At 43.6% G+C, this 126,458-nt stretch overlaps 1 protein-coding gene, 3 long non-coding RNA genes, 1 other non-coding gene and 2 pseudogenes across 18 annotated transcripts; 2 read left to right on the forward strand and 5 right to left on the reverse strand.

The window, feature by feature from the left end:
• Positions 1–4,106: 4,106 nt before the first annotated feature.
• LOC148007891 (uncharacterized) lies at positions 4,107–7,567 on the reverse strand. Of its 2 annotated transcripts, none has more exons than XR_015648151.1 (2): positions 7,466–7,567; positions 4,107–4,512 (listed from the first exon to the last, which is right to left on the reverse strand). It is a non-coding gene; the product is annotated as an uncharacterized LOC148007891 (long non-coding RNA). The 2 variants fall into 2 exon arrangements; XR_015648152.1 differs by lacking the exon at positions 7,466–7,567 and adding an exon at positions 5,629–6,018.
• A 1,959-nt stretch (positions 7,568–9,526) lies between these two features.
• Positions 9,527–14,463, reverse strand: Ciapin1-ps1 (cytokine induced apoptosis inhibitor 1, pseudogene 1; annotated as a pseudogene).
• Positions 14,464–16,478: 2,015 nt separating this feature from the next.
• Positions 16,479–23,141, reverse strand: LOC147997099 (uncharacterized). 2 transcript variants are annotated; one of them, XR_015655444.1, is made up of 3 exons: positions 23,061–23,141; positions 17,351–17,505; positions 16,479–16,607 (listed from the first exon to the last, which is right to left on the reverse strand). It is a non-coding gene; the product is annotated as an uncharacterized LOC147997099 (long non-coding RNA). The 2 variants fall into 2 exon arrangements; XR_015655443.1 differs by having other exon boundaries at positions 23,037–23,135.
• A 28,465-nt stretch (positions 23,142–51,606) lies between these two features.
• Positions 51,607–76,673, forward strand: Minpp1 (multiple inositol-polyphosphate phosphatase 1). 2 transcript variants are annotated; one of them, NM_019263.1, is given in 5 exon segments: positions 51,628–52,246; positions 55,438–55,635; positions 58,474–58,571; positions 62,816–62,949; positions 75,344–76,673. In NM_019263.1, coding segments are annotated over 5 exon segments (1,446 nt in total). In that variant the 3' UTR covers positions 75,741–76,673.
• LOC120100113 (U4 spliceosomal RNA) lies at positions 64,014–64,089 on the reverse strand (annotated as a pseudogene).
• An 18,083-nt stretch (positions 76,674–94,756) lies between the features above and the next one.
• On the reverse strand, positions 94,757–118,378 carry LOC148007892 (uncharacterized). Of its 11 annotated transcripts, none has more exons than XR_015653216.1 (6): positions 114,909–115,071; positions 111,756–111,864; positions 110,697–110,756; positions 102,045–102,400; positions 101,345–101,484; positions 98,601–99,670 (listed from the first exon to the last, which is right to left on the reverse strand). It is a non-coding gene; the product is annotated as an uncharacterized LOC148007892 (long non-coding RNA). The 11 variants fall into 11 exon arrangements; XR_015653217.1 differs by having other exon boundaries at positions 111,756–111,861; positions 114,909–115,045; XR_015653207.1 differs by lacking the exon at positions 114,909–115,071 and adding an exon at positions 118,086–118,279 and having other exon boundaries at positions 99,386–99,670; positions 101,574–102,400; positions 111,756–111,861.
• LOC120100289 (U2 spliceosomal RNA) lies at positions 114,623–114,813 on the forward strand. Its single transcript, XR_015656123.1, has one exon. It is a non-coding gene; the product is annotated as a U2 spliceosomal RNA (small nuclear RNA).
• Positions 118,379–126,458: the final 8,080 nt, after the last annotated feature.

Here is a 126,458-nt window from a genome sequence, read left to right on the forward strand (position 1 = left end):
AAAGGAAGACCAACAACACCAAGGCCAGCTCGTGCTGGTGAGGGTGTGGAGACAAGGGAACACTCCTGCATTGCTGGTGGGAGTGCAAGCTCGCACAGCCACTTGGAAATCGATATGGTGCTCTCTCAGGAAACTGGAAATCAATCTAACTCAAGACCCAGCTATACCACTCCTGGGCATATACCCAAAGGATGCTCCATCCTACCACAAGGACACTTGCTCAACTGTGTTCATAGCAGCTGTATTTGTAATGGCCAGAAACTGGAAACAGCCCAGATGTCCCTCAACAGAAAAAAATGGATAGGAGAATTTGATAAATTTACACATTGGAGTTCTTCTCAGTGGTTAAAAAAAAAAAAATGACATCATGAAATTTTCAGGAAAATGGTGCAGAAAAAAAAAAGAATCCTCCTGAGCAAGGTAACCAAGAGCTAGAAAGAGAAATATTCACTTGCAAGTGAGTGTTAGCTGTTAAGTAAATGAAACCAAGCTACAATCTGAAGACCCGGAGAGGTTAGGTAAAGAGGGAGGGCCAAGGGGGCTGAGCACACACATGGATCTCCCTAGTAAACAGAATAGATTTTAGAGGTGGGCTGGGGGTGGGTGGGGATAGAAGCAGGAAGATCAGGTGCTTCAACATCTATCACTCTGAGAACATTGTCCTGCTGTGAGTTTCTTTGTTAATTACCAAATACTGCAGGAGGCAGCATCTCTGGAGAGGGCTGAGAGAACTCTGCTCTATTGGTGTTTTCTTCTCTCCATCCACAGTAATCTGTAACAGCGTCTCTTCCTTAACATGTAGCTTACTGGTTGACTAGGCTGGCTAGCTGGTAAGTTCTATGGATTCTGTGTCTCTGCCTACCCAGTGCTTTGGTTATAGATAGATACACGCTGCTCTACCCAGCTTTATGTGAATATTAGGGTTATGAACTCATGACAGGCACTTTATATACTGAGTCATCTCTCTAGCCTCTCCCACTCAGTGCCCCACCCCCAACCCCAAGGCTTCTATTGCGTTCTCATGGTTCACTGGAATTTTTCCATGCATTTATAGTTGAGTGATCAACCAAAGGTTGAAACAGGTTCAAGTATTCTAAACCTTCTCACTTGACAGCATCCTGTTGAGAATTATTCTTTTATTTATATAGCCATTCTAGTCACTCCAAGTGCCATCCTCTGATTTTTTTTTCAAGCCACAGACTACATCTTTCTACCTAAATTTTGATGCCTGTATCTCTCCTGCTAGTTAAGGGGATGTTGTCCTCAGGTCATAAGTCACATTAACTCAGATCTTACTTAGTTCCATCCCTCAAATTTGTTGTACAATTACTTCAAAAATGAGAGAACAGGAAAAAGACAGGTGGAATTAAGAGACATTTGAGGGGTTATGTGGAAACCTAGTGCAGCGTAAACTTTCTAAAATATCTGAAGGAGATCCTAATGAGGTCTCCTAATAATGGGGATACTAGGTCTCGACTGGCCATCTCTTGTCACCAAACAAGGCTTCCAGGAGCCAAACCTGGTTGCATTTAATTGAGTTGTTGCCCAAGGGGGGTCTCGTGGAAGTTATAAAAGGACCTAAGATGCTTAGACCAAGAAAGGCTTGTTCTCTTGACAGTAGAGCTCCATTGCCAAGGGCAATGCCCGTGCAACTCACTAAGCATGGGGGAGTTGAGCTGGTGCCCACGTGGAGCCTGCATTCTGCTCTCTTTTGTGCAGGAAGGTACTTTGCAGGCTACCGAAAGAAAAACTTAAAACAGCAACCCAGCCACGAAACCTTTGACCTACAGTCTGTCTTGGTTGCAAACTCTGCTTAGGGAAATGGTAGCACACCATTTACGGAAATAGCCAACTGTGATGGTTTGCATATGCTTGGCCTAGGGAGTGGCACTATTAAAAGGTGCGGCCTTGTTGGAGTAGAAGTGTCACTGTGGGTGTGGGCTTAAACCTTCATCCTCACTAGCAGCCTTCAGGTGAAGGTGTAGAACTCTCAGCTCCTCCTGCACCATGGCTGCCTGTATGCTGCCATGTTCCCGCCTTGATGATAATGGACTGACTCTCTGAACCTGTAAGCCAGCCCCAATTAAATGTTGTCCTTTTAAGAATTGCATTGGTTGGGGTTGGGGATTTAGCTCAGTGGTAGAGCACTTGCCTAGCAAGCGCAAGGCCCTGGGTTCGGTCCTCAGCTCCGGAAAAAAAAAAAAAAGAATTGCATTGGTCATGGTGTCTGTTCAGAGCAGTAAAACCCTAGCTAAGACACCAACTAATACCTGATTTGACTTAAGGCCCACTCTATGAGACAGAACCCATACCAGACATTCCAGGATAATCAAGAACCAGAAACTAAATAGCCTAGAGACTAGGGTAAAACCAAACACTGCTGGTCTAAAAAGGGAAGACGGAAAGTATCAATAAAATGACTTCTGTTGATATATTGGTATACTTATAGATCAGTGCCTTACTCAGTCATCATCAGAGAGGCTTCCTGAAGCAACAGACAGGAGCAGATGCAGAGACCCACAGCCAAACCATACTCAGAGTCTACATGGTATGTCTCCATCAAATCCCTCCCCCATCTCAGAGCTCAGAAAACCTCGTGGAAAAGGAGGCAGGAAGGATATAAGAACCAAAAGGGGATGGAGGGCACCAGGAAATCACGGCCCTCTAAATCAACCAAGCCAAGTCCCATAGGAGCTCACAGAGATTGAGGCAGAAAGCACAGGGCCTACATAGGTCTAGACTAGGTATTATATTATAGCTTTTATTCTATTTTTATATAGAAACAGGAAAGTTTGATACCCATTGTTTACCAAAGATAACAGACACAGATACAACACTACAGCACATGGGGTGGGGTGAGGGAGTCAGAGGGTCACGAGATGGATCACGCCAGCCGGGGGGAGTGACTTCTTTGGTGCCCCTGAGGCCCTTGGACACCTGAGGAAGATCAGAAGATGGCGCTGATTTTTTGGAGACTGGAGCTTACACAGCCTTAGTGTTCAGTGATATCTAGACTCAAAGATGGGGCGGATCAGACGGTAACTTCAGAAGCTCCTTCGGGTACGTTCCCTTCACTTAACACTACCAAGAGGCAGATCCCCTCATACCCTGGTCTTTCACGACAGAGTAGCACATACCCCACCGCTCACAGCAGCTTCGCTCCGCTACTGGCCTCTCCCTGGGAATGTTTTCAGAATGGTTGAATCCAGAGGTGGGAGGAGGCAATGGCAGGAACTGAGGGATAGAAGTTGGGTGGAAGAGGAGGAGGAAGAAGCAGGGGAAGGGGGAAGGGAGGGGGAGGGGAGGAGGAGGAGAAAGAGGAGAAGGCGGGATGGGGGGAGGAAGGGAAGAGGGGGAGGGGAAGGGGAGGAAGGGGGAGGTGAGGAGGAGAAGGTGGGGGGGAGGAAGGGGAGAGGGGGAGGGGAAGGGAGTGAAAAGCTCTCAGGGAGAACTTTCCCTCAGGATGGAGACCCTCCAACTCCAAAGACCAGACCGAGACACCACAGGATGCAATCAGCAAGAGGATTTGGTTTATTGTCGGGATACACAGGCACAGGCACCTACGGGCGCTACAGTCACTCGGGGGACTGGCGCGCCCCACGGAACCAAGGATGGGCTTTTATAGGATTTTGGGGAGCAGAAGCAAGCATACAGAAGCAGATGCATGGTTACAGGGATATAATTGGTGGATTCTAATGTGGCAAGGGTTCAGCCCGGGGGCAAGTTTCCTAGCTACCTTCCTGAAACATAACGGCTGACTCGGCCCCCCAATGGTTCAGCCCGGGGGCAAGTTTCTTAGCTACCTTCTTGGAACATAACGACTGACTCGGCCCCCCACCAGGGTGTGGGACCTCTCCCGGGGCTTTTTTTCATTGTCAGGTGCTCAACCGAAGTCATCCTGTTGCCAGGCCTTCAACCAAACATATCTTGCTTGGCAGCCGCTGTGTACTCAGTGTTCTAACCTTTCCCTGAACCAGTCATCTTAAGTACAGCCTTGCAAAATGGCGTTACTGCTGCTAAGCTGGGGTCTTTCATTCCCCCATTTTTTTGCTAACTTAGAGTGAAATCTTTCACTCGACTTGGTCAAGAAATTTCTGTCTGGTGGGGGCTTATTCCCCCACTGACTCTAGGCCACAAAAGGGCTAGGAGGAGCCACGTAGGAGTTTTAACTTTAAGGGGTTTGGAGTGTGCTGAACTCTCTATGTCTGGGGTGTAGTGTTGTGATTAGTCAATTCCTCAGACCGGACTGTCTTGACGTGTGGTGTGTGGATCTAAGCCGAGACTCCGTCTACCTTTAGGGCGGTCGGGGTAGTCAGGAGGACGGTGTAGGGTCCTTTTCACAGTGGCTCGAGATTCTTGGTCTGGTGTCTGTGCACCCACACAGTGTCTCCAATCTGGAACGGGTGTGGCACCACCGGATGCTCAAGCTTGTCCTGGTAAGCAGTGGCCAAAGGTCTCCAGACGTCTCTCTGCACAATCTGTAGGGCCTGTAAATGGGCCCTCAGAGAAGGGCTGTCAGCAAAATCAGCAATGTTTGAATCAAAGAAATGGACAAATGGGGGTGGTGTTCTATATATTATTTTAAAAGGAGTTAGACCATGGGGGCCCGGGGTATTCCGGGCCCGATATAGAACTAGGGGAAGGAGGGCCACCCAATCCTTTGAGCCAGTTGCAAGCGTAAGTTTGGATAAAGTCTCCTTAATTGTTCTATTTATGTGTTCTACCTGACCTGAACTCTGGGGTCTATAGGCACAATGTAATTTCCAATCAATCCCCAGCAATTTGGCCACCAACTGACTTACTTGGGAGACGAAAGCGGGCCCGTTGTCCGACCCCAACGCTTGAGGCATGTCATACCTGGGAAAGATTTCCTCGAGGAGCTTTTTGGTGACCATTTTTTTAGTCTCGTGCTTTGTGGGGAAGGCTTCGACCCATCTTGAGAAGGTGTCTACAAACACTAGGAGATACTTGTATCCATATATACCTGGTTTAATTTCAGTAAAATCAATTTCCCAATGGATGTCGGGACGGTGTCCCCTAGGATGAACTCCTTGTCCAATCATGGTCCTTCTCGGGTTAACCTGAGCGCACGCTTTGTAACTCTCAGTCACCTTTTGTATCGCTTTGTCCCGATTTAAAAAACACAGATTTATCTCTTCTCGATCTAGTCATCTTTTTAAACCCCAAATGGGTTAATTTATGTAAAAAGGAGATCAATTTAAAAGTCATTTGTAGACCCACTGTTTTAGTTGAGGGTGGTAGATGGCCCCCATTTTTTTAGGAGCTCTATGTCCTCATGGGCGTAAACCCAACTGGTTTGTCCCACTGGTGGGGGCGTGGGTTGGTCTGGGCTATTTAAGGGCAAGATTTATTTGCTCATGGCCGCTTCTCGCGCCGTGGCATCGGCCAGCTGGTTTCTTCGTGCCTCTGGGTTGTGCCCTTTTTGGTGTCCTGGACAATACATAATACTCAGTCTTTTGGGCAAGAATAGGGCTTCTAAGAGGGCCAGAATTTTAGCCATATCTTTATCCTCAGATGTGAGCAGCCCCTACCTCCGGTAGATCTCCCCGTGGATGTGTGTCGTGGCAAAGGCATAACGGCTGTCTGTATATATATTTAGCCTCTTACCTTTTGTCATCTTGAGCGCCTGAGTCAAGGCGATGAGTTCAGCCCGTTGTGCGGAGGTACCAGCAGGCAGGGCTTTCGCCCAAATCACTTTGTCCTCCGTAGTGACCGCAGCTCCAGCCTTTCGCTCTCCCTCTGCCAAGAAGCTGTTGTCATCCGTGTACCATGTGTGGTCAGCATTCTGAAGAGGCTGGTCCGATAGGTCCGGCCTGGTTCCATGTACTTCTGCGAGGATTTGTAGGCAGTCATGCTGTTTTGTCTCCTCTGGTAGAGGAAGCAAGGTGGCAGGATTGAGGGCGACTACGGGTCCAAACTGAACCTGTTCTGCATCCAGTAACAAGGCTTGGTGCGAGAATTAGAGAGCCAGCGGTCTGGGGGCTGCTTTACCAAGGCCTCCACTGCGTGGGGTGCTAGGATGGTGAGTGGCTGTCCCAAAGTCAATTTTCTAGCGTCCTTGATCAGGACAGCAATAGCAGCCACCATCTTTAGGCACGGTGGCCAGCCGGAGGCCACAGGGTCCAATTTCTTAGACAGGTAGGCCACAGGGCGTTTTCAGGGTCCCAACCTTTGTGTTAGGACCCCTTTAGCATATACCCCTGTTTCTCATCGATGAACAGTTACTGAGCAAATTGTAAGGGTTTGGAACAGTCGGATGAATATCTTTTATCCTCTTGTTGACCTTTCTCAAGTCTTGTATTGGCCTATAATCTCCAGTGCCGGGTTTTTTAACAGGCAGAAGAGGCGTATTCTAAGGCGACCGGCAGGGGACTAGGATGCCTTGATCCAGAAGCCTCATAATGTGAGGCCTTATACCTTGATAAGCTTTATGTGACAGGGGGTATTGTTTTATGGAGACTGGAGTTGTAATTAAGGGGGGCTGTTGGAGCGCCAACCCCATCCCACCAGTCTCTGCCCAAGCCAGTGTCCTGTCCCGGTTCATAGGGTTAGAACTTGAAGGGGAGTTCCGTGGGGGCCAGTTATTTGGGCCCCTCCTTCCTCAAAATGAATTTGTGCTTTTAGTTTGGTGAGCAGGTCACGGCCCAGCAGAGGGTACGGGCAGTCCGGAACATGTAAGAAGGAATGGGTCACCTTACCAGTAGCCAGCTGAACCCGGCGGTCCGTAGTCCATCGGTATTGTTTCTCACCAGTAGCTCTTTGTACCCAGGCCGTCCGGTCGCTGAGTTGTCCTGAAGCTTGGGTGAGGACTGAATGCTGGGCTCCTGTGTCTACCAGGAAAGTAACCGGCTGTCCCCCAACTTTAAGCGTTACCCTGGGCTCAGGGGGGGGGCTCCTGGCCCTGACCTCCCTAATCTTTATCTAGAGCCAAGAGGGAGGTTCGTGGTCGAGGCTTTCGGGGTCCGCCAGGCTTCTTGGGGCACTCTCTGGCCCAGTGCCCTTTCTCTTTGTAATAGGCACATTGATCTTTATCCAGCTTTAGCCCCTTTCGAGCTCCCCCCTATCTCCCTTCTTTTTTTGGCCCTGAACTACGGCGGCCAAGATTTGACTCAATTTTCTCTCTTTTTAAAAATCTTTTTAGCTTTTTTAAGTAAATCCTGTAATGTATAGCCCTGCAAATTTTCTAACCTCTGTAACTTAGTCCTGATATCTGGAGCAGCCTGCCAGATGAAGGACATAGAGACACTCGTCATTTGTCCTGGGTCATCTGGGTCATAGGGAGTGTACATACGGTAGGCCTCCTTAAGTCTCTCTAGAAAGGCGGAGGGAGTTTCCCCTGTTTCCTGTAATACCTGTTTTACCTGAGCCAAATTAGTAGGGCGTCGTATAGCCCCTCGGAGACCCGCTAGAAGCAACTGGCGATAAAGGCGTAGGTGTCCCTTACCTTCAGCTGTATTAAAATCCCAGTTTGGTCCTCAGGCAGCTGGGTGGGACGCCCATCATCTCCCAGAACATGCTTTTTGGCCTCTAGGAACACTCTTTGTTTTTTTTTTTTTCTGAGGTTAAGAGGGCCTGTAAGAGCTGTTGGCAGTCATCCCAAGTAGGCTGGTGGGTAAGTAAAACAGATTCTATTAGGTCGGTGAGTGCCACCGGATCTTTGGAGAAAGAAGGGTTGTGTTGTTTCCAATTGTAAATGTCAGCTGCTGAAAACGGCCAGTATTGGGTCTGGCCACCGGTTCCCTGTCTAAGTGGGAAAGCCTGGGAGGTTGTATCTGGCATCACCTCGAGCTTATTGCGCAATCTCCCTGCGACAGGGGAGAAACCCTTATCAGACTGTGGCCTGGCAACTGATCTGGCCGGCGGCTCTGCCTCCTCCGTTTTAGCCGGGCCTGTCAGAGAGAAGATCTATGAGAGGGGAGTTTGGGTCTGCCGGGAGGACAGGTTTCTTAAGACGTGGCCGGCAGACCGGGCGGGGCCGAGGGGACAGGCTGGGGGTTGAGGGGAGGCCAATTCGGGTCCACGAAGGGTTCCGCCCGGGGGGGGGGGGGTTTAAGGCGAGACTCTCTCAAGTGATAATATAAGAAACCTGGTCAGGATGTCCGTGGACGACCCGATCTTTAACCTGTAAAATAATGATCTTATTAAATGTGCCATTCACTGGCCATCCCGCTCCGAAAGTGGGCCACTCGGATGTGCAGAGAGTCTGTCATTTTCTTTTTTTTTAACCTCGACGGACTGGTTGTGTGCCCGGTCGTGGACGTCTTTCCAATGATCAAGAGTGAGACTTAGGGGCATTGTTAGGGACTGTCCCATGTTAGTTCTAAGGAAGATTAGAACACAGAGAAAACAAACAACACCAACAGTCAAACAAACAACAGACAGGCGTGCTGCACGGCTTTGGTACCAAACTGAAAGCAAAAAGTCAGATGGAGGTGGCAAAGGTCCGGGGCCCTCTGAAAGCCAAAAATACAGACAGAGGTGCCGTTAGTCCGGATCTTTCTCCTCCCAGATTGGGCCCCGAAAAGTCGGGCCCCTAACACCCTTGGAACGTCTTCCAGGGCTGCGGGGCGAGAAGTCCGAGCTCGTCAGCTCCTTCTTCGTCCCGCCCAAATTCCAAACAACCTGGCTGAGCGCTCACAGAACAGACCTGGCTGAGCGCTCACAGAACAGACCTGGCTGAGCGCTCACAGAACAGACCTGGCTGAGCGCTCACAGAACCTGGCTGAGCGCTCACAGAACAGACAGAATAAGGCAGAACGAGACAAAATCAGACAGACAGACAGACGCCGGCCGGCTTACCTCCCAGTGGGTGGTCGGTGGTCCCTGGGTGGAGGATCTCCTTTCCCGGCCAACGCACCAAATGAAAAGCTCTCAGGGAGAACTTTCCCTCGGGATGGAGACCCTCCAACTCCAAAGACCAGACCGAGACACCACAGGATGCAATCAGCAAGAGGATTTGGTTTATTGTCGGGATACACAGGCACAGGCACCTGCGGGCGCTACAGTCACTCGGGGGACTGGCGCGCCCCACGGAACCAAGGATGGGCTTTTATAGGATTTTGGGGAGCAGAAGCAAGCATACAGAAGCAGATGCATGGTTACAGGGATATAATTGGTGGATTCTAATGTGGCAAGGGTTCAGCCCGGGGGCAAGTTTCCTAGCTACCTTCCTGAAACATAACGGCTGACTCGGCCCCCCAATGGTTCAGCCCGGGGGCAAGTTTCTTAGCTACCTTCTTGGAACATAACGACTGACTCGGCCCCCCACCAGGGTGTGGGACCTCTCCCGGGGCTTTTTTTCATTGTCAGGTGCTCAACCGAAGTCATCCTGTTGCCAGGCCTTCAACCAAACATATCTTGCTTGGCAGCCGCTGTGTACTCAGTGTTCTAACCTTTCCCTGAACCAGTCATCTTAAGTACAGCCTTGCAAAATGGCGTTACTGCTGCTAAGCTGGGGTCTTTCAGGAGGAAGGGGAGAGGGAGGTACGTATGCTTGAGGTTCCCCCTAGGCATCCTGGAGATTGCTATTACTCAGGAGCACCTGTTCTCCAGGCTTGAAGGCTAGCATCTCAAGGTAGGGGCAGTTGACTGGGTTGAAAGCGCCACCCAAGTAGCAATTTCCACAGACGGTTGCTCTGTGCTTTTGATTCTTTCCAGTTCTTCTGCAAGGCCGCAGATGCCGTTCTCACAAGCTTTCCTCTTTACTCCACTTTCTCCACCTGAAGGAGTCTTCAGGGAGGCCGGATGGGGCTTCTTCAAATCTTCTGGATCTAAGCAGCTCATCTGAGTCAATTGGATCCATGTTGTCATCCTCCACGTCATTGGCTAAGAGGATCCAGAGCTTGGCAGCAGCAGGATCCACCACAGGCTTCGCTACAGTTGTCTCCTGAGGGGCTCTGCAGAGCATGACAAATACAGAGGCGAATGCTAGCAACCAACCATTGAACTGAGAACAGAGTCCCCAATGGAGGAGTTACAGAAAGGATTGAAGGAGCTGAAGGGGTTTGCAACCCCATAAGAATGATACCAACCAACCAGAGCTCCCAGGGACTAAACCACCACCCAAAGAGTACGCATGGACTGACCCATGCATGGCTCCATTTGCATATGTAGCAGAGGATGGCTTTGTTGGGCACCAATGGGAGGAGAAGCCTTTGGTCCTACCAAGGCTCGATGCCCCAGTGTAGGCGAATGTCAGGGAGGTGGGAAGGGGTGGAGGAATGGGTGGGGGAACACCCTCATAGAAGAAGTGGGGGGTGGGATAAGGGAGTTATGGATGGAAAACTGAATGGGAAACTGGGAAAGGGGATAACGTTTGAAATGTAAATTTTAAAAAATCAAAAAAAAAAAAAAAGCCTTTATGTTGATGAAAGGCTTAAGGGGGCTAGAAGAATCCACGTCAAAGTTTGGCTTCTTGCTGGTGACCTGAACTGAGAGCCGGCTGTTATTGTGGTAGACCAGGTATTCCTGCACCCCCTCGGGGATTAAGGACCCCGCTGCAAGCTGCAACTTGTTTACTTCCACAAGGCCAGAAAGAGGGACGGGGGAAGAGCCTAGAGGCTCTCTTTACTTTCTCATTGTTAACTACAGCTCTCTACAGAAGAAAGTATCCTCCTGGCAGAAGGATTCGGGTCATCACAGCCAGAACCTCAGCACTGAGCAGAGACGTGCTCCCTGGAACTACATTGGACGCAAACTACAAAGCCGGAGTCTTCTTGTGTTTTGTTTTGTTTTGTTTTGTTTTGTTTTGTTTTGTTTTGTTTTGTTTTGTTTTGTTTTGTTTTGTTTTGTTTTGTTTCGAGACTGTGTTTCTTTGTGTAGCCCTGGCTGTCCTAGAGCTCACTCTGTAAACCCGGATTACCTGAAACACACAGAGATCCGCCTGCCTCTGTCTCCAAGCTCCGGGTTCAAAGGCATGTGCCACTGCTGCCCAGGCGAACCTGGGTTCTTTATGGGCAGACTGCAGCAGCCGGTTGCTGGTTTCCGTAAGTACTTGGCGCTTGCTGCCCAGATAACCCTTGAAGTCTATCCAGTCTTTTAGGATCTCCTCAGGCGATGACTTGTCCCAGAAAATTGCTACAATCTGGCCAGGGGCTCTGCCATTGCGGCAGTGCTGCAGGATCCAAAGGCTGCCCCTCCTAGCCTAAATACCGGCTCTGCAGACACTGGCTTCTTGTTTCCTCCGCTTAGTATTTTTATGGGATTCGTGAGTGTTTGAACAAGTGGGTCTTCCGATTCTCGTGCCTGCTCTTGGGACTCTTTTCCTCCTGCTGGGTTGCCATGCTCAATTTCAATATGATGGGTTTTGTTTTATCTTATATTTTATTTTGTCACGTTTGGTTGTCGTCTCTTAGAAGTCTTTTCATTTCTTATGAGAGTCAGAAAAGTATTGGGGGAGTGGGGTTGGAAGGAGTAGACAGAAGGACTGGAAACTACAATCAGGATAGAATGTATGAGAAAAGAATCTTTTTTATTTTTATTTTTTTTAGAATCTATTTTCAATAAAAGAAAAAATGGAAAAAAGGATTTAGAGATCAGTCTGAATAGAGGCCAATTTTACATTTTATAGTAATCACTTTCATGAGCATTTTCATATCATCCCTCCCAATTTCTTTACCTTTTAAGTAACTTAATATTGTGTAAATTATTTGGAAACTACAGATGCATTGCAGCTTGGTGACGTTAGAGCGGAGCCAAGCCTTGAAATACAGGTAGAGAAACATGTGTTATGGGACAATACTGCCCCCTACAGGTCATTAGCATGCTTTGGGCAAGACGGGCCCCACCCAACCATCGGACTGTCCTGCAGCTTGAATCAGACCTGTCCTCTGTTTTCAAAAGGGCTGGAAACAGTGACAAGGCATTTGGTCTCTGTCCACAGTCATCATCACTCATGAAGCTGGTGATCTGGAGTTAACTCCTAGAGGATGGAAAGCAGGGTGAACCATCAGAGCCCAGAAAAACCACCCTGGGTAAGACAGAAGCCAAAGGGAGCCCGATTCCAGCATACCTCACCTCTGTGCCTAGAAAAGTGCTTAGAATGGGGTCACCAGGCGGACCACTACGGATGCATTCTTAAGCTGTGCTCCTAGAGGAGATGTGCAAGCTGGATGAAGAGTGGTCTGAGGGAAGGAAGGGCCCAAAGAGAAGCCTCGCTGGACCACGAGAAGAACTAGACACCAGTCCCTACAGTCAAGTTTTTCCCCATCTCATTCCAACTTGACTCATCCCCATCTTCTTAACTTAGGCCTCATTTTTCTTTTCTTATTTCTCTGTCCTATTTCCTATGTCCCATTCTGCAGGAGTAAAGCAAGCAAGGTTCCCAAAGCAAGGCTCCCAAAGGAGTCAGGCTGTTCTATGAATCAGTTTGGCAATTCTGGTAACAAAACCCATGAAGGCCCATAGCATGGTCTCTAGAGGATTGGTAGAGCCTGCTAAGCACCATCTCTGCGGTTGGTGAATGTGGGACTGGGAGAGGTGACATTCATATGGTGACTCTGCCCAACAGTTGCTGATGATGGCAAGGTGAATGGTGGCATGAGTAGATGTCACTTAGATGCTTCCAGACCAAATGGGACTGACCGATCTTATGAGATGATGTTTTGCTGAGAAGGGAAGCGGTGTCTTGCTGGAGGCTGCCTGGTGAAAGGGAATGTGACGTTTCACTGGAGTGGACACTTGGGAGGACATGTGATGTTTGGAAAACATGTAAGGACAACCCAACAATCAGTGAATGGCGGATGCTCTGACACTGCTTAGCCTTGCTTTCTTCTCATCTTTACTTGTGGCAACTTCGTAGAGAAAAGAGGACCAAAGAACTTCTTGCTGGTTGGAGGAGCCTCACAGTTTCTGTGCTGTTACTGCTGATTCGTGTTTGGTGTTTTGCTAGTGGACTGGACCGCAGACAACAGAGATTGGAATCTCCCTAAAGAACTACTTCTAAACAGGTCCACGTCCCCCTTGTCCTCTTAGCCATCTTCCTCCCCTATCTTTGGTCAGTGGGCTATAAGAGAAGTTGAAGCATTTAAGAACCCTTATTAAAGTGGGTTTTGAAAAATATAAGTCCACACCCCCCACTCAGCACGGCCCTTGTCTGGATTCTCACTCCATCTCACAATGTCCAACCTCCCAATCCCTTTATCTGGAGTGACCTTCTGATGCTGTACCTGTCTGGCCTTTTCTGGACCCCTTATTTCTTCTGTACCTCAAGCAAGTTATCAATTGTTTAGTTCATTAATGTCTTATCATAATTGGGATTGCTTTTGTTAATTTGGCTGTTTGCTGTAGGGTCTTAGACTAGGGAGTGAGCATTGTCAAGGCAAGGACTTAGTCTACCTTTTGTGTCACTATCTCCTGCCCTCTGACTAGTATATGCCATACAGAAGAGTCCTTACATTGAACATGGACTGCTAACATATGACCTTTGGTCTACCAAGAACAGGTTCCTATTGCCTGAATGGTTGGTGACCACTTGGTGAATGAATGAATGTTCTGAAATTTGAGTTCCTACCACTAGGAGCAACAGAAAGTTATAGTGATTTGTGTGCTGTTAGAATTTGCCCTTGTTTTTCCCTTGATCTCTTTTTATTCTAAATTGTTCTCAGACAGACCACTGAAATTCTCTAACTACAAATTTTCTTTCATAAAGACATTCTTCTCTATTAAAACAGACAATCCGGGTCAGTTAAATGCAGATTTTTAAAGGCAACATTTCTCCAAGACAATTTAGTAAAACAGTAAAATTTATTTGCTTTGGGTTTCACTGAACCATAATTTAGACACATGAAACATTCCCCACTTTAATGCATAATTTCATGAGATGTGGTGTTTCCATGACAACACAAAGGCCTTTCTTGCTCTTCTGTCATTGGCTCCCTAGAGCCTGCTCTCTCAGGCAGCTACTGACTTCCCAGCTATCACACAGGTTTGTTTCCTCTACAGCTCTCCGTTTCAGCATTCTGCCCGAGATCTTGGGTGTCTCTTTGCTTTCCCTCAGCAGTGTTTCTACAATGGACCCATATTGCCAATTCTCAGATAATTGCTACCCCTTTGTACCCTTAGATGGAAGGGAGCTCAGGCTTTCTCAAGCTCCTCCAAAGACAGGGGTCTTCTTTGGAGGTGAGCGAGAAAGCTTGAAAGCACCAGAAGGTGGTACTGCATCCTGACTGAAGGGCCAGCCTTGTTGGCAGGACCAGTTCATAGCCAGCACTGTATTTGCCCACTAAGCAAGCTTGGGTACCAATTGGCATAACTTGTCCGGCCTTCTCAGTTCAGCTGGGATGAGCAGGCTGCTTGACTTGAAGCTGCCTGAGGGACACATTGGTCAAGAATGTGAAATGTTACTGTCTCCATAGGTGCCAGCAGCACTGGACTTTAGGTACCATGGAGGAACTGCTCCTCCAACGTTCTTCTTTCTTTCCTTCCCACTTCCTCTTCAACCATTTGTTCAACTCAGACTCTCTGTCACCAGATGGTTATGCCTTGGAAAGGAAAAGGAAAAGCTTGGACCATGGAGTCCATTTGTTTCTGAAAATTAATTAACAGTTAATTTATGTATATTGGTTTGGTTTTCACTGGGGAAGGTGCATATGCCCATGTATGGAGGCCAGAGGAAAACCCCAGGGGTCCTTCACTGATAGCTAACACTGAGCTTGTGTTTTTGAGACAGTCTCTCACAAGCATGCGGCTCACCCGATTAGGGTAGCCTGGCTGGCCAGTGAGCCCCAGGGATCTGCCTGTCTCCACTTCCCCAGCCATGGAATTACAAGTCCACATCACCATGTCTGTCTCTCATGAGGTTTGAACAGAGGCCTTCCACTTGCATGGCACACATTTTATTAACCCAGATGACAGAGTTATTTTCTTGACGCTAGGATAAAATATCCTGACAAGATCAACTGTGCTGGCTAGCTTTGTGTCAACTTGACACAAGCTAGGGCCATTTGGGAAGAGTACTCTCATTTGAGAAAATGCCTTCATAAGATATGCCTGTGATCGAGTCTGTAGGGCATTTTCTTGATTAATGGTTGATGTGGGAGGGTCCAGCCCATTGCAGTCAGGGCTGACCTCTGAGCAGGTGGTCCTGGATGGGCATGAGAAAGCAGGCTGAGCAAGCCATGGAGAGCAAGCCAGTAAACACTGTTCCTCTCTGGCCTCTGCATCAGTTCCTGCCTCCAGGTTCCTGCTCTGAATTCCCTCAGTGATGGGGTATAGCCTTCAAGTTGTAAGGGGAAATAACTCTTTCCTCCCCAAGTAGCTTTTAGCCATGGGTTTTACCATAGCAAAGAAACCCTAACTAAGACAAACAATGTAGCAGAAATTTCAGGTATTTTGGCCAACAGTTCCAGAGTGATATGGTCCATCATGGTGAGGAAGACAGGGTAGCAAGCAGAGAAGGCACAGCGGTAGGAGTAGGAAGCCGGTCACAGTATTTGCACATACAGGCTGCAGAACATAAGCAAAAGGTGAGGCTTGGGTATAAAATCTCAAGCCTACCCCTGTTAACCACTTCCTTGAAAGGGGTTTTATCTCACACAGGGTGTGCAGCTCTCCCAAATATCATCTGGGAACCAAATATTCAGACAAGTGACTGTGACATTCAAACCACAGCACTAGCTATCCCCCTACTGAGGAGAGTAATTCAAACTAGGCTTTCCTGCAGGGTCTCTTTTAATGCCTATCTCCTTCTCTGATAAATAGTTCAGAACTTTTTAGCATATTCTTATTGCCCATTTGCATACTGTGCTTAGGGGGAAGTGAAGGCAATGTCTCTTAGCAGTAGACCTTAGCATGGAGCCTATGTCCACTGACGTTTAGCAGCACATTGATCACAGTGTGGATGCAAAACAGTTCTCATGTCCAGTGGAATCAAATTTTATTCTGGAGCCCAACCGCAGTGAGCTCAGCCTGGAAACACCGGTTCTGCCTTCCCCACATACCATGTTCCGGTGCAGAAATGGTTACATGAAATCTATTATAGTAACAGGGCAAGAAAGCTATACTCAAGGCATTCGTTCTTTTATGGCCACAAATATGATAATGTCATTATTGGTCTTTGGAGTAGTAGAAGGTCCAAGTAGGGGTCTAGACTGTCTATTCCAAAAGAATTTGCCTAATAGTTACAAGGATTGGTTTTAGATCAAACACAGAGGTGGACCATGGATGGCTATTTAAAAAGACTAGAGACAAGATTGTTTAGGTCGGGATCTGCAACATTCCAGCTCTCCCCAATCACCAGACATTTGGCTAGTCAGCCTTGTAGGATTTTTAACATTGTAGCACCTCCCCACGCCCCCATCCCAGCCTCCACCCTCAGCCTGCGGGAATTTAGGATCAGGAAGGAATGGACTAGCTCCTCAGAACAGGTTGAGTTCAGAAAGTCAGAGGCTTCCAGGGAGATTTAATTAGCTTAGCACTGGGTGGCTTCTCTTTCTACTTAATTAAAGAGATTAACCTCATTCAATGAAGAAATGGTTTATTTTGGCTCACAGTTCTATTGGCTCAACTTTGAAGAGACGGGTTCCAGTCTCACTGATTCCAGTCTCATTGCAGGCCAGATGACAGGAGTTTGGTCACCTGGTGTCTATCTGCAGGCAAGAAGCAAAGAGAGATAAATGGTGGTGGCCAGGCACTCCTTTTTCCTTTAGGTGTAGATTCCAGCTCATAAAATTGTGTCACCAACGGGCTGGAGAGATGGCTCAGCCATTAAAGGCTAGGCTCACAACCAAAAATATAAAATTGTGTCACCAACATTTCAGGCCGGTTTTTTAAACTCAGCCCAACCCAGAAAGTCCTTCACAGATATGCCCAAAGGCTTATCTGTCAGTTGATTGCAGATTTTATCAGCTAACATCAACAAGTCCATCCCTTGTCAACTTGCCACCCAGAGATACCACTTTTATAGCCACAACCTTCCACCTTTATTTAAATGAGCTCATAACAAAAAAAACGCACTCAACCCAACTTCAACCCATGGTCTTTAACAGTTCCACCGGAGTTCAAAAGTGTAAGTGCAGAGCTCTTCAGAGACTGGGGTAATTAACTGGGAGTCCTGTGGCATCAGGAAGAGAGTTACACCCTTGCAGCCTACAATGGCACAGAGCACACATGCCTATTCCGAAAGGGGGAATGAGGAAATAGCAAGGGAAGATCAGACCGAAGCCAGACTGAAGCCCAGAGGGTAGACACCAAGCTCTGTGTTTGGCATCTGAGGTTTGTGAGGAGTCACCCAGGATCCACACCCATCCATCTCTGCTGCCTGCGGCACATCTAGCCTGTCCCTGGGACTGACTCCACTTAAATCATGCAGCTATCTTGGCAGACATCTTACCGTCCTGGCATCTCCAACATCCTGGGAGCTCCACTCCAACCTTGGCTTTACCTTCCATGAAGTGGAGTGACCTCAGAGCCTCTTTCCAGGAGTCCAACCGTGCCTTAGCCAGCTTCTGGAACTTTGGCGAAAGCTTCGTTCTTGCGTTTTCATGCCTATAAAACCAGAACCACATGGACGATGCTGCCAAGTTCTGCTGCCAGCTTAAGATGTAGCCTTGTCCCCTTTGACCACACTTATATCAGTCCCTGTCTGACTCCCAGGGTGACCTAGGGACATACTTTTGTAGGCAATTGTTAGGCCCTTTCATTTCATGCAGGTTCACAGTTGGAGTGTGCAGGGAACTTCTCCTATTGTCCCAGTGCAGAGCACAAGCTTTCTCTTTAATGGGAGGGGGAGGGGGGCGAATCTCTTTTGAACAATGACAGTCACTTTCCCTGCATCTTCCTTGTCTGATTAACAGGTTAATTTTCTTATTCAGCTAACGAGCACATAGTAACGAAACGCCTTTCATATCTGGATGCTATGAATAGATTCCTTTACCATCTTAAAGAAGCTAAGACAGGTGGTTGCATATGAATGATTAATTTATTCATGTGAAGGGCTCCATAACTAGAAAAGGTTAATTTAAACAAAGCCACATCACAATCATTTTTGTTTATGAACAATTTTTTTTTCTAAGCAACAAAATGACTGCCTACAGAGAACATAACTAAAATAATGGTGAATGTTGATTGAATTGAGCAAAGGAAGCAGCATGCTGGTTTTACAGATGTGACTCTTAGCTGTGTTTAAATGCTCGTAATGAAACCTACAATTGGTGTAATGGTTTCTCTCCTGAGTCGCACAAATGTTTTCCGACCCCTTTGTCTTGAATTTCCTGCCTGGTAATTATCTTCTTGAGAGAAGGGCACAGTAAATAATAAATCTGTACTGAAGAGTTTATTTTAAAAAGTTCACGAGCTATCTATTTTTAGTAAATCTGAAATCTGCAGGAAAATCAGAGGCACTAAACTGATTAAGGAAACTGGGGACAACATATTTAGGGAGCAGAGCCATGCTGGCCTTGAAGACATTAGGCTCCTCTTCAAGCTCTGCTTCCCTGAAGGTAAGCATGATTGGCCCACAATTATGGTGAATCCTGAGTCGGGTAGCCAGGCAGGACAGCCTGGAGCTGTTTCTTTTCATAAAGAACTCAGGCGGCAGGGAGCACAGTAGGAATAGACTCTGAGAATAGACTCCCAGGAGACATCTTCAGTGAGACAGCTGTTTATTGGGGAGGTGGGGGACAAAGACTATTTAATCTTTGGGGAGTGAGTAGGGGCTATCCTGGGATGAGTGCACACCATTGGCTGGGACTAGGGTGCTTGGGATGCCTCATTAGCATAAGGCGGAATTCCAGGTGCTGCTGGACATGATCTTATAAGGGAGAAGAAATTTAACTTGGCTACTGGGCTACTTGACCTCCTCTGGTGGAGCAAAGGTGAGGGCGCAGGTCTACATGTGCCGGGTCATAAAAACCAGGGCAAGGAGAGGAGTAATCCTACTTCTGCCGATCTGAGGATGAAACTTCTGGAGTTTGAACACACTTCAGCCTCACTCTTGCTCTGGGACCTGGTACTCGGGTCCCGTGGCTCCTGTTCCCATGATCTATCTTTCTTTCTTTCTTTCTTTCTTTCTTTCTTTCTTTCTTTCTTTCTTTCTTTCTTTCTTTCTTTCTTTCTTTCTTCTTTCCTTTTTTTGAAATAGGATTCTTTTTATTTGCATTTCAAATGTTATTCCCTTTCCCGGTTTCCCCGGACATAAGCCCCCTATCCCATTCCCCTCCCCTTCTTCTATAAGGGTGCTCTCCTCCCCATCCACCCCCTCCTTCTCACCTCCCCCCTTCCCCGACATTCCCCTGCACTGGGGGTCCAGCCTTGGCAGGACCAAGGGCTTCTCCTTCCATTGGTGCCCAGCAAGGCCATCCTCTGCTACATATGCAGCTGGAGCCATGGGTCTGTCCACGTATAGTCTTTGGGTAGTGGAGCTCTTGTTGGTTGGCATTATTGTTCTTATGGGGTTGCAAGTCCCTTCAGCTCTTTCAATCCTTTCTCTTAATTCTTCCAAAGGGGGTCCCTTTCTCAGTTCAGTGCTTTGCTGCTAGCATTCGCCACTGTATTTGACATGCTTCCTCTGGCTGTGCCTCTCAGGAGACATCTATATCTGGCTCCTGTCAGCATGCACTTCTTAACTTCATCAATCTTATCTAGTTTTGGTGACTGTACATATATGGAATGTATACCTATGTGAGGCAGCCGCTGAATGGCCGTTCCATTCAGACTGAAGAGTCTCCGTTCCAAACTTTGCCTCCATATCCCCTCCTATGAATATTTTTGTTCTCCCTTTTAAGAAGGAGTGAAGCATCCCCACTTTGGTTGTCCTTCTTCTTGAACTTCCTGTGGTCTGTGGATTGTATCTTGGGTAATTTGAGCTTTGGGGCTAATATCCACTTATCAGTGAGTGAATACCATGTGTGTTGTTTTGTGATTGGGTTAGCTCACTCAGGATGGTATTTTCTAGTTCATTCCATTTTCCTATGAATTTCATGAAGTCATTGTTTTTGATAGCTGAGTATTCCACTGTGTAGATGTACCACATTTTCTGTATCCATTCCTCTGTTGAAGGGCATCTGGGTTCTTTCTAGCTTCTGGCTATTATAAATAAGGCTGCTATGAACATAGTAAAGCATGTGTCTTTGTTATATGTTGGAGTATCTTTTGGGTATATGCCCAGGAGAGGTATAGCTGGGTCCTCAGGTAGTGTAATTTCCAATTTTCTGAGGAACCTTCAGACTGATTTCCAGTGTAGTTTCCCATGGTCTTTCTGCCTCTGTCTCCTGAGTGCAGGAGTTACAGATTTGAACTAGCATTCCAGATCCTGATGTTTCTTTCCATAAAGATTTTGTTTTTCATATCAAATTTTTTCTTTGCTCTCCTGCTCTCCCAGCTTGCATTCATCTCTCTCCCATATGCTTCTTTCTTCCTCTATTGTCTTCTTTTACTTACTTGACTCCCTCAAATAATTCCCTGTAAAATTACCTCCTGTCTACATCCTCTTTAGACCATGTACCTCACAAATGCAGGGACAGTTGTACTTTGAGCACTGGCTACCACGTCTTGTGAGACTTAGTTTCCAAGGAGAAAAGGCCGCGTGTGAGTTAAAGAGTCTACCAGTCTGAGGACATGAATAGAGTTATTGTGAACACACATAACAATTACATTAAACCAGTCTGCTTTCATAGTGGAAAGAAAGAAAATTTATATCTCCATGTTTTTAAGATAAAAGAGGAACTCAGTGAAATTCAAGATTTTTTATTTGTTTGTTTGTCATTTTTCTTTGTTTGGGAAACAAGGTCTCACTTTGTGGCCCCAGTTGGGTTCAAACTTGCTACATTGACCAGATTAGTCTTGAATTCACAAAGTTTCGCCTACCTCTATCTCCAAAATGCTGGGTTTAAAAGTTTGTATTAGCATACCTGGCTCTTTTTTTTTTAATAACAAGCATTTATTTTTATTCAATATGTTAAAAGATGGCCTATCAAACACAAAAAATACTAGAATGCATGAGTATTAGAAAATATTAACATTGTTGTACAGCATTTCCTATTTTCTTTTTTATTATTTTCATTTTTCATTTTTTTGACATTTTTCTCTTTTATTGAATTTTTTTAACTTACATTTCAGAGTTATCCCCTTTCCCAGCTTTCCCTCCAGAAACCCACTATCTCCCCCTGCTTCTATGAGGGTGCTCCCTTAACCACCCATTCCCACCTCCCCACCTTGACAGTTTCTTACACTAGGGCATTGAGCCTTGACAAGACTTCAAGGGCTTCTCCTCCCATTGATGCCCTACAAAGCCATCCTCTGCTACATATGAGGCTGGAGTCATAGGTCCATCCCTGTGAACTCTTGGGATGGTGGTTTAGTCCCTGGGAGCTCTGGTTGGTTGATATTATTGTTTTTCTTATGGGGTTGCAAACCCTTTCAGCTCCTTTCCTATTGGAGACCCTGTTCTCAGTTCAATGGTTGGCTTCGAACATCTACCTCTGTTTTTGTCAAGCTCTCACTTTGCCTCTCAGGAGACAGCTATATCAGGCTCCTGTCAGTCAGCACTTCTTGGCATTAGCAATAGTGACTGGGTTTGGTGGCTGTATATGGGATGGATCCCCAGGTGGAGCAGTCTCTGGATGGCCTTTCCTTCAGTCTCTGCTCCACACTTTGTCTCCATATGTCCTCCTGTGAGTATTTTTGTTCCCCCTTCTAAGAAGGACTGAAGCATCCACACTTTGGTCTTCCTTCTTCTTGAGCTTCATATGATCTGTGAATTGGATCTTGGGTATTCTGAGCTTTTTATCAGTAAGTGCATACCATATGTGTTCTTTTGTGATTGGGTTACCTCACTCAGGATATTTTCTAGTTTCATCCCCATTTGCCTATGAATTTCATGAAGTCATTGTTTTTGATAGCTGAGTAGTACTCCACTGCGTAGATGTACCACATTTTCTGTATCCATTCCTCTGTTGAAGGACATCTGGGTTCTTTCCAGTTTCTGGTTATTGCAACTAAGACTGTTATGAACATAGTAGAGCATGTGTCTTTGTTATATGTTAAAGCATCTTTTGGGTATATGCCCAGGAGTGTTATATCTGGGTCCTCAGGTAGTACCATGTCCAATTTTCTGAGGAACCACCAGACTGAGCCATACCCGGCTCCTTAAAACAACTAGATTGTTAGCTGTGCTGTGTCTTTAATGACCCCCAAATCTCTTTGCCTACCTATCCCTGCAAGTGACCCTGAGACCCAAGACATTAAGACCTCCAACACTTCCTTCTCTCTAATCTTTTCTTTTCGATGTTGTTATTGTCATAGACTTAAGGACAGCTCTCTCAGCCTAGACTACACACCAACCCCACAAATAGAGCACCTATAGTAACAAATTTTATTTTTTCATTTTACGTTGGCGAAAAATAGTATATATGTGGCTACAGGTTGAGCATCTCCCATCAAACAAAACAAATATCAGAAAAGCTCCAGAGTACAAAACTTTCTGAACATTGACATGATGCCACAGGCAGAGAATTCTACAACTGACCTTATGTGATGGGCTTAATCATAATGCAAGAAAACTAAAACGCTGTATAAAATCCTATTCAGACTATCTATACAAAGTGTTTAAACACACATGAATTTATTCTTGGCATGAATCCCATCCTCACAATACTCATTCTCTACATGTAAAGACCCCAAGATAAGAAAAAGATCAAAATAGAAAACATTTCTTGTTCAAGCACTCCTGCTAATGGCTCCTCCTGCATGTAACGGTTAGACTCTCACTTGTCTGTCTGACATGAACCTATTTGTACCTGTATTCTGAGTTCTGAGTGGTTTCTTCTAGGTTTCTTTGAATTAAAGCCACTTGGCACAGGACTTCCACTGAGCACAGGCCAAGTGACTCTCTCTTCAGGTGGCTTCTTTACCCTGGACAGAGTACTTTTCATGTTCTGACAGACGTTTTCTGTCTCAGATGCTTGTCATATTGGAGCAAACCATTCCATAAATATCTGTCTTAGGGTTTTACTGCTGTGAACAGGCACCATGACCAAGGAAACTCTTATAAGGACAACATTTAAATGGGGCTGGCTTACAAGTTCAGAGGTTCAGTCCATTACCATCAAGGCGGGAGCATGGCAGCATCCAGGCAGGCATGGCGCAGGAGGTGCTGAGAGTTCTACATCTTCATCTGAAGGCTGCTAGCAGAATACTGGGTTCTAGGCAGCTAGGAGGAGGGTCTTATAGCCCACACCCACAGTGACACACATACTCCAACGAGGCTACACCTCCAAATAGTGCCACTCCCTGGACCAAGTGTATGCAAACCATCACAGTGTCTATCCTTATGTTCTGTTTGACACACCCGCCATAGTGTCGGTCATGATAGTAAAACAATTCATATTCTTTTCTGTTATTGAACTTCCTGCTAAGAGCTGTCTTCTTTAGCCTTGAACCTTCAAACTATCTTTAAATTCCTCTGGGGAATCTTAAACTTCAAGCACACTTCCCTTTTTGTCAATTCTCATTCCCCAAGTTAGGGATACAGAAATCTTTTTACATCATACTTACATTTTTCTTTCAAAAATGAACACTCACAGGTCCCTGGAAGTGCTCACCACGTTACCTGTAAGGTGCACGATAAGATTAAACACCCCATACCTGTGAACTCTTTTAACAAGGACGGTTCAGCTTTAAAACACCTGGTGTTCACAATCCTCACCAAAACTCCACAGCCGTTCTATGTGTGTTTATTGATCATTATTACTTTCTCTTTAAAGAACTATGTATTCATTTCACATGCCCATTGAGTGTGTTGTTTGACTTTGGGGTATTTAATGGGGTTTTGTGCAGTGTTTTATATATTCTAGATATTAACCCCTTTCCTGGCGTGTAGCTGTAAGGACTGTCTCCCATCCTGTAGGCTGTCTGTTCACCCTGCTGATAGTATTCCTTTGTTGTGTAATCTCATCTGTGGGTTCCTGGGACTGCTGCATGTACTTTCAGGATTGTATGCAGGATGTGTTATCTATACCTGTGTCCTGAACTGTTTCCCTATATATCTTCCTTCAGCCATTTCAACGAATCCAGTTATAAGGTCTTTAAACTTTAAGTTAAACATGGTTTTTATGTAGGCTGAGAAGTGTGGACTCAATCTCATTCCCCTGCAGGCAGAAGACAGCCAGTTTTCCCAGCACTCTTTGTTGAGAATGCTGCCCCCCATGTTTTTTGATACTTTTGTCAAAAATTGGGTGTCCATGCTCCCAGTCACGATAACCTCAAAAGATAAAATATGTAGAAAAAAGAACTAAGCAAGGAAGTGAAGGACTTCAACAGTGAAAGCTTTCAGCCCTGAAGAAAGAGATAGAGAAAGATACTAGAAAATTAAAATACATGCTCATGGGTCAGTAGATTTAACATTGTCAAAATGACCATTTTACCAAAAGCTATTTACATATTCAATGCAATCACAGTCAAAATTCTTCAAAGAAACAGGAAAAATTCATATGCAACCACAGAAGACCCCAGATAACCAAAACAATCTCAGATTGTCCAGCAGATCTCAGAATTTGTTTCAGCAGAAAGAACAATGCTAAAAGTATCCCCAGTCCCAGACCTTAAGATATATTACAAAGATATAGTAATAAAAACAGCATGGCATGACACTACAAGAGGACATGTAGACCAAAGGAACAGGTACATGTAACTTCAGCCATTTGATATTTGACAAGAATGCCAAAAACATTAGCTGGAGAAAAGAAAGTATCTTCCACAAATGGTCCTGGAGAGATTAGATGTCCACATGCAGGAATCTATCACACAAAAACTAACTCTAAATCTAATGTGAAATCTGAAATTGCTGGGAGAAAACAAAACAGCACCCTACATGATAAAGGTTTAGGAAAGGACTTTCTGAATAGGCCTCCATTTTCTGAAAGCCAGCAACTCAGAGTTGAAAAAGAAAAAGAAAAAAAAGAAACAAAAAATGACCCCCAAAAATGGGCCTGGGAACTGAACAAAGAGTTCTCAAAAGATGAGAATAATGGTTAAGAAGTAAATGCAAGTCAAAACAACGCTGAGTTTTCATCTGACACCGCTCCACATGGCAAAAGACGACTGACAACAATGGCTAGAGGGAGTGTGGGGGATGGGGACCCTCATTCTCTGTTGGTGGAACTGCACACTGCTGCAGTCACTATGGAGACTGGTGTGGAGAATTCTCTAAAAGCTAAACGTCAGTGTACCACAGGACCCTATACCTTACTGCCCAGATCCTTGTTCAGCCATGGTCACTGCTGCTCCATTCACAATAACTAGGAAATAGGAACGACCGAAGTGGCCTTCGGCTGACCGTTGGATAATGGAAATGCAGTCCACACATGCTCTGGAAACAAAGGAAATTGTGAACTTTGCAGGTAAATGAAACGAGAAACGACCATATTGAGTGAGCTCACCCAGACCCAGGAAGACAAATGTCACATGTTCCCTCTTAACTGAGGCTTCTACCTCAAAATCTTCAGACGTGAGTGCATAGCCTACAGTGACTACACAAACCAGAAGAGCGAAAAAGTGGCCATCGCCAGGGTGGGGGTGGAGGAGCGAGAGAGGGGATTGTAGGATACAATTGATCTGATCAGAGGAAGAGGAAAAAGGAGGACTTTAGTTAGAGAGGAGGAGGGGGATGTATACAAACGTAGAGGGGAGGGCAAAATAATATAAAAGGGACCTGAAAGCATCATAAGGAATCAATTATTTACCTTAAAAATCTATAATACATGCAAGCCTGTGTATAAATATAGTTTAAATGAGCATTTCTCTTCTGGGATGACAATGCCCCCTGTACAACTTGAAGACTACTTAACAACAAAACAAAACAAAACAAAACAAAACAAAACAAAAACCTACCAGGCATGAGAAGCCCCCCTTTTCTGGCTGTTGTTCAGGGTTGTACAAGAGACCCCTGAAACTCTACAGCTTATTTCTATTGCCCTTAGTTGCCCCCGACCCCAAGATAGGAGGTTAGTTCTTATTGTAAATGATGCCATGCACTTTAGACACAAGACTCACTAGTTCTTGAGCTGTAACTGACTGAAAGTCTTCTTCTCCCTGAGGACTAGCTTTCATGGTACAGAAGCAGCCATGCGAGGTTCCAAGCGGGGAAGCAACCAACAGTCCTACCAAGCTATGATGCCTTTGAAGCACAAAGATGGTCGATGCATCATGGCAACCCTAAGCGGGCAGAAGTGCACACATACCTTGGTGGCGACCAACAGCTCTCGAATTGAACTTAGAGCTATATTTAAACTATATTTATACACAGACTTACATGTATTATCGATTCAGCAAGAGGGAAAGCATGCCTGGTACTGGACCTAGCCAACTGCTCAGGGCCAATGAAGTCATGAGAGGAGACTTTACAACTGACCCTTTACTGAACCAGCATGATCCATAGGTACATTCTAAAGATTTTTCCTTATCCCCACAGATGAGTGTGGTCCTGATTCCCATCAAGAAAACGTCTCTTTGTAACAGACAGGGACTATCACAGTAAACCACAACCAATCCAAATGCAGAGTTGTGAAGCCAAGTCCCAAGAAATATGCCTACAAAATAATTCCCATACACACCTAAGGCTCAGGGAACATGGCGGAAAGAGGAAGTAGAAAGATTGTAAGACCTGTAGGATCAGGGAGGTTGCTGTGAGATTGTGTCTTCTAGGAATGTCAGAAGCTGCCCCCTTACTAGCTTGACTTCCTGAGCATAAGCTGAACAAGGACAGCAACAGACATGATAAAGTACACAGGGGAAAGGACAGGGGACTTCAACCCTACGTAAAGAACTATAGGCAACTAAGAAACACTGTGAGTGGGATAAGCATTCTTTAGGGAAGAGCACATCAGTTCATCTTCCAAAATATCAGCTGGTCAGCTTTGAAAACATACACACTTGTTAAACAGACAGAGCAGGCTACATTTATATTTTTCAGAACATGTATGAATATTCATATACAAATATGTACATGTCAATGATTAATGGAAAAGAGGCCATTAATGTAAAAGAGAGAAATGGGGGTATAGAGATTAATATCAGATAGCAAAATAAATAGATTTTAAAAACTAGGTGTCCATAACTGTGTAGGTGTACCTCTGGGTAAGGAGAATGAAGTTATGTCATTTGCTGGTAAATGGAAACAACCAATAATAATCATATCAAGTGAATTAGATCTGTATCGGAAGGACAAATCAAATACATTTTTCCTCATTTTTGGATCTTAAATTTTATAGAGACACATAAGACTATACATGTATACGTGACATGAAAGTGGAAATATGGGAGCATATGGGAGAAAGTACGCACAGGAGAGGGTGAGGCACACTTGCATGGAAATGCCCCTGTGTAACCAGTACCATGTGTAATGGACACGTCAACCAAAAGGGCCGCAGGCGTAACTTATTTGGGAAGGAATCATCAGGACAGTTAAGGTTTCCCGTATTGCCCCGACTCTAGGCTTGGGCTCAAGCTGGAGCATCATTCACCAGAGAAGCGTTTTCCTGCAGCAGGTTATAGTTAACACAGAGACACAACTGAACAATGTCCAGAGAACAAGAGGCTCTGGGACACTCGACCGTAAGTGAGATCTCTTTATCAAACCTGCCTCCTCAAGGCTCAGAGATCCATGTGGAGGAGAAGGCAGGAAGAGTGTGAGAGCCGGAGTGTGGATGGGACCAAGAAAACAGCATCATCCAGACACAGCAGGACAGATGAGCTCACAGACAGACAACGCGCACATCCTGCACAGATTCCAAAACCTCAGCACAGAGAAGCGGAAACGGATACAAAGGGCCACACCAACCAAGAAACTATTTACAGTTGATATCTGCTGGGCTCGGGGAAATCAGTTTATTCAAACGGAGTGTCACTGGGTGTATCAACCATCCTCCAGAGCAGGCCCAGGCCCAAGAGCTCTTGGCCAACACAAAATAAACTCCATTTTTTTCTGTGACTTTCTATTTTCTTTTTCCTTTTTTCTTTCGTCCCTTCCTTTTTCCCTCCCCCCTTCCCTTCCTTCTGTCTCATTGGATTTTTATTTTCTGTTCTGTTTATTTTGTTCTGATGGAAAGAGAGGAAAGGGAGAAAGTGGCATTGTGTGGACAGGGAGGCGGAGAGAATCTGGAAAAATTTGGAGAGGAGAAAAAAATATATTCAAAATAAATTGTGTGAGAAAATACATAAATACATCCCACATTTTGTTTTTTTTTTTTCCTTTTGAAACGCAGTCCAAGAGTTGTGTGAGACTTCTGAGTGCTTGTGAGAGGACTCCGAGAAAACACAACGTGATTCTTGGGACCTCAGTTTCTTCAGAACATGGAAGTGTTCTTAGATTATGTTTTCGTGCTCCTCCCAGGCGTAGCAGATAGGAACGGGTTTACTCTGGTTGTTGTTATTCATGTGCCTCTGTGGCTTGTCCTCGTTACTGTACACTTTACTCAGGTGACTCTTCTCCGCTCTCGGAGTATAAATTGTCTGATGCTCTGAATAAAGCCTGAGACTTTAGTCCGCCTCAGTTTTTAGATCCCGCTCTCCCACTCATGGCACCAACTAGAGCAGTAAACACTTTTCCCCAAGATACTTCCAATATTACTACTCTAGAGGACCGTTTTTGGTTATTTTTAAATTATGTATGTGTGTGTGCCTGCGGGGAGTGGGAACAGGTTGTGCAGGAGTGCAGGTGCCCACTGAGGCAGAGGCATCAGGTCTCCTGGAGCTGGAGTTACGGTGGTTGGGAGCTGTCTGACATAGGCGCTGGGACTCGAATCCAGGTCTTCTGGGAGCAGCAGGTACTCTTAAGCACGGGGCCATCTCTCCAGCCCCCCCCCCGCCCCCCGTTACTATGCTTGCTCTGCAAGGTCCGTCTTCTATAGTCACACAAATCTGTCCTCACCCCGGGAGACAGCTATTCAGACTACACCCCCAACTTCTTCATGCATGCAGATCACGCTGGGGCTTTTCTAAGATTTAACAAATTCAAATTGTAGGATGCTTTCATAACTCCATCATCCGTCCTTCCTAAAGCAAAGGTTTCATCCTTTGAGACGTTTCTCTTCTAGTGCTTTTCCCCAGTGAGCTTGGGCCACTACTCAGTGGTCCTGTATTTGCTTGACACGTGATAAGTCCTGGGCTAATTCCCAGTAATGAGGGAGGACAGAGAGGGAGGATTACCATTTCCTGCCTGGCTTGGAGACTGACCTGCCTGGGGTGACAAAGGAATGAAGGACAGACATTTGTATATAAAGGTTGGGCAGACATATGTATATAAGGGCAGACATATGTATATAAGGGCAGACATATGTATATAAGGGCAGACATATGTATATAAGGGCAGACATATGTATATGAAAGTTGGAATTAGCTCGGCAGGATGCTTTAATAGAAGCATCATCAGCCTAAGAATTCAGTGTGTGTGTGTGTGTGTGTGTGTGTGTGTGTACTGATCCTGCAGGTGGGTTTACAGTACATGGTTGAACAAAGAGGTGGGGTTTTATGTAAGGCTGAAAGGGGAGGATGTGGGCTAGCTTATCTCAGTAGGAGGTTTCTGTGGGGGAGCAGTTTCAGGCTGATGTCATCAGAGGCAGTGGTTGATAGTTTCTGCGTGTGCCAGTTTAGCTAAATGTCAATCCTCCTTAACACCTGTGGACCAGAAGGCCCTGCCATCCCTCAGAAGCCTGCCCCAGGGAAGGCTTTGCCAGTCCCGTGGGTGGGAAGCATTGGGAGTTTGGACGTGGCTGTGCTCATAGCAACAGAACATGCACACTCAGGGGTCATCCCATAAAATGTAGTATTTCCCTTTGTCTTTGTGTTTCACTCGGGTTTTTTGTTGTGGTCGTTGTGGTTGTTTTGAGATAGGGTCTGATATGTAGCTGAGGCTGGCACTGAACTCAGCAAATTCCCTGCCTCTGTCTCTTGAGTACTGAGTTTACAGGCATGAACAAACAGGCCTCCTCACTTGCCTTTATGCTACACACTTTTATTAACATTTCTTTATGGAAGAATTATGAAACCAAGTTGGCAGAAGAAGCCGTTGAGATGTTAGATAATTAGGATAAAGGGTGGAGGTAATTTTAGAGTTCTGGTTTGATGAAACAAACTCACCCCATGTGATAAGACTGGGGATTAAGGTGTTCTGAATCTCTATATATTCAGATTTAATTTTAGAAATTATGATCATGGATTATTCATCAGCCAAATAAAATGATAAATTACCTTCCTCTCCAGTCAACCCTATTACTTCATTTTCCATGGCATGAATTTTAATGTAATTCAGAGCAGCTTTATTCTCAGAGGCATTAACAATCCCTCTTCTTACCAGAGCCAACACCCCCACCAGAATTCTCATCTTTATTATAAACTCCAAACCATCAATAAAAACTAATCAGTAAGGCTGGGTCTGTGTCTCAGAGGCAGAGTACTTGTTTAACACAGAAAAGGCACTGAGCTCAATGCAACCAAAAGAGCAAAACATCAACAAACATTTAGAAGAGGAAAACATGCATGTGGATTTTCAATTAGTCTGTGATCATCAAAAGGAGAAAATAATATCCTGTGCACAGATAAGGCAGGATTGGGTATTTTAAATACGTGACGTTAAAACGGGAAAGATCTTTGCACTTAGAAGGCAAGAAGTCATGTTAACCATTGATGACTTTTTCTTCAAAGAGTTATTTTCTTCTAAGGGAGAAGTGGGCACCTGGACTCAATGAGGGGTGTTGTGAATGCTGGGAAAATTGTGCCAATACGATGCACATCCCTCATGGAAGATTTGAAATCAAAATATGCCGTCCTTCTTATTGGAACTTTAAGTGCATTTCATGCACTAGTCACTGGGAACTATGCAATGCCCGAGGTGGATTCTGTTAGGCACAGCAGACACAGATGTGAGCAGCGCAGAGGAAGCCTCCTTTGTGGCGTTTACAGTCCAAGGGATGAGATACAATAGCGACTCCATACAATGCAAATAGCAACTTGTTCATCCATCTGTTGACAAATACTCATTGAGGTTTTATCACATGTCAGACATTGCTCTAGACATTTTCAATGTAGCGACACCTGAAACTAGTAAGAACTTTTCTCTTCCTTGTATCTACTTGTGACAAGGGCTATGGAGGAAAAATGCAGGTTACCAAGGGAGTTTACACAACACACGCCTTATAGCTAGTCTAAAAACTTCTGAAATACCTTTGAAGTGGGCTGGGAAGCCGACCCTTGTGTAGTTATATGTTTAGTAAAGCCTTCATGTCTGGCTTTGAGTGAAATGTTTCAGCAAAGCCTTTGCTGTGTTTGGATCAATCAGTAGAGGCTGGGAAATTTGTTTTAAGACTGTTTGAACCTTGAAGAAATGTTGCCTCTCTAGAGAGTCTGTGCTTGGTGCTACACCAGAGCTTGCAGCCGCACTAATCTTGGTTCTAAGCTGCTCCTGGCAAACCTGGAGTTCTTACTTTTGATTATGGCTAACCATGGTCAGAAGGGACTGAGATTTGGGTGGGTCGTCTGCTCTCATGACCAGCAAAGGGCAAGGTAGCTTTGGTACCCGGACCCTTTCCCAATTAACCTTGTAGAATGTTTGTATAAAGTGACTGGAATGGGTATCAGTCTTCCCCATGAGACTGTACCCCTCTGCTCCTTCAGAAAAGGACGGCTTAGCATCTTGGTGAGCATCTCTCTTGACTGTGGCACCTATGACCAACATCAATCAATACCCTGTGCTTTCTGAGTGCTTTCTAAGTGCCCTTCAGAGTGTGTTCAGGCTGTGCTCAGTTAGAAAGCCTGAGACTGACGAGAGAGGACTTTACTTTTTGGGTGATGACTCTTAACTTTGCATTTTCCTCTAATGTGTATGTAACCTACCATCAGACAAGGGACACTTGGCCACTTTAAACTGTCTATACTTGAACTGGGCCCCATGAGAAAACACATCAATCCTGTATCTTTTCGGGGATAACTTGGCTTGGAGAGACTTCTAGTACTTTCAGAGCAGTTGACAAGAGCTCACTGCACAGACCTTATCACTGCGAGTGCACATCCGAAGGTCGCATTTTCTTTTTTTTTTTTTTTTTCTTTTTTCTTTTTTTCGGGGCTGGGTACCGAACCCAGGACCTTGCGCTTCCTAGGCAAGCGCTCTACCACTGAGCCAAATCCCCAACCCCTCGAAGGTCGCATTTTCAAGTAGCAACTACACTTCCTGGGATGTCTTCAGAAAGAGTGCCTGTGTATCTTGATTGTTCTGACTTTCTCCTGTGTTTGTCAGATAAGAAAGCGCTTTTATATTTGTGTAAGTGGGATATATGCCTCGTAATTTATACTCTTAAACAAAATTCAGTGTTTGTATAGGTCAAGGTTGTATAACTTTTTGTATTGAACTCATTGACTTTTGCTTGTTAGGCAAGGCTTTACCTCTGAGATATACACTTCTTCTTACCAATTAATAGACTTAACAAATGACATCGTATGGTGTGTACATAATAATTTAAGGTGACAAGCAAAATTTAAATAACTTCACATTTTTCCCCAATGTGGGCCTGTATTCTCTGGCCATATTCTGTTGGGCCTATAGAACAGAGAAAACTCCATCCCCGACTCATCAGAGAGCAGAGATGAGATAGGGAAGAAAGGAGAGGTTAAGGCACAAGAAACAAGGGAAGCCTCTTATCCTAGCGTCTCGTTCATGTTTCCTACTGAACATGGACGGTCAACACAACAGATAAAACCAGGAATGCCTGCGGATGTGATGCTCATTTTCCTGTAGACGTCTCACGCATGGGCATGGACAGTAAAACAAACCATGTGTTTAGAACGAATACCTATGCTGACCTCGAGCCAGTGCGTCTGTGACCTGGACTTTAACTGTATTAGCAGTCCTTTCTGCCCCCAGGTCTAAGCAATTTACCTCATAAAACCACCTTATAAACTCATCATCTCTTAAAGGTAAGTAAACACATTTTTACTTCATTGTTGAACTTTGGATTTTCAACTTTGCTTAATGCTTATACATGTGTCACTTTTTTTCTTCAGCCTCCCATCACTTTTTCCTTGGGAGGCAAATGCCCCTTATTAAATCTGCACCATATACTATTACTTATCTCGACTTCAAAAACCTCCCTAACTTTGCTTTACTGACTCATCTAAATTTCTTCTCTGGGATGCAGTCAGTCATCTGACTTTGTCTGAGTGGAAGTTAGTAAGCGGTAAATCCCTCAGGATGCCTGTGGCAGAACTGGCTTTCTTTCCCCTCCACCACTGACAAGAGCAGGCTCATATGTGCAAGGAACACACAGGAGTCTTTACAGATGATCTGAGGGAAATTGGAAACTAATTATAACCTTACTTGTCTTCTAGTCTATCTAGGACACTGCAATACAAATAACAACCACTAGGTGGCGTACAAACATTAGACAGTTCTCACAGTTCTGAGGGCTGAGAAGTCTAAGATCCAGAAGTGCACAGATTAGGTGATTGGCGCTCTCTCCTTCCTCCTAACAGCTTCTTTCTACTCTAGCTTTACATGGCAGAAGATACATGGTGTCTCCTTTGGGTCTTTTCTATAAGAACACTAACCCCATTTATCCGGGCTCTGTGCCCTGTTCCAATTTCTCAAAGCCATACTTCAATCATCTTGGTTAAGGTTTCAAAGTATGTGCTTAGGAGACAAAACACTCAAAAGCACAGGCCCACGATCAAGTCTTACTCGGGCTGCAAAGTCAATATGTGCTAGATACATTAGTTTGAGTTTGTCTAGAGTGAACATTCAGGAAGGAGTTGTGAACAGAAAATTTATTTTAAGGTAATCCAAAGGAAAAAAAAATCACAGCTGAGAGACTGGAAGGAGGAAATGGGAAAGGGATGTATGGGGGACAGCTGAGCTGGTTGCCATTGTGAGTGACCAGGACTCTCAACAGTGTCTCGTCTCTGTGTGGAACTGGCTGGAACAACCCACGGACAGGAGGCCTGGCATGCTTGCTCAGTGAGTCTATTTCCTTATTGTCTGTCGTTTTCTAAGGTGTCGACACCCACATAACCTAATGCAAACTTCCAGATTTCAGAAAAAGCCTTGAATAGACGAGAGTGACACCAAGGTGTGTGCTTGAAGTTGGACAGTGCCCTGTGCACAGACTTGGCCACCATTGCTGGGGATCGTGTCACAAGGCACGTGCTCGAGGTAGGACAGTGCTGCATGCATGGGCTTGTTCACCACACTGTCATAAAAGCTGACAGCTGTGGATTGTGTCACAACATACCAGAAGAATATGGTGCACTGAGACAGGATCTATGTTTCTCTTTTCCAAGGCATGGAATGCCCTGATTCCTTTTCATGGGACATAGCACACAAATGGGCCATTTTTAAAAGTCCTGTTTAATGGACATTTGAGGATGTGCTACAAATGAAGAGACAGACCAACTTTTTAAACACTAACTTTTTAATATTTTTAAACATTTTGTAAGAATATAAAACACTCTGAGAGGACCAATTTGACTATAATATTCTGATTGTTCTGTGGGTGCTCTCTCCGGCTCTTAGAGGAAGATAACCATTAAGAAAACTAGAATAGTGCATTAAGCTTGACGGTGGTGATGGCTTCACTGACCACTTATGTGCCAGGTACTGTTCTGAACTCCTGACATGTCCTAATGCAGGCATGAGGCGTCGGTTCTGAGAATATCTGAGTCTGAGGGGAGCCTGGAGTGGCATCTAGTGATCGCCCGGAACAGTAGTTGGCTGAGCTGAACGGATCCTGGAGCTTCATGCAGAGAGAATACACATCCTGCTTGCTGCTTGCAGTCTGGGGATGGCAGAGTAACTCACTACTCCTGTCTCACCTGACTGGACTGAGAGAAGAGCCAGAACAGAGCACAGTCTTGGCGTGCCTCACTTGGGAGCTCTCAGTATCCGAAAGGAGAATACCTCAACGTCAATTCTCACGGACAGCCCTAACAAGGAGGGAACTTGTATCCATTTAGAAGGACATAACAACTTCAAACAGAGCTCTCAGATGATGACTCTGGTAGTAAAGGAAAAACGCAGGACACAGAAGAGCACATTAATTGAAAAGTGATGAGAGTGTTCAAGTATATAGAGTTGGAAGCATAAAACAATTCCAGAAACTTAAAACTTGTGGGCTTTTTTAAGGTTCTACATTTAATTACTGGGCAAACCACACCCCCAGTTTAGACATGACCAAGTCTCCAGGTTGACAATGTTGAGCTCCATTGGTAGGACTGACTGATGACCATGATTCATTTAAACCTTGCCTCAGTGTGAACCCTTTCAGACCTAGCTTCTTTCTCCTCCAGTGCCTTTTCTTGGATGTGTTCCTGATTTTATTACCAGTTTTCCTTGGAATCCACTGAGAAATGGGATGATTTTGCCTTTATTTCTTGGTCAGGAATCACTTGATTCTGAAAGTCTTATGAGATGGCATGGCTAGAATCAGGTATAGGGCACAGGATGGCAGGGCAAAGGAGAAGAGGACCAGAATCTTAAAACCTAATTTCAAATTTCAAAACAGAGTAGAAAAGTTGAAGTAAAAACAACAAAGTGGGAAATTAATTATCTAAAAGACCAATGAAGAAAATACCTTAGTACATAGCCATAATAAAAAAAAAACAATGAATGAAAAGTTACCAAACAAGAAGGGTAGATTAGCAGAATTCATGTGCTTGTTTATATACATACAGACATTTAAAATTAGGATCCACATTTGAGAAAACCATGTGATCTTTGTCTGAGACAGAAAAGTCAAAGAATAAAAACATATAGACCCAGTAAACAGAAGCAGGAAGTAGACAGGAGTAGCCATTATTATACTTGACAAAGTAGACTTCAGTAAAATGAAGAAGAGGAAATAAAGAAGGCCAGTACATTTAATAAAGGGAAGAGTTCATCAATAACATATAACAATGAATAAATAGTGATATATAGATAGATAGATAGATAGATAGATAGATAGATAGATAGATAGATAGATAGAATGAATAACAGTGAGTGGCTTACATAACTGATTCCTCAAAAAAAAAAAAAAACAGAAGTCAATTTTCCAGACAAAAATTTAGCAAAAAACTTGCGACTTCAACTGCATGATAAATCAAATGGGTTTAACAGACGTCAACAGAATACTGCACCCAAAGGCTTTAGGACAAATATTCTACTCAGCAGACCACGCAACTATCTCCAGAGGAGACTGCATTCTGGGCCGCAGGGGAAGTCTTTTTTGCTGTTTGGGATAGGATCTCACACACCTCGGCTGGCACTGAACTCCTAATCCTTTTAGTGAGCCTCCTAAGGGCTGAGGTGTGTGCCTCCTTGCCTAGCCAGTTTGGGAGTTTTGAACTAGGCTTTTGACAATTCCCTCATGAGGACCCTTTCTCTTCTTTCAGTCTCTCATCAATGGGCTTCCTTCCCCACCGTATAGCTTAGGGCTACTATAGTAGCACGGAAGGCACTAGAGACAGGAAAAAGATTCCTGCTATATCGAAGAATAGGAAAAGAGTCGTTTGCTCACTGTACTGTAAAAGGCGTCGGGATGGGTACTAACTAGAGTACTGTCTGTGCAAGTCTGAAACCATAAACCGGGATTGAAATAGTTTCCTGTGTACTTACTATCAGAAATGGAAGAAAACTAGAACAGCAAGAGAAGCTCTATGAACACATCAATAGAGAGCAATAGATTCTGAGATGACTGCTGAGCCACTGAGAAAATAATGGGAAATTATAAAGCCTTCTAGAGTGGAATAAAAAGGAAAACAACTTACCACAACTTTGGGGATGAGATCTAACAGGGGAGTGCAGAGGCTTGAGGCCCAACATCAACAGGCATGTCTAACCGACTGGCAAACCTCCTGGTCTTAGCAACACAACAAGAAGTCAAATCCCAAACGACTAAAGAAAGAAACAAACTATGCAAAGACCTTTTTAAAAAGTCAAGGCAGAAATCAATGGCAAGGAAACGGAAAGAACAATACAAAGAAATCAGTCAACGAAGCAATGGCTCTTTGATAAGATAAACGGGATTAACAAATCCAAGACAAACAGAGAGAATCCCAACTAACAAAATTCATGATGAAACGGACAATAAATATTATTGATATGTAGGGGATCATCAAGGAATACTTTGAGAACCATAATCCCATAACTGAGAAAATATAGGTGAAATGGCAACATGTCTGCACCTGTATCACCAACCAATATTAAAGCTTTGGTTAGAAACAACATCAACAGATCTATAATAGGCAACGAGATTGAATCTCCCAAGCAGAAAGTGTCCAGGATGGTATGGAATCACTGCTTTGTTCTACCACAGCTTTAAAGATGAGCTGGCCCCAATGTTCCCCATGTTTCATAGATCAGAGGGCAAGTGACACCACCAACTCACCTGTGACCCCAGTGCAGTAACTCAGATGCTGCTCTGGTTTGCTTTCCTTTGCTGTGATAAAGCACTCATTTCAGCTTACAGATTTAAGTCCATCCCTGGAGGCCAGGGAGGAACTGAAGACAGGAACCAACAGGCAGGAACTGAAGCAGAAGCCACAGAAAAACACTGATTACTGGCTAGCTCTCTTTGGCTTGCTCAGGCAGCTTTCTCGAACCACCCAGGACTGCCTGCCCAGGACTGTGGGGAAAAAAAATCCTAAAATTTATATGGAAGCACACAAGACTCTGAATGGGTATAGTAATCCTAAAAACCAAAAAGCAGTCCTGGAGATACTACAGAATCTGATTTAAACTACAGTAAAGAGCCATACTAACAGAAGGAGCACGGTACGAACCAGACAAATCGCAGTGTGATGTATCTACAGGACCTAGAAATTAGTTCATATAACCAAAGCAACCTAACCTTGGACAAAGAACAAACTATACTGGGAAAATCGGATAGATAGCCACATGTAAAGGAATGAAGCTAGGCCTCTATTTCTCAGTCTGAAAACAAAACAAAATAGGTTAAAGACATAAAGACTTAAAAGTTTAGTTTAGAGGACAACACTTCAAGATACAGGCAATAGCTCAAGAAATAATAGCAGGACTTGACAGATGGTACTGCATGAAATTAACATACCTCTACACAGCAAAGCAAAAAGAAAAAATAATCCAGTCGAAGAGGCAATATATAAACATAGAGAACATCTTTGTCATATGTTGGGAGCGATGCCCTTGAAGCCCTCCATTATTAATGTTATTATTATGATTAGTATTAAGTATGACTGGGTTCATGGAAAATCCCCAGTCAGCTGCAGAAGACTAATACAAATCTGGTGGTCAAGAAAAATAATAATATGATAAAATTCTCCTGCTGACTAATAGATATGACAAACCTGTGACTTTTCTGACATCCTGTCAACATAAGCCGATTCCCTGACCACACAAATATTGTGTCCTTGGCCTGTATAAAGGTTTCACACTTCCCCCTCCCTCTGTTACCCCTGTTATGGTATAAATTCAGCCTTGTGGAAAAATAAAAGTTGTCACCTTGATCAGACTCTTGTCTTGGCGTCCTTCTTCGCGTCCCTTGTCCCCCATTCTCTTCCAGGTAACCCTCAGACACCCTTTGTTTACAGTTATACATTTGACAGGGAATTAAATCTAGAACTTATAAAGGACTCAAAAGATTAGATGGGAAATATCTGGGCTGTAAAAGATGGCTCAGTGGTTGAGCATGGACTCCTCTTCCAGCGCCCTGGGCATGAGCCTCAGATCATACACGATAGCTCAGGACCAGGGTATCCAACGGTTTCTTCTGGCTCTGTGGGCACCAAACATGCAGACAATGCGCGCGCGTGTGTGTGTGTGTGTGTGTGTGTGTGTGTGTGTGTGTGTGTGTGTGTGTGTGTTTGTGTGTGTGTGTGTGTGTATCCAGACAAAGCACCCATATACAAAAACAAGAAATTTTAATTTAAATGTGAAAAAGCAAACCATCTGTTCAGTAGATGGACAAATGAATTGCATAGGCAAAAGAAAAAAAATACAATTAGGTGGCAAACATGAAGAATGTCCAACATCTTTAGCCACCAGAGAAATGCAAGCTTCATCGTCGCTGAGATTCTATCTTACCTTCTGTCACTGTCAAGCAAACAGATGACAGGTAGTGAATGCTGAGCAAAGGTAACAGTTATACACCGAGGGTAGAAATATAAATGGTCCCAGCCACTGCGGAAGTCAGCTGGAGGTTCCTCAAAACTACTAAAACTAGGACTCCCATGGGGTCCGGACTGCCCACTCTTGGGGCCCTGGAGGCAGCAAACATCTGAGATACCTGGGCGTCCATGTTTATTGCAGCGGGTCATGACTGGAATCGGCCTCAGCTGCGTCCCACCAGGTTGCGTAACTTATTATAGGGAACATGGGCCAGGCTTGTGGAAACTCACAAACTAAAGTTGATTCAAGAAGAAAGCAATCCTAACAGACCAGTTTCAAGAATGGAGACTGAATCTCAATCAAAAACTGCCCCACACACATCTACCACAAGGTGACTTCATTGGTGACTTCCATCAATCATTTACAGAAAATCAGCACTTTGCCTCCACAAACACATGCTGCTCACAGCGTTCTCACTTTATGTGGTTTGTTAGCTCATTGTTGAAACCAGCATGACCCCAGGGACAAAGAGGAACAAGTACATTAAAACTATGGACCAACAGCCCTTGGGAATTAAGTGCAAACATTCTCATCAAGAGACTAGGAAGTAAGACTTAGCACCACAGGAAAAAGAGTGTGTACTGTTGTTATTCACTGAACTTTAAGGAAGACTTTTAAGAGCGGTTGATACATTAAAAAATCCTAATACACCACATTGTTGAAAAGGATTTTTTTTAAGTCATAACAAGATGAGCATTCATTTTTGGTTGTTTTGGATCTCACTACTAGCCTTGGTTGGCCTGAAACTCATAATGTAGACAAGGCTGGCCCTTGGGCTCATAGAAATCTTCCTGCCTCTGCTTCCTGAGTATTGGGATTAAAGGCCTTATGTGTTACAAGGCCTGGTGTGACAACTTAATTTGAAGTGAGGAAAAGTGTAAACAGATATTCTCTGAGAATGAGGTGAAAAGATGCTAATCGAAACCCCAAAGAGGCAACACTTTGTTAGGAAGAGAAAAACAGAAGTCACCAGTGCTAATGACACTCAGCCAGCCTGAAGGTTGGTGCGTTACTGTATAAAGCAGCACCTTCAGTGTGAAGTACACTTGGCCATTTCTTAAGAAGTAAAATACAGAATTACCTTATCACCAATAATTCCTTCCATAGGCTACACTTCCAAAGAATTGAAAGCAGTGGCTGGAACAGAGGCTTGTATTCAAATGTCCATAGCCACACTATTCACAGTGTCTGAAAGGAGAAGCATCCAAGTGTATCCATCAACAGAGAAACGAACAGACATATGCAAGGAACACTACTCAGCTATAAAAAGAATGAGGAATGCTGTGGCACACAGATTAACTGCAAACACTGTGCCTGGTGCAGTAGCCCGGGCACAGGAGGATAGGGTACCACAAGGTACCACTTATGCCTACAAGAGGCAACTTGGCAGAGGTAAGATCACATTAGGCCTGGGGCTGGGGAGAGGAGGCTCAGATGAGAGGTGACCAGCATTCTGGAATTAAGGCCTTCCTGACTCTCAATGCTTAGAATATCGGCCACAGTGGAGTTTCTGCCCTTAGACCAAATCCAGGGGATAAAGTATCTGTTCTTGACCTGTGCAGTAACTTGTGTTCTCAGGATTAAACAAAACGTTAGATAAAGCATTGGACAGCTTCATGGCTGTTGCAGATAATGCCGTGGTGCAGACTAGAGGCATCTTGTCAGGAAGACAAGGTGGCAAGCAGGAGATAAATACACGCTCAGGTTAGCTGTTGCCAAGAGCTATAAACAAGATCGTAGTTCCCTATCCTGGGCATGGGAATAACATCTTTACGAAGAAACCAAAGGCTAAACACACGTGTATTAAAACAAACAAACAAAAAAACAAAAATACAAAAAAAAAGTGTATTAAAACAACACCCCTCATTACTTCATTTATTCAAGGTCTTGCTGTGTGGTTACAGGGAGATTCTAAAACTCAAAATAGCTGCGGGCAAAGATGGGAGGGCAGATTTCCAGTCATCCAGTTTCTGCCGGCTCTTTCTGAGAAGCTTCAGCTGCTCCCTTCCTGACTCGGGTTTGGGGATTTAGAAACTAATAACCGAAGCCTTCAGGAAAAGGGCGGCTTCTTTCTGTCCTGTTCAGGGAAGAAAGGGAGAGTGCTGAACAGAGGGCCAGCACCAACGGTTATTGTCCACGACCTGGAACTCGCTGGGATTACAGTGTTCTGGTGCCCTTATCATTTCTTTTATGGAGATCTACTTTACTTCCATAATAAAACATTAGATTATACCTAAGGATAGAAACAATAAAAAGAACGTGTTTCAAAGGGAAATTGCTTTTCTAATTTTTTTCAGTCTGTCAAGCCTGTCTGCTGTTGGGCAGTATTCTTAAACTGTTGTAAAACATTTGCAAGTTGGCTAAAGGTTAATGTCTCCAGTCACTACGGTCTTTGAAAGCTCTCCTGGACATCACGTGTAGTATGAGGCAATGGACGTCTATGGAACATCTGCTTTAAGGCTTGGGTGCTGGGTGTCTGGTCTCTCTGGTTCCTTGCATCATCCTCTTTCCCTTTAACGTCAGCAATGTCTTTCTGAAAATGGTTTCTTCCACTTGGAACAGTGCTCTCCATCTAGCCCTGTGCATTTTCTTGCGAATGTCAGTTTCATTCTTTGTTCTGTTTAATATTTATCAACAGTTTTTGTATCAATTATAACATTCTCTTTTTTTGTTGTACTTGTTTTGTTTTGTTTTTCAGAGAGAGGGTTTCTCTGTGTAGCCCTGGCTGTCCTGTAGACTAGGCTGGCCTTGAACTCAGAGTTCCACCTGCCTCTGCCTCCTGAGTGCTGGGATTAAAGGCAAGGGTCACAGTTACAATGTTCTTATAAAGACATGTAAACCACAAGCAGTTATTAAGGAAACCATCTTGATCAAATATTAAGGAATTTTCCAAATTGGATTTCTACAAGGCTCAAAGGCAGCTCAGCAGTTTAGAGCAGTCGTTGCCCTTGAGGAGGCCTTAGGATTGATTCCCAGCACCCACATGGTTACAACCATCTGCAACTCCAGTTCCAGAGGATTCAACACCCTCTCCTGACCTCAGCAGGCATCAGGCACGCACGTGGTGCACCTACATACGTGCTGGAAAAACATTTATACCCATAAGATAGATAAATCTTTTTATCTATCTTATGGGTATAAATCGAGAGAGAGGGAGAGAAAGAGAGAAAGAGAGAAAGAGAGAAAGAGAGAGAGAGAGAGAGAGAGAGAGAGAGAGAACACGACACTATCAGAGAGTGCTTAGATATTTACAGAAGAAGTGAAATCAGCTTTCTCACCTCAGGCCATCTTGTTATCAAACTGAGGAAAAGAATTGCAGCTAGAATCTTCCACTGTGCCATAACCACTGATCTCTCACTTGAGAGAAGAGCATGGGTATTACTGCAAAGTGCCTTTCGCAATCCTCACGTGAGGCATGGCCCCCAGTCGATTGCTGTCCTAAGGATCTGGGCTGAAAGGGTGCCTTCTGTTTGATTTTCATTTCTATCTCCTGCTTAGCTTTCACGGTTCTCCTTGCCTACAAAGGTGTCCTAACCCAGCTCATCTTCATTAGACGTCTCATTTTATCCACCTGCCTTCTAATCTTCCCTCTACCTCCCACACACAAGAGACCCAAGATTATACACAGCCCGGAGGAAGTAGGGTTAGAATGTAACCATCTGTGATTCCTGTTGCCCTTAATAAATGACTTCAGAAAAATCAAACAACACTTGAGAGGGCATCCAGCAGGAAAGAAGGGAGAAGAGAAATAAGGAAAAGAAACACAGGGATGTTCCAATTCCTCTGATTACATTCTGGAACTGACGTAATGATATTTGTTGGTAAGTTTAGGAGAGGCCTGCGAAGGCTGTTTTTACATTCACAGCATCTTACTAATGTTGTTCTGTAACATCGTGAGACAGGTGAGAATAGAAAATGAGTTAATCAAACTGTATACAAAAATCCCAATGTTTCCATACTTTAGCTTCCCACACTCCTGTATTAGGGTTTCTTTTGCTGTGACAAAACATCATGACCAAAAAGCAAGTCGGGGAGGAAACGGTTTATTCGGCTTACACTTCCAGATCATAGTCCAGGAAATTAGGACAGGAACTCAAGCAGGGATGGAACCTGGTGGCAGGAGCTGACGCAGAGGCCACGCAGGTGTGCTGCTTACTGGCTTGCTTCCCACAGCTTGCTCAGCCTTCTAATAGAACTACCAGCCCAGAGTTGGCCCCACCCACCATGGTCTGGGCCCTCCCCCGTTGATCACTAACTGGAAAAATGCCTTACAGATGGATCTCATGGAGGCATTTCCTCAACTGAGACTCCTTCCTGTGATGACTGTAGCCCAAGTGACAATGACACACAAACCCAGCCAGCACACTGCCCACTTCTCTTTTCATTAATCATTCACACCCTTACCTAACACACAAATAATCCACCCACCCTTTCACCAAAGAATCGCTAAGACGCTACCAAGGCAGAGTGAATGTCTTTTGGGTTTTTTTTGTTTTTTTTGTTTTTCTTTTTTTCGGAGCTGGGGACCGAACCCAGGGCCTTGCACTTGCTAGGCAAGCGCTCTACCGCTGAGCTAAATCCCCAACCACCAGAGTGAATGTCTTTTACCAGCCTCCTGTACCTAGGGAATGAGTGAACTTTTAGCAGCCCTGCCTTAGCTCTTACAGTACAGAACCAGACGAGAGAGTCCGGGAAGACAGAAAAGGTAACGCAGGGGAGCAAAGGATATTGTTTGTGGAGACATTATATTTGCTTTCACAGACAGGGATGTGTCCTGTCCAATAAGGTGGCTGTGACAATGTGTGTCAGTACACAGGGATCTTTATTGCCTTCTGGCTTAGGTACTGTTTAACATTCAATATCTACTAATATACCAAAAACAGAAAACCAACTCGATGTGAGCAGAATTCCTTCCTACTACAGTAAACAATGAAAACAAAGCTAAAGTGACCATGGAGTTTATAGAAACTGACATTCTCAGACGAAGTAAAGAAAAACCTGTCCTCCTGATTGAGAGCTAACAGGATAGAAGAACCACTATCCAAATGACAAGTGGACACCAAGCAACTGTGCTAATGTCCCATGGCTTGAAAGGACTGTGTATCTTGGAAAACTAACCCTTCAGATGGAGGATACTAGTATAATCGTGACTATCTATTTTGTTTTAGGTTTTTCTTTTTATAGCAGGGTTTGGAGGCTCCTTATTTATCTCTGTGATGTGATACCAATTTATTTTAGGTAGAGAAGACTTCGGGAGGAAATTACATTGCCAAGCAGCAATGTTAACATACACAGAACATCAACAGAAAAGGACTGGCAAATGTGTAACAACTGTCTCACCTGCTCAATGGCAAGTAAAAAAATGATATACCAGGGGTTGGGGATTTAGCTCAGTGGTAGAGCGCTTGCCTAGCAAGCACAAGGCCCTGAGTTCGGTCCTCAGCTCTGGAAAAAAAAAAAAAAAAGATTTATGAAATGTTAGTGACTTAAATGTATCAGAATGTTGGTCTGTGTATAATTTAGAACCAAGAAAATTATTAACAACAATATCTTGGGACTAGTCAGGACACCAGGAATACAGCTTTGTCAATGCAAAAGAGAATATAATTAGCATGTCCTCTCCGTGTGTGTACATAGTTTAGGGAAATTCTCTACATCAGCTAAAGCACAGTTCTAACTAATTCAGTGTACCTCTGGGGTACAGGAGAACAAACTGCGGCTAATGTTTTTCAGCAAAGGTATCTTAGGGCTGTAGCACTGGTCACCAGAACAGCCTGTATGGTCAGGGCTGAAGGAAATGCTATCGACACATGGCTCGCTCTAGCTGTGGTACTGTGGTGAATAGTGTGTAGACATTAAATCAAGCGCTGGGAAACGCAGGAAGGGGAGTGATACAACTGGCGGGCAGCAAGATAGCTGAGCAGTGTCTTTTCTGGCAACGGCATAAAGTCGGTTGCTTAATGCAGCTGTGAGATAACAGATAGCTATGAGAAGATGCCCATCTGTTGGTTTCCTTCACCAGGCGAGGAGTAGAAATAAGAAACTTTTACATTCTGCCCAGTAGAAATAACTGATAACAGTGTGGATATAGGACCCCCACACACAACTTTGTTAACTGTCCCACTTAACTCTCTGTCTCATGACATAGGTGCTGTGCCTATGTGTATATATGTGTGTGTATATGTGTGTGTGTGTGTGTGTGTGTGTGTGTGTACGTATGTATGTATGTATGTGTACCACTTTAATAGATAAAAGAGAAAAGAAGAGTTTAACTTACTTAAGATCTCATGGAAAGTAATAAAGTTTGAGTTTGAAATAACCTACCATCAGATACCTATGTATTACAGTCCCTTAATAAGCATAGCACCCAACTTGAGAGCCACCACATGGGAGAGAGCCAACCTCTGACACCATTAAGGATTCTCTATTGTGCTTGCAGACATAAGCCTTCCTTAACTGTCCTCTGAGAAGCTTTCTCCAGTAGCTGATGGAAACAGATATCCACACCCAAGCATTAGGGAGTCTTGTGGAAGAGTTGGGGAAAGGATTGAAGGAGCCAGAGTAGTCAGGGACACCACAAGAAGACCCACAAGCCAACTAGCCTGGGACCATTGGTTAGTTGAACCTCCACAGAGAGTGAACTACCAACCAAAGATCATGAAGTGACTAAACCTAGGCCCTCTACACATTTGCAGCAGATGTGCAGCATGCTCTCCTAACAATTGGAGCTGGGGACAGCCTCTGACTGGAACTCTGTTGCCTGCTTGTGGATCCCTTTCCCTTAGCTGGGCTGCTTTGTCAGGCCTCATCGAGAAAGGATGCCCCTTAGTCCTGATGTGACTTGCCTTGCCAGGGTGGTTGGTTTGGGGCAGGGGAGAGAGCAATAGAGGAAGAGGGTGGGAGGACAGGACTCTGAGGAGAGGAGGGAAGGGGGCTGTGATTGGGATGTAAAGCAAAATTAGTTGACTAATTAACTCATGAAAGAAGAAAGCAAATGGCTATCACTAAGATACAATATGTGGTACTATGTAACGTTCCAATTGCAGCCTACTCCTTGGTATAGTGGGTTGAAAAAGTTCACCTTCAGGACTAATGCACAGCACTAAGTTAAGCTTTCCTCGCACTCTGCATTGTAGCAGCTAGTTTTCACTTATGGCTAACATAATACAATTACTACAAGTCCAAGTCTTCTAGTCTTAGATTCTCAGAGCTGACCAATCAACTTTTGTTTTCCCCCATTTCTTTTAGTTACAAATCCTTTCCCACTCTTTTGTTTCTGTCAATTACACATTCAAGCCAGTCAAGTTCAATGTTCCAGTTACATATTCCAAGCCTCCACTCCCGTCTCTCTCTGTCAGAGAATCTTGCCTCCAATGTTACTGAAGCAACTGGCCACAAGGTGTGGGTCCCTTGAACTCCCTACTCTACAATGCCTACACCTTTGGACACCCACCCATCTCTCCCAGCTTCACCGAGGAGATGAGTTTTCTCCTGGTGCAAGTGGAGGGTTCCATTCCCCTCCATCTCTTCAGGCTTGGCACACTGCTTTCCACTGTCTCTTGTTATGGCCGATTGGTCAGCATACTGCTGTGGCTTCCACAGCCTCCTAGGAAGGGGAATGACTCACTTATGATCTCACAGAGGGCAGCCATGCTTCGTACCAAGTGTACTCTACCTGATTACAGATCAGATGAGGGACAGCCAACTCACACCCTGGTCAGAGGATTATGTCCTGGCCTGACAAAGCTTAGCAGAGTTCCTCATCCTACCAAGTCTCACTGCGCTAAGAACTAACAGCCTACTATATGAGACATGGGTGTGTTTTTATTATTAACAACCATCTCTGTGACCTAGCTTGTGGAAAGGTCATTTAATGTTCAGTGTAAATAAATAAATACATGCTATATAATTGCTGGAAAGCTCAGGGTAGGAATAACAACCTCAAACATTACTACTAATAAAACAAACTTATAGTACCCACTTGCATGGGTTCAAATATCTCTGTCAAAAACCCCACAGTGTAGCTTCTAAGGTTCCCAAGTTTTCAGATAAGGAAGCAAATGCCTAGAGAGTTCAGATAACTTATCAATGTCCTGTGTCAGTGAGTCACAGAGTTTGGACTCTGCATCTGAACTTGTGGATTCTGTGTCCTCTTTAGAAGTTATCTAGCCTTTCCCTTCTCAAAAAGGCCATGGCTCACTTTAACCCTTGTCAGATTAACAAAACATCAAAAGGATGGGGATTGGCTTCCCCTAAGTATATGAATAGAGTAAACAGAGTAAATGTAACAGGTATCCAGGAGGAAAATAATATTCAGTTAGGAACAACTTTAGTGTACATTTGTGCATATCGTAGGTTTTATATGTAGTCATAGCTGGGTCACTAAAGATTGCTTAATTAGGAAAGTTGAATGGTGGCTTTGGAAGACTTGGTGGCTACTGAGGATGCAAAAGTTGAGCATGCAGAGTAAGTGAGCATTTCTTTCCAAGGTGATCACTGTTGAACAGATGTGTTAGACAAACCTGTTTTCCCTGGTACAAACACCTGATGGGTGGGCATCAAGCAACACCTGGCAGAGGATTAATATCCTGAATATCCAAAGAACTCAAAAAACTAAACAAGAAAACAACTGAATCCAAAAAATGGCTAGGATACTCTATGGCTCTTGTGAGGAGCATGATCAGCCCAAGTAGCATAACTTCATGTAAGATATTTACATGTATATACACGTGTATTATATATAAATTGCATATAATTTTAGGTAGATGGGAAATAATATGACTCCTGGAGATTTATGAAACATCCTTAATTGTATTTGTTCTTTCTTCACCCCCTCCTCTTGACTTCTCTCCCCCTCCCCTATAGAAGCCCCATTTTCAGATTTTTGTTTCCCATTTCCTGTTTCTGTTTCAATTTCCTGTATCCTGCTACCTCTGACACCTAGAAACAGGCATGGGAAATCTCCATTTGAGTTGTTGGTCAGTGTAGTCCAAGTGACCTCCAAAATAATATAGGCTATTGCTGTTACCCTTGGTTGGTTCTCAGAGTTGAAGACACTACACACTTTGAATACAAGACTCAGAAGACTTCTTCTGTCTAGCTTCCACAGTCCAGTAAGTACTATTTAAGACGCCAATAGAAGGATGCAATAAATGATTCTATCCAGCTGTGATGCCTATGAAACAACACTTACCCGGCTTGGCAAGCTATCCTTATAGGTGCAGTAGTGGAACTAATATCTTGGTGATAGCCCTAGCTATCTAACTGGGCTTAAGACACACTCAACAAGGAGAGAAACATGCCTGGTAATAGAAACCTAGCCAAGAACTCTACTTGGGGCTAGCAAAGAGGTCATGGAACTTAGAGGGAAACCCACTACCATTACTTCACTAGACCTAGCTAATTCCTAATAATTCCCAACTGCACTCTAAAACTTACACCCATAGATAAAGTGTAGCTTTCACCCCTACATAAAAGAAGCTCCGCTTTGCAGCAAAGAGAGACCATTACAGAAAACTACAACTGGTCGTAGTTCCGAGATCAACTGATCAAGGGGAGTCCCAAAGGATCAATCTCTGTACCTAAAGCTCGGAGAGTGTTGCAGAAGAGGTGAACAGAAAGACTGTTAGGAGACAGATGACCAGGAAGACTGCAGTGAGGCTCTGTATCCCAGAAATAGCAGAAGGCTACACCTATGATACTCGACAATATGGCTGCCTGAACAGTGACAACACCGATAAGCATGCGAACACAGAAGGAGATCTCCTAGAGTCTCATCCCTAGACAAAGCAACCAATGACTGCTGAGTCAGTCTCCTTGCGTTGAGCCCTGTCCCACCCCAATTGTTTATTAATACAAAAAATTGTCTGCCTGAAATCATATATACACAAGCAACACTAAGTGGACTCAACAGGTTGTGTTTATATATTTATGCACATATATGTGTGTATATATGCTAATATATATATTTTTTCAAAGAAAAAGAGGCCATACATTTTATAGGGTCTTATAGAAGAATTGGGAGGAGTTGGAGGAGGAAAGGGGGAAGTGATATAATTATATTCTAATTAAAAATGGGGGTGGGAAGGCCAAGCAAGGGTCCTCAAAAGAAATAAAAATGGCCAATGAATATTTCCAAAAGTCTTCAACATCCTTGGTGACCAGAGAATGCAAATGAAAACTACTTTGAGATTCCATGCAAGTATGACTATCAAGGAAATAAATGACAAGAAATGCTAGCCAGAGTGAAGGAAAAAAAAAAGGGGATCCCTGTTAGGATTGGCTGGAATGTAAACTGGTGTAGCCGTTATACGAGTCAGCATTTCTCAAAAAGCTGCAGAACAGAACCACTGTATATCGCAGCTATGCCACTCAGGTATACACCCAGAGGGGTCTCCATCCTACCACAGAGACACTTCCTCAGCCATTCTTATTGCAGCTCTAGTCACAACCACAAGGACATGAAATCACCCTAGATGTCCATCAACCGATGAATAGCAACAGTACATATACACTGTGGGATTTTACTCACCCATGTAGAAAACTGCAATTTTCAGAAAAACTGCTACAACTGGAAAACATTTAGGTAACCCAGGCTTTAAAAAAAAAGCAAACACCCCACATTCTCTCTCATGCTTGGATTTTAGTTTCTGAATTTTAGTGTGTGTGTGTGTGTGTGTGTGTGTGTGTGTGTGTGTGTGTGTGACACTAGGAAACTAAAAGGGGGCCCAGGAGGAACAAAGGACACTTTATAAGGGTGAGGAGTAGGTAAGGTTCTAGAACAAGTTGAATATGGATTGAGGGACGCTGGAAAAGGGTGTAAGTGGGGTATCCAAGCTGGGAGATGAAGAAAGGACAGGGCGAGAGGAGGTACAGACAAAACTAAGTATGTAGGAAAATGCCACAAGGAAGCCTACTGCTTTGTAAAAACTATCAAATTACAACAATTGGAAAAAAATGTATCATTGAAAAAAAAATAACTTAACAAGCACTTTAGCCTATAAAGTGTAAGGCTTAAAATTCAATAACTACTAATTTAAGTAGCCTTCTATGAAAAGTAAGGCTGACTGTGAATTTTTAGTCATTTAAGATTACAAAATGACATAACAAAAAATTAAAAAACACTTGTCTTAGAATCCCCTTACCCTTGTGCCTTAAAATTTCAGCATTCAAGTTGGAATCTACTCTTGATTTTATAACATTTTCTTCTTGGTCAGTACTTAACAGTATAATTTTCTGACCTAGAGAGATGCTTAAATAAAAGGTTAAAAGATGGTAACAGTGGTTTTATGGGAAAGATCCACTGGCAAAATGTGGTCCAAATCCCCTTGGGTTTGGGTCTTATGATTTAAGACTTCTTTGTTCAATTGGCATATAGACTGGGGTTTTGGTAGAAAAAAAACAAACAAACAAGGTATTTAGATTCTTATTTTGGAGTCCAAGATTCCGAGCTATGTGTCCTGACAGACACTCAACTGTTGGGGCTGGAGAACTGGCTCAATGGCTGTTTAATGGTTTTGAGAAGGACCCCAGTTAAGTTCACAGTACCCACATGACAGCTCATAACAGCCTATACCTCCAGTTCTAGGGACTCCCAACGCTTTATTCTAGCCTTCATGGGCTTCTGCTCCCAAATGTTGTACATATAGTCATGCTAGTTCATACATACGAATTTTAGAAATCTTAAAATCTCAACTGATTTGCACATCTAACTACACAGGAGAATATGGGTGTTTCCTCCATACAGTGATGAGCTCATACTTAATAATGGAGTGCATCTTTTAGGCCATGATTCAGTGTCCCCAAATTATAAGGACGGCTGTTTCTACTCTCTAAGTGGCCTTAGGCATAAACAAGCATACGATTTTGAGGTGTTGTGTCAGCTCTAGTCTACATTAAAATCATACTAAAGCTCAGTATTTAAATTTCTGAAGAAGCCCTTTTCCAAATTCATGCTCTAAGGTGTCCTGTTTATTTTTAAACTCTAACAAGGAGGGGGCGGCGGAAGTGCTTCCGGAGGTATCTTGTAAACAAAAGCCATAGATGTCTTTTCTGGAGTGGTCTCGCAACTGATCGTTCTGGGCTCACATTTTGAAAACACCCAGTCAAGGACAAGACAAAAGCCATCTCCTAAAGGTTCTCTTTTGGTAGAACCCGGACTACCTATTTAAAAAAAAAAAAAATTGGTGTTGTCTCCTTTACTACACCATAAAACAGCTCAGGAATCTTTGACGTCGGATCCTGAGGCGCCAAGCTGCCCGACAGTCGCCCACACGCCGGGGTCAGCTGACGCCGGCTCCACCTGTGCCCGGTGTCGCACGCTCCTCGGACTTCTCCGCCTCTTCACCGGCCCACATCGAGGTTTCGAGACCGTCGGCCACACTCGCTCGGAGACCACGCTCGCATTCAGAGGTCCCCATCCGGAAGCGCGTTCTGCTCCCGCCCCCGCCGGCGGATCCGGAAGTGGGGGTCGGCAGCGGTGCACCGCCCTCCGCGGGCCCCTGGACACGATGCTTCGCGGCGCGCGCAGCCACCTCTCGGCCTCGGTAGCCCTCGCCGCGGTCCTGGCTGCGGCGCTGCTCTCGTCGTTCGCGCGCTGCTCTCTCCCGGGGCGCGGCGACCCGGTGGCTTCGGTGCTTAGCCCCTACTTCGGCACGAAGACACGCTACGAAGATGTCAACCCCTGGCTGCTGGGCGACCCGGTGGCGCCGCGACGGGACCCGGAGCTGCTGGCGGGGACTTGCACCCCGGTGCAGCTGGTCGCCCTCATCCGTCACGGCACCCGCTACCCTACGACCAAGCAGATCCGCAAGCTGAGGCAGCTGCAGGGGCTGCTGCAGACCCGCGAGTCCGTGGATGGCGGGAGCCGAGTGGCCGCCGCTCTGGACCAATGGCCGCTGTGGTACGATGACTGGATGGACGGGCAGCTGGTGGAAAAGGGGCGGCAGGACATGCGACAGCTGGCCCTGCGTCTGGCCGCCCTCTTCCCTGACCTCTTCTGCCGGGAGAACTACGGCCGCCTGCGGCTGATCACCAGCTCCAAGCACCGCTGTGTGGACAGCAGCGCCGCCTTCCTCCAAGGGTTGTGGCAACATTACCACCCAGGATTGCCACCTCCCGACGTCTCAGGTGACAGCGCGCCCCGCCTTCCTCAGACTTCGGACCCCCAACCCAGCCTCTGCTTGGGTCCCTTTTTTTCACCCCCCTTTCTGACTTGCGTTCTCGGGGCACAGGATGTGGACTTGCCTGTCTCTGTTTTATGAATGAGTTCATTCACTCATCAGATGCGAATTCCTGGCATTTTCTGCGTGAGGGCGCAGTAGGGGACGCTGGCGGTCCAGCTGGAAGGAGGGGAGGAAAAGTATCGCTCCCAGTTTTACATTACCCATTCTCAAATCGCGCTATCCCTCTGAGTGCCAACTTCGCTTCTTTTCCTTTCTTGCCTAGTAGTTTAACAACTGGGCACACTCTTTCAAATTATATAGAACTTTCTTCCTCCTCAACTACTTATGAGAATTGGTTGTTTTGTTTTGTTTTGTTTTGTTTTTCGAGACAGCATTTTTCAGCCCTGGTTGGTTGTCCTGGACTTGCTTTGTAGACTAGGCTGGCTTCAAACTCACAGAGATCCACCACCTTTCTCTGCCTGGGAAAATGCTGTGATCAAAGGCGGTGTCACCAAGCCCAGTTTGACTTTTTTTTTTTTTTTCTTAACCCCATCGTCTTTTCCTGAGTTTCGACATTTACAAGGTGTTTTAGGAAGCTGCTCCTCAAAGCCTCTTTATGCCTTACTTAGGGTTAGGGTACCCCGTTTCATTCTTGTGTTTACTGTAGCTGTGGTCCGTGGTCACAAGCATCACCTACCAACTTATTTCGTCATTATTATACTGCTTCGGGATTTGGGGGCACACGTAGTGGAATCCTCATTTCATAGGTGAAGAAGCCAAAAGTGCTACCCCTTCACCACCCTTACATAGTTGTGAACTAGTCAGGTCCAGTGTCCAGGTTTGTGGCTTTTGTAGAGTGCTGAGTTTTCCTTCCGAAAATGTTTTTAGCTCTTACAGCAAGTGTTAATACTTTTTGTATGCCGAGCATACTTCACATTGAACCCATACCACTGCTTTATGAAGTCGATAATTGTGTCCCCTGCCAGCCTCGTGGATGAAGCAATGAAACAAAAAGTACCAAATAATTGGTAGATTTTCATACAGCTAGACATGGATCTAAGAAATCGGATGTAGAGCTTGCTCTCAACCGCTGCACATAGGTGTGCCCTGTACTTAACCCTGCAGCATAACCTGATGAAAATGGCATGTAACGTTTCCAAATGTTTCTATGCCAAGGGGTGGATAAGTGTTAGCAACTGCTTATCAGTATGAACCTCAGAGAACTGAAGCGAGGAACATTAGCCGTCAAAGACTCAAACACCTGAGAAAAACTCAGTTTCCCCTTTCTTCCCTAATACTTAAACACCTCTAGAGAGTTCCCCATTGTTGTGTGCCTTGTCACTACTTGGAATAACTCAGCTAGTTGATGCTCGAATGCTTATTTGTTGAGTGTGCTTTTTAATTATGGCTACATTTCTTTCATTAGATTGAGTGAACATCTTCCTAAATCCATTCAAATTAACCCGACTGTCAAAAGTAGAACATTTAAAATAGCACAGCAGGCTGATGAGATGGCTCAGCAGGTCCTAACCTGCTTGCAGCCAAGCCTCACATGCTGAGTTGGATCCTAGGTTACGTTGTGAAAGGGAGAACTGAGTCCTGCTAGTTGCACACTAGATGAATACCAGTGATTTTTTTTTTTAAAGCACAGTGTGTGCCAGGTAAATATATATTGGACTTTCTTAGCTAAATGAATTTCCGTCCTCAGATTGTATTGTGAAGATTGGCTTTGCCCCAAGAGTCAAAGCCAGTGATCAGAGCAGCTCAAGGTAAAGGTATCCGTCATTGTTTCAGTCACAGAGTAAACTCACTCTCTTGTCATCTGAGATGGTTGGTTTGCCCATTGTGTACATCTGGGCTTTTGAGAAAGACCATAGAACCAGATTTTAGGTTTTCATAGACACAGAACAGTGGGATTTGATAATGGCAGGTTCTTTGGGGCCATAGAAGAAGATGACAGAATTCTCTAATTCGGGATGTTTCTGTAGGAACTATAATCCAGTTGTCAATTAGTGTAGACAGAAGTACCATTCAGGAGATTATATTTACATATATATTTATAGTTTTGCACATTATCGAACATGATGTATGTCATCTAACTTGTTTTCCGTGTTCGGACACAGAAACAATAGTGTACTTTTCCTCCGGGGAGAATGATGATGGTGATGTTTTGAGTATAATAGGGAAAAGGCCCCAACAGTTGAAGCATGATAATGAATGCTTTTCCAGTAAATATTTGTTGCCAACTTGTGGAAATAATGTAGCAGTGAATGCTAACCGGGAAGGCATCTGAGCGCTTCAGTCTCTCAGATGGTGAGCCTACCAGAGGCAGGCTTCTGAAAGGAAACAGCAGACCTGAAACATTAATGTTGCTTTGCTCTGTTTTGTAGATTATGTCAAAACAGAATATTTTGTAAAGTAAGGCAGGTTGGAAAAGTTAACCGAGAAAATGAAAGCTCCACTTGGAGTTTTACTCAGCAGGGGGAATCAGAGCTGTGAATTCTCCACCTGAAATCCCGAAAGGCGCCTGGCTGGAGGGAAACAATACTTAGTAACAGTTTTGCATTGTCATGCGTCCCTAGTTACTCTTGTTTTAGGAAAATATTTACTGTTGTGTATATTATTTCCTTGTATAGCATTGCTTTAAGTCTTTTATTTCCAGTCTACTTTTCAAAAGCCTTTTCTAGGATATCTGCTCGTGCATTAAAATTGTTATAAATGAAGAGGCTGTGCTGGGGACATAGCTTAGTGGCTAGAGTTGGCCTCGCGTACAAAGGTCCTGAGTTTGATTCCCAAATCAAATGAATAAATGAATGAATGAATGAGTGAATGAATGAAAAAAAGCAAGACATCATTCTCTTTGGGGAGAGGACTGTGCGATTAGAGAGACTACTGCTCTTGCATGGGACTCAAGTTCCATTCCCAGTACCCCTATCAGGCGCTCACACCGTCTACCTCCAGCTCCCCAGACTCTGACCTCCTCTTCTGGCCTCCACTCTGTACCCCCCGCTCTTGGTCAGTGCTTTTCTTTTTGTTGTCCTCTCAGACACAGCTTAGTCCTTTGTTAAGTGTCGCCTTTCCACACTTTACACTTTGAGTAATTTGAAATTGTTACTCGTGCCGGTGATTTACATGTGTGTACTCTTTTCTCTTCAGACATGGAGTGTGACCCTCCGAGAGTTAATGATAAGCTAATGAGGTTCTTCGATCACTGTGAGAAGTTTTTAACCGAAGTCGAAAGAAACGCCACGGCTCTTTATCATGTGGAAGCCTTCAAAACCGGGCCAGAAATGCAGACAGTTTTAAAGAAAGTTGCAGCCACTTTGCAAGTGCCAGTGAACAATTTAAATGCAGGTAATATATATGTTGTATTTCATTTAAATTCTGGTTAAATGTAAAACAAGCAAACAAAAATGAAGTTACTCTTCTTAAAGGTCCATACTTAAGTTTATGTTAACTAAATATTATGTCTTGGGTCAGGAAAATATACCAGGCACTTAATTTTATTTTCATTTCTCTAAATCTTTTATAAATTATTTTGGAAGGTTCTTTTTTTAAAAAATATCAAATTTGTTTATTTCAAGTTTGGCAAGATGGAAGAAATATGATAGAGAAACTCATTGATATCAGAACTCCTCAACCATTGATTAAAATAAGTTAGATTGTTTCAACGTGCCATGCATTTTCATAATAAAATGTTTTTTAAAATAACTAGAAGAGATAATGTCGAATATTCTCCATAGAAAGCAATGATACATGTTTGAAGTGTTGAATATACTAATCACCTGGTTTAATTATCACATATTATAGTCAAGTTTTTTCTCCACTTTAAATTTTTTCCCTTTTTTTTTTTATTGGATATTTTATGCAAGGTTCTTAAATGTGGAGTTTTTTCTTTTTCCTGAGAGCATCATTTCTAAGGATTACTTATAATTTAAAAGTTTGCTTTTCTGAATTATCTCTTAGTAAAATAACTCAAGTTAAAAATCGTATAAATCCTTTAGTTTTGAGAAACTTTAGGACTGCATGTAGTGTGGGAGGATGGTAGGTTTTAGTAAACTAAAAAAAAGTCAACTGGGGTTTGCAGCCTTAATTGTAGAGATCCCAAGGACATGGGTATTCTGTCTCTTGAACGGCTGTAGTGGAGTGCTTGCCTGGGTTTGTCGTTGATAGGAGACACTTTGGAGAGTGGAAGCAAATGACTGCAAGAGGAAGCAGGGCACATCTCACCTAGCAGTAGAAAATTAAGAAAATGGAGTTTTTTTCTTATTTTCTAGAACTTTATAGCTTATTATGGATGTTGGTGCATACTAATAGGTAGAGAAGTGATAATATGTCTCACACTGTGGATTAGTTTCCAGAAGACTAGAAGGTCATATTGGTGAGAGGGAAAGGTTAAACTCTCCCATGCCTGGCTTGGTGACATGTCTTGTTTGTCTGTCATAAGTTTCTGGTTATAGGATATACCAGCTCCTAGTCTGAGCTTGACCTGAGACTCCAGAAGAGCCTTGTCATGTCAGCAGACATGTACAGTAACAGTATCAACAAGCCACGCTGACTTATTAGGCATTGGGAAATGTTTCCAATTGCTTTTTTTTTTTTTTTTTTGGTTCTTTTTTTTTCGGAGCTGGGGACCGAACCCAGGGCCTTGCGCTTCCTAGGCAAGCGCTCTACCACTGAGCTAAATCCCCAACCCCTCCAATTGCTTTTATGTCTATTCCTAGTGAAATACATCTTTTAAAAAAGATTTATTTATTTAATGTATGAGTACACTGTCGCTGTCTTCATGCACACCAGAAGAGGGCATCAGATCCCATTACAGATGGTTGTGAGCCACCATGTGGTTACTGGGATTTGAACTCAAGACCTCTGGAAGAGCAGTCGGTGCTCTTAACTGCTGAGCCATCTCTCCAGCCCCTTTTAAAAGATGTGTGTGTGTGTGTGTGTGTGTGTGTGTGCGTGCGCGCGTGTGTGCGCGTTTGCGCTTGCTTGCTTGCTTGCTCATGTGGTACTTGGTGTCCGTGGAGACCAGAGGAGGAGGTTAGTTCTCCTGGAACTGGTTATGGAGATTGTGAGCTGCTATGAGAGTGATGGGAATAGAACTCGGGTCCTCATAAGAGCAGCCAGGGTTTTTAATTGCTGTTCAATCTTTCTAACCCCAAAGTGTATTATTTTGGTTTTGTAGTTGTTATTGTTAAATATATTACCTCAGAAATCTTTAAACTGAACTGATATGGAATGCATGTAATATCAATTAATTAACGTTGGTCCCATTTTCCTTTGGGAAAGAAAAAAAGAAAACAGTAAAATGGGCTAGAAATCAGAGTAATGGGAACAGCGCCTACCGTTTGTACCTCATCTCATCTCTTCTCTCTGTGTATCAGTGAACACAGTGCTTGGCTTGTGTTGACCAAGGTTTCCTTTTGAAACCCAAAGCACTCACTCACCTGTCCCTACTTTAGCACCCATTTGTGTCTAAAGTACAGCAGTTAGCAGACTAACAACCCCTGGTTCTTCACCTGACCTCTGCTGAGGTTTCTTGGTCAGCTAAGTTTGAAAAGCCGATGTCACTGCCAAGCCACCCATCCGGCCCCCTTGCTGGTTTGGGGTTGTCCTTTCCTGTGCTCGGCTTGGAGTCGGCGTCTTCCTCCTGCCCTCCATTCTGTTCTTCCTGCTCAGTCCTCCATGGTCCTCTCGCACAGTGTTTTTGTGTCTCTGGTTATGTACTTAATAGTTATAAGATGAACTACTGTGTAGTTTTAAAAACAGATAGTAAATATACTTTGTCGTTATTAATGTTCAAGTCAAGGACTCAACAAGACCCTAGTGCTCCTTTTCCATCCCTCTGAAGTTATAGATATCAAGTCCTGTTTAATAAGTCATCAGGCTGACCTTTGTAGGGTTTGCTAGGCAGCACGCACTTAGCAACCAACTAGTTCAGAACTGAAACAGTGAGCATTCGCAGAGCGCTCCACAGTCTCCTTGGACTGAATGGTCCGCTGCACGATGCCCTCTAGTGGTGCAGCGTCCGTTGGCGACGTACAGGCTCTCATCCTCCAGAGTCTCTTCTCCAACAACTCAGGTTTTTCTCAGCTGTGTGTGTAACTGTGCTTGTAGCATTCTATGGGTATATAGACTTCAAAAACCCAAGGAAACTAAAACCCCACAAATCTTACCTATTTTCTTCCCCAGACTTAATTCAGGTAGCCTTTTTCACCTGTTCGTTTGACCTGGCAATTCAAGGTGTCCATTCTCCCTGGTGCGATGTGTTTGACGTAGATGATGCGAAGGTGAGTATTTTGTTTGTATCGTCTCCTCGTGGCTTTTGGTCGTTATTTGAATTTTTTCTTGTTATTTCTTAAAGCAGCTTTCTAGAACATCAGTAGAATTAGGGGATATTAACTGCCCGGGACTAACCCCTAATCTGCTAAGTAAGGAGAGACAAATGCTTACTTGGGTTCATAGAACTCAGAAAAATGGTAATTTTATTTCTAAGTGGTGCCCCCTTCATCCCAATTAAAACCCGACTATGGGGAGAGGTGGTGGGCTAATATAAAACTGAGTGAGCTGAGGGAGAACCGTTTTCCACAGACCTGATTGGTCCCTAATTACTTTTCATGAGAAACCCAAGTTCTGATATTTTACTAAGGTGCGCCTGCTCCCCCTGCTGGTGGCCATGGTTCATTTCAGTTCCCTTGTTTTCCCCTGATGTGTAGACTTTTAAGGAGTATAGAAAGACCTCTGATGATCTTAAGGGACTACATTTTGCCTGATTCATGAGTGCTGGGATCTGGAAAGGGTGGAGTAGGAAAGTGTTTTGCGTTGTCCAGGGTTATAAACTTGTGGACCTTAGCTACCCTTACACACATGTGAAATGTCAGTGTTTCACATGAGAATCAAGAATTGCTTCCAGATTGACTTAAATTTTAAAGAAATACATTCCCTGCCAAATAGAGTGAATTTCAAGCTTTGTTTTGAGGAGACTTAGATGACCAGCAGCATGTCAAAAGTAATGCCATGGTTCTTGTAGCAGTGAGGAGGGTCTCACGGCAGAGTTGAGAGGAGTGAAGGATGCTCAGTGTACGGCTGCTGAAGGATGCTGAGAGCCAGGGTACACAGGTGCTGTTTCTTCCCCTCTGTGCTGAGTCAGTGCTGGGTGACTACTTCTCACCCCCAGTAACCTCTTGCGTTGGGCTCCAGACTTATTACTTAGATTAGAAACTTCTCAGCCTTCCTCCCTTTAGTATGCCCTATTTTGGATAGACACAGGATTTGTCTTTAGAACCTTTTACTCCATTTGCAGGAGGTGTTTTTGTGGAGATAGAACCCAGTGCCATGATCTCCAGATGCTTTCCCTTCATCCCAATTAAAAAGCTGCTGCTGGGAGGATTGTTGAGGCCATTATAAAGCCGGTTACCTCAGACCTGAGTCTGCACCACCTTCCCGGTGCCGTTTCATGTTCTAGTCTTTTAGTTATACAAAAGAACAGGTTTGGTTATGACATCTACATAGAAGTCATTACTTACCTTGCTTCCCCCCTTCCTTCTGCCCTCTTCTGTTCCTCCTCCCCACTTCTCTTTGCCCACCTCAGCCAATTTTCTGGTTTCTATATCTGAAAGCATGAGATATTTGTCTTCTCCCTGTTTCCCACTTTCATTTCCCACCCTCTGCTCCCTTTAGACTTCTTTCCTCTCCCTCGTTCCACCTTTGGCGGGGCACGTTCAAAATGAAAAGAGCACCATTAATAATTTTACCATAAGTACAAAGAAATCTCTGGTCACTGTTCATGTATGTGAAAATATCTCCTCTCCTCGCTCCTCAAGCTGCATGGGTCCAGGGGACGGTCAGGAGGAGATGATGATAAATTTTGACAAAAGAAAATTGTCATTTTACTTGTTTGCCCAGGTTGCCATAATCGTTGAAATGTTTAGGATGTGATTCAGTTGGCTGCCTGCCGGCTGCCTCCTTCCTGTTCTGAGTGGCTTTGTCCATGAGATCCCGGTAACGACTGACCACACTCACTTCCACTTGAAGTGGTCATAACCTGCCTCTGTGGTCACCCATGTGTGCATCCCTCGACCACCCTTGTGCACTTCTTGTCTTCTTAATCTGTACATCTTTTCCCTTCTAGCAGGTGACTTGATGTACAGCAAAACCTGACACCACATCTGAAACACCTCAGGGTGCCCCTGGAACTTCTGATGTTAAAGAAGTCTTTTTCTTTTTAGAATTACTTATCTCTTTATTGCTATGAGTCCTCCCTCTTTTTTGTTCCAGAGAGTTTCAAACTGATAGAAGTGTTAAGCACTTGTGCATCTAAACACGATCATTCTCCTCCATGACCGTAGATAGATGGCCCTTTATATCACGTTTTCAGATATATATATCAGTATATATCACAACTACACCATACAACGAACGGCCCAACACACAGTTTTTACAGGCATCTTACTACAGCCCTCTATAGCTGCTGTCCTTAAGTTCAGGGTCTCTTTGTGGATCTCTGATCCATTTGGTGGTGTGTCCAGACTCCTTCCGTCTAGACAGGCACTCCAGTTTTCTTTCATCTGCCGTGCACGGCAGCCGCAGGGATCTAGGCTTTTTTTTTCTTCTGCAGAATTTTTACTAAACATAAATTCAGATTAAACATTTTTGATAAGATACTACCTGAAATCCTTCTAAATGTATCCCATCACAAAGAATTATGTCACTTTGTCACATCCTTGATAAGTTTGATCAGTTGATGAGAATGTCACCTGCCAGGTTTCTGTATTGTGAGTTTTACCTTTTACTCTGTGTAATCAAAGAACTCATATTAGCAACCATGAGTTAACGAGCACTCACAGTGCTTGCAGAGCACTGAGACTCACCCACACGGACTCGTAGCCTTCTTTAATTGTAGGGACCTGGTGCTCTATCCAGTCTCCAAAGACTCCTGCCTGAATGTGGTGCACACCCACACAAACATTCAAGCACACGCACGTGCACATGCTTTTATTAATTTAAAAAAATATATAGTGTCTTTTAAAGTTTTTCAGTGATTTGCTTAAAAATAATTTTACCTGTTACCACTTAGAACTTACACTATGCCCTAATTTACATAATGAAGAATTTGCAGATGAAATATGATGTGTCAGGGATTTACTTGAGAACAATCCATTGTTAACTAAAGCACAGTTGAAACACAGTTGATTAAATGATTGTTGTTGAAGTTGGGTGATGGGTACACATGATGTTATTATACTGCCGTAGCATATTTTTTTTACCTTTGAAAATTAACACTGTTGGGTTGGTGAGATGGCTCAGCTAGGAAAGGTGCTTGGCACCCAACCCGATAACCTGAGCTGGATCAAGTTGTCCTCTACCCTCTGCCCTCTGCTCTTGACATGCACCTGCCCATACGAAGACGTGCTTCTGTGTGTGTTGCACACACACACACTAAATGTATCATACAGTTTAAATGAAGAGACACTCACACAGTTGTAAGCACTGGGGGCGGTTTCGGTTATCCTAGAACCTGTGGACCACTTGTGATGTTATTTAGCAGACAGTTGTTTTAGTGGATGTTTTATGACGCACATTTGCTTAGAACTAAACGTACTGATACAAGATAAGCACAAGGAACAAAGATGCTAACATCTTCCAAGATAGAAGCCACTGGAAGGCCGTTCGTTGGCAGGCAGGCAGGTCTCTATGGAGACGGTGCAGAGCCAGCTGCTCTCCGGCTCATTGCCTGTTTTACAGCTCTGCACCATCGTTTGCTGTACGTGTTCCTGAGGACCTATTCTGTGGTCAACATTTGTCTTTAAGATTTTCACATAAAAGTCTCCATTATTCAGATCTGCCATCTGGTAAACCTGTCCTCGGCACTTAAAACCTCAACCTCTCTCTACATCTTTGACTCTGGTTATTTGTTTTCTCGAACTCCCCAAGTCAGTTAGGTAACTTACACTCGGCTGTAAAACTCTGTTGGACCTGCACCTTCAAGCATTTTACACGACATGAGTGTGCACGAGGAGATTTGTAATGGTCATTTGCCACTGTTTTTATCCCTCATGCTATTGTTTTATTTCTCAGTAGATTAATATATTTTTACCCAGTTCCTTTTATGTTGAAATCTGTGCATTATGTTTTTTTTTTACCCTTTTGCTGACTTGGAGGTGTTTTGTTTGAGGTCCAGCACACTGCTAACTCTGTTCCTAAACTTTGAGTAGCACCAAGATTCTCTAGGAGCTCTTGTCTTAAAGTTCTTAAAAATTCACATAAACTGTGAATATAAATCAGAGAAATGGGACAGTAGTTGTTTCCTATTAGCCCTGACCCAGATGTTGGTGCCACCATTGTTGCTGAGTGAGGGGTGGTGGGGGCCAGTCCTTAGATGCCTGGGGCAGCAGTCGTAGGCAGTGAATGCTGAGTTTGTACTGCTTGCCCTCTAGTGGGGTTAGTGTAACTTTCCTGAGAATTGCTATTAATCAGGAACCTACTCCATTTCTGGAACTGGAATAGTAATTACTTCTGAAATGTCTCTGTTTAGGTTCTGGAATACTTAAATGATCTGAAACAGTACTGGAAACGAAGTTATGGCTATGCCATTAACAGCCGGTCCAGCTGCAACCTGTTTCAGGACATTTTTCTACACCTGGACAAAGCAGTTGAGCAGAAGCAAAGGTAAACACATCTTTAAAACGTGGAAATATGTGTGGAGCTTGCTGTTTGTAAGCTTATGGAAAAAACCATACAATGTATAATTTTTAAAAAATATATTTTTATAAAACCTTAATATGGTAATTGATATTTCCAGTCAGTATGTTAGTTTCGTTGTAATCATACTGTGTGTTGTCCTGACGCCGGTCTTTTCCCCTGGACATTCCGTTTGTAATAGTCGCCCTGCAGCTGCGTGTGCACTGCAGTGCAGGGGTCCTTGCTGTGGGCATGCGCTGGGCTTTTTCCACTTCACTTCTCAGTGGCCCGAGACTTCTTTCTAATTTCTGTTGTAAAATGGCTTCTGCTATAAATATGCAAAATGTTTTTATTTTAAGAGGGAATCTCTCATTTAAAGAAAAAGAAGAAGCTTTTGCTAACATTCCTACTTTTAAAGTAAGGGTGTGAGGGTGCAGTCAGTGGTACAATGTGTACCAGGTATGAGGTCTCCGGCACCAAAACCAAGCAAACGGAAATAAAAGCTTCAGGAGAGAAATGTGATGGAACCGTAACCCTGTTCATTGGACAGATTTACAGATGTTGACCGAAGTGGGGCAGCAGAACCTGGGAATGAGCTGCTTCACTGTAGTTAACTCCTGAGTTTGTTCAGACAGCACTCATTTGTAAAATGCTCTTAGGTTTAACAGGAGATAGGGGAGTAGAAAAACTAATAAAACAAAATCCCCAATTAGATTAATTTGGTTTCTGCTACCAAAAACATCTTTTAAAATCATCTATGTTTACTTATTGTATGGATGCCAAGGGACAGTGTGCAGGACTTGGTTCTCTCCTCTACCACATGGGTTCCAGCTATGATCTTGAGGCTTGTAGCAAGTCCTGTCATCAGCTGAGCCATCTCCTGGTCCAGCTGGAAGCTTCTGGGGGTGGGCTGTGGTTTCAAATAAAGAAACTTAGGGGAGGAGTTAACCTTTTCCTGTTTGATTTTCTGAGTTACTTCCAGCTCCTACATTTTATGAGAGAGCAGACCTTTCCCGTTTGATCATTGTTCATTTGCTCAGTGTTGAGTCTAAGGGATGATAAGTTTATTAGCAATAATCGCGCCTCGGATAAACCTCATTGGCTACGATACTGCCACTGCGCAAAGCTGGATGATAAGTTTATAATTGTGTCAGGAGGCTCTAAAATAACTTTGTAAGGCTCCTATTATAATTTAGTTCTACTTTGAAGCTTAAGTAATAAAAATTTATCAGTAATGTTTTAAAATAAATGAGAATTTCTGTATACTGAAAAATCAGGATAGTATGAGGAAATTCCAAATAACTCCAGCCCCAGAATTAAATTTCAAATAACTCCAGACCCAGCTATTGGTTGAGTAGAAATTTTTTTTTTTTTTTTTTGGTTCTTTTTTTCGGAGCTGGGGACCGAACCCAGGGCCTTGCGCTTCCTAGGTAAGCGCTCTACCACTGAGCTAAATCCCCAACCCCAAGGTCTCTTTATTATGTAGCTTTGGCTGCACTGGGACTATGTAGAGCAGGCTGGCCTTGACCTCACAGTTCCCGCCTCCAAAGGGCTGGAATGAAAGCATACACCATCACACTTGGCTATGGTTAAGTGGAAGTCTTATCAAAATCTCACAAGTTTCCTTGTAGGAATTGAGAAGTTAGTTCTAAACTCACACAGGAATATAAAGAATCTATAGAAATGAAAGTAATTTTGAAAAAGAACAAAAGGATTTGTCATACTTCTGTGAAAACTTACAGGAAGCTTGGAGTAACGGTGTGCACCAGGAATCCTAGCACTTAGGAGGCTAGAACAGAATTATGAGTTTGAGGGACATCCTGGGTTATATAATAAAACTCTGCCTCACAAACAGGCAGATAGCCTCAGATGTAATATAGTCAGACAGGGACACAGTAACATCGTAATATAGTCCTAGTCAGATAGACAAAGGGACACAGTAACATCATATTGTAGTCCTAGTCAGATAGACAGAGGGACACAGTAACATCGTAATGTAGTCCTAGTCAGATAGACAGAGGGACACAGTAACATCATATTGTAGTCCTAGTCAGATAGACAGAGGGACACAGTAACATCGTAATGTAGTCCTAGTCAGATAGACAGAGGGACACAGTAACATCACGAAATAGACCCATATATAGTAGTCTGTCCATATCCCTGTGGTTCCCTCCTTGGTTTTTATTTAACTACAAATCTAAATTCACATGGGTCCTGGATATATGGACTCTTCACCTGTCAATATTCTCTGACTACTGCTGAGTATTAACCTTTCTGTAGCTATAATAATAATCTGGGGATCGTGGTCAGTGCATGGCAGGATCAGTGTAAGTCATGTGTAAATAGCACATCAGTGTGGATGTGAGTGTCCGTGGGGAGTCGCAGAGCCACTTCCCCACGAATGCTGAAGAACACACACTGTGCATGTTACATTGGTTTTCAACCAAACGTCAGGACAGTGTGATAGGAAGGGTAACACTTGGTCACATCTGATGCCGGGACACTTGGACATCCGTGCTCAAAATGAGATACTCAGACCTCCATACTACAAATAAGAAGGAATTACAGATTTTATTAAACAATCTAAAACCATAAATCTCTGAAAGAGAAAATAATAGCCATGACCTAATTATAAGAGATTAAACTCATTCATAATCTTGGATTGAGTGAGGTTTTCTTAAATGTAATACCTAAAACATGATTCATCAATAGAAATTCATTAAATATTCTTATCACATTTTAAACTGTCCTTCTCAAGGGTACTATTTGGGAAATATAAAATATTTGCAAAACTTATATACGTTAGTAATTTGAATCCAAAATATTCAGAGAACTACATCTTACTTAATAAGAAACTGGCCCCCCTTTAAGGTAGAAAAGAGGGGCTATAGCTGTAGTGGTAGGATATGTACTTAAAAAGTGTGAGTCCATTGATGAATACCTGTGTCCTCCCCTCCCCTCAAAAAGAGAAGAACAGAAGATTTACACGGATTTCATTAAAGAAGATCCATGGATGGCACGTGTAAAATGGTCAGCATAGTTTTTACTATCCGTCATCAAGGATACCGGTGTCTTAGTGAAATACCACTTTATTTCCCCATAAGCCGGGGAAAATGAAGGACCAGCCTCATTCATAGCTGGCAGAAGTATAAAATTGTGTGGCCTCTTTGGAGAACATTGGCATTACTGACATTAAACATCTGCGTGTCTAAGCAAACCCATCCAGTGTATCTACCCGGTAGTGATGTATCTTTTGATGATTTCTTATGCCTTGGGTAGTTCAGATTTTTTAAGTAATGGATTTTTTTTTTGTAGGTTGTGTAATTCTTCCTTTTAAACATTAGATGGCAGCATTGAAACCATTGTGCCGCGACCCCCTTGTACAGTGCTGCGTTGTCAGCTCCCTCATTAAAACAGGACAGCTTGGTCTCTTAAAGTTCTGAGGAATTTATTCAGATTTTAGGTTGTTTTTTTAAAGTCAGGGCTGTGAGGTGTAACTCAGGGGCCGAGATATTTTTAGTGCTGTATATTGAAAGACGATGGGCTGAATCTTGGAAGAGTTAAACAAAATGGCTGTTCCCCTAAGTTAAGATTCATATGTCTAACTGCTTTTTGGATAGACACGTCTTCATTGTTATCCTGTGAGGGTTTAAGACATTTTCAGTATACTGCTCTGTCTTCAGTCACTAACTCAATGTCTAGATATCGTTGGTGCTGTATGTGTGTATGATGTATGTGTGTATGATGTAGTATGTGGTATGGATATGGGGTATCTTCAGTGCTGCTTTTTCTCCTGTACTGTTTACTTTAGTGCCTCCCAGACAGCTAAGCCGCAAGACCACTGTTGTTCTAGACTCCAGCCTCCTCACTTTCTCTATCTAGTCATTGCCTTGTGGGTTTTTTAAATTACACTTAGCAATTCATTCACTCGTGTGTGTGTGTGTGTGTGTGTGTGTGTGTGTGTGTGTGTGTGTGTGTGCGCGCGCGCGCGCACGTGTGCATGTACATGCATATGTCTCACAGCATGTGTGGGGAAGTCAGAGGATAACTTGAGGGAGACAGTTCTCTCCTACCCAGAGGTCCTGAGTTCAATTCCCACCAACCACATGGTGGCTCACAGCCATCTGTAAGATGATCTGATGCTCTCTTCTGGCACATGCGTGTACATGCAGATAGAGCACTCATACATGAAATACATAAACCTAAAAAAGCTAGCTGAAGAAAGGTTTGCTTGTCCACATGCTAGTAAAGACAATGCTTAAAGTGACTGAGACAGAAGTCTGGATAATTAGAATAATGTGAATAATTACAAGATCAGGGTAACTAGAAAAGGATAACTGGCCATCAGTAAAGCGAATGTAGTGTGGTAGGATCTCTCTTGATTTTAGAGCCATATTTAGTGTTTCTCAACTAAGTTAAAACATAGGGGATACTTGTCTTAGATGTGGTGGAAATTGTGTACCATAAGACATTGCGGGCAGGTGTCCTGGAGTTTGTACACACTTGCTTATTACCGTTGTCTCACAAGTACATACCCTATCAGTTACTTATTAGTTTGAAGGATAATATGGAGAATAAATCATACTAGGTCGTGAACACCTTTCCTAGGCCAGGGAAAAACAAGTGCACTTAACATGTGTTCTAGATGTTAATTTAACATGCTCACTATTTATTATTATTATTATTTATTATTATTATTATTATTATTTGTGTTGATGTATATAATAATGTGTAGCAGTTTTCCCCTAATTAATTGATTTGATAATAAAGACAACAAAAAGCCAATCGATGAGTAAGGAGGAGGAGGAGGCGGGCCTTTCAGGTCCAAGAGGAGAAAAGGGAAGGTAGGAGGCAGGAACAGCCTTTTTGGCCGGTGAGGCAGGCAACGTGTAGACCGGGGACTGTTAGGTCTGGTGGTGGAATCAAATCCACCATGGAAACTTCTAACATAGAATAGTTGATGAATTTAGGACGATAGAGTCCGTGCCCAGTGGTTACGTTATCTGTTGATTCTAGTCTAAGATTCTCTGGAGTTTTACATTCAAGGCGATTCGGGTGGGCTCCAGGGATAGAGGCAGTCTTGGCAGACTGGCTGCGGCAGAGGGCAGATGACTGGAAATTGTGAGTGGTTAGGTGACAAGTGAACTGAGGGAAACTGGGTGGACAGCTGCTTAGGATAACCATCGGGGTGGGGAGTACGCCGCACAGCCAGCAATAGCGTGGATTGTTTTTTAATAATTACACTCGACAGTGATGTTCAGGTATCCCTCTCAGAATAATAGCAAGTAAAGCCTACCCACAGAACCACTGTTAACAACTGGACAGATCTCATAAGTACAGAGCAGTCCTCATGTTATTTTTGAGTACAAAGGGTGTTTGTTCGTTTGCAGGCAGTAGAGATTATGCAAAGATACATACATCCAAATTGTCTGCAAGAACCCATGTTCCAGATGGGAGGACGTTCATATGAGAGCATATGTATGTAAAAACCAAAGTGCCCAGGGAGGTGAATCGGAGTGAGGAGGTCACATGCAAGTCTTTATGGGAAGAGACATCTCTGGGTAAACAAAGACCAAAGAGGTGATCTCACTCAGCTTAAAGGTATCACTCCTCATGTTGTTTTTACTATTTTTACAGCTGTATTAAATCACAGCTAACACAAAGTCATCTCCGCATAGTTCACTTGTACATCTCTCTGGGTTTCGTCTGTGTGCCCACTAAGCCGTTAGCACTCAGTCTCTTTTTAAGATTCACTTTATTTGCACACATATGCGCATGTGTGCATTTCTGCGCATGGCAGAAGAGTGTGTCAGATCCCTTGGAGCTGGAGTTATATGCATTTGTGGGCTATTCAGCATGGTGTGGGGAACAGAACCCAGTTCCTGGATGAGCAGGAAGCTGAACTGTTGAGCCTTCTCTGGCCTTTTCTTTGCTTTTGTTCATATCTCCTAAGCTGAGTTGTCTGACCAGGAGACCTCTCTTCTGAGCATTTGAGCTTTTACTAGTTTGGCTTGTTAGCCTTGAAAATGTATTTTGCTGATGCCTTCCTCCTGGATTTGAATGTGAGGTCTCGTGTGTGCCATAGTGGCTGGCATTTTGAGCAGCCCCTCTGGATTCTGGAGCTCCCTGCCCTGCAGTTCCTCTTCTATGATCTGCTCCATGAGTTCCAGCCAATGTTCCCTCCCTAGACCTCACTCACCTCAGGGCTGCCATGGTCTCTGCTCCCCACCCTCCATCACAGCCTGCAAGCGTTAAACAGTCTGGGCAGGTCCTGGGCTCAACTGTTTGCCTTCTTTCTTACTCTTGTCTGACTGAAAGCTACTGTTTCATAGAATTCTTCTAGCCTCCTAATACCTGTAGAGAGGGTAATAGAGCTTTATCCCTGTTCTTCTATCTTGTGAACTTAATTTCTACATATTTTTACATAAGAAAAAGTACATTTGTGTCATTTTAGTTCCTGGCTTACATCACCAAAGACGTACTTCTCCAGAGATTTACTGCAGTCAAATGTAGAGGAAGACTTGTAAACAAAATCTGTATAATTGTCATAATTTTCTTCTCAAACCTCATAGCTCTAGCATTTCCAACCACTCTGCTCTTACATAAGTGTGCAAATTGTGGAATTTGTCTAAAGCTCCATCTGATAGTCTTAGATCATGTTTGAAAACATAGTTTGTGTAATACCAGTTGCGTGTGAAACATAAATTAAGAGCTTAAAAAGATCTAGCTGAATACACCTGAGGGAAAACATGCAATCATTAGTTTTTCTTACTGAGCATTTTGAATTACTTAAGGTATTTTTACCTTTTTTGAACATATACATAGTTTCATTTCTTGATGTAATTTTAGACTTCAGATTAAATTTGGTTTGGTTGTTTGTCGTTAAAACAAGGATATGATTTACAAAACCACATTCTTCCTGGGTAACATTCACTTGATACACTGGACTTCTTATTTCTCAAATCTGATAAAGTGTTCACTGTGTGAGTCATGAAGATCTGAATTTGAATCCCAAGTACCCATGCAACACCAGGACCTGACAGCCCTGTACTGAGAGGCATAGAAAGGCAGCGTCCTAGGGCTCACTGGCCAGCTGTCGCAGATTCAGGAGAGACCCCATGTCTAATAAGGTAGAGTATGAGACTCCACCTGTAGGTGAAGAGCTGCAGTCAGCGAGGGGTCGGGGGAGACCCATTCTCCAGTGGTGTGGCCACTGTTGCCTGTGCCCCATAACTAGGCCTGTAATCACAGGCCCATGCTCGCAAAAGCAGCCTTAGTACATTTCACACAGCCACATGATCTCTCTTCAGCCCTAACCCTAACCCTAACCCTCTGCCCTCTCTGGTCCCGTCCCCTTCTTTCCAACACGCCGCTCTTTTGTCTATGTTACGTGTATGAGTGCTTGTGTGAGAGAGGGGGGTACCAAGATCTTTCCTCATTCAGACACAGGCATATTTAATCCCATTTGTGTCACTTCATTTGGACTTCATCCTAACATGGCTCTGTTGTGCTGACTCAGTGAAGATTCACAGTGAAACCCAGGCGCATTCTCATGCAGTCCTTGGGAGACAGTCAAGGCAGAAACTAGGCATCTGGTGCTTTCATGACACGAGTGATTGGGCCTATGTGAAAGTGGACTGGAACAAACAGACTCCCAGGAGTTGGCTTAGAACTTGATGGAACTATTCAATTTTGGTGCTTGGAGCAATGGCAACATGTTCCTAGAAATGAACTCTAACTGCTTCTTTACAGGAGTTACTGATTTCTCCGTTCTCTCTCTCTTCCTGATTGGCTGTGAAGTGAACAGCTCTCCTCAGCCAGGTTCCTCCTGCTGCACAGTATCTGCCCAATGGCCTGGTCAGGAGAGTGGACGAGACTAAACCCTTTGAAACATAAGCCAGAGTAAATACTCCTGTTTAAAAGTCAGAGTCTTTATCAAAACTGCGAGCATACTTTTAATAACTTCTGATGAAGATTAGATCAGATACTCTTGTATACTTGGTTTGAAGTATTTGGAATGGTGATTATAACAGAAACTGATCAAAAACTTTTAAAATAGTAAAACTCAGTAGGTCACAAAAACAAAGCAAACAAGACAAAAAGCAAGAAAAATTGTTGGGAAGAAGAAAGGTTTAAAGGGAGTAAGAGACTAGGGAGTGGCAATGGCCAGCACACAGTATGTCCCTGAGAAACCCCTCAACTCACTGAGCCACGCATAATTGAAGGTCCTTACCCCACCCCCAACACACACACCACACACACACACACACACACACACACACACACACACTTTTGTTGTTCTGGTGTAATTTAGAAGAGAAAAATGATAAGTTTTTCCATTGAATGCTTATGTTACTTAAATCCATCCCCCAAGACAGAAATTTGAGTAAGTCTTATGAAAGGGCAGGCAAGTGTAAGCATGAACAGATGTTTAAGGATTATATTAACCCTTCAGAGGAGACGTTCCCCTTTTGACATACATGTTTCACAGATGTCACTGAAGAAAGGTCTGTCTGATATGTTACCAGTAGTTTTTAACAGCAAAGTAGAAATCAGTTTGCACACTGCTGCTTGTTTCTAAGGGAAGAAGAGCACTATTAGTCATAATGGAGCCTCAGTTTGAACTTAATGATTTTAAAATAACTGAATTATTACTACTGCGATTTGAGTCATATCTCAGAACCAGTTCAGATGCTCTTCTTATGCTCTGAGAGCCTTCAGGAAAGCCGCTCTCTAGGAGAGACTAGACGGGTTAAGGTTGCTTTGTCATCTCGCTATTTCTCTGTTACTTACCTTACTTAGATGCCCAATGAGAACTACGTTGAATTCAGGCCATGTGAAACAAAATAATGAGGAGAAGCTTATGTTTGAGACTTAAGCAGTTTTATGTTCTGAGCTGTTATTAATGGAAGTGCCATATGACAGAGTCTGTCATGGTCGCAGACTCCTAGCAACCCAAGCACACAAGCAGCTAACTTGGAAGGAGTTAGGTCCAGCCAGACTACATAGAGAACCCTCCCTGACCTTAACTTAATGCTCTTCCAGTCACAGATTAATTGCTGGTAGGCAGTTTGTCTTTTTACCCTTACACCCTCAACCTAGCCATCTATTGAACTCTTTTGTGTTGTATTTGAAAGCAATACATGCGTGCGTGCGTGCGAGCGAGCATGCGTGCGTGCAAGTGTATGTGTTTTGGATATACATGGCACTGCCTGCCTGCATTCCCAGAACCAGGGAAGTGAAGACAGAACCATCAAATATTAGACAGCAGCCTGGCTAAATGGTGAATTCCAGGAGATACTGGCTATGACCCAATGTGGCAATCCCCAGTCTCTAAAGTCAAAGCAGGGAAAGATCTGGAAGTGTGGGGTGGTAGGATGCTTGCCGCACGCACACAAAGCCCCGAGTTTAACCACACGCACAAGGAGAAACATGGAATCTGAACAGTTTTCATGTGTTTTCTCACTGTATACCACTCCAGACACTGCCCCTTAGCAGGTTCCTCCTCACATGGGAGGGTTTCTCAGCAGTCATGCTTCTGTGTGAGCCAGACATACATGTCCTTGTTGTCGTCCTACCTGCTTTTCTCCTTGTAAGTGAGCCTGGTGCTAGCCCTTGCCATGGAGGGATATTCTGCCACACCTCCACATTAGCCAGTGGATCTTTGAAAAGCCTGTTTCTTATTGCTTCTTGCAAACTTTATGTGGCATTTTTTTTTCAGGACCTTTTTTTTTTTTTTCTTTTTTTCGGAGCTGGGGACCGAACTCAGGGCCTTGCGCTTCCTAGGCAAGCGCTCTACCACTGAGCTAAATCCCCAACCCCAGGACCTTTTATTTTAATATAAGCAGCATCACCATGTTCTCTTTTTCTTAGTTACGAGAACCTCTGCTTCCAGCTGGATGCTTTGAGCTTCAGTAAGGGCTACACACACACACACACACACACACACACACACACACACACACACACACACACATATGAAGTCATGCTCATTCCTCCATTTCTTGACATTATTTCATAAAATTAAAACATCTTGGTTACTGTAGAATATATGAACTATGAAGTAGTTATCAGTTCCTACAGGCACCTTTGAATTAGCAAAGTCATGGTCTAAGTGCTAGTGAGGATTCTCATTTTTGTCTTTACTTTCAGCTATGATCATTGTCATATGATTTGATATTTGACTTGTACTGGCATTTTGCTAGAAATGTAAAGTTCTGGGTTTTTGGTGCTTTTTTTTCTGTATGTTGTGGACTTTTGCAGAAAGTTGTTCTATATTAGAGGGTGATGTAGATTTATAAAAGCTACACCTTTTCTTTCTGTTGTAAGCCATCTCAAATTGAACAATTTTGTTTTTATATGTAGGTTTTGCTTGTATGTATGTATGTCCACCACATATGTGCAATGCCCATTGAGGCCAGAAGAGGGCATTAGGGTCACTGGAATTGTGGTTACAGATGGTTGTGAGCCATCATGTGGGTGTTGGGAACAGAACCCAGATACTCTGGAAGAACAGCCAGTTCTCTAAACAGCTGAGCCATCTCTCCAGCCACCAACTGTCTAAAATACTTGTAGGGATAATCTCTTCTGTACTATGTGGAAGCATTACCTGTCAATAAAACCTGATGGCCAATAAGCTGAGGCAAGATTAGAAGGTGGGACATCTGGCAAAGAGGGAGGGGGACTCTGGGAAAGTCAAGGGAAGAATTCCCCACCTGGACTCAGGAAGTTGGCTGTATGAAACTGAGGAGAGGTAAAGCTATAATAGTAAAAGCTGGTTATTATAAGTTACAAGCTAGTTTGTGAACACACCTAGCTTATGACCTAGGCTTTTATTCATGAATAAATAGCCTCTGAGTTATTCGGGAACTGGGGTGTGGGTAGAAAAGCTCATGGTTATAAATGATTTTAAAATATAAGTTATTTTTAAATTTGGTCAAATGCAAAAGACAGTCATTTATTTGTGGTTTACATGGCTTCCTTTATCAATCTAACATATAATCATTTTGATTGCTCATAAAATTCCCAATTAACTTTTTAAAAGTTTGATCTTTTTAAAAAGATTACCTTTAATTTTTATTAATGTGTAGGTATGTACACATGCATGCAGGTACCCACAGAGGCCAGAAGAGGGCGCTGGAGTTGCAAGCAGTTGTGAGCTGCCTGATGTGGATGCTGGGAACCAAACTTGGGCCCTGTGAAAGGATAGCGTGTGCTGCTCTACTGAGCCCTTTCTCTAGCCCCACAGTAAACATTTTAAAGCACCGTATTCCTTAACTTCTGAAAAATTGCTGATATAAAAGAAAAAAATGAGACCTTTTCGTTTGTTTAAGTTTAAAGAATCTTCAGATTTAAATATGGGTGGGGGCTGAGGTTGTAGCAAGCAAAGTGGTAGAGCACATGTGTTCTTAGGTTCAAACTCTAATTCAGATCGGTCACACTGAGATTGACTGTAGTTGATGTGTTTAGCAGAACTTCGAACTCCTCGTTTCTACTCTTCCTCCCAACATGCACGTATGTGTGTGTTTATTGTATCAATCCTCACAAATGCCTCTTACTTCAGCCCTGTGGGGACAGGGACAGAATTACTGGGGCATGCTGGGTCCTGGCCCCACCTAAAAAATGGCAGCCTGGGGTTTGGGGAGAGACCTCTGATCTCAAAGGAAAATACAGAGTCAAACACTCTGCACCCTCTCCTGGCTTCTGTGCATGTGCAGAGGTACACACAGACACACACATACACACGCCTGAGCACACACAAAAGTAAATACTGGGAAAAAGAAAACCTGAAAAGATAAAAGGCAGCACTTGAAGTGCACTCATTCACTCAGGAGCGCTCGGTGCGTGGATCAGTCTTCCTAGAAACAGCTTGTCCAGCACCACACAGGAAGTGCTAAAGTGCGTACTTCAGTGCCTTTGTCAACAGAATGGTCACTCGTGTGTTCTATTTTGGGTAGATTTGCAGCACTCTCCATATCCTAATTTCTAATTTCAGCTCCCCCACAGAATCTTAACCACACAGAATCTTAGAAAGAACTCTAAAAGTCAGAGCCATCCAGATGGCTCAGTGGGTAGAGCCAGGCAAGTGCCAGGCAAGTCTGACCACGAGTTCAATCTACTGGGACACCTGCTGAGAGGAGAGGCCTGACTCCTGACATTTGTCTCTGACCTACGCACTCACGCACGCACGCACGCACGCACGCGGTGACACTAGTGAGCCTCCCCTAACTTACACACTAGATGTAATAATTAAAAATAAATAAATAAATAAATAAATAAGATGAGATTACATTTTTAAATGAGAAAATTAGTTACTATTAAGCATAGGTATTATATTTTATGTCATGAATCTATAAGTTTCCCCTTCAATTTCTCGTTGAAGGTCTCAGCCGGTCTCTTCTCCAGTCATCCTCCAGTTTGGTCATGCGGAGACCCTCCTACCCCTGCTCTCGCTCATGGGCTACTTCAAGGACAAGGAGCCCCTGACAGCATACAATTTTGAGGAGCAGGTGCATCGCGAGTTCCGAAGTGGTCACATCGTACCATATGCTTCAAACCTAATATTTGTGCTTTACCATTGTGAAGACGCACAGACCCCTCAAGAAAAATTCCAGATACAAATGCTGCTGAATGAAAAGGTGTTACCCTTGGCTCACTCGCAGAAAACTGTTGCCTTGTATGAGGATCTGAAGAACCACTACCAGGACATTCTTCAGAGCTGTCAAACTAGTAAAGAATGTAACCTACCCAAGGTGAACATCACGTCCGACGAGCTCTGAGGACTCATCAGTGCTCTGCTGAGGGCGCTTGTTGCCAATAGGTAGCCACTCTAAAGGCAGCAACAGGAGGATCTCTGTGAGCTCAAGGCCAACCTGTTCTACATAGTGAGTTCCAGGCCAGCCAAGGCTGCGTAGAGAAATAAAGTTTGGTCCTTTTGTCTTTTCACAGAAGATGATAGTTTCTTTTAGAATCTGGACATACGGGTAAGACATGACTCTCCCTGGAGCAGCTCTCTTCAGAAAAACTAATTCAGCAAAACAGCTGTCCCTCCCAGTGTTTGCAGAGCTGAAATTTTCCTAATGACCTAAGAAAATGCTGATGTAGAATGGTATTAGAAAATAACACTTCAAAAGTGTTGGATACCAAAGCACAGTGGCAGCTGGGTGAGCCGCAGTGAGTGACTGAGATGGGGACTTGAGTGATCATGTTGGGTTCTTTCCTTCTCCTTCACGAAGGACACAAAGAAGGAAGTCTAATAACGTATCCATCCAGACAGGAAATCAACTCGATATTAAGAACCAGGCTGAAGTAAAACTGAAAGTGTGGGCTATTTTTGTTGATGTTATTTACAAAAAGATTTAAACACTGTCAGTAATCGCCTTTAACCTCCAAGTAGGTCTTGCAGAACCACCTCCATCCCTCGGACCTGTTTGAGGCGCGCAGTTATAATGGGGCCCAGCCTGGTACAGGAGCCGACTTCCTTGACTGTTGCCTGGTTATCTTTCGTTCCATCATGGCTCCCCTTTTTATATCTTGATATTACATAAAGTTTATCTTTTGGTGGTTTGGTTTTTTTTTTTTAAATAAAGACTTATCTGCCTAATTTAATTGTAGAGATTCGAACCTGATTCAAAGAAATTTTGAGTTCTTTCAAATACCATAAAAGTGTTTGCTACAATAAATAAATAAAATTCTTGTGGCTTTACTACCAAGTCATCTGTGCTCATTGAGACTCAGTCATAGATAGCGAAGGGTCGGAATCCTAAGTGTTTGCCCTGACTAAACAACGTAAGGCAGTCTCCCCTTGTTCTTCAAGCGAATGGGCTATTTTAATGCCGTCTGATTTGATTTCACCACTGCCTTTTAAGGAGAAGATTTGGTTTGGGTTGAAAATGTATGGTTAATCTTATCAAACCGTATGAGTTAAATCTCTAGAATCTGCTGCATTAGTTTTACAGTTTGCTTTTGAAGAAAGGAATTTTTGAAAATATATCTGTAGTCAGGCTGTGCATGCGTCTGGACAAAGCTTCTGTGATGAGCATGAGGGCATTTTCAGCCCCATTTTCATTGGCAAAAGATGTAAAGATTCATTTTAAAGAAAATGCTTATGGTTTTGATACCAATCAAAATGCTTCCTAATTATTTTAATGTTTAATCAGATGAATTTTTGGTCAGTAAAGCTGCACTAATTTAGGGATACAGTTAAAAGATTTTTCATGCTCTCTTTTGACAGTAAACCTTCGTCTTCCTATTTTGTAAAATATAATTAGAGGGGCCAGCAAGGTGGCTCAGTGAATGAAGATGCCTGCTTGAGCACTGCGGCTTGATCTCCCCGATTCATATGGGTGGAGAGGACAGACGTCCACAAGTTGTTCTCTGACCTCCCTGTGTGCACATGCATGCATGTGCCCATATATATGATCAAGTAGTAAAGTTTACATAGCCAGAGGCTTGTTCAAAATTAAGTTAATTACTGGATTGTATGACAGTCTTTTTTAATGGAATTTTCTAAGGTTAAAAATGATGAATAACGAAAGCAATAAGCCAACACTGGCGAGCTTTTTTTTTTTTTTCTTTTTTTTTTTTCTTTTTTTTTTTTTCTTTTTTTTTTTCTGGCGAGCTTTAAATATGGTATCCGTGTTGTGAAAAGACGGTACACAGCAAACTCATTCTGGAATAGCAAGTATTCATAGCTGGGCACTGGTGATCACCGTTAACAATGAAGAGACCTCCCTCTGACGGGTGTCGGAGTCACTTCCAAGAAGATTAACACGAGAGACCGACCCTTCAGAGTGGTTGGCCCTTTCCAGCATCTGGATATAAGGAGATTTGGAGGAAGTCTTGCTGGGGAATCTGGCAATTTCTGCCATTGCTGCTGTTCTCAGCATCCTTCAGTGACTGAGACACCAGCGTCTTTGGACTTCCAACATGGAATGAAGACTAGCAGTTTCCTTCAGCACCATACTGGGACTGCTGAAGCACCAGGCTTCTTAGTCTGAACAGCTGCAGGCTTTCACTCTGTCGCCATTGTTGGAACTACGTGGTTCATATTGGTTATCACCACGAATGCACAGTCGTTCTGCTCACTAGAAGACCCTGCCCAAGACAGACATGATAGAGATTTACCCTTCTTCCAGGATGCAAATCCTACAAAGATAGGCTTTGAGTGACATTGTGTGTCACTGGGGGTGGGCTTTAAGGTTTCAAAAGCCTACACCAAGCCCATGCTCTGTCTCTAGCTTCGAATAAGACGTGAGCGCTCAGCTATTGCTCCAGCACCATGCCTGCCCGCTGCCATGATGGTCGCAGACTAACCTACAACTAAGCAAATACCCAGTTAAAGCTTTCTTTTATAAGCTCCCCTGGTCACACCTCTAAATAATGTGAATACAAAAATAACGAACACCCTTCCAATCCTGTGTTACCTAAAACCTAAATGAGCATTGTAACATAAGCTATTGATCCCAACAAGAAAAGAGCAGTTTGGAGAACCTATATCCCATGTTCCTTATTCACTGCCTGGAGTATTCACCATGCCGTGCCTAACTGAAAAGTATCAGGAGTTGGTTGAAAATGATTTCATAAAAAGTAGTCATAGACTGAACTGTTCTTGAGTGAATGACTTAACCGATGTGAGTTTTTTCACAAGGCTTCTTGGCCCCCCATCTTTGGTACAAATTAGAATTTATTTTTTTACAGTTGCTTTGTGGGTGTACCTGTGTGGTGATTTAAATGAAAACGACCCCCTCTAGGTTCATAGGGAATGGTACTATCAGGAGGAGTGGTACTTTTAGGAGGTGTGGCCCTGTTGGAGTAGGTGGTCTTGTTTGAAAAAGTAAGTCCCTGTGAAACTTTAAGGTTTCCGATGCTCAAGCACTAAGACAGCTTGTGTGTCTGTCATACACATGAAAATCAAAGGACAATTTGCTGCAGTCACTTGACTATACTCAAGTCAGGATAGAGCACAGGTGGTCAGGTTTGGAGGTAGCCACCGTCATCTATCCATTGGTCCATCCTGTTACCCTAAATTGGTATTTTTAACTCACTAATACCTACTGAGTACGTTCTGTGTTTGAACTCTACATTTAGCCTGTGGCCATGCATAGATAAATCAACCTTATTCTTTTATAAGGTTGCCTGAAAAGCAAGTTCGCTCAGTGTCCTATGCTGGCTAAATAACCCTGGATTCTTTGAACACTGTATAGTATCGGAGGTTATGAATGTGTGATAGTAATCATTAGGTTCCATCGCTAACTAGGACTGTAGTTGATGTCAATCATATAATGACACATGATACAAATATTTGAGGTTAGAAGGTTAGCAGCCACTCTGATGGACAACTGCATGTGTGCATCGTGCTGCACTTTGTTTTTTGACTCCGTGGTCATCTTGAAGTTGCCCACACTCACTTGAAACTACCTATATAGAATCCCGATCTTAACTCTGGCTCTAAAAGCAAAAGCAAGCACCTGAATGGAAGAACGCTTCATCCTCCCCAGGCATAACCAACTCACAGTTCCAACGTAGCCATCGCAGCTACAGAACCCGTCCACATCCTTAGTTTTGGCGTTAAATAGCTGAGTCAGAATATTAATAGGAAAACTTAAGATTGAAACACTTTCCCTAAGGTGGTATTTCAGGTGGCTCACCAATGACACTTGGAACTTGGCTGCCTCCTGCCAAAAAGTATCCAATAAAAAAATATTGCTGTCGTGTTAGTATGAGGCCAAGCAGAGCAATTCAGGGAGAAGCAGAGAGAAGCCAGATTAAGTCAGTCAGCTTTGAAGATCAGATTCTACATAGGCCAGAAGCTTCCAGGCCTAGGCCCAGGGATAGCTAGAACAGAGAAGGAAGTGCTCTGGGCTCAGCCCAAGCCTTGTGCCTGCACAGCTTGGGTATGGCTCTCATCCCTCCATTCTGAGGAAATAAAACAGACATTTACAACCATGTAGTAAGGCTGGCCTCAGATTCTTAGCAGTCCTGGCTCAGCCTCTCGGCGTTAGGATGATAGGCATATGCCACCACATCCAGCTCTGCAGTCCAGTCTTCATGCAGGCAGGCGAAACCAAGATGTCTCAAACTTCTCCACTCTGCCTCTTTCTGCCCAAGAAATGTTTGTGCAATCCCAGAATGTACATATACAATACATGTATACAAATCAAACATATGCTGATAAGAAACAGTTCTTTGATAAACATAAGATTCTACATTTTACTTTTAAAAAAGAAAACAAGTTTACATACTAGTAAAGTAAGTGTGCTTTTTTTAAGAGCAGCAGTACGTTTTTAAAAAGGTATACTTATTTCTTTGTTATGTATATAGTATTCAGCCTGCATGTACGCCTGCACACCAGAAGAAGGCAGCAGATCCCATCACAGATAGTCGTGAGCCACCATGTGGTTGCTGGGAATTGAACTCAGGACCTCTGGAAGAGCAGCCAATTGCTCTTAACCACTGAGCCATCTCTCCAGCCCAAGTGTGCTTATTTTTACATAATTAAAACCATGACTGAACACGTGATACTGCAGAATATAGGACATCTTCAGCGTTTCTCAGAGTTAACCAGTATTTTGAATAATCAATATGGAGAACTCTGCTTTACATAAATACATAGCAGACAATGGCAATAGTAATTGTTATGGCAACTTCAGAAACTGTTGAAAATTCTGCCCTAATCTCAAGCCAAGAGCCATCTCTTAGGAAATGTAGGTCAGCAACTCAGAAACAGCAATTCTTAAAATCAAACTTTCTAACACAATACATCCCAAAGATACATGAATTTGATACCTTGTATGGTATGGGCAGAAGAAAATTATTCCAAGACTTTGCTTTCCATTAACCCGTGTCTTAGGGTTTTACTGCTGTGAACAGACACCATGACCGAAGCAACTCTTATAAAAGACAACATTTGACTGGGGATGGCTTACCGGTTCAGAGGTTCAGTCCATTATCATTGCAGAAACATGGCGGCATCCGGGCAGGCATGGTGCAGGAGGTGCTGAGAGTTCTGTCTTCATCTGAAGGCTGCTAGTGGAAGAGGGACTTCAGGCAGCTATGGTGAGGGTCTTAAGCCCATGCCCGTGACACATACACTCCAACAGGGTCACATATTCTAAGAGCACCACACCCTGGGCCGAGCATATACAAACCATCACAACCCACTATATTAACGTTCAATAAAAACTTTATATGTGCAGTAAAAACAGAGCAGTTCATACTGTGCAGCTGTATCATATCTGAGCGGAAGCGCTTCAGGCTGTGTCCATTGGTGTTAGATGGCGTCACACGATGCACAATGCTCGCGTGTGATCAGAACCGGAAAGCCAAGTGTGCTAGAATAATCCAAGATTTGCTGCACATCTGATCTTTTTTTCATTAATTTTGTTTGTACTTTCAGAAACCTTTTACTGTTGATGAATTTTTTGGCAACTCTCTTCCCCACATTGAATTATGTGACTTCCATATGGTGTAACAGCTCGCTGTCTAAGAAGCCGTGAACTGTCTACACATACATTGGTGAAATCCATCACCAGACACATGTAGCTAGGAAAGGCCTGTTTGGTTCTGAATGTTCTTGTCCGCTGGCTTCCTTTCCTTGAGAGGATCTTTCTTCTCCTTGCCTTCCTTGGGAGGCGGAACAGAGCAGTAGGGACACTTCCAAGCTGTTGATAATTGGAGATCATGCCGAGGGAGGCTGCTCTCCTCATTGGTCTGTTTTAGGTATAGAATCGTAGAGTCCTAATCGAACCAAATACTGCAGGCCGAGGGAAATCCCTGAATCTCAGTACCATTCGACTGAGTTAAAGGATCTATCAGGACCGGGCATTGAAAAGGCAAGATAGAAACAGTTGTCTTTTTCCTATTCCTGTTGAGCCAAACACGGGGCACTCCCAGAGGTGCATATAGACCGAGGAGTAGGTGGGTTCGACGCCATCTAACAGTGTCACAAGGCTTCAAGTTTTTCTAGTAAAGGGAATGAAGTCGTCAGGATCACACTCAGAAGCTTTTCCAGTTCAAACCGCTGTTGGCCTTTGTGACAGGAATGTTCCCTAGAGTGTATTCCCCCCAGATAGGACTAAAGGATTGGTTCCACTGTGCCTAGTTTTGTGAACCAGCAAGTTTATCAGGCTTACTTAATGGAATACAGATGACCCTAAAACACCTGCATCACCAGAAGTCCCAACCAAGCATGGGTATAAACCTCTCAAAGACTGCAAAGATAGAGGCTCCTTTGGCTAACTGTTTCCCTCCTGGCTGCCTGAGACTCTGCAGCTGGGTACAGTTATATGGGGGAGCAGATGTGCTTAGGAGATAGGGCATGGCTAGACTCCCAGGTAAGTCTCTGATGCCCTTCCCCCTTCCTCTTTTTTTTTTTTTTTAAGATTTATTTATTATATATAAGCACATTGTAGCTGTCTTCAGACACACCAGAAGAGGGCATCGGATCCCATTACAGATGGTTGTGAGCCACCATGTGGTTGCTGGGAATTGAACTCAGAACCTCTGGAAGAGCAGTTAGTGCTCTTAACCGCTGAGCCATCTCTCCAGCCCCGGTTCCTTCCCCCTTCCTCTTATGAACGACTGTGCACAGGTCCAGTCTTGCTGCCATCTCCTGCCAGTACTCAAGGCTGCTGACTCAAATGCTAACAACCACATTATAGTCAGAGGACAGCATTTCCACAGCAGCCTCTCTCTTAAATAAAAAGTGCTAAAAGCATGTCTAGCAGACCTCCACATTGCTTCCGAGACCTCTTTCCACCAAGTAAAACCTCTGATTACTACGTATGTCATAAGCATTTTCCTAGGTGGATACCTGTGTTCACTAGCCTTTGCTCAAACACATGTACAAAAGCCATTCCTAAGGGAATCGTCTCCTGTAATGTAATAGCATACTCTATAATTTCCTACCCAGCAATAGACGTGGTGTTAGATATAAATAGACTCTGTATATTATAGAGTAGCACTGGGTGGGGGCTGTACCTGTACCTGATTAGCATCAGAGCACAGAAAGATCAATTTTCTACTTCATCCTGGTACTGAGGTTAGAACTCTGAGGCCCGTTTGGCCAGTGAGAAAATGGTGGAAGTTAGCGGCTCTATTTTATATTTCCTATAACACTTTAAGCTCCATCTAAAATTTGCCTCAGCTCCTTCAGGGCTGGCAGTGGAATCAGGACACGTTTACTCGGGACTTTGTAGTCTGTTTCCATGATGCAGACTAATTGTGAAGACTAACTGTACTCTCGCTGTATCCCTGTGATAGAAATGTGTTCCAGATGCTGCTGACCTTTGCCCCCTGGGGCCCCTGGCTGTAATTGCGGAGTCCAGGAAGTTCTAAGAAATGGCGGTAAAGGCAACTTACAAGGGGAGCCTCATGCACATCTCTTCTGTTTCTCCTGTCTCCCGGCCAGCTGGCCGCACCACATAACACTCTAGAAGGCTTTTTTAGTTCATCAAGGAGTGGGGAAGGCCCTTGGATTCTTTTCTCTTAATTACAGCTATTTGTTTGTTGGGGTGGGGGGTGAGTACCACTGTGTATGTGTGAAGGTCAGAGGACAACCTGTGGGAACTGGTTCTCTCCATCAGCCGTGTGGGTCTCTGGGATGGATTCACTACTGACATTGGCAGCAAGTGCCCTTTACCCCCTGAACCATCTTGCTGGTCCGAGTGAATTGAATTGATTCTTCTATTAAACCATATCCTAGAATTATATCTGAAGTTTTCAGAGCAAGGCTCAGCTCACACATTGTTGGGATTTAAAAAAAACAAAAAAAACAAAAAAACAAAAAAACAAGGTGCACTCTATACCTTGCTATAATTCCAGGCAGAGCCAAGTTACAGCACAGGTTTATTGGTTTTATAACAAAACCTGTTAGAACAACAATGGTGACTCTGGCATGAGATTACACAATGGAGGTAAAATATCCTGGGTGCTCATATATTTTATGTGCGTGCTGTACATGTGTTAATTAGGCTTTAGCCCTGTTTTTATATGTCCTCAACCTTAGAATTCTCAGAGAAAGAAGATAGCTATATTTGATCTACATCCCAGTCCTCATTCAGTGACACAGCTGTCGTCTATGTAGGCCAGACCTCACCGCCCCACTACCGAGAGCTGTTGATTCTATAAAGCTGGTGGTTTGAGCACATCAATGGCAGCTGGCAGACGCTTTAACCAAAGAGCAGTTTTAAGAAGGATGAAAAATGTCAGGGCTCTGCTGCCAACTTGCCATATGCTGCTTCTTCCGCCCCGTGGCAGTGGTCTCCATCCTACCCCATCCCAGTATGACGGAGTATGCCCCTCTGCCCGCTGCAGTGAACACCATGTGTGTTACAGTCAACACCACACCACCACTCCACTGTTTGACACGTGCCTTGGTACAGACAATGCAAAAATGACTTCCCAGTTGGAGGACTCGAATATAAAACTCCTTTTGTCAGTGATAACTCTACCACTTAATATGTGGCCCCACATGGGGCTTCGTGTTGGTTAAGGAAGCTCCTAAGGCAGGTGACCAGGGCAGGAGCGAGGTCCAGAAGGCAAAGCAAAGGGCAAGAAAATTCCCCAGCTGATGCTGACTAAATCAGGCTGCAGACGCAGGCACGAGCAGAGAGCTACACCAGACTGCCTGAAGGTGATCTATTATGGTATTATAATGCATTAAAAATCCGAACAAACAACCCAGGGGGAGATTTAGGATGCTAATGTGACAAGAGGTGTATGACGTTCTATGAAGAACTATATGTCTTGTGTAACAGACATGCACAAGCAGACCTGTCCTATACAAATGAACCAAAAAGCCTACAAATTCCTCTCTTTACTGTTAAAGACCCTGTTCAGCTATCCTGCCCACCTTCTTTCTGATACAAGGTCTCATGTAGCCCAGGCTGCCCTAAGATTTAGGTCCTCTTGCCTCAGTCTCTCTACTGCTGGGACTGCAGGTATGCATCGCCACCTCTAGCCTTATTGTGTCCCCCTTTTAAAGTGTACTGTTTGATACTATCAAGCACAAGTATTCTTTATATATTCAGGCGATAAATCCTTTATCGGATATATATTTTCTCCCACTTTGTTATTTCTTTTAATCAACATTTTTATCTTCATGGGATTTATTCATGGTGATCCATGAGTTTTTCATTAATTCTCATGTTCTGTTATATGAATACAACTTATCGTGATGGCAGTTTAAGGCTTGTGGCTACTAGAATAGTGCTATTCTTTTGGTGAACTATTATGTGCATTTTCTATGTTTACAGTTCTATTCAGAGTGGAATTTGAGACTATAGAGAAAAATATATGTTCATCTTTGCTATACAAAAACCCCAAATCTGACATGCTCCAAAATCTCTTTTGGAGTGCTGATAAAACATTACTAGTAGAAGTGTCACATCGGACCGTATGTAATGGGACACAGTAAAAACACAGGCACCCCAAAACTAGATTTTAAAATTTGCATTTGGCGGGGTTGGGGATTTAGCTCAGTGGTAGAACACTTGTCTAGCAAGCGCAAGGTCCTGGGTTCGGTCCCCAGCTCCGAAAGAAAGAAAAAAATTGCATTTGGCTTTTGTGTATGTGAAACAAATAAATTTTGCACTTAGGCTTAGGTCATCATAAAACTTCATTATGCATATTCCAAAATCTGAAAGAAAGGAGTCCAGAATCAACAGTTCTCTGGTCTAAGCATTTCGGGTAAGGAAAACGAGGAAGAGAGTCTCTGTATTGCTCAACGGTTTTCCAAAAACAGTATGCCAGTGTGTACTGCTGTATCAGTAAACAGTCTACTCTGAGCTCACGGTGGGTCATGCACACTCTACCCAAGAGCTCTGGATTCACAAATGAAACACACACATGCACACGCACATGCACCCACAGATACATGCATCCCCAGAAGGAAAGGCTTTGCCATTTCCCCACAGGTTGTAAGGTCCTTGACATGGCTGTGCCTGTGTCAACAATACAAATCCACTCAGAACTTCACACACTCAGGGCTTCCTCCACTCCCTGCATTTATTACTGCTTCCTCTTAGCCATTCTTGGAGGTCTCTCAATGACAGTTGAATTTGCAGTCTTTGATGAGTCATGAAATTGAAGCCCTTTCCTATCTAATATCTTTTGGGATGTGTTGGCTGCTTGGTTTCAGTTTAATTATTTGCCTTTGTGTATTGACTTGTCCCTGTTAATAACTTTCATAACTTTCAGACTTTATCCTTGAATTGCCTTTAGCCTCGAATGGGGGAGCAGGCTTGAAAGTAACAATTCTGGAAACTTCTCAGTTTCTCTTTCTTGAAATATTTTCCAACCCTCTCTTACATTTCCCTTTTGTGTGACTCTTGGGCATATGTCGAATCCTTCCAATTCTCGGACCTTTCCCCCCTCATATGCATATGAGTTTGTGTAAGTGCGCTCATGCATGTGGAGGTCCAAAGTTGACCCAGTCTTCCTACAGCTCTCTTTTCCTTATTCACTGAGGTAGGGTCTCTCAAACGAGCGCAGAGGTCATCACTTGCTAATGTGGCTAGCCAGCTCACTCCGAGGATCCCTGTGTCTGCCTTCCACCAAAGGAGTTGCTGGTGGACACCACAGCCATGCGGCATCTGTGGGTTCTGGGACTCCTGATGCTAGTCCTCACTCTTGTGTGGGGAACACTGCGTCTGAGCCATTTCCCCATCTCAAGTCCGACTTCTGAGCTTCTTTACTGCTTTTCTGTGCTTTTTAACCCTTTGTCTGGCAATTGTCTTACTACTTACTATTTTATCTAGCATTTATCCAGAGAATGTCGCCCCAGTCCTTATTTGGGTTTAAGTCTCCTTTTCGAGATGGGATATTGATGTGTTGCCCAGGCTGGTCTCGAACCCCCCCACCCCACCGTGTTCCCCAGAGATGGGGCACACATGTGCCAGCATGTTTGTCCCACTTACTGTGTCATCTTAAGCAAAAAAAAAAAAAAAATCCCATTATGCACTTCAATTTCGTGTCCTTCCAAATGAGAGGAAGCAATATTGAATCTTTATGGAGCCAAGTTGACCCATCTGGGGAAAAAAAAGGTGCTCGATGCCTTTTAATTCGTAAGTGAATTAACCCTAGAACCTATGACTGTGCCACATTTGCTCGGCTGATTTGGAGGGTAGAAGACTTTGCACCTCTGCTTTCTGCTTTCTGGCAGAGAACCAGGATATCTACCCCTTGGCGTGCCATATACACCTGCTCTGGAAAGCTTCGGAGTTGACTCTAATCTTCATTCACGGCAGAGCTGGCTGGCAGGCCAGATTCCGGAATTCCACACATAAAGACCGATAAGATTCTGAGGGTACAACCTCTCTGATATGGAAGTCGAGCCTTATACAAAGAGCAAAGGGTAGAAGTTGGGAAAGAAGTGTTTAGTGTAGTCATGATGACCTCAGAAAGCAGCAATGATTAAGTAAGCCTGTGCCCGCCCCTCACTCAGACAGGTGACCTCCTGGGGTGGTCCCTCCAGCATAAACACAATGCCTGCAAGGTCAAGCAAGAAGAGCTGGTCTTGTTATAAATAAACACATAAATAAAAAATAATAACACATCTGTTGCTTTTTGCCTAATAATTAGGCCAACGGAATAAATAATTTTTTTTTAAATCTACAAAACATGAAGCTTCTAAGAAAGTGGTGAGTTGTTTTTTCTTCAGCCAATTTAAAAGATCAGGCTCCTGCTACGACATGCTAAGAACCAGCGCAGAGAGTTGCTTAAAACACCAGTCATGAACAAAAGGGAGAATATTGATCCCATGTGTTCCCTGCAGCAAACAAGATGTGTGACTTGAGGAACACACACACACACACACACACACACACACACACACACACTTGAATTGTGAAATCTGTATGTGTTTTCCTCTTTGAATTCTAGCCTTTGTGTTTGAACACAAAAGATCCTGTTTGACTGAAATGGTTCAATTTCAAACTCCAGATAAAAGCTCTCCTGTCATAATCGGATTTAGGTTTTAAAGATTGTCGGGGAGTGGCCGAGTAGGAATTTAAAGGAACAGCTCAAGGTTGGGCCCTTGTATGACTCAGAAACCCTTTGTGCACCATGGCCTTGGCCCCCAGTTGGGATCTATGTTGGCACAACTGGTCAGCCTGGTTGGTTTGGAAACAATGTCTGGTGGGCTCCTTTTGTCTGGGCCTAGGCCTCCACCTGGCTCCTGACAGAGTGGAGTGTTATGAATCTGGATAATCCTATGCTGAACGCATTCCTGCTTCTCAGGAGAGGCAGCTTACCAAGTCCCTCAGCAGAGAGCACAGGTGCTGGCTACCCGACTCCCAAGGGATACGTGCAAACTACTTGTTTGTCCCCCTAGCTACTATCTTCTTTCCTTCTCTCTTCTCTTTCTTTCTTTCTTTCTTCCTTCCTTTCTTTCTTTCTTTCTTTCTTTCTTTCTTTCTTTCTTTCTTTCTTTCTTTCTTTCTTTCTTTTTCTTTCTCTCTCCCCACTCCCTCCCTCCCTTCCTTCCTTTCTTTCTTTTCTTCCTTCCTTCTTTTCTTCTTCTTTTTTAAACATTAATTGTAATTAATTTGTTTATTTATTTGTTTGTTTTTACACTCCATATTTTATTCCCCCACAAGGGTTCCACATCCCATACCTCCCCCCCCACCCGCCATCTTCACAAGGATCTCCCCACCCCACCCCACCGGACCTCTAAACTTCTTGCCTCCAGTCTCTCAAGGGTTAGGTGCATCTTCTCTGACTGAACCAAGACCCGGGAGTCCTCTGCTGTGTATGTGTTTGGGGTCTCATCTCAGTTGGTGATCCAGTGTCTGAGAGATCTCAGGGGTCCAGGTTAATTGAGACTGCTGGTCCTCCTACAGGGTCAACTTTCTCCTCAGCTTCCCCCAGCTTTTCCCAAAATCAACCACAGGGGTCAGCAGCTTCTGTTTGTTGGTTGGGTGCGCACATCTGCATCTGACTCTTTCAGCTGCTTGTTGGGTCTTTTGGAGAGCAGTCATGATAGGCCCCTTTTTGTGAGTGCCCCACAGCTTCAGTAATGGTGTCAGGTCTTGTGGCCTCCCCTTGAACTGAACCCCCTTTGGGTCTGTCCCTGGACCTTCTTTTCCTCAGGCTTCTCTCCATTTCCATCCCTGCAGTTCTTTCAGACAGGAAGAATTATAGGTCAGAGCTTTGACTGTGGGACAGCAACCCCATCCCTTACTTGATGCCCTGTCTTTCTTCTGGAGGTGGGTTCAATGAGTTCCCTCTCCCCACTGTAGGGCCTTTAATCTAGGTCCCCTCTTTGAGTCCTGAGAGTCTCTCACTCCCCAGGTCTCTGGTTCATTCTAGAGTGTCTTCCCAACCTTCTTCCTCCCAAGGTTGCTGTTTCCATTCTTTCTGCTGGCCCTCAGGGCTTCAGTCCTTTGCCCCCACCCAATCATGTCCCCCCTATCCCCACCACCACCACTCCTTCTCTGTCCCTCCCTCCCTTCCCCCTTGTGGTTGCTTTCTTTTCTCTCACAAGTAGAACTGAGGCATCCTCACTTGGGCCCTTCAGCTTGTTGACCTTTTTGATTTCTGTGGACTGTATCTTGGGTATTCTGTACTTTTTTTTTTTTTGGCTAATATCCACTTATTATTGAGAACATACCATGCATGTCCTTTTGGGTCTCTGAGTTACCTCACTCAGGATGACATTTTCTAGTTCCATCCATTTGCCTGCAAAACTCAGGATGTCCTCGTTCTTAATAGCTGAGTAGTATTCCATTGTGTAAATGAACCACATTTTCTGTATCCATTCTTCTGTTGTAGGGCATCAGGGTTGTTTCCAGTTTCTGGCTATCACAAATAAGGCTGCTATGAACACAGTGGAGCATGTGCCCCTGTGGCATGGAGGAGCATCTCTGGGGTATATTCCCAAGAGTGGTTTTTCTGTGTCTTTAAGTAGGTCTATTTCCAATTTTCTGAGGAACCTACAATTTTATTTCCAGAGTGATTGTACCAGTCTGCAATCCCACCAGCAATGGAGGAGTGTTCTTCTTTCTCCACATCCTCGCCAGCATCTGCTGTCACCTGAGGTTTGATCTTAGCCGTTCTGACTGGTGTGAGGTGGAATCTCAGGGTCGTTTTGATTTGCATTTATCTGATCACTACGGACTTTGAACATTTCTTTAAGTGCTTCTCAGCCATTCGAGATTTCTCTATTGTGAATTCTTGGTTTAGTTCTATACCCCACTTTTTGATTGGGTTGTTTAGTTTTTTTGGTAGTAAGCTTCTTGAGTTCTTTATATATTTTGGATATTAGTCCTCTATCAGATGTGAGGTTAGTGAAGATTTTTTTTCCCCAATCTGTAGGTTGCCAATTTGTCTTATTGACTAAGTCCTTTGTCTTACAGAAGCTTTTCAGTTTCATGAGGTCCCATTTATCAATTCTTGGTCTTGGAGCCTGAGGCATTGGACTTCTGTTTAGGAAATTTCCCCCTGTGCCAATGAGTTCAAGGCTCTTTCCCACTTTCTCTTTTATTAGATTCAGTGTATCTGGTTTTATGTTGAGGTCCTTGATCCACTTGGACTTGAGCTTTGTGCAAGGTGATAAATATGGGTCTATTTTCATTTTTCTACATACAGACATCCAGTTAGACCAGCATCATTTATTGAAGATGCTTTCTTCAATAAATTTCTTAACACTGTTGAGGGAGACAGACCACAGCCGTCTGACTGGAGTTGGTTTCCAAGCATTGCTTGTCCCTCCAGCCAACACTTGTGTGCACACAGTGACCATCCTGCCTGCTTCTGGGATGGAAAGACATCCCTCTGCCTCACAGAGCAGAGCCACACTGCAGGGTTGATGTTTGAGATTCTACTGTGAGACTTCTGTTTGACCCCCAAGCTTTGCCTGCAGTCAAGTGACACAGCAAACTGCAATAACCATTTCTCTGATGTGACAGAATACACTGGATATGTTGCCATGTGGACTCACATCCCACCTTAGGGGAGGGACCATTGGGTTTAACCATTGTTTGTCCCAATCATCTAAATCTGGCACTGTTTTTCAATCATCCGCAAACCATTTATTGATCAGCACAAATGGCTTTCTCTTGTGGCATTTATGTTTCCTTTTGGAAAGGGTGTTGGCTTAATAATTGTTTTTATCTGCAAGGTTTCAGAAAGAAAGCCAAAGAACATAAGTCAAAGGACAGCCAGAAAGAATGGAGTGTTCCTTTCCTTAGCAAACAGATGCTTTACTGCCGAAAAATGAGTCTCGGTCCAGAGTGATAAGCAGTTCAGCCAAGGGACAAGAGTCCTCTATCTCTTTTTAATTATCCAATTAGGTATATCTGTCCACAAATGAGAGAACATAAAAGAAGTCCTGTGTTCGCTAGAATTGCAGTTAACTTTGAGGTGATCTTTTTAACGTTCTGGAATAAAGTCAAGAAAAGAGTAACATCTTTGTGGGCCAAGCACATGTATCTGTAGCAGTTGAAGTGACTGTAAGTCCATATGAAAATTGGCTTTTAAAAATGGCTTGTTCAAAGTTTACTGAGCTACGGCTTGGGCTTCTTCATTTCTTCATCCTTGCCTTTGGATTACTTATGAATGTGAACTAAAGCTGAGTCATCTTCAGATGCTTCATTCAAGATATTGATCAATGGTACAAGTTACGACTGTGTCAAAGGTCACAGAGACACAGCCACACAAAATGTAATTCGTAAAGTAGTTCCCGAATTAAATAATAGGAGGATTACGGTTTCTGAGACCAAGGGCAGTTTCCAATACCTGCTCTCTAACAATGTTCTTCATCGACAGAGAACCACCGTCCTGAGTCAGAGTACCCACACCTGATTTAGCATCTGATGCCAAGAATTCATTCATCACTGAGCCCTCCCATATCAGGCACTGGAAACCTAAGAGATGGTTCCCATTTCAGGATGCCCATGGCCTTCCAGAGATACCAACACCCTGGGAGATGATTGGCATACCGTGCGAATGCTGCAGTAATGGTGGCATTTAGAGAACTTTCTTCTTGGGGTGACCAGTGCATGCTTCACAGGGCATCTGTGGGCTGAGCTATGAAGGTCAAGTGCCAGTCACCAGGAGAGAAGAGCAAGGTAAAGAGTTGCTTTTCAGACAAAAAAAATGAAGTCTGAAAAGTATAAAGACAATTGCCTTTGTAGTTGGACACCTCTGACTCCTGATCCTACTGCACACCAGTTATATATCGTTGACATCATTGCCATCTCTGAGCCCGTTTCCGTATGTATAAAAATATCATGAACCGCTGGAGAGATGGCTCAGCGGTTAAGAAACTGACTGCTCTTACAGAGGTCCTGAGTTCAATTCCCAGCAACCACATGGTGGCTCACAACCATCTGTAATGGGGATTTGATGGCCTCTTCTGGTGCATCTGAAGACAGTGACGGTGTACTCACATACATAAATAAATAAATCTTTAAAAAATCAAGAATATTTGTATAGCTTTCTATGAGAAACAAAAGACACAAGTAAAGACCTACAACAAGTAAGTCAAGGTTAAGAACCAAAATGCAAGACACCCATTTTATTTTTAGGAAACAGTCTTTAAGCATAAGTATGACCTAAATACATGGTGGCTATACCAAACAATTGTTCCCTATTTATCTGAAATTCGAACTTAACTGGTAACCTATAGTACTTGTCTAGTAACAAATAACAGTAAGTGAACCCAGTCTTAAGTTGATATGATCAATATTCTCAGACTAGGGAGTACTGACTTGAAGTAAAAAAAAAAAAAAGAGTTTTAAATATAAGAACAGACTTTGCACAACATCAATATAAAAGGGACTTACGTATAGGGTGCCTATTAGTGTTAGAATTTCAAAAGTTTCTCTAAGAATAAGGAGCATATTATCTTTAAAAAAAGGATTTCCTTCAAGTTGGTTGGTAGCATCACCACCAACAAAAATAGGTCACCTTTGTAAGAACTAGGTCACGGCAGCAGGGTCTGGGCTATGACACTAGCTTAGAAATTCTCATCAGTCTGAAAGAGTACAGTGGTTGGCTAATAGCACAGCCGGCTCTCAACTCCCTGGCTGATGGTAGATGCTACAGGTTCAGTCAGCTACAAATCCAGCGCCCTTGGTCAGTGTCTGGAGTGGAGAGAAGTTCAGAGAAGGGTGGGTCCCCTCGTGTCCAGAGAAGAAGTAGTAACATGTGCTCGTTCGTACTGCATCCCTTCCCGGGCCACGTTCCATGGACGTAGGTCGGTTACACCACACTATCCCCAGTACCTGGCAACCAGGCGGGTCCATTTGTCATTTGTAGATGAATGAATCAGCGTGGGCTGAGCTCACCGTGAAAGGTTTGATGAAACTCCTTAGCCTGAAATGGGTCTGAAAGGAAGATCTGGCTGAGCAGGAAATCGTGGTCCCCTTCCTGATCACCAATGCACTCCGCTTACTGTGAACCAGCCTGGAGCACAGTGCCTTACGATAATTCTCCTCAGACTTTCCAGTAGCCCTTAGAAGTCTGTCCAACCTCAAACCCATTTCTTATTGTGCAGATCAGCCTGAGTAGCACCTCTAGTAGAGCTCTAGTCAACCTACCAAAGAGCGCTCTCTCTGCTGCTACTCTACCTCTACCTGCCTTGTTACCCTGGTGTGCTCAGTCCCCATCAGCACCCACTCTTTGCCTGGCACTCAGTAAGGACCCAGTCAATATTTATCAGACATGCACTTTATTTTCAGGTCCGTCTGCATAGAATACCACAGCTTTAAAAAAGTAAAGTAATAATCACACACACCACAGAACCACACACATACGCACACAAGCATACACTCATAAACACACACACAGACACATATATACACATACACACAAACACACAGACATGTACAAACACACAGACACATATACTGTCTACAGGCAAACACATATACACATATATACACATACACACATATACATACACACATACACATGCACATGCACTCAAACACACACATGTAAACACACATATATATACAAACACGTACATACACACACACACACACATACAAACAGGCATTTATACCCAGTTGCACACAAACACACATACCATCTCAAGAGAGGCAACCATGAAAGCCTCACTCCACAGACACCAGACCCAAGTATCTGGAGTATTTCTGTGAAACCCGTGACTCTTTGTGTCTTCTTTCTTGCCTTTTAAAAGTTTGTATTTGAGTGTGACACACCACTGAAGGTGAAAATATCAGTGAGTGCATGTCCCTAGAAAGAACCTTTAAAGTCCTTGGTGGAACTCTGAAGGATAGCTGTCATGCTTTGTATTTAGAATGGCCCGAAGTGGTCTGGGCTTGAAGACTGGCTTGCTCCTCAGCTGATGGTTCTCTTAGGAGGTGATTGGCTCACGGGGGACACTGATGTTATTAATGACTTAGTCCACTGATGAATTAGTAGCTGAAAGAGCCTCCAGGAGGTGGGTCAGTTCATAGAAGCATGTCTGTGGAGGATATTTCTTGTCCCTAGCTGCTTCCTGGCTGGTGTGAAAGGAAGAGTCTCCTTGGTCATGTGATCCTGCTGCCATGGCACCCTGCCTCACTACAAGTTCCTTACAATGGCGCTTATCCACCCTGGAACGACACCTCTAGAATGACTAGCTAACATAAGTTATTTTCTTCTACACATTGATGTGTTCTGACATTTTGTAACAATGGCAGAAGTGATCAACATGGGGACATTTTGTCCTGCCTGCAATCTTCCAACTAAAAGCTTTGTCGTACTGTCTCTAAGAAACAAATTGGCCTCGCCCTTTTTCCACTTTGAAAAAAAGAACACAACACCATCAGGAGCAAATGTATTTGAATTTAAGTTTATTCTTATTGCCCTTAAAGATATGTCCTCAAGTTGCCCCATACAAAGTAAGATGTCAGAATTATAACAACACTTATAAGAGAGATATCACTTATCTATCAGAGGGCAAACTTCAAAAGTTTAACAACATATTTTATTGGCCAGCTTATTGGGAAATAGCTTCTGTGATACACAGCTGATAGAAATGCAAAATAACCCAGGAAGGGAACTGACTAATGAATGACTGGAAATATTATATAAGCACATACCCTTTATCCCAGTATTCCCACTTCTAGAAATCTACCCCCAAAGCACACTGCCACACATGTATGAAACACAGGCAGCTTGGCATCAAAGGCATGTGCTATGCTCGGGGCTCTTAACTGCAGTGTCATTCGTAGTAACATCGAGAAAACAGTAAGAATGTTTGCCAATGCAGAATTGGTTGAATAAATGATGCCACGTTCATGCAGTGACCTGTATCCATTGAAAAACAAGGGAGCTGTGCTCTGGTGGGAAGCAAGCGCTATAATGTTTAAAACAGGTAGATCAGTGTTTATAATATGCCACTACTTGTGTAAAAACATGACCACATTTGGTGCTTTTAAATAAAGGAAGAACAAGAACAACAACAACAAAATGACCAGCATGCATAACACTAAGGGTGCAGTACTGGCATGAATGCCTTGGTAGTCACCCACAGTTCCCTAACTGGACTTAAGACCCACTCAACACAAGGGAAAGCATACCTGGTACTGGAAACCCAGCCAACTACCCAGGGCTAACAGAGAGTCATAGATCTTGGAGGTGAACCTGCCACTGCCACTTTAGCAAGGCTGCATGCTCCCTAACTGCGTTTTAAACATTTGTCCTTATACCCACATTCTAAATATTCGTCCTTATAACCACAGATAAGCATAATCCTCACCCCTACTCAAAGAAACTTCTGTGTGCAGCAGATAGAGACCATGACAGAGCTGCAGCTCTTCAAAATGGAGCGTTGCGGGGCTCAGTCCCAGTGGGTACATCTACAAAACAGCTCCTGCGCCTCGGGCCCGGAAATCAAGTTGGAAAAGGACGCAGAAAGATCGTGAGAGCCAGAGGAGGAGGGAACTTGCTGGGAGATTGTGCCTCCCCGAGACGTCAGAAGCTACTCTATGAAGTTTCATCAACATGGATGCCAAAACACGAACTGAACAAGCAGGACACTGAGACAGGCTCACACGGGTGGGTGAAAGGCAGTGGGGCCTCAACCCCTAATCTCAGAACTACAGGCAACTAAGAGATGCTGAGAATGGAAGACGTGGTCTTCTCCAGGGGAGAGGACACCAAGTGGAGGGTCTAAAAACACGTGTGTAAGTAGCATTATACAGGCTGAGGGGGTTGGAGTTATGCAATTAGAAACACATACACAAAGATACACACACACACAAAGACACACACACAAAGACACACATATAACAACAATTAAGGGAAAAGAGATTGAGAAATTAAAAGAGAGTAAGGGTATAAATGAGTGAGTTCAGAAGGAGGAAAGGGAAGGGGGGATGATGGAATGATATTATTTATAATCTAAAACATTACTTTAAAAAGTTCCTCTATGGGATTGCAGACTGGTACACCCATTCTGGAAATCAGTCTGGAGGTTCCTCAGAAAATTGGACATTGAACTACCTGAGGATCCAGCTATACCTCTCTTGGGCATATACCCAAAAGATGCCCCAACATATAAAAAAGACACATGCTCCACTATGTTCATAGCAGCCTTATTTATAATAGCCAGAAGCTGGAAAGAACCCAGATGCCCTTCAACAGAGGATTGGATACAGAAAATGTTGTACATCTACACAATGGAGTACTACTCAGCTATCAAAAACAATGACTTTATGAAATTCATAGGCAAATGGTTGGAACTGGAAAATATCATCCTGGGTGAGGTAACCCAATCACAGAAAAACACACATGGTATGCACTCATTGATAAGTGGCTATTAGCCCAAATGCTTGAATTACCCTAGATGCATAGAACAAATGAAACTCAAGACAGATGATCAAAATGTGAATGCTTCACTCCTTCTTTAAAAGGGGAACAAGAATACCCTCGGCAGGGAATAGAGAGGCAAAGATTAAAACAGAGACAGAAGGAACACCCATTCAGAGCCTGTCCCACATGTGGCCCATGCATATACAGCCACCCAATTAGACAAGATGGATGAAGCAAAGAAGTGCAGGCCGACAGGAGCCGGATGTAGATCGCTCCTGAGAGACACAGCCAGAATACAGCAAACACAGAGGCGTATGCCAGCAGCAAACCACTGAACTGAGAATAGGACCCCCGTTGAAGGAATCAGAGAAAGAACTGGAAGAGCTTGAAGGGGCTCGAGACCCCATATGAACAACAATGTCAAGCAACCAGAGCTTCCAGGGACTAAGCCACTACCTAAAGACTATACATGGACTGACCCTGGACTCTGACCCCATAGGTAGCAATGAATATCCTAGTAAGAGCACCAGTGGAAGGGGAAGCCCTGGGTCCTGCTAAGACTGAACCCCCAGTGAACGTGATTGTTGGGGGGAGGGCAGCAATGGGGGGAGGATGAGGAGGGGAACACCCATAAAGAAGGGGAGAGGGAGGGGTTGGGGGATGTTGGCCTGGAAACCGGGAAAGGGAATAACACTCGAAATGTAAATAAGAAATACAAGAAATACTCAAGTTAATAAAAAAAAATTTAAAAAAAAAGTTCCTCTGAACATCTGGGGGACCATATTTTCAGATATCTACTTTTATCTGTAAATATAGTGAGTAATTACTTATGGCAGTAATATGTGAAGAGTTCCCAAAATGTGGAGGCTGGAGATTTGGGTCAGCAGACAAGATTGCATACCACTCTTCCAGAGGACCCATATTTGTTTTCCAGCACCCATGTTGGAGACTTGTACATGGCAGATGGCTGAAGAGTATTTCTAGGTTTTATGCTGCTTTTACTATTTCCTGTCTTTCCACTGTTTTTGTGAGGTGTTTTTTGGGCAGGGGTGGGGGGTGGGGGTGGAGGTGGTATTGGGGTTTGAACCTAGAACCTTATGTAATCTAGGTAAGTGAGTTTCCACTGAGCTATCCTCTTCAAAACTTTCTACTTTGAGACAAGGCCTCAGCAAGTGACCCAGGTTAGCCATGAGCTCACCAAAGCAGGCCTTGAACTTTTAATCTCCTGACCGAAGCCTCCAGAGTAGCTGTGATTACGGACCTGTGCCATAGGGTCCATTTTGTCTGACTTCTGTTCTCAGGGACACTGGCCTCAAACTCACCGGAAATATTTCTTCTACGTACTCATAAACTCTTCCTTCTTTCTAATTTGCTTCTACTAGATAACACTGACCGCCACTCTTTGTTGGGTTGATCAAGGTACAAGGGTAACATTATAAAATTCTTCAGATCAATCACAGTAAAATAATAATCAGATGGCCTCAACCTTGTATGGGAATTTCTTAGAACACCTGGCTAGGAGCATGTCTGATGAAATTGGTGAAGAAATTACAGGCTGGTACCAGGCATGTTGGTACCAACAGGAAGTAACTACCACTAATTAGGCAGTACCTGCTTGGAGCTCAGGAGACAGAATTAATACAGATATCCTTGAATTTGCAAAGCCTCTGTAATCGTCCCATGTTTAACATAAGAGTTCTAAAATTAAATGACCACAGTATTTTAATGCCTCTGGTTTAGAACCTCTTAAGATAGTTCCCCACAGATGTCCTATTTCTTACGACATCAAGATATAAGTGGTGAGGCAACATCTTAGTGGGACACCACAAGAAATGAAACTATCGTTCAAGTTATTTTTTCTATTTTCTTTCAGAGAGGATGAACAACAGGGATCAAAATAAATCAGTGGTTTCAGACTCCTCTACCTGTAAAGATCTGGAAACATGAAGACCAGTGTTTATGGTGAACTGGACCCTGGACACTGACTTTGACCAACTCTTCCTCAGCTCGCTCCTCACTGTGTCCATGGAGGAGGGGATATAGACCCAAGGCTGCTGAAGTCATTTACTTTGTGTAGGTGTGCATGCATGTTCATGCATATATGCATGTGTACATGTGTGTGTGCATATATGTATGTATGTATGTATATAGAGACCAAAAGTTGATATTGGGTGGGTGTCTTTCTTAATCATTGTCAAATTTTGTGTGTGTGTGTGTGAGTGTGTGCACGTGTGTGTGTGCACATGCGTGTATGAGTGGTTTTGTGTATGGGTGGTTGTGTGTTTGTTTTGTGTGTGTCTGTGTATGTAGTTGTATGGGGGGTGTGCAGTTGCACGTATGTTTAAAACAGGTTCTTAACTATGTTTCCCAAGCTGAACTCCTGAGAATCTTCCTGCCTCAGCCTCCTGACTAATCAGAGTATAGCATATATCACCATACCTGGGCAATATTTTGTAATCGTAAACTATCCTACACCCTATGACTCCATTTATATGAAAGTTCAGAGCAGACAAGTTCCAGGAAGTTTAGTAGTTGCTAGGGTCTCACAGGAATGGAGTAAGAAATGTTTAAGGTTCCTTTTTTGGGTAGAAAATATCTAAAAATTTTATGGTGGGTCTGTGACTCCGGGAGTGTACCAAAGCCACTGACTGAACTGTGAACTTTAGAAGATGAACTTTATAGTAGAAGAATAAAGCTCAATAAAGTTGATACAAAGACAATTAAGCACGACAGTTGCACAGTAATTTCATCAGTTTTCCGGGTAATATGGTTCTTGCAATTATCTCACTTAATCAGAAACCTAATAATTAGCAATAATCAACGAATTAAACTGGGTGCGGCGTGAAAGCTGAGGTCAGGCTCTGTGTAGAAATCACTGGCAGTGGTGTCTGTCATGCACAAAGGAGATGTGAGGGAGAAAATACTGGAATCCAAAAATGGGCTGCAAAGGAAACAAATCAAAATGTAAATGCTGTCCGTAAGGGAGGGAAGATGAATGTCAAAAGAAAGTCCCTGCCCCAAATAGGGTCTGTTCTAGGGACACTGTATCAGGATTTTCTTATCTGGTGTGAAACTGTTCACTGCTCAAAAGCACACAGCTACCAGATGATCAGGGCTGGGTTATTCTGTCCTCTTCCCGAAAGCCATGTGTCCATCCTGGTGCAAGGTGCACCTAACCCTGGAGAATACAATTTCCTAATCTGTAAAAAGCACTGTATTACCTTTTGACAATCACTGATACAGAAAAAATAATGATAACGAGGCAAAGGACAGTAGTGACTGTCACCAAAGGAGGGGATGGTCACCAGAAGGGGGGCAGTTAGAGAAGTCCGCCTAAGAGATGTGCTGCACGGAGGCCATGAAGACTGACACCTGTTTGAATGTATAATTCAGCACAGAGCAGAGTCAGGTTGATATTGGAAAGGTTGGGAGGGGTGAGGCAAGTCAAGGGAAGAGGCTAGAAAGGTGGTTGCAAGCATGAACGTGTGGCCTGATTCATTCACATAGCAAATGTCCACTGAACCAGGCTCTGAGGTGAACACCTGAAGTGGAAACTTAAGGGTTCTTTGGAAAGTCAGTTGTGTCAGATGGTGTTCTGCTGGAGCAAACTCATGAAGGAAGCAGACACAGGGGAAAGGACTTTATGCAAGAGCAAGCTTGTGAACGGACACGTAGCGAAGGATTCTTCGCTAACGACATGCGTATATTGGTTGGCCTTATACTGTGAGGTTGAGCTCCATTTGTCCGGCTGACTGACTCAGTGATGTCTGCTGAGACAGACTCATGCTGAGGCAAGACTCGTGGAGGACACGTGATGCTTGGAGGGCATATACATAGGACTCTCAAGGTTTCTTACAGAGTATAACGCTTGTTGGTTTCGCATCCATGCTTTACTGAGAGAGGCACAGCTGAGAACTTCTCTCAGTGTCCCTCCTGGTCCCTCCTGTGACTTGTGCTGAGCCTGAGGCTTGCCTGTCTCTGGTAGGTAGTGCCACCACTTCTGATTCATGTTTGTTTTCCCGACTCTACCAAACCAGACTATTGGTGTATCCGTGAAGTGTTTACGAGTGGTTCGCGAGCTGCCCCTGCTGACCTCTAAACTGAACTGCCGGTTTCCAGATGACACAGATGGGACTTGCTCCAAGGAACCTTTCTAAACGGGTCCACCTCCCCTGTATCCTTTCTTTCCCACTACCTCTGGTGGGTGGGGGTTGAAGGGAGGTTAAAGCATTTAAGAACTCTCATTAAAAGGAGACTTTGAAAAAAATTAAAATTACGAACCCCTCAATTAAACTTCATAGTTCTTCCACACAAAGATGAAAAATTTACTGAGCTAGGACACCACACAACCATGCCTCAGCAGGACATGCATGGGGGGCACAAGGTTAGAAGTTCTGTGGGGCTAAGAGCAGAGGGAGCAGAGTTCATGAAAGGGAAGTTTTCACCCTCCAGATGGCTGAGAGGGGAACCTGGCTGGGGAGCTTGAGAGGAAATAAAGAAATAGGATCTAGTACTTTCCTTTATAAGTAAGACTGATGTGCACATCTTGCTCGGCTGATGCAGGGACATAAGCCAGCAAAATGGTCTTTCTGGAGCAGATTAGCTTCGTGAGTACCTATTCATCTCCAGGCTATCGTCTCAGATGAACCAGACTTGGAAAGATTGGGTAAATGGTATGCATCCATCCCGTGTTTGATTTTGGCTTCAAGTTTGTGTGCAGAGACCACGACATCAGAACCATTCTCCTCATGATTACTGTAGAAGAAAAGAAATGCCTTTTCACCTGCTTTCTGTCGCCATGAAAGAACCAAGACCAAAAACTGCTTAGGGAGAAAAACGTTTACCTCAGCTTATAATCGATGTTCACCACAAAGGGAAGTCAGGATGGGACCCAGGAGGCAGAAAAGGAAGCAGGAGGGATGTTGCTTCTTGCTTGCTCCCCATGACTTGCCTGGCCTGCTTTCTTACACAGCCCAGGGTGATCTGCCCAAGGGTGATACCACCAAAAACCCTCTAGGCCCTCTCACCTCAGAAAGTGTGCCCACGGGCTTGCCTGTAGGCAATCTGATGGAGACTTTTTCTCAATTGAGGTTCCTTTTCCCAAATAAGGATAGGTTGTGTCAAGTTGGCAAATATCCAACCAGGAGAAGGGGTCAACTGATTTCACACACAGCCAAACTGGAGTCAGAGTAAAGCAGCTCAGTTATTAGTGAGGAGGAAGAAGTATGGAGCTCTCACGTAGTTGACCTCGAGGGTCTTTCTCATTCTTAATTTGTGAATCTCAAATACCAATTACACGAAACTGAAGTCCTTACCCGAAAATTGAAATTTTTCTGAAAAGGATACTTTGTTTCTTGGGCATGTTTCCCTGCTGTAGGTAGCTCAGGCTGTCCGGATGTGCTCTAAGTGGCACAGTCTGTCTTTAAACTCGTAGCAATCCTTTGATCTCAGTTTTTCGTGTGCTGGGATTGTGGGTATGCACCACTGTGGTATGGACTCTGGAACAGATGGGGTCTACAGGATCCCGGTCCACTTTGGAGTGGGGGTGAGATTTCTCTGTGGATTTACAGCTTTGAGGTGATACTCAACAAAGCAGCTCTCCTAGAGAATCTTCAGTAAACAGCCGGTGGGCATACACTTTATTCGGGGTGACCAAGGACTGTATGTGAACCTAGGAGAGTGGGAAGGAGTTTTCAGGGTGAATGTCAAAATCATTGGCAGGAGCTTAAGGTACTGTGAATGCCTATTTGTATAGAGGGGCATTCCAGGAAGCCCAGGTACTTGCTGGGTGGGTTCTTATTGGGGAAAGAGGAAATCGAACCAAGGTTTCCCAAGGGCTTATGTGATCTTCCTCAGGTAGAGTGTATGAGGGGGGTCAGACCGCCCCAGACAAGTCAGAGAAGAGGAAGCTCTGCTGGGAAAAGGTAGTCCTGCATGCTTTCACAGAGCTCAGTGGGATGATCCAGACATAGTAGACTTTGGCCTTAAGTAACAGGGTTTTCCAACGCAACACCATGTCCAACTGAAAAAATGCTTTGTAACATGGGATTCTGGAGAGTTTAAATCGGCTTGACACAAGCTAGAGTTATCTAAAAGAAAAGACCTTTAGCTGAGAAAATGTCTTCATGCTATCTGACTGTACAACGTTTTCTAAATTAGTGATTTATGTGTGAGGGCCCATCCCATTGTGGGCAGTGCCATCCCTGGGTTGGTGGTCTTGACTTCTATAAGCAGACAGACTGAGCAAGCCATGGGAAGCAAGCCAGTAAGCAGCACTTCTCCACGGCCTCTGCATCAGCTCCTGTCTTCAGTTCCCTGCCCTGCTAGAGTTCCTGTCCTGACTTCCTTCCATAATGAAAGTGATGTGGAAGTGTAAGCCAAATAAACCCTTTTCTCTCCAACTTGCTTTTTGGTCACATCATTTTAGTGTTTCATCACAGCAATAGAAACTCTAAAGCAATGGGATAATATATAAAATTAATGGGCTCAAGATTCAAATCAGCAGTATACTTATAGGAGACAATTCAAGATCAACAATTACATACTAATTAATAAGTGGTCAGCTGAGCAATGTGAGAACCCATTGAGAAGCAGTCTTGGCACCCAAATCCCATGGGAGGGAGAGCTAAACCTTCAGAGAGGCAGACAAGCCTGGGAAACCAGAAGAGACTGCTCCCTGCACACACATCTCGGACGCCAGAGGAAAAAGCCAAAGACCATCTGGAACCCTGGTGCACTGAAGCTCCCGGAAGGGGCGGCACAGGTCTTCCTGGTTGCTGCCGCTGCAGAGAGCCCCTGGGCAGCACCCCACGAGCGAACCTGAGCCTCGGGACCACAGGTAAGACCAAATTTTCTGCTGCAAGAAAGCTGCCTGGTAAGCTTGGGACACACGGAAGCAGAATTTCTCTAGGACCGGGCACGTTCTGTGTTTACCGGAAGTCCCACACCCGCGGATCCCGGCCCGCAGCAGCTCTCTGCTCCCAGACCCGGTGAGAGAGAGACCCAACCGCCTGGTCAGGTGGGCACTCCTGAGGCTGCAGAGCGGAAGAGACCACCAACACTGCTCACCCCTGCCCACATCCCTGGCCCAAGAGGAAACTGTATAAGGCCTCTGGACTCCCGTGGGGGAGGGCCCAGGAGCGGCAGGACCCCTGCCAGAGACACCTCCGGACCCTGAAGGAAACAGACCGGATAAACAGTTCTCTGCACCCAAATCCCGTGGGAGGGAGAGCTAAACCTTCAGAGAGGCAGACAAGCCTGGGAAACCAGAAGAGACTGCTCCCTGCACACACATCTCGGACGCCAGAGGAAAAAGCCAAAGACCATCTGGAACCCTGGTGCACTGAAGCTCCCGGAAGGGGCGGCACAGGTCTTCCTGGTTGCTGCCGCTGCAGAGAGCCCCTGGGCAGCACCCCACGAGCGAACCTGAGCCTCGGGACCACAGGTAAGACCAAATTTTCTGCTGCAAGAAAGCTGCCTGGTGAACTCAAGACACAGGCCCACAGGAACAGCTGAAGACCTGTAGAGAGGAAAAACTACACGCCCGAAAGAAGAACACTCTGTCCCCATAACTGACTGAAAGAGAGGAAAACAGGTCTACAGCACTCCTGACACACAGGCTTATAGGACAGTCTAGCCACTGTCAGAAATAGCAGAACAAAGTAACACTAGAGATAATCTGATGGCGAGAGGCAAGCGCAGGAACCCAAGCAACAGAAACCAAGACTACATGCCATCATTGGAGCCCAATTCTCCCACCAAAACAAACATGGAATATCCAAACACACCAGAAAAGCAAGATCTAGTTTCAAAATCATATTTGATCATGATGCTGGAGGACTTCAAGAAAGACATGAACACACTTAGGGAAACACAGGAAAACATTAATAAACAAGTAGAAGCCTACAGAGAGGAATCGCAAAAATCCCTGAAAGAATTCCAGGAAAACACAATCAAACAGTTGAAGGAATTAAAAATGGAAATAGAAGCAATCAAGAAAGAACACATGGAAACAACCCTGGATATAGAAAACCAAAAGAAGAGACAAGGAGCTGTAGATACAAGCTTCACCAACAGAATACAAGAGATGGAAGAGAGAATCTCAGGAGCAGAAGATTCCATAGAAATCATTGACTCAACTGTCAAAGATAATGTAAAGCGGAAAAAGCTACTGGTCCAAAACATACAGGAAATCCAGGACTCAATGAGAAGATCAAACCTAAGGATAATAGGTATAGAAGAGAGTGAAGACTCCCAGCTCAAAGGACCAGTAAATATCTTCAACAAAATCATAGAAGAAAACTTCCCTAACCTAAAAAAAGAGATACCCATAGACATACAAGAAGCCTACAGAACTCCAAATAGATTGGACCAGAAAAGAAACACCTCCCGTCACATAATAGTCAAAACACCAAACGCACAAAATAAAGAAAGAATATTAAAAGCAGTAAGGGAAAAAGGTCAAGTAACATATAAAGGGAGACCTATCAGAATCACACCAGACTTCTCGCCAGAAACTATGAAGGCCAGAAGATCCTGGACTGATGTCATACAGACCCTAAGAGAACACAAATGCCAGCCCAGGTTACTGTATCCAGCAAAACTCTCAATTAACATTGATGGAGAAACCAAGATATTCCATGACAAAACCAAATTTACACAATATCTTTCTACAAATCCAGCACTACAAAGGATAATAAATGGTAAAGCCCAACATAAGGCGGCAAGCTATACCCTAGAAGAAGCAAGAAACTAATCGTCTTGGCAACAAAACAAAGAGAATGAAAGCACACAAACATAACCTCACATCCAAATATGAATATAAAGGGAAACAATAATCACTATTCCTTAATATCTCTCAATATCAATGGCCTCAACTCCCCAATAAAAAGACATAGATTAACAAACTGGATACGCAACGAGGACCCTGCATTCTGCTGCCTACAGGAAACACACCTCAGAGACAAAGACAGACACTACCTCAGAGTGAAAGGCTGGAAAACAACTTTCCAAGCAAATGGTCAGAAGAAGCAAGCTGGAGTAGCCATTCTAATATCAAATAAAATCAATTTCCAACTAAAAGTCATCAAAAAAGATAAGGAAGGACACTTCATATTCATCAAAGGAAAAATCCACCAAGATGAACTCTCAATCCGAAATATCTATGCCCCAAATACAAGGGCACCTACATACGTAAAAGAAACCTTACTAAAGCTCAAAACACACATTGCACCTCACACAATAATAGTGGGAGATTTCAACACCCCACTCTCATCAATGGACAGATCATGGACACAGAAATTAAACAGTGATGTCGACAGACTAAGAGAAGTCATGAGCCAAATGGACTTAACGGATATTTATAGAACATTCTATCCTAAAGCAAAAGGATATACCTTCTTCTCAGCTCCTCATGGTACTTTCTCCAAAATTGACCATATAATTGGTCAAAAAACGGGCCTCAACAGGTACAGAAAGATAGAAATAATCCCATGCGTGCTATCGGACCACCATGGCCTAAAACTGGTCTTCAATAACAATAAGGGAAGAATGCCCACATATACGTGGAAATTGAACAATGCTCTACTCAATGATAACCTGGTCAAGGAAGAAATAAAGAAAGAAATTAAAAACTTTTTAGAATTTAATGAAAATGAAGATACAACATACTCAAACTTATGGGACACAATGAAAGCTGTGCTAAGAGGAAAACTCATAGCGCTGAGTGCCTGCAGAAAGAAACAGGAAAGAGCATATGTCAGCAGCTTGACAGCACACCTAAAAGCTCTAGAACAAAAAGAAGCAAATACACCCAGGAGGAGTAGAAGGCAGGAAATAATCAAACTCAGAGCTGAAATCAACCAAGTAGAAACAAAAAGGACCATAGAAAGAATCAACAGAACCAAAAGTTGGTTCTTTGAGAAAATCAACAAGATAGATAAACCCTTAGCCAGACTAACGAGAGGACACAGAGAGTGCGTCCAAATTAACAAAATCAGAAATGAAAAGGGAGACATAACTACAGATTCAGAGGAAATTCAAAAAATCATCAGATCTTACTATAAAAACCTATATTCAACAAAATTTGAAAATCTTCAGGAAATGGACAATTTCCTAGACAGATACCAGGTATCGAAGTTAAATCAGGAACAGATAAACCAGTTAAACAACCCCATAACTCCTAAGGAAATAGAAGCAGTCATTAAAGGTCTCCCAACCAAAAAGAGCCCAGGTCCAGACGGATTTAGTGCAGAATTCTATCAAACCTTCATAGAAGACCTCATACCAATATTATCCAAACTATTCCACAAAATTGAAACAGATGGAGCCCTACCGAATTCCTTCTACGAAGCCACAATTACTCTTATACCTAAACCACACAAAGACACAACAAAGAAAGAGAACTTCAGACCAATTTCCCTTATGAATATCGACGCAAAAATACTCAATAAAATTCTGGCAAACCGAATTCAAGAGCACATCAAAACAATCATCCACCATGATCAAGTAGGCTTCATCCCAGGCATGCAGGGATGGTTTAATACACGGAAAACCATCAACGTGATCCATTATATAAACAAACTGAAAGAACAGAACCACATGATCATTTCATTAGATGCTGAGAAAGCATTTGACAAAATTCAACACCCCTTCATGATAAAAGTCCTGGAAAGAATAGGAATTCAAGGCCCATACCTAAACATAGTAAAAGCCATATACAGCAAACCAGTTGCTAACATTAAACTAAATGGAGAGAAACTTGAAGCAATCCCACTAAAATCAGGGACTAGACAAGGCTGCCCACTCTCTCCCTACTTATTCAATATAGTTCTTGAAGTTCTAGCCAGAGCAATCAGACAACAAAAGGAGATCAAAGGGATACAGATCGGAAAAGAAGAGGTCAAAATATCACTATTTGCAGATGACATGATAGTATATTTAAGTGATCCCAAAAGTTCCACCAGAGAACTACTAAAGCTGATAAACAACTTCAGCAAAGTGGCTGGGTATAAAATTAACTCAAATAAATCAGTTGCCTTCCTCTATACAAAAGAGAAACAAGCCGAGAAAGAAATTAGGGAAACGACACCCTTCATAATAGACCCAAATAATATAAAGTACCTCGGTGTGACTTTAACCAAGCAAGTAAAAGATCTGTACAATGAGAACTTCAAGACACTGAGGAAAGAAATAGAAGAAGACCTCAGAAGATGGAAAGATCTCCCATGCTCATGGATTGGCAGGATTAATATAGTAAAAATGGCCATTTTACCAAAAGCAATCTACAGATTCAATGCAATCCCCATCAAAATACCAATCCAATTCTTCAAAGAGTTAGACAGAACAATTTGCAAATTCATCTGGAATAACAAAAAACCCAGGATAGCTAAAGCTATCCTCAACAATAAAAGGACTTCAGGCAGAATCACTATCCCTGAACTCAAGCAGTATTACAGAGCAATAGTGATAAAAACTGCATGGTATTGGTACAGAGACAGACAGATAGACCAATGGAATAGAATTGAAGACCCAGAAATGAACCCACACACCTATGGTCACTTGATTTTTGACAAAGGAGCCAAAACCATCCAATGGAAAAAAGATAGCATTTTCAGCAAATGGTGCTGGTTCAACTGGAGGGCAACATGTAGAAGAATGCAGATCGATCCATGCTTATCACCCTGTACAAAGCTTAAGTCCAAGTGGATCAAGGACCTCCACATCAAACCAGACACACTCAAACTAATAGAAGAAAAACTAGGGAAGCATCTGGAACACATGGGCACTGGAAAAAATTTCTTGAACAAAACACCAATGGCTTATGCTCTAAGATCAAGAATCGACAAATGGGATCTCATAAAACTGCAAAGCTTCTGTAAGGCAAAGGACACTGTGGTTAGGACAAAACGGCAACCAACAGATTGGGAAAAGATCTTTACCAATCCTACAACAGATAGAGGCCTTATATCCAAAATATACAAAGAACTCAAGAAGTTAGACCGCAGGGAAACAAATAACCCTATTAAAAAATGGGGTTCAGAGCTAAACAAAGAATTCACAGCTGAGGAATGCCGAATGGCTGAGAAACACCTAAAGAAATGTTCAACATCTTTAGTCATAAGGGAAATGCAAATCAAAACAACCCTGAGATTTCACCTCACACCAGTGAGAATGGCTAAGATCAAAAACTCAGGTGACAGCAGATGCTGGCGAGGATGTGGAGAAAGAGGAACACTCCTCCATTGTTGGTGGGATTGCAGACTGGTAAAACCATTCTGGAAATCAGTCTGGAGGTTCCTCAGAAAATTGGACATTGAACTGCCTGAGGATCCAGCTATACCTCTCTTGGGCATATACCCAAAAGATGCCTCAACATATAAAGGAGACACGTGCTCCACTATGTTCATCGCAGCCTTATTTATAATAGCCAGAAGCTGGAAAGAACCCAGATGCCCTTCAACAGAGGAATGGATACAGAAAATGTGGTACATCTACACAATGGAATATTACTCAGCTATCAAAAACAACGAGTTTATGAAATTCGTAGGCAAATGGTTGGAACTGGAAAATATCATCCTGAGTGAGCTAACCCAATCACAGAAAGACATACATGGTATGCACTCATTGATAAGTGGCTATTAGCCCAAATGCTTGAATTACCCTAGATCCCTAGAACAAAGGAAACTCAAGACGGATGATCAAAATGTGAATGCTTCACTCCTTCTTTAAATGAGGAAAAAGAATACCCTTGGCAGGGAAGGGAGAGGCAAAGATTAAAACAGAGACTGAAGGAACACCCATTCAGAGCCTGCCCCACATGTGGCCCATACATATACAGCCACCCAATTAGACAAGATGGATGAAGCAAAGAAGTGCAGACTGACAGGAGCCGGATGTAGATCGCTCCTGAGAGACACAGCCAGAATACAGCAAATACAGAGGCGAATGCCAGCAGCAAACCACTGAACTGAGAATAGGTCCCCTATTGAAGGAATCAGAGAAAGAACTGAAAGAGCTTGAAGGGGCTCGAGACCCCAAAAGTACAACAATGCCAAGCAACCAGAGCTTCCAGGGACTAAGCCACTACCTAAAGACTATACATGGACTGACCCTGGACTCTAACCCCATAGGTAGCAATGAATATCCTAGTAAGAGCACCAGTGGAAGGGGAAGCCCTGGGTCCTGCTAAGACTGAACCCCCAGTGAACTAGTCTATGGGGGGAGGGGGGCAATGGGGGGAGGGTTGGGATGGGAACACCCATAAGGAAGGGGAGGGGGGAGGGGGATGTTTGCCCGGAAACCGGGAAAGGGAATAACACTCGAAATGTATATAAGAAATACTCAAGTTAATAAAAATAAAAAATAAAAAAAACAAAAAAAACAAAAAAAAAACAAAAAAAAAAAAAAAAGAAAAGCAGTCTTCTGTGGCTGGGTCTCTAAATAGCGGTGTTTGCCTAGCATGTGCATGGACCTGGGTTTAGTTCCCAGCACTGAAGACAGAACAAAGAACCAAGATGTCAGCCAGCCCCTCTGGGTCATATCTTTCAACCCAGCTGGGAGCGCCAGCCCACACTATTATAAGCCACACCGTGTATTATTTAGTGTGGGAACACTGTGCAGGGGAGAGAAGGCCACTAGTCAGAATTAACATTAGACGTTGCTGAGTGCTTGGTAAAATGCTGGAGACTCTAGTATTCCTTGGTTCTCTTGACACAGGAAATGGGAAGGGCTGAGCTGAGTCTCCAGGACCCTGTGAGGATCATTAGATAAGCAAGCAGTTAGAGCCCTTGTTCCCTGCATACACCGGAACCAACAAAACCGAACCGTCTCCTCTAGTAAGTTCAGACTTGAGTAAAGATAGGCCATTCTAACTCAGTTTCTCTTTTGTAAGAATAGCATCTCTGAATTTATGTTTTATTCCTTTCCTGTTTTTTTAATTATGATAAAATATGAATAACATAATTTACCATTGATGGGGACTTGGGAGTTGAGTCGAGCATGAGAACTGAGTTTCCAATTCTTAGCATCTGTGTAAAAGAGAAGTCAGGCATGACCTTGAGCATAAGTAACCCCATTTGGTAGGGTGGCTGGAGGCAGGAGGATACCTGCGTTCATTTGCCAGCCAGTCTCCCTGAAAGTGTGAGCTCTGGGTTCAGAGAGAGGCCCTGTCTTAAAATGTAAGGTGGAGAGTGATTGAGAAAGACCTCCCAACATTGATCTTTGGCTTCTGTTGGCATACACCGGGACACACTACTACACACACGTACACACAAAAGCATACACAGATACACAGACACACTGATTTGCCATAAAAATCATTTTTTAATAAAAACCATTTCTTAAATTCTCTCTCTCTCTCTCTCCTCTGTGTGTGTGTGTGTGTGTGTGTATGTGTGTGCATGGCATGTGCATGTGCATGTACGTGTGTGTGCACGTGTATGTGTGCATGTGCCTGTGTGTGCCTGTGTGTGCATGTGTGCATGTGCATGTGTGTGTATGCGTGTGTGTGTGTGTGTGTGTGTGTGTGTGTGTGTGTGTGTGTGTGATACACATGTGGCGGTCACAGGGAAACCCCGAGTTTTGATCCTTACCTTCTACCCTGTTTGAGACAGTCTCCTTGGTTATTTTCCCACTCTGCACATCAGGCGTCCACCTGCCATCCGCCCATGGGATCACCGGAGTTGCACACACTTGTAATTTATATCCAGCTGTTACATGGGTTCTTGTGATTTAAACTGAGAGCCTTGTTGTGTTCGTGCCAAGTGTTTCGGCCAAGGCGCCAACTCCCTAGGCCTCAAGCCATTTTAAAATGTGCAGTTTGGTGGAATCAATTAAATAGCCAAGGCTCAAGCCATGACTTGGAAAACTTCCATTACCTTAGATAGAAACTGATCATTAAGCAATAATTCTCTATTTTATGCTGAGAAAATCCTAATCTTTCTGTCCTTGTTAATTTTCATAGTCTAAATACTTCACGTTTTTATGCAAGAGAAATCAGCACAGATATTCGTTTTGTGTCTACTTACTCCTGTATTTTCAAGGTTCACCCTTGTCATAGCATGGAGAGTTCCTTCCTTCAAGGATAAGTGACCTTCTGCTGTGCAGGTCACCTCGTTGTGCTTGTCCATTCATCTGCTGATAGACATTGCGTTATTGTCACCTTTGTCTTGAATGTTGCTGCTGTGAACACTGACGTACAAGCAGATAACTGAGTCCCTGTTTTCAGCTTAAATAAACTTCTACAGGCAAACTGCTGAGCCAGATAGTAGTTAGGCCTAACTTTGTGAGGGATGACTGTCTTAGTGACCAAGGCAACTCTTAAAAGAAAAAAAAAGATTTATTTATTTATTATATATAGGTACACTGTAGCTGTACCTGAGACACACCAGAAGAGGGCATCCAATCCCATTACAGATAGTCGTGAGCCACCATGTGGTTACTGGGAATTGAACTCAGGACCTCTGGAAGGGCAGTCAACGCTCTTAACCACTGAGCCAACTCTCTGGGCCCAAGACAACTTTTATAAGGACAACTTTTTTAATGGGGGCTGGCCTACAGGTTCAGAGATTCAGTTCATTATCATCAAGGCAGGAAGGAAGCATGGCAGCATCCAGGCAGGCAGTGCAGGAGGAGCTGAGAGTGCCACATCTTCATCTGAAGGCTGCTAGCAGAATACAGGCTTCCAGGCAGCTAGGATGAGGGTTTTAAGCTCACACCCACAGTGACACACCTACTCCAACAGGGCCACACCTCCAAATAGTGCCACTCCCTGGACCAAGCATATACAAACCATGACAATGACTAAACATGGGAGCCCCATTTCACCTTTGAATCAGCCATGTCCAGGTTCCAATTTCCCTGCACAGCCACCGACCATTGTACAGAATTATCCTCTGAGCTAAAGTGCCACCATCTGTGGGAGTTCAGTTGGACCTGCTTGGAAAAGAACCTTTCAGCTCTGCTTATTGGCTTTTGAACTTCTTTCATAAAAAGATGGGACAGAGAGGGTCATGGGACCCTCCCCTGAGTATCTAGGCACCTCTCTCAAATACTTTTATACAATTTTGTCCTAACTGTTTGTGGCCTCTGGGGTCTTGGGGAAGGGCTATAGTTTATAGCTGGAGAAGGACTAGAGGAGAGAGTGTTCTCTCTAAGTGGAAAAGACATCATTCCAGCTGGGTAAAGGCTTTTAGTTCAGCGTTTACAGGGGGAACCCCATGCTCCTATAAGTGGCCCTTCATCTATACTATTGTAAGTAAAAGTCTAATAAACTTACTGGCACCCCAAAGTGAACTTTGGTAGCATATACTTTGGTCAGTTATGGGGGCCTGTGGTGATTTGTTACACAGCCTACTCATACACTTTACAAACTGGTGAATGTGAGAATTCCTAAGAGGCCTAGTGGTGCTAGGCAGTGTCTGCCCAGGATGCTGAGTTAACAGAATTCTAAATAGAGTCATAGCATTCTGCAAGTGCTAACCTGGGGTTTACATACATTAAGCGACTTGGAACACCAGAGCTCAGAATACAGCTTTGTGCATGGCTCTGGAAGGAACAGCATCCGCGGAGGCAAATGGTTGCCCTGATGTCATTCGTATTTTTCTGATGATTTTTGTTTCCTAGTGAAGGTCAGGGTGTTGAAGGCAGTGGGGAGAGAGAGAGAGAGCCTCATAGGGCAAGCAGTGTCCTTTTGAATTTTTTTTATTGATATGCTGAACGTTTTGAAAAAGAAAATTTAACACATCGCAGGCATGCCTATGCAGGAGGAAGGAGTCAAGCTAAGCCAGCACATGGGTGCTAGGCAGTGAGGCTCCATGGTCCCAGATGTTTGGCATGCTTCAGTCAAAGGGTGGTTCAGGGCCTGGGGTTGCTCAGGCTTGTCACTCACTTCTTTCCAGCCTGTCGCTGGTCCCAACATGCTCACGGGGCTGTAGCTTTGTCACTGGCTGGCACCTTCCTCTCCCTGTCCTGACTTTCACTGCAGTTTTATATCATTAACTTTTATATATTCTTTCCTCTTCCATTGTTTTATATGTGTGTGGATGTTTCCTTTGAACGTTTAAAACAGAATTAAACGATGGCATCTAATAATGTCTAAATATCTATAAGAACTCTCCACACTATACTCTCCTCTTAATGCTTTCTGAAATGCTGGTTCCAGTTTGTTTTTAAGCTCAAAATTGTTAATAGTGCATTATTCGTTTAGATTTATTTCTATATGCTTTCCCTTTTTAATTCTTTGGTGAGAGACAGAAAGTGGGAACAAGCGTGGCACATGTGTCGGGGTCTGAGGAAACGTACAAGAGTCAGTTTTCTACCTTGGGCATCCTGGGTCGTCAGGCTAGGCAGCAGGCACCCTTACCTGATGAACCTTCACACTGGCCCTTACTGTTGCTGTAAAATTATAAAAAAGGCTATCCTTTAGCCCCACTAGGTCCGGCACCGCAGTGCCCCAAGATATCTTGCCAGAAACACACATCCCAACTCCGTGAAGGCTCACACACTCTCACTCTTTTTTTTTTTTAAGTTTTTTATTTTTTATTTTATTTATTTATTTTTATTAACTTGAGTATTTCTTATATACATTTCGAGTGTTATTCCCTTTCCTGGTTTCCGGGCAAACATCCCCCTCCCCCCTCCCCTTCCTTATGGGTGTTCCCCTCCCCATCCTCCCCCCATTGCCGCCCTCCCCACAACAATCTAGTTCACTGGGGGTTCAGTCTTAGCAGGACCCAGGGCTTCCCCTTACACTGGCTCACACACTCTCTTAAACTTAAATTGCTACATGAAAAAACACACAACACAATAACCTCTGATCCAATTGATAAGATATAATTGACCACCTAAACATACAAAGCCCTGTACACATCCATCCCTTAAGAACATTCATAACATCGCTTCTCGGCCTTTTGGCTAAGATCAAGTGTAGTATCTGTTCTTATCAGTTTAATATCTGATACGTCCTCTATCCGAGGACAATATATTAAATGGATTTTTGGAACTAGGAGTTGGAATAGGAGCTTGCTCCGTCCACTCCACGCATCGACCTGGTATTGCAGTACCTCCAGGAACGGTGCACCCCCTCGGGGGATTTTAACACTGCTTTTAAGATGAGAGTTTGCCTTTGCGTCTCTATTTCCTAACCTTCCTCCTGCTTTTTGGCCTTAACTTTAACTTACCTCTTCTAATTATCTTTATTTATCCTTCTGTACGTTCTTCTAGTCGAGAGATTGTAAAAAAAGAAAAAGAAAAAAAAAAAAAAAGAACATTCATAACAACCTCTAACTACACAGAGTGGAATCTTAACGTAAGCCTCCATATTCTCTCTGAGGCTTCTCCTCCAGTCTCTCCCGTTCCAGTCTCCTCCTCTTCCCTCAAACTTTTCTCCCACCCATCCTTCCTTCTCATCCAATGACAGGCCTCGTTCTATCTTGTGCCCGCCTTCACCTGTATGACAATCCTACACCTTACTGCTGTCTTCTGAACGATTTCCTCACTGTGACATTTGCAGTTTTCCTTTAAATTCATTTCTTTCTCTCTTGGAACAACTTCAATGTAGTTGTGCCAGAGAGATTTTTTCCATTAATTTATGTATTTATTCACTTTACATCCCAATCGCACACACCCTCCCCCCAGTCTCCCTCCCACACATAGCTCCTTCCCCCACCCCAGCCCCTTCTCCTCTGAGTGTCCTGGGTATCACCCATCCCTGGCACTGCAGGTCTAGGCACATCCTCCCACCGAGGCCAGGCAAGGTTGGTCCAGTTAGGGGAACAGGATCCATAGACAAGTAACAGGGTCAGGGACAACTCCCACTCCAGTTGTTCGAGGACCCTCATGAAGACCACACTATACATCTTGCTCTGAAGTATGCTTTTTCCTTCCCATAGCTTTTAGGATGTTTGCTTTGTCTCTCATATGGAATTTGACATGATACATCTACGGGTGTTTTTGTTTGTATTTTCATTCTCTTTCAGTTGTATTCTAGGAGCTAATCTTTTACTAGCAAGTTAATTATTCAGACGCCAACAGTGCGGGTTCTGCTACTAACGTCATCTATTAATTTTCTAAGGTTTCACAATTATGCTTTACGTTGAATATTGCCAGTAAGTTCTAGTGTCATAGCACACTTTTTAACTTGAAGCTTTCTGTTGTCCCATATTTTTACTTCCACCTGGTTATATTACTTTAAGGACTCCTTGGGTCTCCTTCCTGGGACACTGGCCTTCCAGGCCAGCATTCGCAGAGACCAAAGAGAAAAAGATTGGTTATGAGTTCATTGAATTAGAACCATGCTTCAACTACTGTTATGAATCATAATGTAAATATCTGACCCTGTAAAAGGGTCACTTGTCCCCAAAAGGGGTAGCAACCCACAGGTTGAGAACTTCTGTCATAGAAACTATTATAATGACATTCCTTTCGAGAAGAGCTGGGAAAACAATTTCTTTTCTCTCCCCTTCAGACCTCAGTAGTGAGGCCGAAAGACACAGGTTTGGAGATGCCATATGGCCAGGCAAACAAGACAGGACACACAGAACCAGTAGCCATGGCTTCTGGCATCCACTGGGTTCTAATCTGAAGGATGAATAATGAGTCAACACCGGTTGCAGAAAGTAAAGTACACATGGCATTTGATGTTGGAAATCTGAATTCCATAATCAGGATAAGCCATGTTTGCTTTGGGAGCAATTTAACCGGCATTTCCCCTTAGGAACGGCTGTCTGTATCTGTACCCTGCTGCGTGATGAAAAGTCCCTGGTTCTGCTAGATGGTTGCTCAATACAGTCTAAAACCAAACATGGACCAACTAGCTCCAACTAGTGCCCACGAGCCTTTACTTAGGTTTACTGCTAGAGAAGCACCCAACGCAGGACAAGGTCAGAGAAACAGAGTGTGCTGCTGCCTCCGCTGTTGCTCTACATCGACCTCGGTTTCCACCTCTCTCTGAGCCCTGCGTGGGGATGTCTCACTCTTAGAGATTGTCTTAAGATTTGTAGTAACCACAGATAAATTAGCATCTGTCTGGAGACCCTGAAAGACTATGGATAGGAACGGGAAAACAGAACCGTCTGGTTTTCTAGAAGCTTCTTATCTTAGAGATGAGCGAGTAGCTTACCTTGAGTAATGGATGAGCTTTGTTAACAATGGATTGAGTGTTATGTGTCAACCTTCAGCAACTTAATGAGTCATTTATTTCTCTGCAGGTTTGGGAAAAATTGTTCTGTCAAGATATCAATGGGAGCAAACAAACTTATCAGGAAGCAGGGTGCGTGTTTAGCTTTGTAACCGGAGGCACTGGCAGAATATATGTTTGTGGGAAAACCTGTTTTACAATTGGATTTTCTTTCTCTTTGAGGCAATCCATGATTCCAATGAATCACTAAAGAATTTTTTTCTAGATCATCCCAAACCACTAGTCAACTTATTAATGACATTTCGAAATTGTATTTTATTGGAAATGTTTGTGCAATTAAAATGATGGCTAAATAAAGCATCATAGAAATGTCTTATATATGAGATGAGAAATACAGAACAGAACTGAGTCATGCCAGCCATCCAGAGAGGCTTTAAGTATAGCTTTTTCAAAGTTTATTTTAAGATGGGGAGGGTAAGGGGGAATAAAACTCAAACACACCCATTGCTCAACCTTGTCCTAGTCTGTGACGTGACTGGCTTTACTGAACCACACTGTTTCTAACAGCACCCCCTTTATGCACAGTTATTCATACAGTTTCCCAAGTAATCCTAGAGCTGACTCAAGATTTCTGAAAGTGTTGGGCAGAAGATGTGTTTTGGCCTGGCTCATAAATGTAAGATCATTTGGGTCTTGAATAGAATCAGCAGACTGGCTCTGGCAAACATGAATAACTGATTGAATGTTATCGAACCCAGGATAGCCAGTAAACACAGTAGAAACGGTCCTGACTGAAAGTCCACAGTGACGTCTTTCAACCTGGTTTAGTTCATGACTCAGCTACTGCCAGGGAAAAGCAAACACTTTTGTATTAGATACAGTTTCCAATTGCCATTCACATAGCACAATCAGCTCAAGGCTTGCCTCCCCAATATGTGTGTGCAGGTAGCAATGAGACACATTGTTTATAAAACAAATGAAAACATAAACCGTTTTTGGGATTACCACAAAAACCCACTAGGAAGTCAAAAACCCACTAGGAAGTCATACGTGCAGAGTATGTGATAAATCCCTCACAAGATAAGTAAGCGTTAGTGTTTACTGGATCTCACGGGTTGTCAGCTATTGCTGTGTAACCAACTACCCCAAGCTCAACAGGCTTGAAATAGTCACTAATTATTGCTTGAGAGCTTACCAACAACTGTGTGGTGCTACTCACTGTGGCTGGATTCCCTCATGAATTTTCAGTCATCTGGGGTACATTTATACTCTACTCCTGGTCTGGGCTTGGGCTTGCGCGCAGGGTTGGAGCCTCTCTGGGTGGCTGGAATGACTCAGTTCTGTTCCGTGTTTCTCATCTCAGTCTTCAGCAGGCCAGCATGTGTTTGTTCATAAGGCAGTCACAAGACGCTGAGAGATGGACTTGAAGCAGCTTGGAATTCATAAGTGTGTGTGTGTGTGTGTGTGTGTGTGTGTGTGTGTGTGTGTGTGTACACAACATATCTTAAGGCTGGCCCATTTTCAAAGGGGTGGAAAAATATATTCCACATTTTTGTGGGTGGAGACTAAAAGTCACATTACAAAGGGAAGTTTGGGCAGCTGGAACCAGTTTTGCAATCAGTGTCCTGCTGTACCCTCCATTAACATGAGAGTTCAGAGAAAATGAAAGAAGTGGGGTTATAAATCAGCCTTTTCGTTTGCCTTTAAGTTTCAGATTTGAAGTTTACCCTTTGGTTGTTTGGTGGCATGAGTGTGTGTGTGTGTGTGTGTGTGTGTGTGTGTGTGTGTGTGTGTGTGTGCATGCTTTGCATGAGTGTATATTTGAGTGTGTTGCATGTTACATGCTTCTGTGAGTTGTGTGAGTGTATGTGAGTGAGCATGCATATACATATATGCCTGTGTGTGGGTATGCATGTATGCACATGTGTGCATGTGTGTGAGTGTGTGTGCATGTGAGTGTACATGTATGTCTCTGGGTAGTGAGAACTGATATAGATCACAGACTCTTGAGTTTGACCTCAAAGAATCCAGGGCAAACCAAACCTACATATCAAGAATGGATTCTGCCTTTGGAATTAATGCTTCCTGGAGAGAGTCCAATTGGCCTCTGGGTTGGTGTCCAAACCTTTGCCACAGGAGAACCAGGTCCCATGGCTCTGAGTTGGTTTCACCAAGGCTATACACAGGAAGCTAAACAATTTCTCAAAGTCAGGCAGAATCTTTTACCAGACAGAGAGGATTTGAGGCAAGCAAATTGGCCACTATCCTCTGCAGAACTTAAATGATTCGGCCTTACACAATAACATCCAGTTGCAGTTTAAGTCACCCCCTGGGGGTAGAGGAAACCAACAGACAGACATGCCCTTCCTAACCAATTCTCTCAACGAAGAACACAAGGAAGTAGCTAGAAGCAAAGGGCAGAAATTACACAGAGAGCAACAGTGAATCTAACAGGGCTGTCATTTGCTCAGCTGGTGACACTGACAATGTACTTCTTTGACTCATGTCTGCCCTGGCCTAATCAAAGCAGCTCAACAGATAGATTGAGTGATGTGCCTCAAAGAGCATGGTATGACGGTGCGAGGAGCGTGAGGAGCAATGCTCTGGCTGCTGGTGACTTTGCTCTCATTGGTCGTCACCGAGACAAGTGGGCACTCAGGGTAGACCAGCAGCTTAGAATCCTTCAAGGTCCCCAGTCTCTCCTTCTTTTCCACCACTGTCGTCTCTTCAGTGTGGTAGTCATAGCTTATGACGGCACAACAATCTTCACCATTATGTCCTCATCGGACAGCATGAGAGGGGAGGAAGCCAAAAACCTTCACATGGCTTGCCTCTCAGCACGTAGCACCCTCAGCTAGGCTTCCCAACTACATTGTCTTAGTCAGGGTTTCTATTCCTGAACAAACATCATGACCAAGAAGCAAGTTGGGGAGGAAAGGGTTTATTCAGCTTACACATTCACATTGCTGTTCATCACCAAAGGAAGTCAGAACTGGAATTCAAGCAGGTCAGGAAGCAGGAGCTGATGCAGAGGCCACGGAGGGATGTTACTGACTTGCTCAGCTTGCTCTCTTATAGAACCCAAGACCACCAGCCAAGGGACGGCACCACCCACAATGGGCTGGGTCCTCTCACCCTTGACCACTAGTTGAGAAAATGCCTTACAGCGGGTTCTCATGAAGGCATTTCCACAACTGATGCTCCTTTCTCTGTGATAACTCCAGCTTGTGTCAAGTTGACACACAGAAATAGCCAGTACATACATCTTACTGACTAAAGCATGACTAACTCCAGCCAATCACGTAGGAAGGGAATGAGTGAACTGATGGGCTCAGACCACCAGTTCAAGTTCAGTCTCCCACACATAAGTCTCTCTCTTCCTGAGTCTGACATTTATGATCCTTGGCCTTGCTGGACCCAAGCTAGAGCCAGGGTGCATGGGATCCCTCATCTAAGACACCCTGTGCTTGCTTGATTAGTCTTCTGCTTCTTAATCACTTAGAGACAAATAGCCCCATCTTTTCAGTTTGCATTTAATTCTGCACTGCAAACTCTTTATTGGTCTGGCCAACCTTTTCTTGACTCCTTTCCAAGCCCACTCAGTCGCTTTCTCTCTCTGGCTTTTCCTGAAGCAACATGCAACAGTGGGTGCCCAATCACCTGGTGGACATGGTCAGTTCAGAGAGAAAACTTTGCCCAGAGCGGGCTGGGAAACAGAAGATGCTCCTGCGTCTCGGCCATGAAGGCACTTGCTTACCTCACGAAAGGTTCTGAGGATGAGGGGGAGGGGTCCGGGCCCCAGTGGTGACCGTGACAGTACATCATTTTTTTTCCATCTTTATTAACTTGAGTATTTCTTATTTACATTTTGATTGTTATTCCCCTTCCCAGTTTCCGGGCCAACATCCCCCTAATCCCTCCCCCTCCTCTTCTGTATGGGTGTTCCCCTCCCCACCGTCCCCCCACTACTACCCTCCCCCCCAACAATCACGTTCACTGGGGGTTCAGTCTTGGCAGGACCAAGGGCTTCCCCTTCCACTGGTGCTTTTACTAGGCTATTCATTGCTACCTATGAGGTCAGAGTCCAGGGTCAGTCCATGTATAGTCTTTGGTTGCTTGGCATTGTTGTTCATATGGGGTCTCGAGCCCCTTCAAGCTCTTCCAGTTCTTTCTCTGATTCCTTCAACGGGGGTCCCATTCTCAGTTCAGTGGTTTGCTGCTGGCATTCGCCTCTGTGTTTGCTGTATTCTGGCTGTGTCTCTCAGGAGAGATCTACATCCGGCTCCTGTCAGTCTGCACTTCTTTGCTTCATCCATCTTGTCTAATTGGGTGACTGTATATGTATGGGCCACATGTGGGGCAGGCTCTGACCCACTTTCCCTGGGTCGTCTTGCAAATGAACACACGTCTTATCTAAGATTCTGCCTTCAGGGAATGCTCAAACACCATGCGAATAAAATCCAGGTTTCATCCCAAAAGGAAGCTGTTTACCCACTTCCTAGCTGTCCATACAATGTTCCTTACGGCATACACAATAAAGAGCATCCTTCCTGAGCCGGTACCTCTGACTTCCAACACACAGAGCATTCTCTGAGTACCTGCTACGTCCCAAGCACTGCGCTGTTTTCCAGCGTGTTCTCCTGTGTTAGCCACACAGCTACCTCCTTCAGCTGTGAGATGGGCTCAGCAAAGATCAGAGCCATGGGGCCTTCCAGGGACAGGAAACAGATATAATTGTTTTTATTTCAGAGCTATTTTTATATTATTTTAACTGTAATGTATGGATGTTTTGTCTGCACGGACACCTGTGTACCATATGGGTGCCCTTGGATTCCCTGGGACTGGAGTTACAATAGACAGTTGTGAACTGACATGAAGTTACTGCGGATCAAACTCAGGGTCTTCCAGAAGAGCAGCCAGTGCTCATAGGTGCTGCACCATCTCTCCAGTCCACAGATACAGAATTTTAGTGCGTGTTCTCTGGACATGCTTCCAGCCACAGCACCCTGACCCAAAAACAAAAACAAAAAACAAAACAAACAAAAACGTGATTGTGGGCTAATCGACTGGCCCTAAACCTGCAGCCACTCACACAGGACCGAGCTCTACGGAGCAGGAGAGCCAGCAGCGAAGCAGACTTTCCTCCGGGCTTTTGAGTATTGTATTAAAGTTTTCCCAGCAGGGTTTCAGGATTGTGGCCAGAGCGCAGCTCATGAATTTTCTTTAGAACCAGAGCAACCTGGCTCCAGTATTTTCCAAGCCTGGCTAGACAGATGGTTCTATTTTGCTTTGTCACTTTCAAGGGAGTACCCTGCCCTTTTTGCAGACTCGGTGCTGTGAGGCAGGCTACACTCGCAGACTGTTCTGGATAACGAGGTCAGGCAAACATTTGAGGAGACAGACCACAGACTACAGGGGCACCACTGTCTTTCTCCAGGGCAAGCCAGTGAAAGAAAGCAGACGTTGGTCCAGACAACGACGTCTATGATTAAAGCTGAACTGGGAAAGGGTGCCAGGAACTGGCTAGCAGTCAGCGACACGGCTGAAGAAACTGTAACGTCATTATTCTCAAAGGATTTATTTTAGTACATGGCTATGTGAGGTGTGACCCTCCTCTGTGAAAACACGGAGTGGAAACTTACCAAGTTGTCAGCATGGGATGAATCAAATTACACGACAAATTAATAAATTGTGCATATAAAATTTCTAATAGAGACACTCAGATTTCTTTTTCTTATATGAGTAAGATATCTCAGGATTTATGAGATAAAATCTGATAGGTCACTAAGTCCTGCTGATGTCAATCTCCCCAAGATTTTTCCTCTCAGTTAAGAAGGCATTGATGAACATGCATTTCCCTGAATCACAATTTATCATTAATTTCATTTTGTCTCTTTTAGGGCTATTTTCAGAGTGCCTGGATGGACAGCAAAGAAATCAAACCAACCACTTAAATAAAAATTTTTTGACAATAAATAATTTTATACATTAAAAAGGAACCCTTAAAAAAAAAAAAAGAAGGCATTGATGAAATGGACTCAAATCTTTTGTGGCTCTGTCTCCCACCAATAGAAAACCTTGTGCGTGCATCTACCATATCCTAGAAATTATACGGCTATACACTTTCACTGATAATCATATACGATGTGGGACTGGCAGCTCATTGTAGCTCAGTTGATAGAGTACTTGCCTGGCATGCATGAAGTCCTAGATTTGGCCCCTAACACTGTATAAAATTATATATGAATTATAGGCACACACCTATAATTATAGTGCTCAAGACAAGGAGCCAGGACACTCAGACGTTTAAGGTCATCCTCTGCTACATAGTGACTTTGTGGCCATCCTGGGCTACATGGCTAAAAAAATTAAATGGAAATAAAAAAAATAAATAAAAAGATACTGTTTAATGTATAATGTAAAGCAGGTTACATTTAAGGGATAAGATAAACATTATACTATCTTAAAAACACATTTAAATTGCGGTCAGCACAAACATTACAAAAAGTTACATAAAATAGACTTCTTCAAAAAGCATTCAATCTTTGATTCAAAGTTTTGGGCCAATTTGGCTTATTATAATACTGTTTTTTATTTCGTTAAGGTATTGTTTTAGAGGTTTTTTTTTTACTGTACTCGCAGAGTTATACTAACAATATCAATACCTTATTTTATAGTATTTTTCTTACCCTCAAAAGAAACCCACATTTATTGGTAGTCATCCCCAACTGCCTTCTACTCTCGGCCTCTAGGGACCAATAATTTTTGTCTCTATGGTTTTCCTGGACACGCCAGGTAAGTGGAATACTACAGATATATCTTGCTTTTTAAATTTTATATTAAGGTTTGTCGTGTATATCAGTACTTGATTTCTCCTCATGGCCAAATAACGTTCCATTGAATGGATTTGCCACATCTGCTTCACCTCCTGATCAACCAGTAGGTATTTGCGCTGTTTCTACTTTGAACCTATTAAGAACAATTGTTATTAACAATACTCTCCTATGCTCACAGACAGGAGCGTGGCATAACTGTCTCCTAAGAGGCTGCATCCAGTGGATGGAAACGGATGCAGAGGCCTGCCGCCGATTTGCAGGCAGAGCTCAGGGAGTCTTGTGGAAGAGCGAGAGAGGAAGGATTAAGGACACCACAAGAAGACCTACAGAGTCAACTAACCTGGGCCCGTGGGGGCTCGCAGAGACTGAGTCAACCAAAGAGCATGCATGGACTGGACCTAGGCCCCCTGCACATATACAGCAGACGTGCAGCTTGGTCTTCATGTGGGTCTTCTAATAGTTGGAGTGGGAGCTTTCTCTGCCTCTGTGGACCACTGCCTTTCAACCCCTCTCCCCTAGCTAGGCTGCCTGGTCAGGCTTCAGTGGGAGAGGATGTGTTTAGCTCTAATTCGAATTGATGAACTGATGTGCAAAGAGGGGTTAATACCCAGGAGGACAGACCTCCCTTTCTCTGAGAAGGGGAAGGGGCAATGGGGAAAGAGGTATGGGAGCTCGGAACTGGGAGGAAAAGGAGGGGAGCTTCAATCAGGATGTAAACCAAATAAATAAATTAATAAAGAATAATTATAATTTGAATAGTCATGTCTAATACTTTTGGATGTTTGTTTTGACTTATTTTTATGTAATTTCATAAGAGTAGCATTCTACTAGCCTATCTACTAACTGAATGCTTAATCATTTAAGGAACTGCCACAGTAATTGCTAAGCGGCTGCAACTTTTTATAATCTACCCCCTCCCTAGCAATGTATGAGGGTTTAAGTTTCTCCAAATCCATGTCAGCATTTATTGCTATCTGTTTACTTAATTATAATCATTTCGATGGTTGTAGATGGTGTCTCATTGTGGTTTCGATGTACATTTCTCTAATCACAAATGACCTTGAGGGGTTTATTGTGTGTGCTGGAAAATGTGTTTAGCTTCTCGGAAGAGACGCCTATTCATAGTAGTTGTCTAACTTTTGGTTGCATTGTTTCCTACTGTCAGGTAGTCAGAGTTCTTATGTAGTCTTTCGTCTGGATGCTAGACCTTACCACACATGACTAGTGATGTTCTGTGGTTTGTTTGGCTTTTCACTTTCTACACAGTGGACCTTTAAAGCACAAACACTTTTAAATTATTTTATGTACATAAATATTTTGTTTGCATGTATGTTTATGCACTGCAAATGTGTTGGAGGCCAGAAGAGGGCATTGAGTCTCCTGGAACTGGAGTTATAGGTGGTTGGAAGATCCCGTGTAGGTGCTTGGAACTGAACCTGAGTCCTCTAACAGAGCAGCCACTGATCTTAACCTCTGAGCCATCTCTCCAACCACACTTCTTAGAAATTTTCAGAAATATTTTTTGAGGTAGGGTTTTACTATCTAGCCCTCCCTCTCATACTATGGCTTGTTTTAGGACTTTTAACTTCTGGCAATCCTCCTGCCTCAGCCTCGTCAATATTGGGATGACAGGTGTATACCACCACACCCAGCCTCATTTTTTTTACTTTGATGAAGTCCAGTTTGTTCATTGTTTTTCTTTGGTTGATCTTACTTTTAATAGCATCTAAAACACGATCCTGCAGTTCAAAACTGCACGTGCTTTCTGCTGAAAGTTTTAGCATTGTAGCCTACATTTTGGTCCTTGATCTGTTTGGAGTTAATTTTCCTGTCATATATGATGGGGATTCAGTTGAGTTCTTTGAGGTGTAGCCAGTTGTCTCAACCTTTGAAAATATCTCTTCCCTTACATTGGGTTGCTCTGTTCTCATGTCAAAAAAAAAAAAAAAAACCAGCTGGTTGTTAAATGAGTCCATTTACTTTTGGATTTTCAATCCCATGCATCAAATACCTGGTTTTTAATATATGTTGCAGATGGAAAGATCAAAATTCAAAAGACTCAATTGCTGTCTAACTTTAATAGTCTTTCTCTATCACAAGTAGCAGATGTCTGGCTGAGATCTAATCATTGAACTTCCATCCCTGACAACTTATAGTACGGACTTTCTTCTTACCTTTCTTCCTTTCTTTTCTTTCTCTTTGTAACACACAGGCAAAAATCTTACTAAGATTTTTCGTTTCAAAGGGTTTTTTTTTATTCTTTTTTGAGACAGAGTATCCATATTATATAGCTCTGGCTGGCCTGGAACTCATGGAGATCCACCTGAGTTTTATTCTTGGCCCTTCTTTAATTGTTGTTATATATTTAAATATCCCTAATTACAACCTGTTCAGTCCGTAGAATGTTACTAATTTGTATTCAGCCTGTAGAATGTTACTAGTATACATATGACTTCAGGGCTGAACAGTTGTGTTCTGAAACCAACTGCTCTGCCCTTCCCTGGGGAGAACTATTTCTCCCAATCCCAGCATTCCTGTAGTTCTTTGTGTAGAGTTGATGCTTCATGAACCTTCTTCCTACCATGTTAGCATTTCTACAGGTGTCCAAGTTCAGGTCTTATCTAGGCAGCCACATTATTGAGACTTCATGAATGTAGCTTCCTTGTCATTTCCAGGAAACGATCTCACAGTAGACTTCCTGTTCCTCTGACTTTTACAATCCTTCTGGCCCGTCTTCCTCAATGATCCCTGAGTCT

This window comes from Rattus norvegicus, chromosome 1 (assembly GCF_021556685.1).
Source record: "Rattus norvegicus strain SHRSP/BbbUtx chromosome 1, alternate assembly SHRSP_T2T, whole genome shotgun sequence".
Classification (NCBI taxonomy): Eukaryota; Metazoa; Chordata; class Mammalia; order Rodentia; family Muridae; genus Rattus; species Rattus norvegicus.

What these genes read in the sequence shown, in the direction of transcription:
- Minpp1 (XM_087551793.1), top strand. Translation starts at nt 51,628, where the DNA reads ATGCTTCGCGGCGCGCGCAGCCACCTCTCGGCCTCGGTAGCCCTCGCC. An exon ending in GCCACCTCCCGACGTCTCAG is followed by an intron (nt 52,247 to 55,437) that starts GTGACAGCGCGC and finishes TTTTCTCTTCAG; the next exon opens with ACATGGAGTGTGACCCTCCG. An exon ending in AGTGAACAATTTAAATGCAG is followed by an intron (nt 55,636 to 75,343) that starts GTAATATATATG and finishes TTCTCGTTGAAG; the next exon opens with GTCTCAGCCGGTCTCTTCTC.